Source organism: Vigna umbellata, chromosome 7 (assembly GCF_029865625.1).
Source record: "Vigna umbellata cultivar VRB3 chromosome 7, Vumbellata_1.0, whole genome shotgun sequence".
NCBI lineage: Eukaryota > Viridiplantae > Streptophyta > Magnoliopsida > Fabales > Fabaceae > Vigna > Vigna umbellata.
The window spans coordinates 39,504,749-39,648,927 of NC_142171.1; the positions used below are offsets into that span (position 1 = coordinate 39,504,749).

The 144,179-nt window shown below is 35.3% G+C and overlaps 6 protein-coding genes, 1 long non-coding RNA gene, 1 other non-coding gene and 1 pseudogene across 9 annotated transcripts; 4 read left to right on the top strand and 5 right to left on the bottom strand.

Moving 5' to 3' along the window:
* The first annotated feature begins 2,200 nt into the window (after positions 1 to 2,200).
* On the top strand, positions 2,201 to 4,477 carry LOC148195979 (uncharacterized). The gene is made up of 2 exons (XR_015780674.1): positions 2,201 to 2,307; positions 4,274 to 4,477. It is a non-coding gene; the product is annotated as an uncharacterized LOC148195979 (long non-coding RNA).
* Positions 4,478 to 27,598: 23,121 nt separating this feature from the next.
* On the top strand, positions 27,599 to 29,592 carry LOC124822266 (GRAS family protein RAD1-like). The gene has a single exon (XM_047294262.2). It carries the CDS (start codon positions 27,677 to 27,679, stop codon positions 29,285 to 29,287), a length of 1,611 nt encoding a protein of 536 aa, XP_047150218.2. The 5' UTR covers positions 27,599 to 27,676; the 3' UTR covers positions 29,288 to 29,592.
* Positions 29,593 to 32,811: 3,219 nt separating this feature from the next.
* Positions 32,812 to 54,046, bottom strand: LOC124822265 (RAF-like serine/threonine-protein kinase 20). Its single transcript, XM_088094600.1, has 9 exons — positions 53,774 to 54,046; positions 50,126 to 53,089; positions 49,951 to 50,034; positions 35,724 to 35,876; positions 35,416 to 35,579; positions 34,979 to 35,126; positions 34,774 to 34,896; positions 34,330 to 34,417; positions 32,812 to 33,272 (listed from the first exon to the last, which is right to left on the bottom strand). Exons 2-9 carry the CDS (start codon positions 52,913 to 52,915, stop codon positions 33,079 to 33,081), a joined length of 3,744 nt encoding a protein of 1,247 aa, XP_087950726.1. The 5' UTR covers positions 52,916 to 53,089; positions 53,774 to 54,046; the 3' UTR covers positions 32,812 to 33,078.
* A 10,973-nt stretch (positions 54,047 to 65,019) lies between these two features.
* On the top strand, positions 65,020 to 65,092 carry TRNAR-CCG (transfer RNA arginine (anticodon CCG)). The gene has a single exon. It is a non-coding gene; the product is annotated as a tRNA-Arg (tRNA).
* Positions 65,093 to 93,788: 28,696 nt separating this feature from the next.
* LOC148195980 (uncharacterized) lies at positions 93,789 to 100,185 on the bottom strand. The gene is made up of 2 exons (XM_088095340.1): positions 99,244 to 100,185; positions 93,789 to 94,085 (listed from the first exon to the last, which is right to left on the bottom strand). The coding sequence occupies exons 1-2, from the start codon at positions 100,183 to 100,185 to the stop codon at positions 93,789 to 93,791; spliced, it is 1,239 nt and encodes a 412-aa protein (XP_087951466.1).
* A 23,870-nt stretch (positions 100,186 to 124,055) lies between these two features.
* LOC148195981 (protein FAR1-RELATED SEQUENCE 5-like) lies at positions 124,056 to 126,265 on the bottom strand. Its single transcript, XM_088095341.1, has 2 exons — positions 125,782 to 126,265; positions 124,056 to 124,441 (listed from the first exon to the last, which is right to left on the bottom strand). Exons 1-2 carry the CDS (start codon positions 126,263 to 126,265, stop codon positions 124,056 to 124,058), a joined length of 870 nt encoding a protein of 289 aa, XP_087951467.1.
* A 5,213-nt stretch (positions 126,266 to 131,478) lies between these two features.
* LOC148195982 (uncharacterized) lies at positions 131,479 to 132,054 on the bottom strand. Its single transcript, XM_088094421.1, has one exon. The coding sequence runs from the start codon at positions 132,052 to 132,054 to the stop codon at positions 131,479 to 131,481; it is 576 nt and encodes a 191-aa protein (XP_087950547.1).
* Positions 132,055 to 135,593: 3,539 nt separating this feature from the next.
* Positions 135,594 to 136,533, bottom strand: LOC148195983 (secreted RxLR effector protein 161 pseudogene; annotated as a pseudogene).
* A 4,165-nt stretch (positions 136,534 to 140,698) lies between these two features.
* LOC124845465 (G-type lectin S-receptor-like serine/threonine-protein kinase At1g67520) lies at positions 140,699 to 143,861 on the top strand. Of its 2 annotated transcripts, none has more exons than XM_047322565.2 (7): positions 140,699 to 141,931; positions 142,071 to 142,175; positions 142,277 to 142,479; positions 142,555 to 142,765; positions 142,895 to 143,132; positions 143,218 to 143,368; positions 143,447 to 143,861. In XM_047322565.2, the coding sequence occupies exons 1-7, from the start codon at positions 140,815 to 140,817 to the stop codon at positions 143,741 to 143,743; spliced, it is 2,322 nt and encodes a 773-aa protein (XP_047178521.2). In that variant the 5' UTR covers positions 140,699 to 140,814; the 3' UTR covers positions 143,744 to 143,861. The 2 variants fall into 2 exon arrangements, with proteins under 2 accessions (XP_047178521.2, XP_047178522.2); XM_047322566.2 differs by having other exon boundaries at positions 142,895 to 143,113; positions 143,447 to 143,588.
* Positions 143,862 to 144,179: the final 318 nt, after the last annotated feature.

A 144,179-nucleotide genomic window follows, 5' to 3' on the forward strand; every position in this document is an offset into this window, starting at 1 on the left:
TACAAATAACCTTCATAGTCAAAAGTTTTGTCATAATCCAAAGTAATATAAAGTGTTAAATACACTGATTAAAACATACAACCATGAAACTTTTTTTCTTCAAATCCCCATAGCTAATTCCCTTCTCACGTAGCCAACTCAGATCCATAAGCCCCTACCACTACAAAAAAGAAGGGCATTACCGAAGGCCAAAAGCCCTCGGAAAAAGCCAAAAGCCGTCGGAAAAGGGTATTTACAGACGGCTTATCGACGACCAATGAGCCCTCGGTAAATCCCTTGTCACTAAAACAATCCTGCTTTAGTATAATGACAATGCTTAACACCCCTCCATCCTTTTATTTTTTGACCTTTTCTGGAACCTTTTTAATCATTTCACATTTACTTTGTTGAAAAGTTAAAGCACTCTCTCAACCATATAAAAACAAAGCATGCAAATTAACACATGAGCTAAGGCAGCTGAATTTGGTTTTGGACATCTCACTCATATCATTTCTCATCATTACGGCAAGAACAATGATTACTGCCAACACTTCCCAAAACATGAAAATTACACAAACATAACTCTAAATTATGGAGACCTCAAAATAGAACAACCAAAGCATAAATAAAACAAGAGTAATTCATGATAGGGGTGAGTGGGTAAGGAAGGGTGTTGATGCTGGTTTTGGACCCAATCCAAACCATCATTAATTATCTTGGGACGGCCTACTCCATAATCATTTTCCAGACCCTAAACTCAAAGCCCCCATTATTGTTCCTCTCCTCTTCTCTCCCATTACAACCACTTTTATTCCCACTCTACCCTCCCCATACACGTTTTTCCTTGTTTTCTTCTGTCTTAAACAAGATTACTTTCTTACCAAATTGCCATGTATTTGTTTCTGTTCAATTGGACATAAAATTCAAGAGTGATATCTAAACATACTTGTATGTAATCTAGAATAAATATATATGTACCAATCATGTCAAACTATAGTTGGTGGCAAATGTGAATCCTGACCAACGTTTCAGTGTTCAAAGAAGAAATAACGTACCTTAAAAAAATAGAAAAGCAAAATGAAAGGTAGAGGGGCACGTCCCCCCCCCCCCACTCTCTCTCTTTTTCTTATTTATTTATGTTTTTATTTTTATCCTTTGTGTGTCTGTGTGACTCTATGCTCTTCCTCTCTCTCTTCTGTGTTTTTTCCTCTATAAATTAACACCCTTTGTTCCCTTTGTCCCCCACTTCCACACACTAAACTCACCCTTTTCACACTGCTACTCCTTCCACAATCCAGACTCTGCTTCCTCCACCACCCAAACCACCCTCCTTCAACAACACTTTTAAATCATTCAATCAATATCAAACTTCATTTGTAATAAACACTTTTAAATAATTAAAAATAACATAAGTTTTGCAGCCATACAATTGATATAATTAATGACAAATAAAAAGTACAAAATCAATTATCTTAGTTAGTAACCACTTTGGTTTCTTAAATTCTTTTAAAAGGAAAGAATTTTATTCATTTTATAACACTCTTGATTCTGAAATACTTTACAATCTCAGTACATGAGGAAAGAATGGATAATATTAACAGAATCAGGGTTGTAAGACCCACAGAAAAATAAAAATAATTTTTATATGTTGTGGTTTTGAATAATTAATTATGGTGTGAAAAATGTATAGTGAAAGTTGTTAGACCCAAATTAATTGTGATAAGATGTGTTATTTCATTTTGTTGCTTAATTAATAAAAATTTATTGTTATATGATAATAATATGATGTTAAAATATTGAATATATGATTTTAATATTTTATTTTAATCTATTGTATAGCTAGGGTATATATATCAATATTTTGTCAAGTTAGAATATACATATAGTATATGAGTTTTCTATAGTAAAAATACTCATTATTTTGAGTAATGAAAATATACCATATTAATTTTCTCTCTTCCATAATGAGACTTTATCTTCTTTTTCCCACACACTCATGATTCATTTCTTTTCACCTAACAACTTTGAAATGTTGACTCCACTCAAAACTTCTACCCAATGAAACCAAATAGGACAAACTTACAAAAGTAGAAATGATGGTGCGGTAATCATTAAGCATAGACTAAGGGGGAGTGGTTTCTTTGTGGTAGGAACCATCAAACACTAAGGTAGGCTGCTGATTTTCAAGGTTAAATACATGGTTTCTTACCTTAATAAAACAAAAAGAACACAAACTAAAACTTAGGAGAGATTGTTGTTGGAAGTAAGCAAAGGAGGAAGCTTGAGATTTAAAGCACCAAGAGTTGGAAAATCTTCATTGGAAAAGAGGTAGGGGAGCTAATCCTTTCTTGTTATGATCATGAATATGAGTATGAATATGTTAAATTTTGGTAATGGTAGCTATCTATTGACTTGTGTAAATTTGGTTTTCACGATTATAATTTCTTATTTTCGAGTTACTGTGGTGAAAAATTTCTATTAATTATTTTCACCGTTGGATTTAGCTAAAACTTTAATATGTGAATCCTAAGACCTATTACTACACCTTGACCGTTCGGATTTGAAAATAGAAGTCTGTAGTCGGAGAAATAAATCCTGCATGTTTGAGTAAATTAGTTACCCCTGCAGTTCTGTTACTGAGTTGTCTCGGTAAAATATAGATTCTAACCTATTTAACCGTTAGATCAACCTCAAAATTTGATATATGATTCTTAGGACATATTACTACAATTTGACCGATCGGATTTGTAATTGAAGATCTATGTTTAGAGAAAGAAATTTTGAAAGGTTGAAACAATCGGATGAATACTGTAATTCTGTTCTTAAGTTATCATGGTAAAAATTTCATATATATTTCATTTACCGTTAGATTGAGCCCAAACTTTAGTATGTAGTTCATAAGACATATTAAGTGATCTTGACTGTTCAGATTTGGAATTAGATGTCTGTGCTTAGAGGAATTCATTCCGCATTTTGAGTTTAACCGTGAACCACTTAAATTTCTGTCTCTGAGTTACCTCGGTAAAACCTCCATATCTACCTAGTTAACCGTTGGATTACCCTGAAATTTTAATATGTTGTTCCTAAAAGATAGTGACATACTGTGACCGTTCGGTGTTTAGATCGGAGATACAGATTTAGAGATATTAATTTCGTATTTTCTCAGGGATCTTAATATTGCTTAATTTATGTTTTTGGATCATTTACACAAAAATTATGATTTCCGCCTCATTAACCATTGGATTGGACTAAAACTTTTACCGTATGAGTTAAACATGCTGGTTATTAGTTTGATTGGTTCAGATCTGTAATTAATGATATGAGTGAAGAATAATCTTTTCACGAAATAGTAAATTTATTTGTATTGGGTAAAAACTTGGATAACTATATTCTTAAATTGTATGTGTAGTTGTATTTTGGAGATTGGAGGATGAGTAATATAATATAATCTATATTATAAAATTTAATTATATTGAACATTCTGAGTTGTAATAATTATTTGAGTTAAATCATGAATTGTAAATAAGTTGATGGTAAATTTGGATGGGTAGTATAGGCATTATTGCCATAATTGTAAATCTGAATTTTTATTTATTTTCCTACGACTTTGGTAAGTCAAGAGGGGAAAGGTTTGAAGCCGGACACTACTTTGGTAAGTAGGTGGGAAAATGAGAGGTGAATTTAATATAAACCGTACTACTTTGGTAAGTAGGCTGAATATTACCTTGTTGTGCTACTTTGGTAAGTAGACAATATCACCTTATTGTGCTACTTTGTTAAGTAGACAATATCACCTCATTGTACTACTTTGGTAAGTAGACAATATTACCATGTTGTGCTACTTTGGTAAGTAGACGATATCACCTTATTGTGCTACTTTGGTAAGTAGACAATATCACTTTGTTGTACTACTTTGGTAAGTAGATAATAAAAAATCACCTTGTTAGATTACTTTGGTAAGTAATCAGTATATCATGGTTATACTACTTTGGTAAGTAGACAGAAGGATTGTTGACTGTTGTGCTTTGGTAAGTAGGCAGATTAATAATATGTTGTATTAACTCTAGTAAATCAACTAATGATTTTGACTGGAGAAATATTATAAAGTATCAGTGTAATAGTTGTTTTTTTTTTAGTATGTTTGAGATGCATGTATTGGACTGATTGCCACACTTGTGATGTTAGTAAGATTGTGGATGATGTATATTTCTTGAATCGATTAGCTCACCTTATTGTTTGTGTTTGTGTATGTGAATGCAATGATCGTATAATGTGTGATATTATACGGGAGCAGAAACTATTTCAGATGAATTAGCAGATGGTTCTGGACTTGCTTAGAAGATGAGAGATCTGTGGGGAAAAAGAGACATGGGGAATTTCTAAATAAATATGTTTGAAATTTCAAACTGTGTGGAATTTTAAATTTCAGAAGTTTATGAACTGTGTGAAATTTTATTTTAGAAGACTTGTGTTGTAATAAAGCACTTAATATTTTGTTGGTGTTGAAAATTGTTAAAGAAAAATTATATATGTATTTTTGTGGAAAATAAATTGTAACGCCTAAATCGGGGTGTTACAAGGGTCATGGCAAGATCATCTCCATTTAACAAGCTTCTGATGGTTCAATGTTTAAAGCAGAAGGGTAATGTGGTGCCAATCATAGGTGATGCCACAAATGACGCACCTGCTCTAAAAGATGTAGATATTGGACTTTCCAAGGGAGTAGAAGGCACTGAAGTGGAAAAGGAGAGCTTTGGCTTTAGCCACCGAGGAACCTACTAATGATCTCATGAAGATGCCACCTGTAGAGGTAGAGTTGAGCCACTGATAACTACACTTATGTGGAGGAACCTGATTTCACAGGCATTGTACCAGGTTATGGTACAACTGGTTTTAGAATTGAGGGGAAGATCAATCTTTCATGTTATTGAGAAGGTGAAGAACACGATTATCTTCAATTCTTTTGTCCTCTGCCAAGTGTTCAATGAGTTAAATGCAAGGGAACTAGAGAACACGAACATATTTAAGGGAGTTGGTAAGAATAGGTTGTTCATTGTAATTGTGAGCCTAATTATTGTTCTTCAGCTAGTGAAGGTTGAGTTTCTGAAAAAGATAGCCAATACTGAGAGATTGACTTGGGAGCAATGGGGTGTTTGTGTTAGCATTTGAGCTTTGTCTTGGACGATTGGTGTGCTGGTGAAGTGTAACCCACTTGTTCATAAGAAAAATTAGTACAAACCACTAAGTTATAATCTTCACCTACTCAATCTTCACCGGTTGCTTTTATTTTCCCTAAACTTCGGCTAAGGTTATTTGAACCTTCTCACTGGCAGGCCAATGCCTTGCCCCTCATTTCAATTACAAAATAAAAAACTTTCTCGAACAAACAACATCACACAGTGCTGCCACAAGAACATCAAACAGATTGAAGAGCAATTAAACTCAGAACGAATTTTTAAACGTACAACTTACCTCAACCAAGATAGCCCTAGACGATGGCAACCTTTGTAGAGCACGACAGCGACAAAAGCCCATAGTGGCCCCTCCAACGAAGTCCGTCGACCAAGTTCCTTTAACTTCAGAGCACACCGTGGTGAGGTCGCCAGAACACCGTCGTCACGTCGCAACACCAACCACCACCCTCGACCAGCCCCCTCGGAACAATTAATTTCGTCAACCACCATCCTCCTTACCGTCACTATCCTAACGTCGACACACCAATTGCAGTAAGAAAGGGGTTAACCTGCAGTTCTGAAGTGAGAGAGAAAAATTTGGGGGAGAGGTTCTGCGAAAACAAAAATTGGGAGAACAGAGAGGGAAATCCCAAATTTTCATTTCATTAGGTGGATCAATATACCGACAGCCTATGGAGCCTTCGGTAAACTTAAAAAGCCTTCGGTAATCAACCACTTACATGACCGTCGGTACATCCTTCGGTAAGTCAACTTTACCGAAGGCCCCAAAGGCCGTCAATATTATTCCTTTGAAAAATAACGCTTTTCCTGTAGTGTACATTCACATTTGTTCCATCGCAGTAACAACAAACCACCACAAAAAAACAAGTATGGGTGAGCTAACAAATTAAACAGCAAAACACCAATACAACACTTATATCTCAAATGTTAAGTTCTCACCACAATCCTATCACATCAAATAACATAAGCAAATAGTAAGACTATAACAAGCAATACCATGACCACCCAAACATTCCCTTATAAGAACTTGTGATCAACCCACTAGCTCTACACAACCTATTAATTAAAGGCAACTCGTGTCAATACCAACCATCTCTTAGGCTTTGTTTTTGAATTTTTTTGTTTTTGTTTCGGTTACAACAATTAGATAACTATATTTATAGTTATATATTATATTATATATAATAAATAAGACATCAAAGCCGCTATTTAATATCTTTAATATCTATATAAAATAGTTATTATAATATCTACTATCAATTAGATATTTAGGTTTTACTGTAGTTTATCATAAGACTCAAATAATGCTATAAAATAATATTTAGGCAAATTTCTTATTTTTCATATGAAATATTCATATTTCAAAAATACTTATCTTGTTGATGATATTTCATGTAGAGATGATGACCCATGTTGTGTAGCTTTTGTTTCGCTGAAAGTTTCTGGTAATGATCCGAGCACTCGTCTTGATTCCTTGCGGTATCAGCGGGATGCCGCTAGGCCCCACGGTGGGCGCCAAAATGTTTGGGTAGGGATTTGTGTAGGACCGAAAGACGTACCTTTCTGTCGTAATCTTCCTGCTTTCCAATGCTTGAGTTGCATATACCGCTCGGTTGGACTCCAGAGGCCGTTCGGTTGTACTCTTGATGGGGGGAAGTACCTGCAAAAAGAACTTTGACGCTCAAGTTAGGAGTGGTTTAATGAACTGTTTATCACAGTTGAATATTTGAGTCTCATAGAGTGTGAGTTGAACGTACCTGGCCTTTGGCCCTATCAGTGTATTTATAAGTATTTCATAGATCAAATAAAAACAAAGTTACCTGTAGATTCGCTTAGTTACTCATAAACGGCTTATCAATATCTCTAATGAGATATCTTTGGTTATTTTATCGTCTGTTGAACTATTTGGTCCAATAATAATATTTTGAACGCCGACCTAATGTTGCAAGTATTGACATTTTTACCCATGTATGGACATAGTTGATGGTAGGGTTTTATTTTTCTTTTTCTTTCTCTTAAAATTGTCATGTGTGGAGGTGTGTACTTGTGTGTCTCGCTTGTTGAGTGTGGTTTTATCAACAATTTAGTCTTATTCGTGATCTTATTGGTGTTGTGGTAACTTTTTGTGTTTCTTCTTGAAAGAGTTCCTTGGATTTCATCTAGTTTTATCTTATGGGCCCCTCTTGTTAGTGGTATTTTTGGTGTATTGTGATAATATATGTGATATAAAGCTGTCACGATGTAAATTGTTTGGGTTTTAAATTTTGTTAAGTATGGTGTGTGCTGTGTATTTTTGTGTCTTGCGTATTGGTGTTTTTTAGGTTTAGTTGTAATATATAGTTTGTGTGGGAAGGAAGCGTGTTTCATCGTGTGGTTGTTGGTTTTGCCTTTCCTTTCATCTGTTTTCGCGTATTGGTTGACAGATGAAAAAGAATAAGGTTTTTGTTTATGGTTGAGGTGTGGCAAGGAAGTTGATGCTTTTTGGGATGTTTACAGTTAGGTGTCTCAGTGAGAGTTCATGTCTGGACTATACATCTGGATGCAACTTTTGTATGTTTAGGTAGGCGAGGTTGGTTGTGTGTTTTTCTAGATTGTGTACCTTCTTGAAGGTCGTGTCTTTTTGTTTTGGAGTTTGGTTATGGGGTTTGCCAAGTAGTTAGATCAATTGTGAACAACATGTTGCAAACGTGATGATATTTTTATCATGTTTACTTTTGGTTCTTTAAGTGTTTTGCCTAATGCAATTGATCTAGTTTTGGATCTTGTGAGCAGTAATAACACAGTTGCAAACTTTCTGTCTAATGATTTGAAGACATAATATTGATGATTGAACTTGTTTTAAGTAAAATCAATCCAGTTTAAAACATATGCATAACGACTTTCAAAACTACACAAAAATAAACTAAAATTAATCATATTTACTTATCATACATTTCGGTCACTTATTCAATCACTAATTTTGGTAAGGATGGCAATGAGATGAGTTGCGGACGAGTTTCACTATCCCATACCCATTCCCAAAGAAAAAAATTCAATCTCATCCACATACCCAAATCCAACAAGTATGGATTTTTTGTTCCATCCTCATCCTCACTGGGTAACTAGGTATACATTCGTACCTGTGCTTGTATCCGTACATTTTTTCTTACTATTTCAATATCAATTAATTATTTTATAAAATAATAAAAATTTCTTGCAAAGAAAACATAATATTATCAAATATTAAACATTAAAAGGATGTATTATCATTTCTTCAATATCAAATATTTCGAAAGAAATTATAATTATATATATTTGAAATTAGAGTATAAATAAAATTTCATGAGCCCAAAATATTTATCAAATTTGCAAAGTTAATGAGACAAAGTTGATAAAATTTAAAAATAATTTTAAAAAATTACAAAAAAGAAAACATATAATCAAATTTAAAATATTTTAAATGTCTCCTTACTTCCATTTTTTAAATTTTAATGAAATCTCTTTTTTTATATAATAATAAAGATTATACTACACCAGAATAAAATCACACAAAGAACAAATATTAAATTAATAATAATTAAAATTTAACATAAATATTTCATTGTTTGAACTTCAATATATGTTGGATGATGATAAACAAGATTTATTACAATGACATTAAATCATTATGTTGTAATGAATAATTTTTTTATATAATTGTAGTGATAAAATTATATGATAATGAGTTAGAAAATAAAAATAATTATATATAAAACATTAAAACAATATTCTACATGATAAAAACAAACAACTAAGAAAAATATTTAAAAGAAGTGAAATGTTTGTCTTAGAAAAAATTTGATACACTATGATTGAAATCGGGAAAAGAAAAACAAATGTGTTAAGACAAGATTGTTTAAGTAAATCTTATTTTAAAGTTTAACAAAATTGTTTAAGGAAATAAGATCTATGAAATGAACTATCTAGGATAAACATGTTAAACACTATATGTGTAAACATTATCCTAAACTCTAAACGTTACTCTAATCAGACTTTGTTAAACGCTAGTACACATATCATGTCTAAAAGCTTAAGTACCTCTAACACTTCAAGTCCATGTACGAATATTATTATCTCTCTTTCATTGTGTTGTGTTCTTTTTATCATATCATTAAAGACATAACTTTATTCAAAAGTTTGACATTGAATCAAAAGAACGTTAAGGGATAAGGAAGACATTGTCAAAATGTTTCCTTAGTGCTTTTCTACTTTGACACATCCGTATAAGCATCACAATTTCCTTTGTAACAAGCAACATAACATCTAACTTTCTACAAAAAGGCTATACCCTACGAGAAAGTCAATGCTTCTAAGTAACAAATCTTTTTCAAAAAAGGCTATATAAAGATGATTGCATGAAGAGAATGAAGAAAATTTATTGCTCTCACGCTGTCAACTTTCTCTCTTACTTACATCATCTAGCTCTCTTTGAAAAATAAAATCTTTTCAAGTTTTCAAATTCTCATTGCATTGAAATATATCCTCTCCAAGAGAGTAAACATTTGTACTTGTTTTTCAAAACCTTTGTTGTTTTGTATATTCAAAAGTGAATTGAAATACTTATTGGTTTAACTTAATGGAATTAAACGATCTAGTTAGTTGGAGTAATGTAAAACCAATAGTCGTAAAACTTGTAAGATCCGTATAAATAAAATGATTTCTTACTTTAAGTATTTTATTTTGTGGTATTAATAAATAAATTGTGATGTGAAACAATGTTGAGAAATATTTAAAGAAGGGAAGAAAATTAAATTAATATTGGTTTTATATTAATTTTTGAAAAATGTTGAAAGAGTATTTAAGTATAATTGTTTGCGCTATTATATCAGTGGATCGAGCCTGGTCTAGTGGTTGTTGTGAATGTGCATGAAAGAGGTGTGTGCTTGGTCTCAAGTCCAAACCCTCCTAAGACCAAAAAGGCTCTTAGCTCTCGTGAATGGCTTTCCAAAGCCTTATTTCTTTTAGTTTTTTTGGAAAGAGAAAAATGAATTTTTGGGGTTGTATTTACATGCTGCATAGGTTGTATTCCTACCTTCTTGGTTCTTTTGCTTTGGGAAATGGTGGTTCCTTTATGAAATGGTGGTTCCTTTATGTTGGTTACATGAAAGGTTCTAGGGTAGTCTATTTCCTACTACTTTGCATGGGTGTTGGGCACACTTTCTCTTAGCTTTGGAAAGATTATAAGTGACCTTTGAATTCCTTGGGAGGTTACCCATTTAATAAGAGTTGTAGGCTACCTAAATTAATATTATGGAGGCACTTTAACACTACTACTTATCACCATTAATGTGAGGTTATTGGGATAACGAGGAGTTAGGAATGAGAATATGAAGTTAGTGCTGTAGGGTGTCCTTGAGAGTAACCTTTAGTGGTTAGTGAAGGGTTAGTGAGGTTTAGAGTTGGTTTCTACTTAAGTGAGTAAGTTTAAGTTAGTAGGGTTGAAAAACAAACACTTGGAGAGTGGAAAAGAGAGAGAGAGAACAATGAGTTAGAGAGGCACTTTTGGAGAGCAACTAGTTGGTGAGAGAGAAGAAAATAGTCACCCTAGTTTGGAGATTGGGACGTAACTTGAAGAGGAACCTAGAGAAGAGAAGGGCTTGAAGTCTAGTGAAGGGAGGAAACCTAGGGACTTTGGAAGCTTGCTTGGAACTAGAGGTAAGGGGTTTAACTTGGGATATAATATGGTATATGATGGGTAGAAGGTTATGTTAAAATGATTTGCATGCATTCTTCTTTTGTGCCAAGTTCACGTGTGGTTGGTATGGAGAATGACTATCCATGTTCATGGTTGGAATATGTCATTGTTGCATGAGTATATTTTGGGGTATACATTTGTATTTACGAAATGATGTAGTAAAAGGGTATACCATGGGTTATGCATGTTTGCTTTATGAAAAGTTTGATTATGAAAGGGTATACATGCTTTGGGTTACATTGGAATGTGTATATTTATGAATATCTATTATGGGTACACTTAAACCATGTTGTATTGTATGTTGTATTGCATTCTTTTTTATTTTGCATGATTGAAAAATATTGGGGAATGCTTATCTACACTCTTTGATCAAGAGTGTGGGTAGGAGGGAAGTAAGAGTCCTCTTCCATTGTTGCGAGAGAAAGGCTGGACCTATTGAGTATTGGTGAGTGGTGTAAGAAGGAGAGAAGAGGACTTAGAGAGTGTTCCTCAAAGTGGGTTTAGGGCGGTGGTTTAGGTTTGTGGTAAAAAGAGAAGAGAAGGAAGGAAGGTGGTGAGGAGGTCACGGTTTTGGATGAAAACAGTTAGGGGAATGGAAGGTTGGGGACTTGGGGGAAGAAGAACATGAAAAGAGAAGAATGGAAGTGGAAGGTGGAGATGGGCACATTAAAAATCACCGAACAGAGGCAAGGAGAAGTAATGAGAGTCTTGGGGTGGGAGTTGAGAAAGAAAGGAATGAAGTAGATTCTTGGAGTTGACTTGGAATGTTATGGAAATGAAGAAAATGAGACAAGTGAAGAGTGGGGGGCTAACATTTGTAGGAGCCGAGAAGGTCTAAGTGATTTTTGGATGAAATAGAAATGGAAAGGGGTGGTTGTGGTGCATGCAAATTACGTAAAGAGTGGAAAAGAAAAAAAAATTAGAAAAGAGAGGAAGGAGGTAGTTGACGTAAACAATGAGGCGAAGTAAGGTATGTTTGAAAAGTCAAAAGGGAAAAGAGGGAATGTAGGTGAGTGTGTGTGTTGCTACGTAAATTGTAGAGGGAGTGAATAGAAAAACAAAATGAAAGAATGTATGGGAATGAGGTGTGGGACCGTGCCAATTAAAGAAGGAGGGGATAATAGTGTAGGTGTGAGTTGTATTTTACGTAACAAAAATAATACTTTGACACGGTTAAAGGAATTGACATTCATTTGACACGTCGTGGGACCAATAATTGTCAATGTCATAAAGGATATATTTTTCATTTGAGTCTGTGGGCTGCTTTTGTGGTGGTTTGTGAGAGAATAAATGAAACGATGTGTTTCAGTGATTTAAAGCTGCTATAGGGTCATGTCTTTGTTTTGTGGTGGTTATATATTAATGACATGTGTAGTATATGCATTACTTCTTTTAATAAATGAGATGGATAAGGATTTAACAAGGTGTACAAAACACATTAAGAGTAGTAAATATCTTTACAATATATATATATATATATGTGTGTGTGTGTGTGTGTGTGTGTGTGTGTGTGTGTGTGTGTGTGTGTGTGTGTGTGTGTGTGTGTGTGTGTGTGTGTGGAGATAGATTGTTTACAATATTGAATTTCAGGTAAACATAATCAAAATCTATAGACAGCTGCAATACTGGGAAGAATACCAACAGAGGGTGAGTGCTCTTATAGTTCCTGAACTAACTAAGAGCTTAATAGAAGGAGCATATAGTCCTCATCATTGTTGGAGGTAACAAATATTACACTTGTAGATTTGGTAAAAATTGGCTAATAGACACTGTATAAGTAGTAGGTGTTATGATGTGTGTAAATCAGTGAAAGGAAGCAAGGTACTACTTTGTTGTAGGTAGTGTTATGTTGTGTTTTGATTCCTGTTGATAGCTTGTATGGCCATCGAAATTTAATAATATTGCCATGTTTTGATTCCTGTGATTAACTTGTTTTGACCACTTTCACTGATAGTGTCGGTATTGTTAGAATCGCTGCAGCGGAATTATTAGCGTGGTAACAAACCAAGAGGGGGGGTGAATTGGTTATATTCTCTTATTATGCCTTTTTAATATTTTTCTCTCAATTCTTTCTTACTAAGCAGATAATTGAATGTAAATAACAGAGTAAGGGAAAGAGAAAAATTGCACAGGTGATTTTATCCTGGTTCAGATCACTAGGATCCTACGTCCAGTCGCTTATCTCAAACAAGATAAACCTTTTTCACTATCACAAAACAGTTACAAATATTAGTCACACAGAAAAACAATTTGTAACAGTTTAGAAATTACCACCTCTCTTGAAACCACAAGAGATGAACTTACACCTCCTTTGAATCTTCACAAAGGATGACCACCTCCTTCGAATGCTTCACGAAGGATGATCCTCTTCCAGACACTTCCTCAGACACACCAAGGATGAACAAGCTATTCCTCTGTCACCACAGTACCACTTCAGGACTTGCAGACAAGAGTTTCCTTAGCTTCAACAATCTCACAGAGTTCTCAAAGAGTTCAGAGATCTTTTGCACAAGGGAAGAGTTATTTTTGAGATAAAGAGTGAGCCATTTTATAGACTCAGCCTAATACCCTTCCATTCTTGGAAAACGGGCCATCTAACGCATTTAATCGATTAACATAAATATTAATCGATTAATAATGAGTACAACGGCTAGTTTTTCAAATCTAAAACCCCCAACGGCTAGTTTTTCAAATCTGAAACCTCCAACGGCTAGTTTTTCAAATCTGAAACCCCCAACGGCTAGTGTTAATTGATTATTCTCAGGAATAATCGATTAACTAAATAAATCAAATATAAATTACAAGAATCAACCCTAATACATATTTGAGCACTATTACATCAACTTTGATTATTATAAAAGCTTTATAAAATACAGAGATCTTCAATTTGTCTTTGTGGATCTTGACTTGTGCAAATATGTTCATCATCAAAACTACATCTTTGATTTTTGCTAACATTCTCCCCCTTTTTGATGATGATAAAAAACTCCTTTGATTTAAAGCTTTTAGTAATAATCTGGATATAACACAACTATGGAAGAAAAAGTGCATCAGTGAATAAACACAAATAAGCAAATAAGCTTTAAACACTTTCTCCCCCTTTTTGATCATAATTAAAAAGGTGTGTTTGATGTTCTCCCCCTAAGATAATACTCCCCCTCAATAAAAGCATGTATGCATATGAGCTAAAAATATTTCAAATTTAAAGATTCATTCAAACATACACAATAGGATATTTAAAGTAAATAATTTTAGGATGAAGAACTTATAAAACATTGTTTAATCATATATTGAACTATATAAGATAGGAATTTTTTTAAAAAAAAAAAATGCAATCCTAAGATATTTCTAAAAAATTCCTAGATCTCTTCTAATGTTTACCCCTTTAGATATGCCTCCAACTTCGTAATGATAATCCTCTAGGTTGTTTCCACATTTTGTTTAGATCTTCATCTTGAGGATTGTCATCATTCTTCGCTTCATTTGTTGTCTTCTACAAATCTTCATCATTGCCTGCATGTAATTCAACTGACTCAAGAGGTTTTGCCTCAAGGTCTACAATTTCATCAAAGACAACATGCACACATAAAAATTTTTCCGATTAAAAACTATATATGCTTTGTATATTAGAAGGTATAAAAAAAATAGTTTCATCGGCCTTGGAATAAAATTTTCTTGAATTTTAAAGAAATTCTAAATATTAAACAATAGGTACCCAACTACTTGTATGGGTCCTTTGGGTTAGATTTAGAAAAAAGAAATCATTTTACAACCCAAACATATCTACCACTTGGAACACCATAATGCTTAATTTTACATTTATTTGAAGTATGACCCTTTTTCATACAATAAAAGCATGATACAAAGTTTGTGTTCCTATAAGTTGTTCCTTTTTCTACCCATGTTCTACGGGTTCTATTATTATGTTTATTTTTAATTTTAGGAACATACTTATTTTTAACAACCTTATTTTCGTTATTTTTACTACATTCTCCTAAGGTTGTGTGTTCTAGTAGTTTCTTAAAATTTTCACAAGAAGCACATTCATCACTACTAGTAAATTTACCCTCTTCAAAAAATAAAACTTTATTTTTCAAATCTTTATTTTCTTCAAAAATATTTTCAAAATTTAATTTTAAATTTTTATTTTCTTCAAGAATATTTTCAAAGTCTGATTTCAAATTTTTATTTTCTTCAGAAATATTTTCAAAATTTAATTTTAAATTTTTGAAATCCTTTTTCAATTTCTTATGAGCTTTATCTAATTTTTCAGATTCTACTATTAAAGCAGCATAAGTTTCATGCAATTCATCTTCACTAATTTGACTATAATTATCAGAATCGCTAGATGTACTTACTTGGCTTCCAGCGTCGTCGTTCACCACTAGACAAATGTTTGCTTCTTCATCAGATTCGCTCAAATCGGAAATTGTTTCGTTATCATCGTCCCATGCGATGTAGGCTTTCTTTTTCTTGAAGTTTTTCTTTTCCTTTATTTCTTCATTCTTCTTTTGATTTGGGCAGTCCGCTTTTAAGTGCCCCATTTCTCCGCAACCATAACATTTATAGTGTGAGGAAGATCCTTGTTTTTCTTTCTTTTCGAATTTTAATCTTCCTTTGTCTTTTGATTTCATGAACCTGTTGAGCCTTTTAATCATGAGTCTCAAATTTTCTTCATCTTCTGAATCTTCATCTTCCATTTTGCTCTTGCTCCTTTCCACCTCAGATTTCAAGGCTAGACTCTTTTTCTTAGTTTTTGCTTTTGCTTCTTCTTCATCTAGTCTTCCGAGGTCAAGTTCATGCTCTCTCAACTTTCCAAATAATGCCGCCATAGTCATTGTGTTGAGATTTTGTGACTCCGAGATTGCAGTCACCTTAGGTTGCCACGACCTGTCTAAAGACTTCAAGATTTTAATGTTTAATTCATCAGTATCAAATGACTTACCTAGTCCAATGAGATGATTGACAATGTTGGTGAAGCGTTTTTGAACGTCGGAAATTGTTTCTCCTTGCTTCATCCGGAACATTTCATACTCTTGAATTAGGGAGTTCTTTCTTGCCCTCTTTACGTCATCTGTTCCTTCATGTGTCACTCTGAGCACGTCCCACATTTCTTGAGCAGTTTTGCAGACAGAAACCCTGTAGAACTCATCAACAGTCAATGCTGATGCAATGATATTCCGAGCTTTTACGTCATTATGAAATCTTTTCTTTTCTTCAATGGTCCATTGACCACGGGGCTTTGGTTCCTGTATATTGTTAGTAGGAACAGAAGAACCAGACGCAATAACATCCCAAATTTCACAATCAATAGATTCAATAAATATTTGCATCCTTACCTTCCAGAATGCATAGTTCTCACCTGTGAATAGTGGGGGTCTATTGATTGATGCACCCTCTGCAAAGGTTTGATGTGATCCTGCCATTTGAATGACTATCAAAGCAAGCTCTGATGCCAATTGTTAGAATCGCTGCAGCGGAATTATTAGCGTGGAATAACAAACCAAGAGGGTTTTTAATACGAACGTGTGCCTTTTAATTTCTACTCAATTAAACTTACCAAGCAAATAATAAAGACAAATAAAGAGAGTAAGGTTGAGAGAAATTTGCACAGATGATTTTATCCTGGTTCAGATCACTAGGATCCTACGTCCAGTCGCTTATCTCAAACAAGATAAACCTTTTTCACTATCACAAAACAGTTACAAATATTAGTCACACAGAAAAACAATTTGTAACAGTTTAGAAATTACCACCTCTCTTGAAACCACAAGAGATGAACTTACACCTCCTTTGAATCTTCACAAAGGATGACCACCTCCTTCGAATGCTTCACGAAGGATGATCCTCTTCCAGACACTTCCTCAGACACACCAAGGATGAACAAGCTATTCCTCTGTCACCACAGTACCACTTCAGGACTTGCAGACAAGAGTTTCCTTAGCTTCAACAATCTCACAGAGTTCTCAAAGAGTTCAGAGATCTTTTGCACAAGGGAAGAGTTATTTTTGAGATAAAGAGTGAGCCATTTTATAGACTCAGCCTAATACCCTTCCATTCTTGGAAAACGGGCCATCTAACGCATTTAATCGATTAACATAAATATTAATCGATTAATAATGAGTACAACGGCTAGTTTTTCAAATCTAAAACCCCCAACGGCTAGTTTTTCAAATCTGAAACCTCCAACGGCTAGTTTTTCAAATCTGAAACCCCCAACGGCTAGTGTTAATTGATTATTCTCAGGAATAATCGATTAACTAAATAAATCAAATATAAATTACAAGAATCAACCCTAATACATATTTGAGCACTATTACATCAACTTTGATTATTATAAAAGCTTTATAAAATACAGAGATCTTCAATTTGTCTTTGTGGATCTTGACTTGTGCAAATATGTTCATCATCAAAACTACATCTTTGATTTTTGCTAACATGTATTTGCAGGTGTTTCCAATTGATGAGCTAGTATGTGTATCACTACAAGTTGTTACCAACAACCTTCCAACACATTCCGTTGATGACATCCTTAGCAAATTCATTCCATCGGTTGACAACAACGAAAAACCTGAAGACAGTGGATCAAACAAGAATATTAAATGTTGAAAAATTTTAGGACTTTCATAATTTCCCGTTTGTATTTCATATTTATCTTTATTGTTAGTATGGAGTATTGTCCGTCTTTACATGGATGTGTTTTGTTGTAAAATTTGTTAAGTAATAAAGTCAACTTCATGGATCAGTTGTTGCATTAAGTTGTTATGTAATGTATGTTATGTTCTAAGTTTTATATCATGTTGCTTTCATATAAAAAAAAACTTGACAATATAATGCAGTAACTGGTTATACCTTGAGCAATATGTGGTTATGAATTAAACTGGTTGTGTACAACTAACGAAATCATTAATAAAAAAATAAGGGGTCATCCAATCTTGCATTTGAATAAGACTTAAATCATATTACAACAAAGTAGAATGACTAAAGAAATTAATTATGCGCACCTTGCACAAATGAAACATAGATAACACAAGTGTCGGTCAAAAACTGATTTCACAAGTTTTGGTGCAGTAACTGGTTAAGTCTTAAGTCCTATGTGGTGCAGTTTCGGTCAAAAATCTTAACTTCAATATTAAGGATCATATTACTTTTGATGCAGTAAGTGGTTATCCAATCAAGGGTATGTGGTGTAGTATGGAAGTCGTTATATACAACAAATGTAGTGGTTCTTGAAGAAAGATTTCATCATATTTATTGGTACAATAACTTGTTATTTACTCAGTCCTATGTGGTTATTTCTTAAGTTGGTTATGTACATCTACAAAAATGCTTAAGTTGAATATGAAGGATCGTATTAGTTAGTCCAGTAAGTTGTTATCCAAATCAAGGGTTTGTGGTCTAGTATGAAACTCGTTATGTAGAACAAATATAGTGGTTCTTGAGGATAAATTTCATCACATTTATTGGTACAGTAACTGGTTATGTTCTTATTCGTATGTGGTTATTTTTGAAGCTGGTTTTGTACAACTAAAAAACTCTTACGTTCAATATGAAGGATCAAATGAGTTTGATGCAGTAAATGATTATCTAATCAAGGGTATGTGATGTAGTATCAAACACCTTATGTAGAAAAAATCTAAGGGTTCTTGAGGATAAATTTCATAACATTTATTGGTGCAGTAATTGATTATGTACTTATTCGTATGTGGTTATTTCTAAAGCTGGTTTTGTACAATTAAAAATCCGCTTAAGCTTAATATGAAGGATCAAATGAGTTTGGTGTAGTAAGTGGTTATCCAATCAAGGGTATGTGATGTAGTATCAAACTCCTTATGTAGAACAAACCTAGGGGTTCTTGAGGATAAATTTCACCATATTTATTGGTGCAGTAATTGGTTATGTACTCATTCATATGTGGTTATTTTTTGAGTTGTTTCTGAACAACTAAAAAACTGTTTAAGTTCAATATGAAGGATCAAATGAGTTTGATGCAGTAATTGGTTATCCAATAAAGGATATGTGGTGTAGTATGAAAGTCGTTATATACAACAAATTTACTACTTCTTGAGGATAAATTTCATCATATTTATTGGTGCAGTAAGTGGTTATGTTCTCAATTGTATGTGGTTATTTCTTAAGTTGTTTTATGTACATCTACAAAAATGCTTAAGTTGAATATGAAGGATCATATTAGTTAGTCTAATAAGTGGTTATCCAATCAAGGGTTTGTGATCTAGTATGAAACTCGTTATGTAGAAAAAATATAGTGGTTCTTGAGGATAAATTTCATCACATTTATTGGTGCAGTAACTGGTTATGTACTCATTCGTATGTGGTTATTTATGAAGTTGGTTCTGTACAAGTAAAATTGTTATGTAGAACAAATCTAGTGGTTCCTGAGGATAAATTTCTATCACATTTATTGGTGCAGTAACTGGTTATGTACTCATTCTGATGTGGTTATTTCTGAATCTGATTTTGTACAACTAAAAAAATGTTTATGTTCAATATGAAGGATTATATTAGTTTGGTACAGTAAGTGGTTATATAGCAAGTGCTATTTGATTATTTATTAACCTTGCTATGTACAACTAAAACAAATGTTTTAAGTTAAATATAAAGGGTCATATTTCTTAGTGTAATTAGTGGTTATCCATTCAAGAATATATGGTTTTTTATGCTTACAATTACATCAAGGACTCTTCCAAACACTTGGTCTTAAATGACCTTTTACAAGAAAAACAAAAAAAAATTAAATCTAAAACAGATTACAAATTTAGAATTCCAAGAGGATCAAGCTACACTACTTTGTTGCTCCATGTATGCACTACTTTGAAACTTGTTGAGCTACTTCCATGCTTGTTTGGATCCTTCACTCCTTATACATTGTTGTTTCACATTTTTGTAGACCAGAACTAGCTACTGCAGGACATGTTTTCTGTTCTGGAACAACTTGGATATAGCAATTGAGATGCAATCAAAAGGAGATTTGATGATCTGCATGTTGCCTATATCAAGGATCATATTACCTTTCAATCTGCAAGAACCTTTTAATTGCCAAAGTTCCACAGTCAAGTCTTAATTTTTATTATAAATGGCATCACTGTATTAAAACAAAAAATGAGATATATAAATGACAAATATTATTAAAAGAAAATGAGAAAAAAAAACAAAAAACATTGGGGTCAAACCAAACCCATGAACAAAAAATACAAGATTAAAGTTGAGATATATGAATTAATTTTATTTTTTTTCAAAACTTTGCTTTATTTTACTTTCTTACAAAGCTTGGTAAGAAGTTTAGTCAAATTGACCTATCTGCAACATATAAACATTAGTTTAATATGAACCTGGCATGAGCACATTGGTAGGAGAATTCACAAGCTCCCTTCCAAAAATGATTCCAGAAGAAACATCTGCTGCAAACTTAAGTTTGTTCTCCAATTCAGGCTTAGATCCAAGCCCAATAATATCCACTGATCTAAGTGTCGATTTCTTAGACCTAGACTTGTACCTGTTATCTTCAAAAGTTCCCAGCATAGTCCCTGCCACACAACACAACTCAATGGCCACCCTTCTCATGCTAAGAAGGTACCAAGGACTCAAGATTATGAGCGACAGGAATGCAGTTTCTCACTCAAATGCAAAAGATAAAACAAAATGATTTCTCTGTTATTACCTTTCAAACAAAATCAGTTTGTAAAAACAAGAAGGCAGCAATTAGAAGCCTACCTCAAACACACCACCGATTGAAGCAGCTCAGGACACCAACGAAGATCGACGAAGAATAATGCATCGTGAGAGAAAGAAAAACCTAAATGTGATTTTCGAAACGAGGAACGAGATAAGATTAAAACTCAAATATTACTTTTTCCCCTTTTACCCACATCCGTTTTTCAATTTTCTTTTAAAAACACTTATGTGTACCGTGTCAAATGAGTGTAAGTGACACGTAGGCGTGTCAAGCTATTACTACTCTTTACGTAAAGTGAGAAGAAAAGAGTAGTCAATGTTGTTGGGAATAAACAAAATAAAAGAGTGAGTAAAGAGAGGTGGGACCGTGAGCATTGAATGGAAGAGAGAGAATAGTGAAATGAAAATTGTAGTATTTAGGTGTATGAAGAAGGGTTACATAAAAAGCAAAGGGAAAGGGGGAGAGAAAGAGAGAGTTTGGTGAGAAATGAGTGACTTAAAGTGGGACCTACCTTGGAAGTGAGAGAAAATGTAATTTAATGGCCTTAAGGCCCACTTGAAAAAGGTAGATATAGAAGGGAGTGTGTTTAGTGTAAAAAGGGGGTGTATTAGAATTAGGTGTTTTCTTTGGTGTTGAGAATTTAGTAAAAAGTGGGGGTGCACTAGAAATGTTGTTCTAATTTATGGAAGTGTGAAATTAGTAATTTCACGGGGGTGCGTCAGTAGGAAAAGTAATTAAATTAAGTTATTTAATTATTTGTGAATTTTTAATTAATTGCTGGTCAATGAATTTGATTGACGTTGTATATGGTGGTGATTTATGTATCGTTGTGATGGTGAAGTTGTGAGAGCAAGCGTTCTGTCATTTCCTTAGAATTTTTGTCGAATCGATGGTGTTCGTATTGCGATACGATAGTGTGTTGAGTCTCTGCGGAGACTGAGATTTGAGTGTCACCCTTTCCTCGTGCGTGAGGACTAGAAAGGGTTGGATGTCTCTCCCAATGACTTCGGCTTGTGTGAGTATAGTGCTCGGTGGGTGCGCCTAACCGAAGTTTTTACTCGTAATTCCTTGAGGAGTCGGGGAGATAGGTTTGAAGTTGCGATGGAAGACGACTCGAATCGTCCTGTTTTGCGAAACAGGTTTCGTACGACAAAATTCAAGGAAACAACAAAAACTTGTGAGAATAATTTGAGTCATTGTTTCTAATACCATGATGTATTGTGGATTTATGACTATGATAGTCTAGGTGGTTTAGGTTATGAGTTGAATAATGTGATGTATTGTAAGGTTATGACTAGGATAATCCATGTTATAATGTTTTGACATTGAAATTATATGCTATGTTATGTTCTTAGTTACTCACCCTTTCCTTTTGTAGTTGTGGTTTCACCTGCGATGATCGTACTTGTACGAGAGTAGATGGTGTTGCAGATAAGGCAGGGATGGAGTAGCACGACGAGAGATATGAGAATAAATATGGGAAATTTATCGCATTTTAAAGTTATTTTATGTTTTGGAATAAAAGATTTGATATTTGTAATGTTTCAACTTTATGTTGTAAGACGCTTAACTTTTGAGGCTTTGTTTCCATGATGTTATTTTTAAATATAAAAAAAAAAAAAGAATTTGGCGTAAATTTTGGATTTTGTGATTTTCTAGTGACACTTAGTTAGGGGTGTTACAAAACTCATCTAACTAGTTGAGTTAGTTTGTAAAACCAAGAGTGGTCAAACTTGTTGTAATCATTTAAAGATTAGTGAAACATCTTAAGTGTGCTTAAAGGAGAACAGAATGTAGCTCAATTAAGAGTGAACTAGTATCAACATAAGTCTTCATCTTTGCTTTCGTTTTTAAAAGCTTTCTGAATGCTTCTAAAAATCTTTAAGTATTTATCACTACTTGTAGATCGTCAAACCCTTGCAATGACGTCTAACACTTATTAGCAAAAAAAAAAATTAAACTCTATTCAAATCCTTCTTTTATAGAGGTTACCTGTGTTTCAAAATTTTCCAGATATGAAAAATATCTAAGAAAATTTTCCAGATATGAAATTAGTAAAATTGTTGAGATAATGAAAATTGTTTTAACAAAACAAAAATAGTTCTTCAAATGAAACAAAAATTAAAAATAATAGAACAAAGAAGATATTTTTTTTAATATACTAAATGAAGAGTTTATGCGGTTAAACATTTAAACTGAGAGTTAAACATTCTCATGTGAGAAAAATATAAATAAATAAAAATATTAAAAAGACTTAGAAATATCCAAATATAAGACATACAAAATACTTTGATTCACATACATCATATAAAAAGATTTAAAGAATAATTTTGATGTATTATTTTAAAGAGTAGGATAACATATATATACATACAAGGGTGCTATAATTCCTCATCTATTAAAGGAATGATAACTGCACAAATTTGCACAAAATATAATAATGTCTAAATTGTAACCATTACAATATTTGATTAGCTAATATTTACTAATATAATATTTGACATATTTTAACATCTCACTCAAGTTGGTGCATGGATATCACACATTCCCAACTAGAATAAAGACTCATTAAACAATATTCTTGACACTCCTTTGGTGAGAATATCAGTCAACTGCAATTTTGATCTTACAAAAGACTCATTAAACAATTTTTTCTCAGGAGTTCACAGAGAACGTCCCCTGAGGGACGAGAGTGACAGTTCGTTGAGAACATCTCACTTCTCGGTTTTGTCCAGGAGTTCACTAAGAACGTTCCCTGGTGGACGAGAGTGACAATTCATTTAGAACATTCCTCACTTCTCGATTTTTGCCCAGGAGTTCACGGAGAACGTTCCCTGGTGGATGAGAATAACAGTTCATTTAGAACGTTCCTTACTTCTCGGTTTTTGCCTAGGAGTTCAGGGATAACGTTCCCTAGTAGACGAGAATGAAAATTCATTGAGAACGTTCCTCACTTCTTGTTATGATCCAACACCCATGAAGCTTTTTCATCTGCATATCTTTAGCACTGTCCCAATTAACGGGATGACCCTATGAGTTTACCGCTGGGACTAAATACCATACCAGTTTATATATATAATATAAATTGTTCAAATATGTCATCATATGTTTGTTAATATGTATACAAAGTTTTTTAAAAAAAAATAATAATAATAAACATATTACGAAAAGGAATCAGTTCATTCATGAATTATTTTATTTAAACTTTAAATTAATCAAGTGTTTACGAAATAAGTACTTTTAAACAAAAAAATACCTTAAAGAAGTATATTACTTACTTTTAAAATAATCATATTTGAAACAAAACTAATAATTTTAACTAAGTTACATGTTATTTGAAATTTAAGCATGAGTTTCTCTCTTGGTATAAAAATAAAAATTTAAACAATATATAAAACTTGCTTTTCATTGAAGATGATATCAAGAGAATATATGTAGTTTTTCAAAAGATTTGTTTTATATATATATATATATATATATATATATATATATATATTGTTAAAAATTGGATAAAATACATAAATGAGAAATGAGAAATGTGAATTAAGTATAATATTGAATAAAAAGGAAAAATGAAAAAGTGATCATTATATAAAAATAAATATCTATAAACTTATTATTTTAAGGTTTTAGGTTAAAATACATGTTAATCTCCTATATAATTACATTCCAATATTGTAGTGTCTTTTCGATAATTTTTTTTTCTATAAAATTCATAATTTAATATACATATTGATTCGGTAGGGATTAGTTCAGGACTGAGAGACTAACATTTCCGATGTGTCCTTTTTACTTCCGAACGCTTGGATTGTCAATCTTGATCGGAGGGGGAGGTACGTGTAAAAGACACTCCGACAAGTTAGGCGTGGAATTTGAAGAGCTTCTGCTCACTATTTAATATTCAGTGAACTGTTATTACTATTGATTATTTGGTCGTAGTGGAGTGTGGGTAGAAAGTAAGTAGAATGTAAATGGAACGTACTTGGCTTTTGGCCCTATCATTGTATTTACAAGTGTTTCATAGACCAAATAATAACAAACTTACCTAGAGATTCGGTACGTTATTCATCAACGGCTTTATCAATATCTCTAATCAAATATCTTTAGTTATTTTAACCGTCTGTTAGACTTTTGGTCCAATAATGATTTAAAGAGTAATAACTTAAACGCTGGCCTAATTATGGCTCAATATTAATGTAGCGAATGGACCAAACGGTACTTAGTGTTAACCGTTCGGTCCTGAGTGTATACCATACACATATATAATGAAATCTTATATTATAAAAAATACATGGAATATTTTGAAGGCACCTTGTGTCTCATTGCTTGTTAGCCGACCATATATAGTGAGAATAGACTTAAAACAAAGATAGGAGAACATAGAAAAATAAAAGAATTTTGGTAATTAATTATGTGAAGCAACCGGCCATAAATATTAATATAAATGTGTAGTGTGTGGCCGGCTTCGTACTCTTACAATTTTCATTTTTGCTGGCTTCGATTAATAATTTCAACATGGCTATCACCACTACCACTACCTGTTATCACTCTTTCTCTTTTTTACAAAAACTCTCTTTGATTTTTCAGTCATCATTTACTTTTTGTATTTAAAAAGTCTCACATTATTTAATAATCCAAGAAAAAAAATGATTCATATATATTTTCATCTCTTAATTTACTTACACACTTTTAAAAAATAATGGCCATGCACATCAGACTTTTTATTAAACCAATGAAGTTTCACTCACGCGTAATATTAGTATTAATTAAAGTTTAATAATAATGTAAAACTGTTTCATAGACGCCAATAACAAAATACACACACACTGATCATAATAAAATCTAACACGAATCAACCTACAAAATATTTAACTATGATCAAAATATGTATATGAAAAAATAAAACTTATACACTCATTATATTAACATTTTATGTAAGAGACAACGTCAAATCTTTTATATCGATTGACTCATAAATCATTAATACTGAATCTTTCGTATATATTTCTCTAAAAACATAACCTATCAAACTAGCATTAAATTGAGATTTTGTATAAATTGAGTATTTCATGCTTTGTTACAAACTCATTGCATAATTAATAAGTTTCAATGTTTGAATTAGATTGCAATGTTTGAAATTTTGGATCAATTATTGATTCAAGGTACTGAATTAACTAAGAACTCCCCAACTATGGAATGGAACGGCTGAGTTGGAGATTTGTTTATGAATGTACTATGAAATTCATATTTTTAACTTCAATGGCAAATGTAAGTAAAAATAAAATAAAATACTAAAGTAGTTTTTGATGAAATATTATAGATAACCAATGTTGATATGATTTATTATTGTTTTTTATTTTCTTTTTAAGATCACGTAACCTTTTATCTAAACATCTTACCATTATTTTCTTAACTTGATTAAACTAATACTTAAGGGTGTTGTCTTGGTATCCTTTTAGAATAGAGAGTTTTAGTATCCTTTGAGGTGGATCTAATGAAGAGATGCCATATGTGAGAGGAATCTGTCAAATAATAATAATTAATAATAATAATTAATAATAATAATATCATTATTATTATTATTATTATTATTATTATTAATTATTATTATTATTTTACACCCGTAGGGACTTTGCCTCTTCATTCGAATATGAAGATGTTGTTAAAGCCTTCTTTTTTCACACCCACGTAGAATTTCATCTCTTATGTATCATAATATAGTAAGGTTCACTTAGTTGACATTGAATTAAAAGTGTTACATATATGTCGGGTTTTCACTATCCATATCAAAGGATGCTAAAATCCTTATTTTTTAGGGGCACAAAATTAACACTCAATATTTAAAGGTCTAATTAAAGTAAGTAATTATCATCCATGAGTTTAACTAAATATGCACTTGTTAACACATTAAAAAAAAATAGTACATAAAAGTTTTTAATTCAAAGGGATTTATGGAGTAAACGAAGATAAAAACCTAAATTTTTAAATTTCAGTCTCCACTCTTTTTTAGATATTTCCTTCATCAAACTTAGTTGTCAATTTTTTTCGTTAACAAAATATGTATAAGTTTCTATAATACAAAATTAACAATAAAAAATCACACAGAATTATTATTATAATAAGACTAAAATTATATGAAAATTGAATATAAAAGAACCTAAAGTTGTAATTATCAAGAAAATGAGTCTAAATCTTATTTTAAATGGAAATGAGAAAGTTAAATAATAACGTATAAAAAAAACTCAAACTTATTGTTTTAAAGTTAAATAATAACGTATTTGTATTTTTTCATTGAATCTCCTCAAAGGATACATCACTGGTATCAAAACTGAATATACTTAAAAATATTAATATGAAGAGACTTACATTTCAAATAAAAGAAATTTTTATGAATCCAAATATGAATATAAATCATAAATAATCTATTATCTTAAAATTTTAGGTTTTGAAGCAGTATCAGCTCCTAAGGACCCTACTCAAGTCTTCTTCACTTAATCTAATTGACTATTTTACATATGCAACAATATAATATATATATATATATATATATATATATATATATATATATATATATATATATATATATATATATATATTAAGAAAAGTATAATGAAAATGTTTCGTGGAAAAAAACAATAGGTAAAAATTGAGAAATGGTCAAGAGAATATTTTATTCTGAAAGAATTGTACATAGTGTGTGGCACTGTTGCAAAGCCTCCTCGATAGAATCTTCAGTAGATGACAACTAACCAAAAAGCCATAGCAGAACGAACTTTTAGCAAACGCAAAAACAATAAAGAAAGGGGAAAAATGTTGCATGAACATGTTGAACTGGAAATTCTCAATTTATTTCAAAAATAATAAACTATGTACAAGCAAGTTTTACTCACAGGCTAAGAGAATCAAAGTATCATTCTTCAATAATACCCCTTTTGAATAGTGTTTATTATGTATCTTGCTAGCTACTTTTGAAGCATTTTAAAACACAAAGTGTGTGGGAAGTCTCTTTGAAAAAGACAACTAAGGTCACAAATCACTCTAATCTGATCCTTCTTCCCATTCTTTTTTTCCAGATTTCAAGCACCTCAAGTAACAATGGAAGACATAAACAGGTGGCTATTATCCTCTTATCTGAATGAAAGTGTTGACCATGAATTTGCCATCAGAAGGTATTGTCCTGCAAGAATGGAGCAAGAGCAAGGAGGAGAGTGCCAAGATCAAGAGGGAGTATTGTTTGATGATACTGAATTATGTTATTCTGATGCCAGCACTCCTTGTTTAGCTTCATCAGAAGTTGATGACTTTGTTGACAGCTTCATCAACATGGATCAGTATGAGAAAGCAGATAAAGGGCACCAAGAGAAGCATCAAAGTTTTGGCCACTTTGTGGTGATGAATAATGATGAGGATGAGGTTGATGCTGATGAATACTCCTCCATGAGTGGTGTCTTTGGATATCTTCCAGCCACCATGGAGGATTCAGAGTTGGAGATGTATGAAAATCTGACTATGTTGGAGGAAGAGGTTGCAATGAGTGACTCTTTTGGTACTTTACCTGAGTTTGTGCATTGTGGAAAAGAGGCCAACCTTGGTGTGGAGCAAGGGTTAGAGTTGGTTCATATGCTGCTGGCCTGTGCTGAAGCTGTGGGGTGCAGGGACAACCACCAGGCAGAGTTGCTGATTAACAGAATCTGGGCTTTGGCAAGCCCTTCAGGAGATGCACTGCAGAGAGTTTCTTACTGTTTTGCCACAGGATTGAAGTGCAGGTTGTCAAAAAGTACTTTTATGGATATGCCTTTGATCAATAGGGAGAATAAGCTGGAAGCATTTCAACTTCTTTACCAAATCACACCTTACATTGCCTTTGGTTTCATGGCTGCAAATGAAGCCATATTCCAAGCATCACAAGGAAAGAGCTCAATACACATTGTTGATTTAGGAATGCAGCATACCCTTCAATGGTCTTCTCTGATCAGGGCCTTTGTTGCAAGGCCCGAAGGACCTCCAATGGTTAGGATCACTGGCTTAACAGACAATGAAGATAACTCTAAACTTCAAACCAGCATGAATGTGCTTGTGCAGGAAGCAAGCTCTTTGGGAATGCACCTTGAATTCCATACAATTTCTGAGCCTGCATCTCCTTCAGTTTTTACTGTGGAGAAGCTGAACTTGAGAAAAGGTGAAGTTTTATTTGTTAATAGTATCTTGCAGTTGCACAAGTATGTGAAAGAGAGTAGAGGCAATCTGAAGGAAATTCTGGTGTCAGTGAAGAAGTTAGGTCCAACTGCTTTTACAGTGGTGGAGCAAGACACAAACCATAATGGCCCTTTCTTCCTTGGGAGATTTTTGGAGTCCCTTCACTATTACTCAGCCATATTTGACTCTCTTGAGGCATGCATGCCAAGAAACAGCCAACAAAGGATGAAGATAGAGAGATTACACTTTGCAGAGGAAATTCTGAATATTGTAGCTTATGAGGGTCCAGAGAGAATAGAAAGACATGAAAGGGTAGAGCAGTGGAGAAGGCAATTAGGCAGAGCAGGATTTCAGGTGATGCCATTGAAGTGCACAAGCCAAGTTAGAATGATGCTTTCTGTTTATGACTGTGATGGCTACACATTATCAAGTGAAAAGGGAAACCTTCTACTTGGATGGAAAGGAAGGCCAGTAATTATGTCTTCTGCATGGCAAGTGGCAAGTGTTTGATTTTCCTTAGTCAGAAGAAGCAAAGACAAAAATGTTCATTTGGTTATTCATTGCAATACTATGTTTCTTTAACAACTAATTTGATAAAACTAGTCATCTTCTGCCTTATCTTCTGCACTTTCCCTCATTGATGATGCAAAATTTGCCAAGCATCTTGAGTTAGCTATTTGTGATTGTACCTTTTGACCAAAGAATTCAGTCCTAGAATTCATATGAAAAGGAAGAGATATACTTTCCCTAGGACCATTCAAACTGTATTAATGTTATTGTTTTAGTGAAGGCTGGATCATTCTTTTGCAAACAAACTTAAAGATCACAATATCACGTTTAGTCTGTTTAATCTAAATTTGTGACCCTTCGTTTATTGTTTATTTTTATTCAATGTAAAAAATAATCACTAAAAGGAAAAGTGTTTTACGCTTCATTTGATTCTTATTTTTGATAATTTTTTCAAGTAACGAATTCTCATTGTATTTATCCTTAGAGAATAATCACAAAGGTGGAGTGTTCTTACATTTCCTTTTATAACTTATTCTTGCTTTCTTTTATTTTAATGAATTTCGGATTGAAACCCCATGGAACATGTTTCTGCCATTGTATTGTTGATATTTCATCTTTTCCAACGTCTCTTGAGCTGATCAAGATCCTTTCATTCTCATAAGGATTAGATCACCAATCTAGAAGCTACATGTACAAGTTGAATTGACGAGATTCTAAGACATAAGTGGGGGACTTGCACTTCCATGCTTATTGCTACATACACCAAGTGCAACAAATTTTTAGTGGTGGTCATGGCTATTCACAAGTTGCATCAAAGACAATAAAAGACATTATTCAAATTTAAACATTCTCTGAATGCTTGAATTTCATAGAAGAAACACAAGATTCTTGGTGGAAAAAATGATCAACCTAATAGAGGTATGACTAGCTGGAAAACTTTTCATCGAAAGATGGTGCGATGGGAATTTCCAAAAACTTCACCTACCTTATTCTCACATCCTTGTTGCATGATATAGATTGGAAGAAGTAAATAAAGTTTACAACAATTTATTTGGGAAGCTTAAACATGAAAATATTGACCAACACTACACATAACAATCCACAAGTTTGCCCCAATCCTATCAGCATAAGAAGTTCCAAAGTCGCCCAAAATCCTCAAGAATTAGGATTAAAATAGACATAAAACACAAGATTGACCAAAGAGATATTCCTATTGTAAAACATCCAAACACAACAATCATTATGTCAACAATCATTTACTCATGCACATTGAACTCAAATTTGATTTTATCAAAGCAATAACAATTTATTGTTTTTTTTTTTTGACATGTCTTCGATATTTGTCTTATTTAGTTTTATATAATTTATTATTAATATTATTAACTTATGTAACATCCCAAAATACAGTAATAACCATAAATTAGAATTAATTACATTTAACAATCAAACAGTGCAGTTTTATATTAATAAACGATGTTCAAAAGCCGAACGGCTTTTAAGTACAGAAGTAGATTACATTTCTACAGAAATAACGAAACGCTAGGATCGAACGGTTTACAAAATAAATACCGAACGATCGCTACAAAACGCTAATATCTAGAATCGGCAGGACGACCTAAGGCTCGGCCTTAACTTCAACATCCACCAAGTTCTCCTCTTCAATAACGTCCTCCAACAAAGCCTCGCCTTCTGCTCACATCCACACGGATGATCATTGCAATGACAGGACGAACGTACAAGTACGAGACAACACAAGGAAAAACACAGGGTAAGCTTATGTAATTTAATTCATACATCAACATATAATTTAAACATTCCAATCACACACGAATATTTCAACATATATATCCATATAACCGTCCAGACTGTATGAATCTGCGTAGCTACAGGCGTCCTTGCACCCGGGTGATGTAGTAACTGGGATACACTCAACAGCTGCCACCCGAGGTTAGCCCTATCCAAAGTATCCCTAAGGACTAGGACCTCCTGTCGTTCCCACACATGACCTACTCCCCTCTACGTGAGGACGAGCACTCACGGATCATCAGGATGAACTGCCAGCATTAGCATAACCACAGTCATACTTTACCAATTCCAATATTCAATACATGAGTCGTTTCTCCCCAATCCACAAGTTTGCCCCAATCCTATCAGCATAAGAAGTTCCAAAGTCGCCCAAAATCCTCAAGAATTAGGGTTAAAATAGACATAAAACACAAGATTGACCAAAGATATTCCTATTGTAAAACATCCAAACACAACAATCATTATGTCAAAATCATTTACTCGTGCACATTGAATTCAAATTTGATTTTATCAAAGCAATAACAATTTATTGTTATATATTTTTTTTGACATGTCTTCAATATTTGTCTTATTTGATTCTATATAATTTATTATTAATATTATTAACTTAAATTAAAAAAAAATTATAAAAATTTCGTTGTTAGTTTATTTTACTTTTACAAGTATTTTTTTAAATAACAGCAAGTCTTCTAATCTATTCCCTCATATTTATTGAACACAGATTTTAATCATCCACATTTTCATATGTTACAAATATAATTAAACAATCCAAAAAGTTATCTTTATATTATATCAATATTTTAAAAATAAATATATAAGAATACTGCAATCCTTTTAGAAAAATGACAATGCTTACAATTTGATATAAATTCTTATTGTAATAAAATTATGTGTAACCTTACAAGCTTTTTATCAACTAATAATTAAAGAATTGAAGATTATTACATATGACATTGATATGTAAAGTTATTATTTACATTTATGGTAAAGCTAGAATTGTTTAGAAGAAAGTTAAAAAGACACTTGTGATGACGTGTAAAATTAAAAAACCAGACAACTGAAAAGAGACAAAAGTTTCAACCACTGCATCGTGAGAAATGAAAAAAAAAAGTATATTTTAAGGCTTTTACTTTCTGCACTCCCACAATTTCTTTGTGCGTTCCTCAAATTTTAAAATGATCATTTCTCCTTCTGAAAAAGTGACTTTCGAAGCATATACTCCAAAAAACTTTTTGGAACAAGTTTTCAAAACAATATTTCCAGAATAAAATTTCTGAAATAAAAGTTCCGAAACTAAAAAAAAACAATAAAATTTTGGAAATGAGAGTTTCGGAAAAAACCTTTCCGAAACTCATATAAAGTCTTTTGGTATAATTTTTTGAACATCCCCACATGAAAAATGTTTCGAAAAGCTTTTTCCGGAACACAAATACATTTCAAAACAGACTTTTGAAAATGAGTTTTTTTTTTTTCACATTTTCTCTCTTCTTCCCTTACAGTATTCTCCCACTCTTCTTCCTCTACACCAGCAATGGTGATGGTGGTGGACAGTGATTTTAATGGCAACAACAGTGGTGGTGTGGTGCAGAGGTAAAGCGTGCTTTTCATTTTGGAGATACAGTTAGTAATTGTGGGAGTGTAGAAAGAAATAGCCTATATTTAAATGAGGTTGCTTCCGCTTTGAGATGTCTAGCACATTGTTAACACTGCCCTCTACATGAGTAATAGCCATCTATAATAAAATCATTGTTAGCAATTACAAGATTGGAAAACCAAGGAGCAAGAAAAACATTGTACAATACACAGAAACTAAATGACAAATTTTGCACTGTTGTTGAAGCATTGGTATACAACTTGCATAGTGTAGTATAAAATTATTATGGTAAAATAAAAAAAAGACTACAGTATATAGAACCATACTTGTAAGTTACTTCCTTGGATCACCATTAAATGACTGTATGAATACCAACTTTACAATGTATAACTCATTTAGATGTTTTATGGCCCTGTGTTTTGGTTTGGCTTGCTGCCGCAGACATTATGCGCAAACGACTGGCAATTTCTGTGAAGGATGGTCTGACTGCAGGATTGGGAGCCCAGCATTGTTCCATCAGTGTTCTCCATTCAGGATCACAGTTACTTGGGATGGTTGGCCTTAATGTGTTATTTACAATTCCTCCTGTCAGGGGAGACACAAATTAGTGGTAGGTTCTACACAGAAATCCTTTTTGAATAATTTTTTCCATAGACTCGTGTATTGAAGAACTAGACTAGAGATATCATCAAATTATAGCACATAAATTAATGAGCTTCACGTAACAATTTGATTTTGTAAGGTTGAAATAGGTTTTATAATCCAATTTTTAAGAACTATAATAGATTTTAGTAAAGGAACCACAAGTTTATGGACCCTCCAAAACTGATTCTCCTTTACCAGTCAAATAGAAACCAATTCTTTCAACATCAGTTTCTTTTTCCAAAATTAATTCAACCAAAATGTGAACCACACAGATAGACTAGAAAGTTAGCTAAAAACAAACTTAAGCCCAGTCAATAGTAAAGTCTACAACCATACTAAGGTAGGTATAGATTTTGAATGTGTGCCCACATTATATTTTGTGTTCAAAAATTTTTTTGACAGAATCGCTTACTATTTTATTTTTTTCAAATAGCTTAATCCGAAAGATTCTGATTAAAAACTGTAAGGAATATAGAAAGCTAATCCAATTGCTCTCTCCAAAGGATTCTCTTATCAGAATCTGTAAGGAATACAAAATAAGCTATAATTCAATAGCATTACTCTATCAATTTCTTATATAAACTTCATCCATTTCCAGAACAATAAAGAAAGTTGCTGAAGGTATGCTAGATACTTAAAAAAGGTGTATATTTTTGTTTCTTTAATAAAGAACTAACAATATCCATCATTATCTGGTTATAGCATGTTTTGTTTCCCAACCATTCCTACCCAACACTGGTCTGATGTGAAGCAACAAGGGGCATCTTCTATATGTTTGACCTGATTTCAATGGAATTTTGTGATCTTTGTTATGATCGTACTATTTAGGGTATTTTACAACTTGACCCCTCTTTTACCCTATCCTATGCATAATATCAATTTTAACAGTGTTGCTATATTCTACTACTGTCTAATGTTTGTTCTTGAATAAAAAGTGTCAATTTCAAGAAGACACAAAAAAGACTAGTAAGGATAAAAGATGAGAATAAGATATTACCTATAATTGCACCATAATGCATATTGGCATATGGCTCCTCACCGGTAAGAATTTCCCATAATACAATGCCAAAGGAGAACACATCAACCTACAGATAAGGGTAACAAACTAAAATTAATTTCAACAATTTCCTTCCCAGATACTATTAAGATGTAAACTACAAATATCCCATATGCAACAAAAGATTTTCAAGGTGGTAAGAGAATGAAATAGGCAAATTTGAATGCTCGAAATTGAAAATGATCAAATAAAAATAATTCAACAGGAACTTCCTGATAACCGGAGTATGGTGAACTGGTAGTTTTATTGTCACGTGAGATAAAAGAAATTTATACGTCTAGAAAGAGAAATGAATACTGGACCACATTTCCTTAGTTAAATTAAATTTCAACTGAGTCATGTGATTGAAGAAAACAATTTTATACAGATAAGTTGAAATATTACCTTTTCTGAGACCTTATTGCTGCTTCCATTCAGAAGCTCTGGTGCCATCCAAGGTAGTGTCCCACGCACACCACCAGTAACCAAAGTATTTCGCTTAATTTTTGATAAGCCAAAATCACCAACCTAGGTAAGAAAATTTCTCAGTCAACACAAAAAGTGATCTTTCATGCTGATAGAAAAATACTACCAGACCCAGTCTACATACCTTGCATATTGGACGTAAAGGATCTTTCAAGTTTACAAGCAAATTGTCACATTTTAAGTCAAAATGCACAATGTTTTTTGAGTGCAAATATTCCATTCCAAAAGCAGCATCCATTGCAATTATCAGCCTCTTGCGACGATCAAGATACCTAAATATAAAATTATTGTAAGAATCTTGAACAAAAATCATATAAAAAAAAAAACTGGACATATAATTTAAAACTCATGCTCTTGCTGACTCAATAAACTTTAGTAGATCTGATTGGCTATCACACAATTATACCAAATCATGAAGTTTTCCCAATAAATATTCATGCATTCTATCCAAGAAATAAGTTGCAACAGGACAGATCTCTTTTCAACAAATTTGAGGCAGTAGTAAAAGCCTTAATCTTATGCACTACAACAGAGATGCAAAATCTATTTCAAAAGCATTACCTATCCTTGCGAAGTAATACATGCCTAAGAGAACCATCCACCATATATTCTGCCACAGTGGCCATTGTACCACCTGGTCCATGCTGTACCACACCATAAAATGCAACCACATTTGGATGATGAAGTTTGGAGAGAATGTCAGCTTCCCGCCAAAACTCCACAGTCTGAGAAAAGAAGCAAATATCATCTCACCTCAAAATGTATCATGGTTAAAGAAATTCAATGACAGAAGAATCGCTTTCTTATTTTATTTTAATGAAAACAAAGAATAGTGCATCCTATACAACATCCATTAAATAAAAAGTTACCAATCTCTCTTGTTCAGATGACCGACCCGTGAAGCAGCTCTTCTTTATTCTTTTAATAGCAACATCTGTTCCTCTCCATTTTCCATGATACACAGTCCCAAAGGTACCAGAACCTAGTTCTCGCAGCTCCTCAAGATCTTCATTCTTAATGACCTACCAATTTGCATAGAAAACAAAGAAATAAATGAAGTCATGAACTAAATATTTTCAGGTTTCAGGTCAGCACTACAGTATGATATAATGTACACATTCAAAATTTGTGAATACACACACACACATATAACAGCTAAATGGCCAAATAAACAAACTTTACGAGGTCAAAAGAGAGAAAAATTCTAAAACAGAACATCTTGAACAAGAGGCTTATAAACTTTTCTTTAAAGACAATGAAAATCTACATGTTAGAAAAGCTAAATATTTTACAAAAATATGTGCCAAAGAATGCCAGACTACATTTAGCCCACGAGAGGAAGAGGTATAGTGTAATGGTGATGAGAATGATGCCGCACAAGCATGGTACTATAACATGTAACCTGTGCATTTTTTATTTATATACAGGTTTAATTAGATATCTTCCTTCATTAGGATTAATTGGTCAACGTTTCCTTGTTGCTATAACATGTAACCTGTGCATTTTTTATTTATATACAGGTTTAATCAGATATCTTCCTTCATTTGGATTAATTGGTCAAGGTTTCCTTGTTTGTGGTTATTAAGTCTGACTTGATGTCCATAATTCGGGCATAGCATTATGATCGAAGTTGTATAAAAACTGATGCTTGTTCTCTTTAAATTATCAGAAAATGATACTCACTTCTCCCCATTTTCCAAGTAGGTATTAGATTGCTCAACCTTGGGGCTCTGCATCCGGGCTAAAACCCTAGCCATCTTGCTTGAAAGCTTCCTTGATTGCAATCATCCTTAGTTGAGACATCTTTGGAGGGCTGTCTTAATTGCAGCCTCATGGTCGGTGGATTAGTCCCACAACTAGAAATATGCCTTAAACAAAAGCTTATAAAGTTTGCAAAATTAAGTTAGACCCTAAAATCAATTTCTAAGACATCTTCATCACATCCAGCTTAGGCAGCCTTCATTGTCATCCTTTCCTTCAATTGTTCAAATGAAAATTGGGAATAATATTTATCAGCCAACACATAATCACTTCCATTGTCATTAAGTTACTACTTGCAAAACCTTGTTCTCTATAATCTCCTTAGCTGTTAGAATAGGCCTAAAACAGGCTTTACTAAAAAGCTGTTTTGTGCTGTACCTATCTCTACCTAGGATCCTAGATATGCCTTTACTTGTTTTTTATTCTTTCTTCTCCTCATTTTATATGAGAACAATCTACAGTTAATATATAAACATGAGAACCTAAGAGAGGCAAAATAAGCTCGCAAAAGAACATTGTTTCTTTTTTATTTATCTTGAGTTAGTATCAAAGCAGGTCAATTTTATTCTACCTGTCTTAGTCTTGTCCAGTAAAGTCTCACTAAGTCCTTCTCATATACCTGCTGCTACACCCTCACAGCAGTCAGTCCCTCTTTTGAAACTGGTGACCATAACGTTCAAGGCAGCCCTTCACTTGTGTCACCCACTGTCTCAAAGACATAGTCTAGCTCCTCATCCCCTTCTGAGTCTTCTGCATCCACTGATTTTCTTTCCCAGAACTGTTAATAAGCATCTCATGTAAACCAGGTATAAGTCTGGATTTTATAATTCTAGGCTGCAGGGTTTCATAATACAAAGCTCAATTAGTGGCTAAAGGGTTTCATCAAGTCCGTGGCTCTAACATTTTCTCCTGTTGTTAAACCTGCTACTATCAGACTCATTACCACTCTTGCCCTCACTAGTAATTGGGAATTATTTCAGATGTATGCGAGTAATGCTTTTCTTATTGGCTTCTTGGATGAAAAAGTTTCTACGGTGCAGCCCCCAAGATTTGAAGTTGAAGAGAAATCTCTCGTTTGCAAACTCAACAAGGCCCTTTTTGGCCTAAAACAAGCACCCAGGCAGTGATTAGATGGACTAAAACTTACCTTTACTCGGTTTGTGATAGGATATAATAAAATAGGTTATAATGGGTAATAGGTGCAGGACAGATAAAACAGTTTTAGGAATTAATTGTTGTTGGGTAGTTAGAAGTGGGTTGCCTTTATAAGAAGGCAAGGGAGGTCTATAGAGGGCAATTTTTAGATTTGTGAATTGTTAGACTGGAACATTGTCCGGTGGAGGGAGGAAGGCTTCCTTGAGGGTTGTTGAAATATAATGTCTTTATTATTATTAATATTTATGTTAGGATTTTGTTAGGTTTTAAGAAATAAAGTCCTCATGACTCATGTCCTTCTCCAATTAGACGACTCGTACCATGTTCCTGTATAACAAAGGAATTAGTAGAAAAGGTTACAGAACAATTCAAGGAACAAGTCAATTGACTCAAAGAGATTAAATTGTAAGGACAATGAGGATTATACAAAACAGAATTCAATTTTAGTGAAGGAGATAAGGAAACTTTGCCAATTCCCTGACATGCAACCTTGGATCCATTGGCAACAGTAATGAAATGAGGAATTTTCAGACAGGAGATGGAAGAAAATGAAGGGATGTTAGGAATCTGGGTAAGAATCCTAACTATCTCACTCACTCGCACACTTCAAAAATCTCAAAAAGGAATTTGGTAAAGAATTGTATTGTATTCACAGCAAAAGAATCAAGAATACAATGGAAAACCAGGAGCTTAACCAACTTCACCAGGTTCTAAACCGGTCTACAAACTCAAGAGTCAAAACTGTCTCCCTGAAAACAATAAAAGAGGTCCTTTTATAAAAACCCTTTTCCCGCCCCACTAATCTGTTTAGCAATTAAGTACTCTTCCTCACCTTTATCCTTTCATAAACCTTCCGTGTCCTAACATTACTCCCCCCTTGAGAATCAACCTTGTCCCCAAGGTTGGAACCGAAAAGCTTGGTCTCTTGGTCTGAAGAGAATCCACTGGCTACTGCCCACCAATTTAGGTCTGGACGCTTAGGTGGTGGCAATTCCTCCCCCACTATCTTCCATTATTCCTCTTTCCTTCTTATCACCCCCAAATTCCACACCAAGGGATGTTACCAGAGATATGATCTGAGGCACCTGAGTCAAGAATCCATAGACTATGACCTTCCACAGATTGAGAGATGCAGGCAGTTGACACATTTGACATTGAGGAGGGTTGGCCAAGATTAGAAGATTTTTCAGACTTGTACCTCAAAAACTCTTGGTACTCTTCATCAAAAATTCTAGATTCTGAATTATCAGATTTAGACACATGAGCAGCTTTGTCTGGAAAGCCATGCAAGGAATAACATTTATCATGGGTATCACCCATTCTCTTACAATATGAGCATTGAGGACGTCCACTTCAACCATCACGTCCTCCTCGGTTGCTCCTACCTCCTCCTCTTCCTTGTGGTGCCACCATTGCTGACATTTCAATAGCATCATTTAAATTCTCGTCTTTTACCAATGTAGGTACCCGAAGGAGTGGAGTAACTAAGTCATCCATCGACGGAATTTGATCAAAACTTGTCAAGCTTTTTGTTGATATTTTATAATGAATCAGCTACAAAGAAGTTCTTTAACTCTTCTACCGCAGCCCGAGCTTTTGCTATATGAGAAACCATATCATGGTTGACTTGTTTGAGAGAAGCTGTTCTTTGGGTTGCATCGAAAAGACGTTGTACATCATTAGCAAAAATATCTTGGGCCCTTTTCCAAAAGGAAGAGCATGTCTTATAGGGTCTCAAGATATCTAGAACCTCTTGCTCAACCGATTGCCACAAAACAACACATAATTGAAAGTCTAGATTCTGCCACTGGGATTTTTCTTCATCCGGGACCATAAAAATATCTTGTTCAAGGTGATTATTGTGTCCTTGACCAAGAAACCACAATTCCACAGCAGAGGACCATGATAAATAATTTTTCCAATTGAGTTTTGCCAATGTAATGATAGGGGTAGCAAATAAAGAGGAATTAATTCCAGTAGAAGAGGCCATTTTAAAACTGTGAGAAGAAATGGGACTTAGTGTTTCAAATAACGTGAGGAAGAAAACCCTAGGTATGAGTCCAAGCCAACAAAACGGAAAAACAAGAACCAAAACACACTATGGCAATGGTGGACAGCGGCGGCGACGCAGACAACAGAGCGAACTACGGACAGCGGAGCAAACTGCGGACAGCGGAGCAAACTGCGACAGCGGAGCAAACTGCGACAGCGGAGCAAACTGCGACAGCGGAGCAAACTGCGGACAGTGGAGCAACAAAGGAAATGACAGAGAGATGACGGCTCCGATGATAGAGGAGGAAGACAAAGAGGTTTGACTCTTGATACCAACTTAGTACTGTATTTATAGGAGACAGTAGTTCTATAAAGTAAAAGGGCGGGAAGCCCCTAACAAAACCCTAACATAAATATTAATAATAATAAAGACACTATATTTCAACACTCCGCCAGTCGCCGCCGTCGCCACAAATAGAGTTGCCGGAGCTTCCTGAGTCTGTTCCTAGGGTCGGTGACAACCCGTTTGTCCTATATTTGAGTAGATCTAAATTTTAAGTTCTGCTCCTTTTTTCTCGGTGTGACCCACTCGTCGCCGCCGTCACAGACAGAGTCGTCGGAGCCTCCTAAGTCTATTCCTAGGGTTGGTGACAACCCATTTGGCCTATATTTGAGTAGATCTGAGATTTTAAGTTCTGCTCCTTTTTTCTCGGTGTGACCCACGCCGTCGGCATCTCAAAAAAGGTCACCGGAGACTCCTCGTTGCGTTCTACGGGATGTCTGAAGTAAAATTTATTCCTTTGTGCCTTCATTAAAAAAGGATCTCGAGCACTTGAAAGCAATGGTTAAATCAATGAGTAAGCCCTCTGGATCATGTCCTTTATCCATAAAAGGTAAGATTTGTCTCAGTACTGTTGGTCATATGTCTAAAGGTATTTGGATCATTGATTCGGGTGCAACTGATCAAATGACACCTTAGTGTGTCCTTCGACTCATATGGTAAAACAAATAAAGAACAACTTATTACAGTTGCGAATGGTCAGGGTATAGCTATATGCGGCTCTGGGAATATAATTTTGGACTCATCATCTATTATATTGAAGGATGTTTTACATGTTCCTCAATTAGCTAATAGTCTTATCTCTGTGCAAAAACTCACAGGATTTAAATTGTTTAGTAACATGTTTTCCAACTTATTGTGTTTTTCAGGACCTTGCCACGAGGAAGACAATTTTAACTGCTAAGGAGCATAATGGGTTGTATTTTTTAGAGTTTGATGACCAAAGCAACACGAAAATCATGAGTCAACAAGCAACATCTGAGACGTGAGCAAAATCCCAAATATGGTTACATCATCAAAAACTTGGGCATCCTTCATTTAGTCTTATCAAGTCCTTATTTCCCCACTTGTTTACCAAAGAGTCTGATGAGTCTTTTAATTGTGATATTTGTCAATTTTCAAAACACCATCGTGCATCTTATCCTATTAATCATAAAAAGAGTATTTCTCCATTTGATTTAATTCACTCTGATGTTTGGGGTCCTCTCATAGATTCTATTTCTGGAGCCAAATGATTCTTTACCTTTATTGATGATTGTACCCGTGTGACATGGACATACCTTATGAAAATAAATCCGAAGTTTTTCAAATTTTTGTTAATTTTTTCCATCTTGTCCAAAATCAATTTGAAAAAAATATCAAAAGAATTAGGTCGGATAATGGTACTGAATATGTGAATCATGAATTTCTCAATTTTTTGTCTCATAATGGTATTGTTCATGAACTAACCTGTGTTAACACCCCTCAACAAAATGGGGTTGCAGAAAGAAATAATCGTCATTTTCTTAAAGTAACTAGAACTCTTCTTTTTCAAATGTCTGTTCCAAAAAATTACTGGGGAGAAGTTGTGTTAACTGCGACATATCTCATCAACAGGTTACCCACTCGTATCTTAAATGGCATTAGTCCTATAAAGTCTCTATTGTCTTTTGTTCCTTCTTTTTCCCTACTAACGAGTCTACCTAGTCAAGTCTTTGGATGTGTTGTTTTTGTTCACTTTCATCATCCTAATTGTGGTAAATTAGATCCCAGAGCTCTTAAATGTGTCTTTATTGGGTATCCTTCTAATAAAAAAGGATACAAATGTTATCATCTCAGAGTCGTCGCGTCTTTATCACCATGGATATCACCTTTCATGAAACACAATCCTTTTATGTTAGTCCACCACTTCAGGGGAAAAAGCATTTGAAGTGGATGAACTCTCCTTGTCATTACCATGTTCGTCTTTGCAGGATGCCCAAGACCTGAGCAATGAAGCTACCATAGTCCACACAAATTCCTACCTCAATCCAGGAGGCCATGAAACTTGAACATTGGATTCGAGCCATGAAAGAAGAGATGAATGCACTAGAAAGAAATTCAACTTGGGAGATTGTTGATAAGCCAAGAGACAAGAAGGCAGTAAGGTGTAGATGGATATTCATAATGAAACATAAGGAAGATGGGACAATAGACTTGAGAATTAAACTGTAAAATAATTCTAGAGGGCTTGATTGATTCCTCTCATAATCTTCTATTTATAAGAATAAATTGATACAAAAGTACATGATAAATAGGGTAACCCTAGACACAATATAATCATGATAAGTAGGGTAATCCTAGACACAATATAATCATGATAAATAAGGTAACTCTTGACATAATATAATCATGATAAAATAGGATAAATATCCTAACACTCCCCCTCAAGCTGGAGCGTACAAATTGTATATACCAAGCTTGCAACAAATAAACTCAATTCGAGGACCCCTTAATGACTTGGTCAATACATTTGCGAGTTGATCGTTTGACCCAATAAACTTAGTGCATATTTCTTTGATCGAGCGGAGAGTTTGTCTAGACCTGAAGACATGTCATGAACAAAACATACACAACCAAACACTCGGGGAGATGTATGAAAGAGAGGATCATTAGGAAACAAAATGGAGAAAGGGACTTTATTATCAAGAGAGGAGGAGGGCATCCTATTAATAAGATAACATGCAGTTAAGATGACATCCCCCAGTGATAATATGGGCACCAAGCAAAAGGGTACGAGCAGTTTCAACCAAGTGTCTATTTTTTCGTTCTGCTATACCATTTTGCGGTGTACGTTCTGCTACACCATTTTGCTGCGGTGTATGAGGACAAGTAGACTGATGTAAGATACCATGAGAACTCAAGATGGCAGAAAAGGAGGATGAGAAATACTCTTTTGCATTATCACTTCTTAATATTTTGATTACTTGACCAAATTGATTATTGATTTCATTCAAAAAGGAAGGGAAACCATGTAAGGAGTAGCAATTCTCTTGAGTATGACCCATCCTTTTACCATATGTGCATTGAGCACGTCCCCGACCTCCTCGTCCTCCTCCTCTAGTGCCACGTCCTCCTCTTCCTCATGTGGCAACCATGACAGATAGTTCCACTAGTTCATGCGCTTCTTGAGTTTGAGGTACTGGGACACGCAGAAGACGAGTGGTCAATGTTTCCATGGAGGGGACCTCATTACTAGTTAGAAGTTGATCTCTGAGATGATCAAAATCGGGATGTAGGGCACAAAGGATCAACACCATGTAAAATTTGTCTAGGTTCATTTTGATATCCTCTAATGGGTCCGCTTCCAAAAACATCCTGAGTTCTTTGACAGTAGATTGGGCTTCAGCCATGAAGGACACCATATCTTGGTCTGCTATTTTAAGAGATGCAAGCTTGTTCGTAGTGTCATTGAGACGTTGAATATCGTTGGCATAAATGCTTTGGGCTTTCTTCCAAAAGGAGTGACAAGTTTTGAAAGCCCTCAAAGATACAAGAAGTTTGGGTTCCATTGATTGCCATAACAGGGCACACAACTGGAAATCTGCTTGTTTCCACTGATCAGCTTTTTCAGTAGGCACATGGCTTCCATCTCGCTCAAGGTGGTCATAATGCCCTTGGCCAAGGAACCACATTTCAACAGTAGCAGACCATGATAGATAATTTTTTCCATTTAGCTTCTCGGAGGTAATTGATGGACTTCCGGAGAAGGAAAGAGTACTGTCAGACGCCATTTTTAAAGAAGACGAATAGTACCAGCGAGGAACAAGAAAACCCTAAGGGTTTAGACGAACGGAACTGTGACAGCAATGGAGGACGGTGGCCGGTGACGGCCGACGGTGGCCGACGGCAGACAGTGGCCGGCGACAGACGATGGTGGCCAGCGACGGACAGCGGCGGACGGTGGCGGGCGACGACGGACTGTTGCGCTGGACAGATATTACGAGACAGAAACCAGAGCGGGATCGACCCGAGCTGATACCAACTTGAGAATTAAACTGTAAAATAATTCTAAAGGGCTTGATTGATCCCTCTCATAATCTTCTATTTATAAGAATAAATTGATACAAAAGTACATGATAAATAAGGTAACCCTAGACACAATATAATCATGATAAATAGGGTAATCCTAGACACAATATAATCATGATATAGGCTTTGTGATTAGAGAAGATATCTTTAGAATCTTCCTAATTAGAGAAAATAGATATATAATCTTCTATTTTATTTTGTTTACCTAGTTTCCCTATTTCCCTTTTTTAGCATAATTAGATTGTTACAAATAGAGGATATGAGAATGTATTCTTTATGATTCTGAATAATAAAATCAGTCCTATTTTCAACTGGAGGTCTGGTAAAGGGCAGTTTTTGGAGTGAATTGTTAGACTGGAACAAAGTCCAGTGAAGGGAGGAAGGCTTCCTTGGGGGTGATTCTTTGTATTCTGATTCACTCATACATCAATAATACATTCTATTCAATTCTGTTTGGTGTGTTCTTGAGAGAAGGAGAGGTCATCAGAATAATATTCAGTACTGTTGTTGTCCAGCATTCTGTGTGGGTGTGTGCTGTTTTGAGAGAAAGATAGACTTCTTGACCAAAGAAGCCTAACAGTTTGAGTTTCAAGCTAGTAAATAACACCAGTCTTTGTTATTGTACAAGACTCAAGCTCACACTATTTTAATCTTTATCTATGTCGATGATATTATCATCACTAGTAGCCTATCATGCACCGACACTTCAATTTGTGTCACATATCCGTATCCGACGACATCCGCAGCTGGTACGCTAGAATAATTTATTGATACTTATCAATGAAGTATCTAATTTATAAAGTAATAACTAATATTTTTGTGATGATAATAATTTATAATTTTTTGTTTTGAGAATATACATGTTATTTTACTTTGAATTCACACAATAGTAATCACATATTAATCGCGTTTCAAAAAAAATTTGTACATTTTTCAATATACATATATCATGTATTGTATCATATTATTTTCAAATTAAACATATTGTCCTATCAGATACACATCACATCCGATATACATATTGTATATGTGCATCACAGCTGGCAGCTCACCCCAACTAATTCGGCAGATTACTGAACGTCTGAAACAGCTGTGCCATTTGGACTATTTTTTGGGTATTGAGATCAAGCGCCTACCTGACAAATCCTTTCTTTATGACTCAGAGCAAGTACATTAGAGATCTCCCACATAGGAATAATATGGCTGATGCTCATTCTATTTCATCTCCTACGACCTCTACAAGCAAACTGTCTAAAAGTGAAGGTGATTTATTTCAGCATCCAACTCTTTACAGATTTGTAGTTGATGACTTAAAGTATGCTACTAACACAAGACCTGAAATTAGTTGTGCGGTAATAGAGTCCGCCAATTCATGTCAAATCCCTTAAATTGTCACCGGGTGGCTGTCAAGAGAATTCCAAGGGAGATTCACAAGAGGTTGGCTAAAAGAAGTTGAAGAAGACATGAAGCTCTCAATTTTTTTAAACTCTTAGATCATAGAATATTCCTTAACTCTCCCAGAATATTCTACAATCCAAGAGTCACCCAAAAATCATGTGGGACGAAATTTTCAAGTTAGGAAAGTCACAGAGTTATTAACCACAATGTCACTTTATTGAGTGTAATGATGGTTATAACAACTTAACATGGCTTTCTACTAATTCATGAACTACATGTGCTCTTTGGAGATGTGATGATGAGCTTTTTCTTAATTTTACTAGGTAGCTAACGTTTGCCTTTCTCTATTTTTAAGGAACCAACCATGTGTTAGGATTAATTAGGAGTTAATTAAGTATTAAACATAGGATTAGTTGAGTTAACTTTAGCTTAAGCAATCTTATGTGCATTTGGGCTTCCTAATGTTTCTAAACACTTGAGAGGTGTTTTTTCCTCTTCGAAACCATGACATGCTTCTTATAAAAGAGAGTCAACCCCTCTTGTAGAATCACTTTTGAAGATTCAATTGAATACAGTGAAAACTCCCTTGTGTTGAATATACACATATGGTTCTCTATTTATAATAAAAGAAATATGGGCTAAGCCCAAAATACAAATAAGAAATATAAACAAACTAACTAAAGATAAAAGATAAATATAAACTAAAGATAATATCTTTAACACTCCCCCTCAAGCTGGAGCATACAGATTGTATGAACCAAACTTGGAATAAATAAACTCAATTTGAAATATATGATTTGTCTTCAAGAGTGTGCGACAAACAGATGTTCAGTCACATGAACACTAAGAGCAGCTTATGAAAGAGCAGCTTATGGAAGAGCAGCTTATGGATTGGAAGTGGTGGACAGCTGCGAACCTTCAACTAGCACCATGAAACTTCAAGTAGAATGACATTGACAAAGGAGGGCAATGAAAAACTGCAGGGACTGGATTGCCATCAAGTAAGTATAGGGCCTGCAATGGCTGAAAGCGACAAAACTACAGGGACTGCCATCTCTGACTAGTTAGGGCCTGCAGTGGCTAAAAGCAGGGACTGCCATCCCTGACTAGTGGGGCCTCTGACTAGTGTCTAACTAGTGGGACGTGGCTGCTGACTGGTGGGATGTGGCTGCTGACTGGTGGGATGTGGCTGCTGACTGGTGGGATGTGGCTGGAACAACATACTCCCCCTCACGAACTGCGGAAATGACAATGCGCCGATGACAAATCGTGAAAGTGGAAGATCATAATGGTCTCCTTTATTCATCAAAGGACACAAAAACAGATATGACAAAGGGTTGGTGAAATTGTTGACTAAAATTTTGAATCTTGCTAGGAATAGACTCTCCAGGAAACCTTCAACCCATGACTTTGGTGTTGAAATTCCTTGGTGTTAACCTACTGTCCTTGGAGACTTGTAAATAAATGACACCCAATAGGAGCATCGCAGTTGCTTACTTACAAAGCATAAGGATGACAGATTGCATCAAAAAGCCAAGTTCGACGTCCAAATGTTCTCTGCTGGATTACTCCCAAATGGTGATACTTAACAGTGTATCACAAGAAGTACAAGCTAAATTGGAGCCCAAGAAGAAGAAAGTGACCAACGATTGAAGAAAGAACCAACGCAGTTGCGTCTAGAGCGGTCGTTTTTGGTCCAAACAAGGAGCGTGCTTAGATTCCAACTCCTTCAAGTTGGATTGGAAGTTGAACACCCGAAGATCAAAAAAGATTGTTCAAGGGTTGCAATCTTGTGAGATTGACAGTAGCTCGCAAAGCGGCGCGACTCCTCTCTCGGATGCGAACGTCGGAGGTGGCGGACAGTGAGGAAACAGCAAAGAGGGAGGTCAAACTGAAACAGCAAAGAGGAGAAGATAGCGGAAGCGGAAGATAGCGCGTGCGAACGAGATAGAGACGGCGACAACCAGGTTTGGGTCGCAGGCGAGGAGGCGCACAAAACCCCTAACTTTTCCTGAGAAAATGAGGCACCGACGGCGACAGCCGGCGGCAAACGGTGGCCGACGATGTACGGAGGCTGGCAGCGGAGAGCGACGGTGAACAAGGGAAAAACAGCGAACAAGAATTCTTCAGATGATTGGAAGCTAATGAGAATGCCTATGATTGGGCATTACAGGAGGGAAGGCACCAGTTTCAGGTATTGGTCCGAAAGGGCATGGCCAAGCGAGGCACTATAAGCGTGATCTTGAGGCTGAGAAAAAAAAATCAGAATTCTAAAAGAGGAACTTGGCTACGGGAATTGGAGTTACAAAGACAGGTTGAAAAAGAGACTTTTAGGGGGCCACCGGTGGCGGCTGCCACCGGCCACCGGCGGCAACAAAGACAAAGTAGAAAAGGATCAAAGAACTTAGAGCTCTGATACCAAATTGAATATAGTGAAAACTCCCTTGTGTTGAATATACACATAGGGTTCTCTAGTTATAATAAAAGAAATATGGGCTAAGCCCAAAATACAAATAAGAAATATAAACAAACTAACTAAAGATAATATCTTTAACAGATTCAATGAAATCTTCCTTGTGAGTTCACTTTGAAAGTCTTAAGAGTTATCTACTCTTGTTTTGGTTCTTATCTTGAGAAGCTTTATCGAGTAATGAATCTTCTTGCACTTATCCTTTGGGGTTCATAACAAAAGTGGCATGTTCTTTCTCATTTCTAAGTCTCAATCCATTTTCTAATTTCTTTTGCAAAATGTTTTTGTTTTACATGTTTCTCATTGGGTTGGTGAGATACAAATTTGAATCACCAAGGGACATGCTTTGGCAAGCTTCTTCTCTAACACTTCTTGAGTTGATCAAGAACTTATCATCCTCCTAAGCTCCACGTCACTCCATAATCACTGCCACTGCCAGCATTATTTCTTTCTTTCTTTCTTCATCTACCCCTTCAATCTAACATCTCTTGTGATTCAATACTCATAAGCTTCCTTACCAAATAACAGAGACTTACAATTCTTGCTACTAGTGATTCCATTCTTGCTTCTATTTTGGAATGCACCATGAATTGCTCCCAAAATATGGGAGCTCTAATACCCGTTGATGGATGATAGATACCCATAAGTTAGATAATTAGGTTAATTGGACAAAGAAAAAAATGGGTTTGTGTTAGAAAGAATGAGACAGGACCTGCATTTGATTATGCCCATAAAGGGCAGGTTTATGACCAGCATCTTACTGTACATAGAAATAATTATAAACTGTTTATGGACTTTTGGTAAATAAAATAGTAGAGTGGATCCAGACCTCTTGAAATATCTAGAGAAGTGTATTGGATCCTTGCGGGCTTCTCCCTAGTTTTACCCAATAAAAATCAGTTCTTTCTCATTGTTCTGATACCAGTTCTATCAATAGAACTGGATGAGGAAAAAAAATTAGACAGGAAATAGATGAAGAATACTTTGGTATTATTCTCTAGTAGAACTCTTGCAACAGTCAAAGATGAATTACAATAGTACACAGGTTATTTAACAGATCCTGATTTCTCTCCGCTCTCTTAAGAGTTAAATCCTTTTGCAGAAATAATAAGATAGATCCCAATCTCAATCCTTTTCTTATTTATCGGCAACAGGCCTCATTCAACCTATTACTTACGGAGACATTAAGAGAAGAGTCAGCCGGGGTCTACAGAGTATTAAATATTCTTTAAAACCTTGGAGAGACTCGGAAGATAAATATTGCAAGTTCTAGTTGCTGTTATGACAGACTCTACATCTGCACTAAGCCTTAAATGAAAGATAAATGTAAATTAGATTAACATGAGATGTCCAAGTATAGATTATATGAACCCAGATCCAATCAATTATTACTACCAATACGCTTCTGAAATCTGAAGAATCCAAATCAAAATTATGTAACAATGGTAATAAAGAGTAACTAAGAAGCAAGCTTGCAATACATCATACCCAAACATTACATACATACATACATACATACATACATACACACACACAAATATATATATATATATATATTGTGTGTGTGTATGTGCCCAAAAGACAATTCAGTATGTGATCAACAAGATACAACCTTATGGGTACACATTATATTGTTGTAACCATATATAGAAAATTGTCATATTTGAGATTTTTATCATAGCAGTACTCATAACCATATCTAATAGAGTATACTTACTCAAGTATACTCTAATAGTTATAATTATTCCTGCAAGTTGAAACATACACAAATTATCCATTTACACAAGTGATATAATCTACTCTTTGCAGCAGGTGCAAGGCTTATTGGGAAGGCAACAGAGCCTTCAGTTTGCCCAAAAATATAAAAACATGTTCCGTGTATGAAAAAAAGTATATAAGAAATGTAGCATATATAAGAACATGATTTTACCTGCACAGTACTAATGTCAATATCTCCAAAAGAAGGATCAAGGGCTGGAGGTAGGTTGCTATTTTTCACATCAAATTTGCCATCCTAAATTGAAGCAAAGATCTTTTATTATTGGAAATGCAGATCAGTACAACCTTACGCACAAAGAAACAAAATAACAAAATTGAAATAGTACCTCAAACTCTGACCCTTGCATTCTTAGATTTTCCATCATAGCATCAAACTGCATGCTTTCATTGTCCTTAAGCTGGGATTGATTATAATTAGACTTCAGAATGGTAGTTTCAGTTTCAATCCTAACATGTAAGTCCTCAGGATTTTCTTCATTAAATTTGAGATGGGAATCTTCATGATGTAGGGGATCTCCATCAGTTGTTAGCGGCATAACATGATGAGTTCTATTATCTTCTGTTTTTCCTATTCCAGGTGGAAAACCAAGATGATCTTGATCAATAAGAGAGACGTTATCAAGCCCTTGTGCTAATTTATGAAAATATGACCATCTTTTGGGTTCATGATTTTCCATATTTATGCTTAAGCCTACTCCATCTCCAGACAATGGATGCAGACTGGAGGGATCTTCTCCATGTATTGCTTTAGAAAACATATCTGAAAGCAATTCGCGGGGAAATCGATCATCAATGTCAATAAGAATGTCCCCTTGAGATTGTTTGGAAACAACATTTTGGGGGAAATCTTGATTAACATCTTTAGTTACACTCCCAGTTACAGATACAGGTAGTTCTTCCACCACACAACCATCATTTGATTCCTTCCCTGAGGCTTCACCCCAATCAATCTCTGGAAGATTGGATGCTAGATCATCAAGACGCTTAGCAGAGGAAACATGATGCAAAGTAGGAACATCTGATTTACCATCTTTGGTTTTGGTCTTGGTTTCAGTTTCGTCAAGCAAGGGCTTCATTTGGCTATCTTTACGATAATTTTCAGTTTCAACATCTTTAGTTCCTTCATTACTTGATAACACTGGCTTCAACTCAGGGTCTGTGAGCTCAGATAGTTTTGACTTAATAAGACTGTTTGTATCAGGCAATGGTTTGCTCATTTGATTTTTGGAAAACCCATTGTCAGTGGTATGGCCATCTGCATGCAAGGGCTTTTCTGCATTACCCAATTCGTCAGTTGGATGCAAGTTGCCCCCAGATTCTGTTACTGGGTCCTCTGGGTTGACATCAGAAAGTAAATCTGACACATGTAGTTGAGAACTGTGTGTGTCATCTGACTTTGAGGAACGATTCAGCAACTCTACTTGCTCCCTCGGAGTTCTTTCTGAATAATAAACTCTTTCAGGAAGTGGAGGAGGATGAAGACAACTCAAATCAATTGCATTTGGATGGGAATCAACATAAGCAGGAACAAATGCACTGCTAGAAGTAGAAGACAACACTTCATAATCCTTGTGCTGAACCTTTTTTGTTGAAGGTAATGAAGGTGGATGTCCCTCAGGCATGGTAACTACAACCGATGCTTCATGAAAATTACTTTTTAAGCCACTGTCAGAGGTTTGTAAGGGAGCTGGAGACGTGGTTTCTGAGGTTAAAACATTTTCAGAGTCACTCCCTTGCTTAACTGAATTATCACTTATCTTTTTCACCTGCATTGCAGATAACTGAGAATTTTGAATTTGTAATCCACTAGATACATGGTCTTCATTCTGAACCCCTTGTTGATTGTTAAGCAGATGAGGAGCCATAGGAATAAAAGTCTCTCCAACAGGGCTATGAGTGGAATTAAGGCCATGGTGAACAAAATATTGACGACTATAATCCCCAAATTGAGGCATTTGGTCACCATAAGAATGTTGATCAAGTTCATAAGAATTTGAGGCATTTGGTAGAACTGCTTGTGAAGAATGAATAGTCAATGAAGGATCAGATTTGTTAGTCAAGGGAGCGCTGGCACCTACAGATTCTACAGCAGCTCTATTATTAGTCTCTCTCTGTGAAGTTTGCCTTTCCAATTCATGCAGATCATCAGCTGAGAAACTGACACCAAGTGGGGTTGAGCTGTTTATTGATCCAAAGTCCATGCCATTAACAGCAACAACATATTGGACCTCAGAGTCATCACTAATGCTGCTGAGAGAAAAATGAGCATCTTCCAAATCACTCATTGAGAACAAAAACAGCCTAAGCTTTTTTGAGCGCTCTCTATCTTCTAGAAGATTACATTCTTCCATCATATTCTGCAAATCCTCATCAGACGACACTGATACCAATGCATCGAGATCTTCCCCAGGAAGTTGATATTTTAGTACATGAACCAGATTATAAATTAACAATGCTTTTTGCATAAGCTCCTGCCAAGATATGTCCTTTCTTAGACGAAGAATACGAGTTTGACCTCCAACATACCTTAACTTCCCATCACTTGGTCGTGGTAATATTCTGCCACCAAAGCTACAAAGACACTTCATCATTGATGAGCTGTCAGAACCAACAGAAGACCCATACCCACGTACAAATCGACTATTCTCCTGATTCAATGAAACTCTTGGCATTGACCGAATTGACCCATAATTGCTTCTGTCTCCATGTAATGATGTACTCGGTCTGTTAAACTCTGTCAGACCTTTCTCAGTTTTTGATAGAATAGAAATGTCTGATCCACTTTCAGAAGCTGTGTGGTTGATGCCTAAGACACCTTTCAGTTCCATGCAGCCAGTTGCATAATTGGAATTGGAATCATTAACATTTGAAAACATGGGCTTCCTGAGATTCACCCTATCTCGCATGAATTCAAGAGCAAATTCCTCACCCGTCTGTATTGAATAATTAAGGACCGGTTTAACATCTGATGTGCTATAGTCAGATGGCCGTCTAATACTCTGCATGCCATCCATATGGTCCTGAATTACTGATTGAGATCCCGACTGGAACTCCTCATTTCTAGGCTCCATGGTATTGCATTGAAGATGTTTGTAGAATCTAGACTGTTCCATCATGACATTGTTTTTAACTTCTTAGGAGAACACTTCATTAAGAAACGAAATAAAAAATAAGTTCTAAACCTCTAGTAATACTTGGACACCATATAAACATTTGACGAATTGAAACTTCCAAGATAAGAGCAACTCCCATGCACCAATGAAACACAACTTAATTGCACAGCAGTGGCCCTGTGTGAACACAATGGAATCAAGGTAGGTAGTTTAAGAAACAAATTAAAATGCAACAATACAATCACTACAGATGGAAACAAATGACCACTATGGTCAACTATAAATGCTAAGTTACATATTGATAACCTGGGTAATAGGCTTAAAGATAACATTAAAAATTTGCTAAGATGTAATTACTAATTTATAAAGAAACATAACGAACTACAATTTTTTAGACAGAACAGAATTTGGGCAGTAGAACAACTTTATTTGGTGGAAAATTCCAGCTTCCTTTCCATGACTATAGGACCATTATGTGTCTCATGTGTGGCCATAAAACGAACATCAAACTATCTCCCTCTCTCTCTCTCTCTCTCACACACACACACGCACAACACATTTCATAACCAAACCTCATTTGGGAATGACTAGTATGACACTACATCAATGTCACGCAGTACGCAAGATGACAAGTGAAAAATTGTTGTTTAAGTCACTAAGTTCTAAATAAATTGCACTCACACATATAGTCCAGAAACTAGTCAATTTAGTCCATCACATTTTTATGTAATGAATTTCATTACCATAATAAGATAGTTTGATGATTTTAACACACCACACAGACACACGATCAATCTACTTCCTTAATCTAACCTCTTACCATAAAAACTAAACATGGCAAAAACTGAACAGAACATGTACCTGATGAAAGGGGGGAAACCCGTCCTTGTGTTTGCTGAAGTTGAAAAGGGGAAAGATTGAAAATAAAAGTACGAAATTTGAACCAGAAACAGAGGTTTCAAGGGAAAATGAAAAGAACCCACTCCAGGTTACTCACGCTTTCGCCAATTACGCTATCTCTTCAGAGTTTGCTCCTGCTTCGACCCTTTTCCCCGGAAAATGACTGCGCTTTCTCTTTCTCTCTCTAGAAAACAGAAAATTCCCTCTCTAAACATTTTTCCATCCACCGCTGTTGTCAATAGTTTCAGACATTTTGCGAGTTACAAAAGTACCCTTGCATCTTTGTAGTTACTACTGTTATGCCATCAGCACGTGTGACCTGGCAACATGGAAGAAAATTTGCTTTTATAATGAAATGGAATGGAACAAAAAGACAATGGTTTCTCTCTTTATCCTTTTTCAAACAATTAAAAGGAATTAAATATTAATTATTTGAGAAAAAATAAAGTAAAAAAATAATAAAATACCTAACATTACATAATTTTAATATAGTTTATGTATTTATTTTATCTAAAATTAAAGAAAAATTATTTTATAATTATTATTATTACCCATCAATATATTCATAGTATTTTTGTTTACTTCTATTTTACATATCTCTGCGTTTTTTCTTTTAGTTAACTCATCCAAACAAATCTTTAATCCCATATATTAGCTAACAATATTATTAAACTTTGGATTGGTCATTAATTCACTTAAGAAACTGGGCCAAGAATCAACTTAGTAGGTATTTATTGAACTGCAGCAGCCAATGTATAAGAGGTGATGTCATAATAAAATTAGGTTTGGTTCCATGTTAAAGGACACTTTAAGTTTATTTGTTTTAAAAATTAAATAAATTTTAAACAAAATAATTAAAACAAATATGTATTTTTAAAATTTAAGTCATATTAAAAATAATTTTAGTTTTAGATAAAATTATTATAATGTATGTATATTTGTTAAATAAATATTTTAGTATTTTTTTCTTATAATATTTTTTTTAATTTTATTGTCATTTTATGAAATGGATTATCTCATAAATCCATAGATCAAATTTATCTAAATTTATTTAGGTAACAAGTTAAGTGAATCTAACCTAAGATTATGACCAGTCTATTTACATCGTAGAACACTTGTAAAATAATATATGAGTATTAGTTGATAAATATGAACTCTTTACTATGTAAGAAGAGTAAGATATATAAAGTATTTTTAATCATTTCAAGTTATACTAAATAATTTTAGATTATAATATATTTAATACTTGGACACAATTTTTGTAAATGAGTTTATGGAAATACTAAAATTAGGTTATGTTTTCGAAATATTTGTGTATTGAAAGAGTAATTGTTCATAAGTTTTCTTAGCAAGAAACTCTTGTAACTTTTAAGATGTCAATCACATTAATCACTTTATAGTCTCTTTACATATCAAGCAATGGATTGATGTTAAATATTTTGACTATCATGGCTTAGGGTTATAATAACTCTCACAAGCTTTGGAATACAAAACTATTTCCTGGTGAAGAATGTTATATTTATCCAAAGTTAGTAAAGATGTTATGACTTCATATTAAAGTCATAAGAGAAAGGAACATCCAATCCAAAATTCTCTACTACACAATTTTCTTTAGTTAAGAGATCATTGATATGACCACTAGCAAATGAGTAATAAACTCCTAATACCAAAGTTGGGATAAAGGATACCAAATTAAAAGCCTCATTGAAAAAAAATGTTATACAAGGGAAACATCAAGAAAGAACTTGTGAGCAAGCCAATAGTCTATAAGCTTCTTCCAAACAAAGCTAATATATAATAAAAAATATATACAACAAAACCATATTGCATAAGGACGAATCCATGAACAACATTTATAATCTTCTCTATCACACGCTAAATAGATGGATGAAACAATAAGAATTCACAAAGCTATATATCTCTTTTTACCACCTTCTAGTAAGAAGCAAGTCATAACATTTATATCTCACATCTATATATCTATATATGTATATGTGTGTGTGCGTGTGTGTGTAATTTTGGTTCAAATCAAGTTGCAAATTGTTTATCACCTTTCTCATTAAGACACCCAAGATACATCACTAAGAACACATATTAACATCCCCTTTTAAACTAACATAAAGTATTCCTTACCTATGATAGGAGTTATGTTTACCAAGATGGACCCATCATAAGGCTTCTTGTCGAAATTGATGTAGGTACTTTTGATGTGAGATTGATATCAAGGGTGGAAAATTACCCACTCTTGCAAGTTGTTGAAGTTTTGATTATACTAGTGATTTAGATGTAAAGTGATATGGAACTAGGTAGGCTTTTGCAATTTATAACTTAGTTAGAAAGTTATATTGCAACCTATAATTGTTTTATCGAATACAAAATTAAATTATATGACTCTAAATAAGGTCAAAAAAGGAGAAATTAAGATGAAATATTTATCCAATTTTATGATAATTTTAGTGTAATTTATTTTGCCAAAAACTAATTTATTTTGCCAAAAAAATAAGGTCATTATGAATGAATGAAACATATTGGCGTTTAATTCATATAAACATAAGAAATAAGAAAAGATTAAGGAGTAAAAGGTTGACATGTGAAAAAAAAATCAAACAATATGTTCACAAAGCTAATTTGAAAAAGTAAATTTATGAATCATTTGAACTTGCTCAATATCGGTAGGAGTCATTATTAACACTTGGAAGAAGATTTAAGTAAAGGTGAAACTTTGAGAGACAATTCATTGAAAAGATCTTCATTAGAAGACCATCTAGCTTATTTTATGATATGAAATTACACATAATTTGACATGTCTAGTTGTTGAAATTGTCTAAGAATTGTGGATGCATAATATTATTTTTGTTTGTTAAGAATTGTTTACCTTTATTAGTTAATTAGTTAAGAATTATTTATTTTGTGTACATAGGTGCTAGTGTAACTAATTTAAGTGTTGAGCAATTGTAATTCTTAAAGAGTCTATAATAATTTTCTAAGTGAGTTGTCACATATTTAATCTATATATTGTTGTAAGTTCGTTCAATGGCTCGTTCCATTTAAATAATTTTTTTCTTGTTATATTTCCAGGTTCACTCATATTTGTGGGTTATTGTTTATCATAATCACCACCATTTACAAAAGAACAATAGAGGGAACAATAAGTTAAATCTAATAAAAGAAACACCATCTCATGCATAGGAAGATTTAACCAAATTCTATGATAATTTTATTTTATTAAAATACAATTTAACTTATTAAAATAAAAAAAAACATTAAAACATAAATTGATTAAGTGATTTTAGTTAATTAAAATATTTTTACTCGAACTTTTTAGAATTAAATAAAAATTTAACAATTTAAAATTATTTTTAATTCATTACATCATTTTTCACTTAATATAAAAATATGATTCCATAACCGATCTTAGAGAAAAAGAAAGTAAACCATCATCAAACATTCTAAATACAAAATTGGAAAAATTAATACAACATCAAACCAAATTTAAAATTCATGGTTGTTGAAAACATAAAATATTTATCTTAAAAAAAAGATAGTTTTGAATCAACAATTTCTTCTCTTCTAAGTAATAACGAAAATCAAATAAATGTTCAAGTTTTCTCTCCCTCATTAATTTTAACTATAACTTAGGATTATTTATGCCTTAAAAAAATGTGATTGTCACCTTAATATTTTACAAAATTTATCTGCTTTTAATTCACTTTTCCCCTGGTGTTTTAATTGTAATAGTTCCCTTCATAAGTTTTGATTCAATGAATTTGTGGAACTTGATAAGATTATATTCATTTTGGACGTGATATTGTTGTTAAACATATATTTCATTTGTTCTTCTTTTTCACCTCACATTATTAAAATGCTAATAAAAAGATCGAATTAGAAAAAGCATCATGTTATATATCACATGTTAAAAAAATTTTCTGAAAAAATAAGATTGTCTAACAATTCATGTTTTGAAGTTTAACAGATATTTTTTAACGAAATAGTGTCTGATATAAATGAATCGTGTAGGACGAAATTATTAAACGTTATACATGTATAAACATCTTAAACACACAAGGTTCTTTTAAAACAAATTTCACTAAACGCTATAGTACACCTATCAAGCTAAGCTCTTAACTTATTAAATACATGTACGAATAGTATTTTTTGTGTTTGTTCTTTTTATCTGTGTAGATCTGAAAAGTACAAAGCTATTTCAAATGTTTCCAATTGAATCAGAAGAATGTTAAGAGATAAGAGAACATTTTGAAAATGTCTCTTCTAGCTCTTTACACTCTACTCATGTACAAATTATCTCTACAAAAACACATAGCATCTTACATCGTACCAAAAGGCTACTATCCTTGTAAAATTCAATGTTTCTAAGTATCTGATCTTTTTCGAAAAAGCTATATAAAGAGGATTTCATATAAAGAAGACAATAATTATTATCGCTTTTGCGCTGTCAACATTCTCTCTTGCTTACATCGTTTAACACTTTCTCTGAAAAGAAAATTTTTATTACAAGTTTTCATATATTTATTGTATTGAAAATTCATATTCTCTACGAGAGTTATTATTTGTACTTGTTTTTCATAAAAACGCTTTACTATTTTTGTAGAATAAGAAGTTATTTAAAATATTTGTTTGTTTAACTCAGTGTGGAGTTAAACGATATATTCAATTGGACTATTTGATACCAGAAGTAGTTATACTTTGTGTAAAACTAAGAGTGGTTAAACTCATTGTAATCTTTTTAAAGATTAGTGAAACTCCTTAAAAGTTCTTAAGGGAAAAATGGATATAGCTTAATTTAGAGTGAACTGGTATAAAATCAAGTCTTCTTTCTTTCTATCTCTTTGAAGGTTTTCTAAACGCTTTAAAAAAACTCTTAAGTATTCAACATTGTATACATATCTTCTAACCCCTAGAAATAACGACTAACATTTCATTACAAAAAGTTTTAAACTCTAATCTTTCTATCTAAAGTTTACTGTGATCTCATTACAAACTCCTATTTCACTCCTTTAGACTTTCTTAAGAAATAATATTAAAAGTGGAACATAAGAATTTTCTCTTTCTTTTTTCTAATCAAAATAAGCTTAATAGTAGTGAAGAGAAAATAAAAATGCATTTATTTTTAATTGTCTTGTTTTTCATTATAATATCCCAAAAATATAGTATAAAACTATATAAAAGATTTATCACATATATGATAATATAGAACAGTTAAGGATCAAAATATAAAGTATAATCTTATCGTCTTCCCAAAATAACCATAAAATTTAAATTTTATATACAACTAGTCTACTATCAAAAAATTTACAATATTACTCTAACTAGTCTATGTTGTGTAACATTCCAAAAATATAGCTGAACACCATATATAAGAGTCATCACATAATAATAATGTAGAATAGTTTCTGGGAATAAAGTTAACTTACAGTTATCCTAAAATAACCATAAATTTAAAACTTTACAAAATTCTATCCTAATACAAAACTATATACATGACCGAACGGTCCCTACAAAACTATACACACAACCGATCGACCCTAGTCTAAGCAGTTGGGTCCTCTCCATCCAGCGCCTGCTCCAGAGAATACTCGCCATCCTCTGCTTACACCCACAGGATGATCATTGCAAAGAAGAAATACCGAACAAACAACATATACAAGACAAAAAAAGAAGAGTAAGCTAGTGTAATTTAATAGTCATGTGAGCATACGATTCAAACAAACAGATCAGATAATCATACACATGTATAAAACATATAAACACATATTGATCGACCACTTTAACTTGATCGTCCGGATTAGTATGAATATGTAGCTATGGCCGTTCATGCACTCGTGGGTGTAGTAACTGGAAACCCATCAGCTGTCACACAAGGTTAGCCTGTTATCACTCACCGTACGTCCCCCCTAAGCTAGGACCTCCTGCCTACTATTCTCACGACACAACGTACCCATCTCTACTAATCATTAGAATGTCAGGATGAACGTCGTGGATTTCGCTATTCATATTCATACTTTACCACTACCTTGATAACCAATCACTAAGACATTCCTCCTTGGAATTCTCTTTCATACCAGTTGGAACATAATTCTTTATAACAACATCCACTCCATTATTCATACATCACATGTTCATATAACTGAATTTAAACAAGTTATCAAACAACAATGGAAACCACATGCAAGACCGAACACGTTGCGTACATTGGAGACTGAACAGTTTCTCACTACCCCAAAGAACAAGACCGAACGGTCCATAATAGGTAAGGCTAAAGAAGTGGCCGAACACTATTAAGGATCTAACTCTAACGTAAGGTGAAATACAGTTAAACACTAATGTAATACCGAACACTACGGTGAGACCGAACACTAGAATAACTGAATCACTAGAGCTAAACCGAACACTTATAACTTAGGCCGAAAGCTAAGAACTTAGACTGAATACTCAGGTAAGACTGATCACTAAAGCATGGCCAAATACTCAGGTAAGACTGATCACTAAAGCATGACTGAACGATCCTTAACAGGTAAGGCCCATAGGAGGCTGAACGTAGTTAAGACCGAATACCAATACAAATCGAGTACTAGTGTGAGACCGAGAACTTAGACTATACCAGATACTTTATATAGGCCGAACACTAGGTCAAGACCAAAAACTATGACTAAACCGAACATTGTATTCAATCGAATGCTAGTACAAGACCGAGCACTACTAAGACCAAATGCTAGTATAAATTTCGAGCATTACTAAGACCAAGTGCTAGTACAAAACCGAGCACTACTAAGAATGAGTTCTAGTACAAAATTGAGCACTACTAAGAGACTGAACCCAGTTAATGACCGAGTACCTAAACCTAGTCGAGCGGTCAATAGCAAACGCTTAACTTTTTGCATAATTCTGCAGAATTAAGAACACACTAGAATTTACCAAAATTAAACATTTTTCCCAACTTCTAATCCTCCATACATGATTCATATACCAATTTACAACTATCCAAGATTACCTAAACCTTTCTAACATCATTTCAAACAATCCCAAACCAAGATTCACTCCAAATTCTACATAATCCATAACTCAATGACCACAACATTTAGCATCCCACACAAACAATGTCGAACACGTAAACATTCAATTTCACACACATGCAAACCATCAAACAACATTTTCATACATCATCAACAATTCAATTAAATTAACCAGCTTTCCTTACCTCTTAACTGAACCGAACGACTTCTACACTTCCAAAAATTTACTCACACCTCCAGAAAATCCTAAGAACACCTATAGCTCACTGATTTGTGAGAAGAGACCAACCAAAGTACCAAAAATGAAGTTAGAAAGGGTAAGAAAAGGTTGATGAACACATGCAAGCAACAAGGCTTACTTCTATGTGCTAGAAATTCCAAAAATTCATAAGAATTAAAGGAATGAAACTTACCAGCTCTAAACACTAAGTCGATCGGTGGAATGGAAATCTCTTGACACTAGGATTGCTTAGGTTCAGTCTGATTATTGAACAGATGAAGTGAGATTGAAGGAATCTAGAGAGAAGGAGGAGAAAAGAAGAGAGTAGAAGAATTTGGAGAGATATAGCTGTATTTAGAGAATGGGACGAGACTTTTGAAACTTTCATTTATATATCACTCTTATTTTAATCTAAACCGCTTGGTCCCAATCTTTGCTTACACCTGTTTGCTCCAAACTTCTTTAAACCTCTCGACTTTTACATGTTGCTGCATCATCTTCGTCCAAAGCCTGCTCCAAAGAAACCTCCTCTCCCTCTACTCACATCCACATGATGATCATTGCAACGGAAAAACACCAGACATACAACACACTATCACAAATAGAAGGATAAGCTAGATTTAAAAAGAATTCATACTTTGATATAACATACAACATATACATAAATATTCATGCAAAATAAACTAGTTCAAAACATCCTAACATGTTATGACTTAGATTTGACTGTCCAGACTTAGAATGAATACCGAACTATGGCGGGTTGTGCACTTGTGGTGACCTCTACTACTTTGCAAAGCCATTGCCATGGGTTTCACCCTACCACACCCACAAGATTAGTTTGTTACCGCGCAATAGGCCTCAAAGTACTAGGACCTCCTACTACTCTTACCACATATATCAATCCTCTCTATTTGAGACTGAAAGATCATTAGTGTGTTAGGATAACCCCCAATACTGAGCTCTTGTGTTGATTCTAAAACACTTAAACCGTACCGAAGGAGTTCTCCCGTGGAACCCATATTACAACCTGTGAAACCATTTGAAACCAACTAAATCATACATACATTTGCAATTGAATCACAAGACATATCAAACCAAATAAGAACAAGAAAGACAAGAGTACATCACAATCAGGAGCAGTCGCTCAACGCACACACTCGCTGAGCGACCATAGACTTCTTTGCCCAACGACCCAGTTCGCTGTGCGAATTCCTTGGCAGTAACCCTAGTCTCCAAACCACTCGCTCAGCTACCCAACTCGCTGTGCGAAAGTCCAGACAGTGGTCCAGACCTCTCAAACACTCGCTGAGCGCACCCATTCGCTATTCAAATAAAATTCACAATGCTCCAGACCTCAACCAATCACTTAACGCACCCTTTCACTGTGCAAATCACCAAACAATGAGCCATCCTCTAAAACCACTCACTAAGCAACTATATTCGCTCAATGAGTCTGCATAATCTGCAACACCAAATATGTAGAATTACGCAACCTATACCAATTTTACCAATTTCAACTATTTTTTCCAACTTCTAACACTCCTAAATTGTGTTATATACTTACTTTGACTTATACAACTATTTATATACCTTACAAACATCAATCCACAGAGTTTTCTAACTCCATTCCACTTCAAAACCTCCAAAACACCAACTTATAGACCCAAAACCCAATCTCCCACTTTTGGCACATTTTTTATCAACTAAGTAGTTCCCACAAGTCACAATTGACTTAACTTGGCTATTACAACTAATCATATGAGCCTCTAACCCCTAATTCTCATTTTCACTACTCTACTTCCTCAAAACTAACTCTAAACTACAATAATGTGACTCTATTCATAACCAATACATATTATCACATATTTCTAACATTCCACACAGCTAACCACAGATCAAACATCATCCAATTTCAGTTCAATATCACAGTTCCACAATTTGCACACTCAAAATAGTCAAGTCACACATGATATATTTACTCTAAAAATCCTAACTTTAGTTCATTCACACAGTAAACTTAGAATCATCACATATACATACTATATTACTAACTAAAGCAATAATCTAACTTCCCGTACCTCGACTCAAAATTGCACAACTCAAAGAAAACCTCGACCGAAGCCAAGATCGCCTAAATACTTCCTGATCGTCGAATAGATGAATGAGGAGTAAGAATTTTTAGAGAAAAGTGAGAGAGAATGAAGAGAAAAAAGTTTAGAAAGATAGACCATGTTTTAGATAATGAGACGAGCTTTATAAGTTTCTATTTATATTATAAGATTATTTTATAATAAAAATTCGGTCTCATTATTTTAATACAACGATCTACTCTAATACTCTATTTTCTAGATTTTTACATTCATAATAATAATAAAGAAAGATACAAACAACAAAGACGGAATAATAAAAAGTGGCCGAAATCAAGAAAAAAAATGGAAAAATATATTTTTAGAGACTAAATAAGATATAAGATAGGGAAACAAAACATAACATTTGATTTCAAAATTGAAACTCTAATTGAAATTATGTGAATCGAATTAAATATTTTTCTTTGTTTAAATTTATGATAGGTATAGGATCTATTTATATGGATAAATTTATTAAAAGAAAACAAAAGTGAAAATATATGAGACCAACCAAATCCAAGTAACAAATTACGAAGATAATTTAAAAAAAAACTAAACAATAGATAATTGATGCTTATTATGAAAAAAAAAATTATAGATGATATAGAAGAATATTATTTATACCTTATTATATTTTCTAAACTTAAGGCAATCAATTTATCTGCATGAGTGCATTTAAATTTCACATACAAAACTTCATTCACTTCTTTACATTTTTTTAAGGAGAGAAAAAAAAAAGTTTTACAGATAAAATAATAGTCATTTTCTAACCAAACTCGTCTATAATCGAAAGACCAAACATAATAAATAACCAAAATTGTCCATTAATCCTACATAGAGAAAATCAAATTAAAAAATTACCTTAAAAATAAGTTAACAAAGTAAGAAAAACATGATATTATCACCATAACCAAAACTATTATGTTATTAAAGTAAAAAAAAAAAAACCGAAGGAAGGTTTCACAAAGAAGAAACAATTAATTTAATTAATTTACATTTCCTGTTTCAGTTCCTTACCAGAAATTCCTAATTAAGCTAATCAACCCTCAAATTACACATAATGAATCCAACATTTCCGATATGAGTTAATTTTTCAATAGGAAAAACTTAATATTTATTTCTCAACAAAATGAATTTCCTCTTTCCTACTAAAATTTGATTTAGAAAATATAATAAAACATTGATTTAATCTACAAAAATAAGAAAACTACATGAAAAATAAAATAAAAAGGGATCTTAAATATCACTTAATTAAACTTCAGTCCGGAAATAAATTGAGTAATACGTTTTAAACTTGTTGATGTTCAATTTGTTGTTTTTTTAACTTAGTTACATTTATCTTCAAATTATAAAGATGTCATTATTCTTAGAGTGAACTTTATTGTAGTTAAACTTTCTGTAGTTTGCACTTAACGAATAATTTTGGTTTCTAACAAATAACATTAATTTATTTAAGTTTCTAAAATGAAACAATTTTAATCTAGCATTACCCATCTAGTTGATAACAAAAAAATTAATATATTTTTGATGATAATAATAAAATGTATAATTAAAAGATTTTATTAACATATTATTTTATATAAGTAATCTTGTTATTATTAATATACACAACAACATTTTCTGTTAGAAAAAAATATTAGTAATGAACTAGAAATTTTTTAATCAAAAACATTGTTGAACTAAATGTACAATTAAAGTTTTATATGAATTTAAATTTCACATTTATAGAAATATAGGACCAAAATTATATTTAAGAATTTATTTATTTTGTTTGACTTTAAAGACATAAATCTAGAATGATATTACATAATATCTGCCAAATTAACATCTGATCGCGTGGCCTAATGGATAAGGCGCTCGCCTCCGGAGCGGGAGATTGTGGGTTCGAGTCCCATCGCGATCGATATCTAATACTATTTTAAACTTTTTTATTTTATTACATAATTATAACCATTAATAAAATCTTTTAATTTATCATAGTTTCTTTTTATTTTGATGAAAATTTAGACGTATTAGTGTTATATAACTATAACATTACCAAAATTAATAAAAAGTTACTTTTATAAATTTCTTTTTATAACTTTAACATAAATTTTACTAATATTTTTGTTTAACTTTGTTATAATATTAAATTTTGTAATCATATTTTTTATAATTTTTTGAGTTATTTTTAACGACGAAATTTTAATGTTCAATAGTTTTATATAAATTTCTCAATAATTATAATTAAATTTATATTAAGTGTATAAAAAATTATTTCATACAATTTTATTTTATTATATAATTATAACCATTACAAAATCTTTTAAATTATAACCATTATTTTATTATATATATATATATATATATATATATATATATATATATATATATATTATCATAGTTTTCTTTAATGAAAATTTAGAAGTATTCGTATTATATTATAACACTACAAAAATTAATAAGAAAAATTTTCATAAAAAAATTATAACTTTAACATAAATTTTACTAATATTTTTCCTAACTTTGTTATAATAATAAATTTTGCAATCATATTTTTTAATAATATATTTAACTAGGCAATTTTAAAGTTCAATAATTTTATATAAATATCTCAATTATTATGATTAAATTTATATTAAGTGTATAAAGAGCCCTTTATTAAAAAAATAAGTCAAATTTAATAATATTTAAATTTTAAAAGAATTAAATATTATTTGAAAGAGACATATTGAAAATACGGCTGGTAAAACTGATTAGTCATATTTATTTTAATCTAATCCGTCATTAGCTAGTTAAAAATAAGTTAGACTGACGTCACAACAAAATAAGAATTTGTAAATTTTGTTTAAATATTTTAACCTTTTACTTTAAAATCGGTTTATATATATATATATATATATATATATATATATATATATATATATGTAATTATTAAAAATATATTTAATTGTATTATTATTTTTAAAATTTTTAATTAATTAATTAATATTTTTATTGGATAAATTAATATAATTATTACATGTTGTATTATTCTATTATAATTAAAGTTTAATTTGTAGGTATTAATGATTTAAGTTATATTAATATTATATATATATATAGATATATATATATATATATATATATATATATATATATATATATCTTTGAAACAATATAATATACAAAGTTTAATGATTTAAATTATATTTTATTCGAATTTTTAATAAACAATGGGTCATCCGTTCTGTTTTTGTATTACCAATTTAATGGACTAAAAGACTAGATCAAAATAGATTGATACATTAAAAAAATTTTAATTTGTCATTCCTAATCGAAACTCTTCAATATATTTTACATTTATCTTTTTGTTTTTCATTAATTGAACTTGTTGGTTAATAATTATCTTTTTTATATTTTTGAATGATTTGCATCCATTACCTTATATAATACTTGTAATTTACTTATAATTAAATAATTCTCATTTATTTATAGCTCCTATTATTTCTTAATTCTCATTTATGGATTGTCAGTTCTGGGAATCTTAGAACAAGTTTTCTAAAATATTTGAAATATCATTTCAGGAATAAGATTCTCGTACAAATTTTTTTAAAATATAATTCTCAAAAAATATTTACGGAACAAGATTTTTAAAATGCATAAAATATATTACGGAAAAAGTTTTTTAGAACAAAGTTTTAATATTAAACTTTCGGAAATATATCTATAAAAAATACAAAAAAACGAACACATAAACCAAAACATTTTAAGACCCACACAAAAATAACCCATTTAATTACCCATTTAAGTAATATAACACCTTATATCATATGATTGCAACACATAGTGGAATAGTCCTTTGACATGTGTTTAATTTTCAAACCTTCTTTTCATTTTCCTCCTAAACCATGGTGTTAAATCCTAAACTACAGGGTTCCTTTTTTCTCTTGAGTCTCATTCTCTCATCCTTTTTCTCTACCTCTCACCCTAATCCATCTTTGGTTTGTCTCTTCTTACTTTCTTCACTCTCAGCACTCTCATCCTTTTTTTTCTCGTTCTTTAACCTATCTCATTTCTCGTTGTCACTCTCTTTTATTTTAATGGTTGTTTTGTTCTTTTCTTTCCCTTTTCTCTCTCATTTCTTTTCTTTATGTTTGAATTGATATTTAATTTTTTTATATGTTTTGTTATTTATTTTATGAATTGGGTATATTTTTCTTCGATTTTGATTTTACAGTTCAATCACTAGTGCAAAAAAGAGTTTCGACATTGGTGTTTTTTGATCTTTAATGTTCAACACGAGGTCGACGTCATATCGGGAGCGTTAAATTGACATCGGACTATAACGCTAACGTCAATTGACGTGGCACACCATTATCAAACAACGTCATATGGAGCCCAACGCAATTCACTTCGCGCTTTAACGGTGATCAATGAGTCTGGCTTCTATGGAATGGAAAAAGGGGTTTTGGCGTCCTGGTTTTAGAGGAGCGATGTCAAGTTCGCTAAACCATAGAGTTTCACTCAGTGAATATTTTCCTCTAGACTGACATTGTAAGTGAGTTGACGTCAGCCCTAGTATAGGCTGACGTCAATATATGTATTTTAACGCAAAGTAATGAGTAGTCCGACGTCTTTATAAGGTTTTTTTTATAAATGATTCATTTTTTTTTCGAATTTTACCACACCTGAAAATCAAAAAATCAAATTTTGCATTTGATATATCTAGAATTCGTCTATTCACAATTCAAACTATAACAAAACTAAAAACTAAAGCTTTCAATATCAAAACCAAAAGGAACTTAAAGTAAACTATTGTAGCCTAACTCAATCTTTCCAAAAGATATTCTCCATTCCTACCTTAGCTTCCTGATTGTGGTATTTGTTAATGGTGATTGATTGTTGAACCACTGCAAAAAAAACAAGGAAACTTTACTTTTATTTTCATTCTAATTTTGAAAGTTGAATGTGATTTGCAAGATTTCAAACCTAATTATTACCATAGTCCAATTATCTCTAATTTGTGCTTGGATGATGGTCTTCATCCATGACATTATGTAGTACCCGCATGCCCAAGAATCTATCTGTTTGTTACACTAAACATGACAAATAAATTGTCAAATATGATGATCTAAATTTCTCATACGAAATTTAATAAGTTAAAGTTCAATGAATGCCAACCTTAGGATAAATTGTTTCAATTTGTTGTGCTCTCGACCTACTCATAACTCTAAACAAATTTGAAACATTTGACACATAAGTTAATACATTAATATCAGAATGAATTGATATGAAAGAATGTAATACTTATGTTTGTAAAAAGAATTTCAAATAAGATTTCATCTTCCTATGCAGGGAACAAAACCATACAACTTGGGCTTGTCTTGGTATGATCACCATCACTTGCCAATGGTCCCTATTGTTAACCCTCGACAAGTGTAACCGAATCGTATCAAGTAATAAAACTGGTAAGACCAAGTATCGTTTTCCCAAAGGACTCACGGCCTAGACAATTATGTGATTTGTTGATTATCTAAGACTTGTAAAACCAATTCTTTGAGATTTTAAATGCAAATTACTGAAAAGTAAATATGAATGCATGTATTGATCAATGGAAAAGAAGAAGCAAAACACGTGATTTGAAATATATGAATGATTATGTTGTTGGGGTTTATCAATTTCATCCTATCCACTCTCATGTATTCAAGAATTCATCTTTCTTCATTAATGTTAATGCCACTTTCTAAATTACCTTAAACCCAATGTCTTGGGGAAGAAAGCCTACTCATAATCACTAATTTACAATGTCTTGTCTCCCTAGCAATTATTCATGCATTACAAAGCACAAAAGCTTAAAGGTAACCAACCATCATATTCCTATGTCTAGGTTTATACTACTATTGGGAGAGATTCCCCAAATCTAGATTTCCCCATATGTGTCCATATCGACAAAATCAATAATCATGCAATAGAATGAGTTAAACAAAGCATGCATTGAGCAAAGAGGAAAAACCCTAACATTTAATGAAAGAAAGCATATATATTAAAGAACCAATTCAATACATGAGAGTTTCAAAGGATTACATTGATTCCCCAACAACAATAAAGGTTTAGTTCACCATATTCATGGTGAAACTAGATGAAAAATAATGGAAGAATGAAAGATAAAACCCTAGAAATTGAAGAGTGGAGCTTGAGCATCCAAAATCCTCCTCCAAGGGGTGAAGAAAGTGTATTCTGCTTCGTTCCAACCAAAGATGACTGACCTAGGTCTACTAAGACCTTTTATAGTATTATAAAAATTACAGAAAAGTGGCCCAAGGCCCATAAAAATGGTGCTTAGCGATTTCTATCGCTCAACGGTAAGTACGACACTTCAAATTGGCGCTCAGCTGCGTTTCCCCCTCAGGGGTTGCTGCGGGATTAAGAACACCGCTCAGCGGTAATTTCTGATGAGCGATAATCACGTCTTCTCTTTTTGTGCATTTTTCACTTTCTTTTCTGATTCCAACTTCTTCCTACTTCACTTCTTTCATCCAATTCATCTTAAAACCTGCAAAAACAAGGAAACCAAGCATAAAACCCATCCAACTCTCTTATTTCAGAAACATAAACAAAAGCATGATTCCAAGCTAGTTTCTAAGTCATAAAGGTTGTCTTTAAGGTCAATTTTAAGTATAAAAATAACAGTTTTTCAACTGTTATCACAAGCCCATAAAAATGGTGCTCAGCGGTGATTTCGGCACTTCAAAACTACCGCTCAACGTAACTTTTTCTGCACTCTGATTGACTTTTCTGCATTCTGGTTGACTGGTTGACTTTTCCTGGTTGACTGATTGACTTTTCTGCTTGACTGGTTGACTTTTCTGCATTCTAGTTGACTTTTCTGCATTCCAACCATTCGATACTTCAACTCTTCTTTCAAATCATTCCAATAGCCTACAAAATCAAGGATTCTAGCAAAAAACCATTAAATTCACCTTTAACTCTCTTATTCATAAAACTAAAGCAAAAACATGAGTTCAAGCAAGCTTCTAAGTCAAAAAGGGTGTTTTTAATATCAAAATTAAGTATAAAAAAGGTTTTTCAACCGTTATCACAACCCCAAACTTGAAACTTTGCTTATCCTCAAGCAAGACAAAACCTGGCTTAAATAAAATAATGATACTACAATGGTCTAGCACACTAAAAAGCATTTTTCTGTTAGGACAAGTAAATCACTCATGAATGCTCATCATACAAAGATTAGTCAAGATATAATGATGCTTTAGTCAATCAAGCTTCAACTATGGTGCTAACATAATCAAGACATACGCAACAGATGCAAACCTCATGAATAATCAACCAACCAAGCAAGAATGTTATCATATAGTGCATGGAACAATTCCTCACCAAAGACAGTGTTTCACTGAAGCACTCAAAAGTGCTTCACTCAAACTCAAAGGTGTATAGTGAGGTGACACTCTTACACTCTACCATCACAATGTCACATGAATAAACTTTGCCTTTCATTTAACCACATATCAAACACACTCACAAGCAAGTTATCATCACAAGGACTTTTCAAGGATTGTATTGAAGTTGGGCTAAGAAGAAAATTGGTTTTTCTAGACAACAAAATCCTTGAGTTAAGAGAGTGCACAATTCATTTATTCTCATTAAATCTCAACTCTCTTTCTTCTTTTATGTGAGAAACCAATATTCAACTCATTCCCAAACTTTAATTGCATTGAGCTTAACCTTTTCTTTTCTTTCTTTTCTTCTCCTTTGCTTTTTGCTTTCCCTTTTTGCTTTTGCCCAATGCTTTTTAATGAATTTCACAAAGTTCTTTCCAGTTTCTCACAACCCCAAACTTGAACCATTCTCCATTACCACAAAACATACTCTACTTAACTCAAGGTAAGGATTTCAAAAAGGGTGTTTCCACTTTTAAAATTTAGGCTCAAGGTGCAAAGGTTAGAGAAAACATTGATCCTTATTGGGTTCATGTTTATCCCTCGGCAAGTGTAACCGAATCGTATCAAGTAATAATCCTGGTAAGACCAAGTATCGTTTCCCAAGAGACTCACGACCTAGACAATTATGTAATTTATTGATTAATTAAGAATTGAGAACAAATTGTTGTAAGTTTCAAATGCAAAAGACTGAAAAGTAAATATGTATGCATGTGATGATCAATGGGCAAGAAGAAACAAAACACGTGAATTGAAATATATGGATGAATATGTTGTTAGGGTTTATTAATTTCATCTTTTCCACTCTCTTGTATTTAGGAATTCATCATTCTTTTCATTAATGTTAATGCCACTTTCTAAATTACTTTAAACCCGATGTCTCGGCGAATAAAGCCTAATCATAATCACTAGTTTACAATGTCTTGTCTCCCTAGCAATTAATCATGAATTATAGTGAACAGAAGCTTAAAGGCAACCAACTATCATACTCCTATGTCTAGGTTGGTAATATACTGATGGGAGAGATTCCCCAGATCTAGATTTCCCCGTATGTGTCCATATCGACAAAACCAATAATCATGACATCGAATGAGTTAAACAATGCATGCTTTGAGCAAAGAGAAAAAACCTTAACTCTTAATGAAAGAAAGCATGTATCATAAAAAATGATCTTGAAGAACAAATTCCATACAAGAGAGTTTCTAAAGATTTACATTGATTCCCCAACAACAAAATAAGTTTAGTTCACCATATTCATGGTGAAACTAGATGAAATATAATGGAAAAGTGAAGGATAGAACCCTAGAAAGTTGAGAAAGGAGCCTTCGCATCCAAAATCCTCCTCCAAGGGGTGAAATAGTGCGTTTTAGCTTCATCCCAGCCAAAGATACAAACCCTAGAATGTCCTAAAGCTTATATAATATTCTAAAAATTACAGAAAAGTAAGCCCAAGCCTAGAAAAGTGCCGCTCAGTGGTAAATACCGCTCAGCAGTAGTAGCACGTGCTCCATTCTTCCCTTCAGCGGCATTTCTCCCGTCAAAGGTGCTAACGGGTCTTTGAGAGTGCCGCTCAGCGGTAATTGGCGCTAAGCGGTACTTGCGTTTTCTCCTCTTTTGCACTTGTTGTGTCCTTTTCTGACTTCATCTCTATCCCTTTTCACTTCTTTCATCAATTTCATCTAAAAACCTACAAATACAAGGAAATCAAGCATAAAACCTGTCCAACTCTGTTATTTCCAACTATTCAACAAGATCATGAGTTCAAGGTAATTTCTAAGTCATAAAGGTTGTAATTGAAGTCAATTTTAAGTATAAAAATAACAGTTTTTCAACTGTTATCACAACCCCAAACTTAGAACTTTTCTTGTCCTCAAGCAAATACGATGTAATTCAATCTTCTACCAATCCATTCAATGGTTCACCACATCCAAAAATCCTTCTTTCAAGATAAGTAAATACTCAATTTAGCTAATCAATAAGACTTCAATCAAGATGTGCACATGCTTTCAGTGTTCACTCAATCACATAATATTCAACAAATGCTATTTTCATGAATGATCAATCAACTAAGAAAAGATTTGCTTATGTGTTCATGGAATCTATCCTCACTAGATAAAGTGTTTCACTCAAACACACAAGTGTATAGGAGATATTCACTCATTCACTTTACTATCACAATGTCACATGAATCAACTTTGCGTTTCATTTAACCATAATCAAAAACACTTACAAGCAAGCATCATCACAAGGACTTTTCAATGGCTTATAATGTGGCTGGGCTAACAATAACAATTGGTTTTTCTGGATCACAAAACCCTTGAGTTAAGAGAATCATCTAAACACAACCATTCTTAATTATTCCCAACTTTCTTTTGCATTGAGCTTTTCTTTTCTTTTTCTTCTTCTTTTCACATGCTTAACTTTTGGCTCAATGCTTTTTATTTTCCCTTTCTATTTTCCAACAACCCCAAATATGAACATTTATCAATACCACAAAATATTTTCAACTTAACTCAAGGTAAAGCTTTTCAAAAAGGGTTTTCAAATCATGTTCAAGGCTAAGGGTTCAAAGGATAACACACTTAGTGCTTTCTCTTAGTGGGCTAAATTCATGCATCTGGCTAACAAAAGGGTTACCAACAAATGACCTTGATCATATGATGCAAACAAGCAAGTGATTCAATCATAGAAAACCTGGGCAAAGTCATTCATGCTTTCAGAGTAATAACATTCAACAACAACTTTGGAGCTCAAAATCTCACATATAAGCTCATTCACATTCCACATACACATCCTACTTAGCATCATAATCACAATCATAACATCATGCATTTGTTCACAATACTTGCGAACCACCTGTATAAGCATATAATGTGCATGATAACAGTTGAAAAACTGTTATTTTCATGCTTAAAATTTAAACTAAAAGCAACCTTTAACACTTAGAAACTAGCTTGAAATCATGCTTTTAGGTATATTTTTAGAAATAAGAGAGCTGGACATGTTTATTCTTTTTCAGTGTTTTATGCAGGTTTTAAGGTGAATTTGGTGAAAGAAGTGAAGAAGGATAGAGATGGAATCAGAAAAGACATAAAAAAGTGCAAAAGAAGAAGCCGTAATTACCGCTCAACGTTAGTTTACCGCTGAGCGGCACTCAGAAACCCATGTTGGCTCCGCTGAGGGGTGAAAAGGCCGCTGAGGGGATGAAAACAACTCACGCAGTTATCGCTGAGCGGCACTATTTTGGGCTTGGGCCTAATTTTGTGTAATTTTAGAATAATATATATGCTTTAGGACGTCCTAGGGTTTGTATCTTTAGCAGAGACGAAGCAAACACTCTCTTTTCCACCCCTTGAAGGAAGATCTTGGATGCTAAGGCTACCTTCTCCTCTTTCTAGGGTTCTATCTTTCTTTCATTCATTATTGTTCATCTAGTTTCACCATGAATATGGTGAACTAAACCTTGTATTGTGGTTGGGGAATCAATGTAGTCTTGTGAAAACTCTCATATATGGAATTTGTGTTTTAACATCTTATATTAAGATACATGCTTTCTTTCATCTTTAGTTAGGGATTTTCCTCTTTGCTTAATGCTTTCTTTGTTTAACTCATTCATTGCCATGATTATTGATTTTGTCGATATGGGAACGTACGGGGAAATCTAGATCCGGGGAATTTCTCCCAATAGCATATTGGTTGCCTTTAAGCTCCTGCACTTTAGAACTAATTACTAGGAATGCTAGGAATTGTATGAACTCGTAATTAAGGACATGCCTTCTTGCAAGGTGATTTAGAGAGTGTCATTAGCAATTGATGAAAAGAATGATGAATTCCTAAAGTATATGAGAGTGAACAAGATGAAATTGATAACCCCAACAACATACTCATCCATTTAATTCATTAAAGTGTTTGTTTTCCTCTTTTCCATTGATCAACATTCATGCATACATGTTTAATTACTGTCTTTTGCATTTAAACCTACAACCAATTGTTTACAAGTCTCAAATAATCAACAAATCATATAACTAACTAGGCCGTGAGTCCTTTGGGATAACGATACTTGGTCTTACCTAGTTTTATTACTTGATACGATTCGGTCACACTTGCCGATTGTTAAACAAGTTTGTGGCGCCATTTTTCGGTGTTCATAAATTTGTCATCAAGTTTTTGGCGCCGTTGCTGGGGACTCGTGATTTAACTAGTTCATTTGTGAGATTATTGATTATCTTTGACTTGAATTTTGAATTTTGAATTTTTGTTTTTATTTTTTTTGTTTTTATTTTATTTTATTTTATTTTTCTTTTTTTAATTTTTTTTTATCTCTGAATCTTATATCTTCTTTTATATCTTTTTGTGCTAACCAATTCTTCTAGGGATTTGTTCGCTTGTGTATGCAGGAAGCAATCCGAATTAGGAGCAAGAAAACTGCAGAACCTCTTCTTTAAGCTTTAGACGAGAGTAGACGGAGGAGAAGAATCTGTACATCTAGAGAACTTTTTCCTCCTCCGGAAACTCTGTTACAACCATCACCACAAGGTTCTGACCATAGCACTGAGAATATGGAGAATAATAATGCCAGAAGAACTCTTGCAGATTACACCAATATAGTTGGACCTTAGCATTTCAATAGCATAGCAAGACCAAGAGTCAATGTAGCCAAGATGGAGGTGAAGCCAACATTAATCCAACTGGTGAAGAGTAATCAATTTAATGGGTTGTCTCACAAAAGCCCATATGAGCACCTCACAACTTTTAATGAGATCTGCAACACGGTGAAAATAAATGGGGTGCCGAACGAAGCAATCAAACTTAGCCTGTTTCCATTTTCATTAGGAGGCAACGCTAAGCTTTGGTTAAATTCTTTTCCAGAAGGAATCTTTACAGAGTGGGAAGCAGTGGTGACCAATTTCCTAAACAAATACTTTCCACAATCAAAGGTGAATAAAGGAAAGCAAGAGATTTCATCATTCAGGCAAGGCATGGAGGAATCACTAGGGCATGCATGTGACATATATAAAAGCTTATTAAGAAAGACACCCACACATGGATTTGCTGAAGTGGAAGTAGTCCTAACCTTCCTTGGAGGTCTTGGTTCACAAACCAAGATGATGCTTGACGCCTCAGCAAGAGGAAATATCAAATGGAAAACTCTAGAGGAAGCTACATAAATCATTGACAATATGGCTACTAGTGATAATGAACTAAACAGTGAAAGAGGAGCTCCTAATCAACAAAAAGGAGTTCTACAATTACAAACCCATGATGCCTTGCTAGCACAGAACAAGATACTAACTCAACAGCTAGAGACTCTTACAAAAACACTTGCACAACTGCCAAAAGAGTTAAAGACTGTTGCACAGGTTCAATCACAGTTGTGTGAATATGTGGAGGTGACCATATCAATGGTCAATGTGCTTTTCCAGCAGAAGCCTTAGAGGATGTTAACTTCATGGCCAATCAATACCGTCAGGGGAATTTTAATCAAGGGTGGAAACCACATCCAAGCATTGGTCACGGACAAACTGGGCAAGCCGGACAAACTGGGCAATTCAATAAGCAACAACAACAACCAACCTTATGGCAACAAATGTCTATAATTAATGAAAGGTCAATAAGGATGGAAGAAACTCTTCATCAGTTGATACAGAAAACTGAGTCTACTCAAAAGAGCACTGAAGTTGCTATTAAGAATTTGGAGACTCAAATGGGTCAGATTACCAAGCAGTTGGAAGAGAGGCCAGATAAAAATTTTGGGGCTAATACTGAGGTTAACCCCAGGGAAGAATGTAATGATAGAAAAAGAAGAGAGAAAAGAGAAAGGAGAGAGAAGAGAGATAAAGAGTAATGATATTTTTCCTTTTCCAATCAATCAAGAGAAACAATTTGATTTTACAGAATTATTCAAGATGGTGGATAATGATGTACCTTGGAACCAGATATTATAACAAATTGCAGTTTATACTAAACCTGAGGAAGAAGTCTCTACAAAGAAAAGACGTCGAGATGATGATACAAAAAAGTATAAAGCTGTTAAAAAGGAGCCATTCCCTCCAAAAGCAAAAGATCCAGGAGGCTTTTCCATTTCATGCACAATAGGGAAGAAAAGGATAAAAAAGGCCTTACTTGATTTAGGATCAAGTGTTAACTTGATACCTTATTCTTTACTGGAGCAGATCGGTGATGTTGATGTGAAGCCTATAAAGGTTAACTTAGTAATGGCAGATGGATCTTCAAAGGAACCCTGCAGAATAGCAGAAGATATTATAGTTTGTGTAGGCAAACTCTAGTTCTTGGTAGACTTTGTGGTGATGAAGATGGAGACTGAAAAGATACCCATTATTCTTTACTGGAGCAGATCGGTGATGTTGATGTGAAGCCTGTAAAGGTTAACTTAGTAATGGCAGATGGATCTTCAAAGGAACCCTGCAGAATAGCAGAAGATATTATAGTTTGTGTAGGCAAACTCCAGTTCTTGGTAGACTTTGTGGTGATGGAGATGGAGACTAAAAAGATACCCATTATTCTCGGAAGACCGTTTATGAAAACGGCCAAAGCCATCATTGATGTGAACGAAGGTATAGTGGTGCTCCAAGACAGAGAAGAGAGAGTTGTGGTAGATGTCTTCAAAGAAGAAAGGCAGATACAAGAGGAAGAAGCTAGTCATAAAGCTGCATTTCAAGATGTACTCATGACTAGCCCTGAAGATGAAAAGCCCAAGGTTAAAGGTAAACATTGTTTGTTGTTTCAGGTATAGGAAAAAGAAAAGATTGGAAGAGGAAGAAAAGTTCCTGATGACTGGATGAAAGAACAACTCCAACTGGGTACACCTGTGAGATTCAAAGACAAGTTGTGGGTTGTGAAAGGCTACAAAGAAAAGGAGATGATAGAGATAAAATCCCCATATTCTAGAAGAGTCAAAATAGTACACCAGAAGCAGTTGAGGAGTTGGTGGGATATGGACATCAACCATGAAAAAGGAACTTGAACTTTATTGGGTCAAGCTAATGACGTTAAAAGAGCGCTTGCTAGAAGGCATTCTAGTGATTTAAGGACAATATTTCTTTTGTTTTTCTTTTGGATTTGTAATTTTTAATCAGTTGGACATTATTTCTATAAATATGTTTTTGGATATAGCATCTACTGAAGGATGCTAGGTGGTTAAGTATCCACTGAAAGATACTAGGTTTGTTACACCTACTGATGGGTGTTGGTAAAAAATTTTGCACCTACTGATGGGTGTTGGTGGATTTTGGGTCAGGCTCGGGACGTTAAACAAGCGCTACCTGGGAGGCAACCCAGTTGATTGATTATATTTCTGTTTGTTCTGCTTTAGTTGCATGATAGGGATTTGCATAAGTGATCTGAGAATTTAATTGCAGGGAACCAGTGAGGGGGCATGAGTAGGATGCACTTAGGTTAAGCTAGGGAGAAGAAGAACACTTCCCGAAAGTGCCGTTGAGCGGTAAACTACCGCTGAGCGGTAGTGTCGTAGAATGGGCTTAGGTTGCCCCTTAGCGGAACTCGAGCCCATTAGGGTATTTTATACCCTAAGCTGCGCTTTAGCTTATCCTTTCAGACTCTTCTCTGCACACACACTCCTACATACTTTTTCAAAGGTTCTCTACAACTTTTCCCTCTTCCCTCTTGAGAAAATCTCCTTTTCACTCACTTTCTCACTAGTTTTCCATCTAAGTTTGGGGTTGGAAGAGAGCATCATAGCTTGAAAGCATTCTCATATCATCTAGCATCTCCACCCAAGCAAGTCAAGCATTTTTCATTCTAGGGTTCTTGAGTTTGAATTTGATTGTTGAAGCATGAATCTTTAGGGGTTTTGATTTCTATGCATGATTTGATGATTTAATTGATGTTTGAACCGATTAAACTGAATGATTTTGATCTGGAAAACTGAAAATTGCATGTGGGTGGAGTCAGGACAGGTTAAAAATGAAGTTTTCAAAAATCTGCAGAGTCACCGCTCAGGGGTAAATTGCCACTGAGCGGCACTCGGACAGACATGTTGTTTTTGCTGAGTTGCTGCACTGGTGGCGCTGAGGGGTGATTTTGACCCTCAGCGGTGGTTTAGCTTCAAAATAAGGTGTTGTCTGATGTTTTACTAATGATTAACAACATGTTTTGTGGTTTTGTATCTGTGTTTGATGTAGGAATGACATCCTCTACAGGCAAAAGAATAAAGACCATGGCATCCAAAAGAAAAGAAAAGGAACCAGAACAACCCCATTCTAGTAGGTTCTTATCTCGCAAACATGAGAAACACTTTAAGGTGGTCCAAGATACGAGACTACTTATGGAGAGAAAGGTTGGAATGATACCTAACTTTGCTCCTCAATTTGGAGAGCAATTGTTAGGGAATGATTGGGGGAAGCTAGCCACATACCCTACACCTGCCAATATAGCTGTGGTGAAAGAATTCTACACTAATGCAAGAAAGATTGGTGATTATCCAGCTGAGAATTACCTAGACTATGTCAGAGGCCATGCTATTAGGTATGATCCTGATTCCATCAACAACTTCTTGGATACTATGTGGGCTGGTGAGGAGTGCCAGTTTGCTCTTTGTATGGAAGAAGGCGCTGATTTTGATGATGTAGAGAGAGTTTTATGTGTACCTAGAGGACATTTTCAGAGGAATAGAACTGGCGTTGTGGTAAACATTAGGAGAACTGACTTGACTCCTCTTGCAAAGTATTGGATGGCATTTTCTCATGCCAACATTCAGCCATGTTCTCATGTGTCAGACATTACTCTTAGCAGGGCACTCCTTCTGTACTGTGCAATCAGGAACTTGAATATTAATATTGGATAGGTAATAGCTGATGAGATAAGGGTGTGTGCTAACACAACAAATAGCAAAGCACCCTTAGGACATCCATCTTTAATCACACACCTCTGCAAGATAGCTGGGGTGGATACTTCTGCTCCACCATTTGAAAGGCCAAGGAAAGCAATTGATGAGGCTTATTATAGACAATACTGTGGAGGTGAGGATGCAGCTCAGCCAGTTCCACCACGCCGTACTCGTAGAGAAAGAGGGCAAGCACAGAGTCAGGCATCTGCTGAGACACATGAAGCAGAACCTTTCCAAATGAGGGACATGTACATGTCTCTTCTAGGTGCACAGTTACAGTCTATCCATAGAGGGCAGGTGGCCACTACTGAGATGATTGTTGGAATGTATGATACACCTCTAGCACTCAGGTGGACTATGGAGGAGTTTCATAATGTGGTAGCTTGGCCAGAAGAGCAAGTACAAGGCAGTAGAGCTGGAGCAGCTGAAGCTTCAGCTATGGAGATGGATGAAGATGATGCTGATGATGATGATGCATTTGAGGATATTGAAGATGAGGAAGAAGAGGAGGATACAGATGACAGCTCAGATTGATGAGGAGCTGAGATAACATTTACTGATGAATGCTATCTTAACTAGAGCAGGACTTATGCTTTTGTTTGGTTTTGTGTTCTGAATTTGTCTACTTTTGTTTTAGAATAGGGTTTGATGTACTCAATTGGAAACTTTGTCTGTTATGATGGTTTGCTTATAATTGTGATTGTTTGATAAGTAATGCTTGATGATGCTTTGATATAGAGTGATGTTGAGAATGTGCACATTATATGCTTATACAGGTGGTTCACAAGCAGTGTGAACAAATGCATGATGTTGTGATTGTGATTATGATATTAAGCAGGATGTGTATATGTGGAATGTGAATGAGCTTATATGTGAGGTTTTGAGCTTCAGAGTTTTTGTGATTGAATGCTATTCCTTTGGAAGCATGAATGACTTTGCCCAGGTTTTCTATGATTGAACTACTTGCTTGTTTGCATCATATGATCAAGGCCATTTGTTGGTAACCCTTATATTAGCCAATTTCATGATTAGCCACTAAAAGTGAAAACTATGTGTTCTATCCTTTGAACCCTTAGCCTTGAATATGATTTGAAAACCCTTGTTGAAAAGATTTACCTTGAGTTAAGATGAGAATATTTTGTGGTATGTATAAATGTTCAAGTTTGGGGTTGTTGGAAAATAGAAAGGGAAATTGAAAGCATTGAGCTAAGAGCTAAGAATTAAGTATGTGAAAAGAAAAAGAAAAAGAGAAAGAAAAGAAAAGAAAAAGCAAAGCTCAATGCAAAAGAAAGTTGGGAATAAATAAGAATAATTATGTTTATATGTTTCTCTTAACTCAAGGGTTTTGTGATCTAGAAAAACCAATTTTCTTGTTAGCCCAGCCACGTTATAAGCCATAGAAAAGTCCTTGCGATGATGCTTGTTGGTAAGTGTTTTTGATTGTGGTTAAATGAAAGGCAAAGTTGATTCATGTGACATTGTGATAGTAGAGTGAATGAGTGAATACCTCTTATACACTTGTGTGCTTGAGTGAAACACTTTATCTAGTGAGGAAAGATTACATGAATACATAAGAACATCCATGCTTATTTGATTGATCATTCATGAAAAATAGCATTTGTTGGATATTAAGTGACTTTGTGAACACCAAAGCATGTGCACGTCTTGACTGAAGTTTTTGTCATGAGCTTAATTGAGTACTTACTTATCTTGAAAAGAGGATTTTGAATGGAGTGAACCATTGTATTGATTGGAAGAAGATTGAGTTACATCTTGTTTGCTTGAGGACAAGCAAAGTTCTAAGTTTGGGATTGTGATAATAGTTGAAAAACTGTTATTTTCATGCTTAAAATTTATACTAAAGGCAACCTTTAACACTTAGAAACTAGCTTGAAGTCATGCTTTTAGGTATATTTTTAGAAATAAGAGAGCTGGACAGGTTTATGCTTGATTTCAGTGTTTTATGCAGGTTTTAAGGTGAATTTGGTGAAAGAAGTGAAGAAGGATAGAGATGGAATCAGAAAAGACATAAAAAAGTGCAAAAGGAGAAGTCGTAATTACCGCTCAGCGACAGTTTACCGCTGAGCGGCACTCAAAAACCCACGTTGGCTCCGCTGAGGGGTGAAAAGGCCGCTGAGGGGAGGAAAACGACTCACGCACTTATCGCTGAACGGTAGTTTACCGCTGAGCGGCACTATTTTGGGCTTGGGCCTAATTTTGTGTAATTTTAGAATAGTATATAAGCTTTAGGACGTCCTAGGGTTTGTATCTTTGGCAGAGACGAAGCAAACACTCTCTTTTCACCCCTTGAAGGAAGATCTTGGATGCTGAGGCTACCTTCTCCTCTTTCTAGGGTTCTATCTTTCTTTCATGCATTATTGTTCATCTAGTTTCACCATGAATATGGTGAACTAAACCTTGTTTGTTGTTGGGGAATCAATTTAGTCTTGTGAAAACTCTCATATATGGAATTTGTGTTTTAACATCTTATATTAAGATACATGCTTTCTTTCATCTTTAGTTAGGGATTTTCCTCTTTGCTTAATGCTTTCTTTGTTTAACTCATTCATTGCCATGATTATTGATTTTGTCGATATGGGAACGTACGGGGAAATCTAGATCCGGGGAATTTCTCCCAATAGCATATTGGTTGCCTTTAAGCTCCTGCACTTTAGAACTAATTACTAGGAATGCTAGGAATTGTATGAACTCGTAATTAAGGACATGCCTTCTTGCAAGGTGATTTAGAGAGTGTCATTAGCAATTGATGAAAAGAATGATGAATTCCTAAAGTATATGAGAGTGAACAAGATGAAATTGATAACCCCAACAACATACTCATCCATTTAATTCATTAAAGTGTTTGTTTTCCTCTTTTCCATTGATCAACATTCATGCATACATGTTTAATTACTGTCTTTTGCATTTAAACCTACAATCAATTGTTTACAAGTCTCAAATAATCAACAAATCATATAACTAACTAGGTCGTGAGTTCTTTGGGAGAACGATACTTGGTCTTACCTAGTTTTATTACTTGATACGATTCGGTCACACTTGCCGATTGTTAAACAAGTTTGTGGCGCCGTTTTTGGGTGTTCATAAATTTGTCATCAGTGCACATTCTCAATCATCAATCAAGATCAAAACATCATCAAGCATTACTTATCACACAATAGTCACAAGCAAAGCATCATAACAAACAAGTTTCAAATTGAGTACATCAATCCTATTCTAAAAACAGAAGCAAATAAATTCAATATTACAAAACAAAAGATAGAAAAGATCCTCCTCTAGTGCTGATAGCATCCATCAGTACATGCTATCTCTGGTCCTCATCAGCCTGTGCTATCATCTGTATCTTCCTTCTCTTCATTATCTTCAACATCCTCAAATGCGTCATCATCATCTTCATCTTCCTGCATAGCTAAAGCTTCAGCTGCTCCAGCTTCTTTGCCTGGAAAAGAGGATTTTTGAATGGAGTGAACCATTGTATTGATTGGTAGAAGATTGAGTTACATCTTGTTTGCTTGAGGACAAGCAAAATTCTAAGTTTGGGGTTGTGTAACAGTTGAAAAACTGTTATTTTCATGCTTAAAATTTATACTAAAAGCAACCTTTAAAACTCAGACACTAGCTTGGAATCATGCTTTTGTTCATATTTTTAGAAATAAGAGAGTTGGACAGGTTTATGCTTGATTTCAGTGTTTTATGTAGGTTTTGAGGTGAATTTGATGAAAGAAGTGAAGAAGGATAAAGATGGAATCAGAAAAGAACTTAAAAAGTGCAAAAGAAGAGAAGCCGCAAGTACCGCTCAACGCCAATTTACCGCTGAGCGGCACTCAGGAACACCCGTTGGCTCCGCTGAGGGGTGAAAGTGCAGCTGAGGGAAGAATTGACTACGCGCTGGTACCGCTGAGCGACAGTTTACCACTGAGTGGTGGTCTTTTGGGCTTAGGCCCACTTTTCTGTAATATTTCAAATAGTATATAAGCTTTAGGACGTCCTAGGGTTTGTATCTTTGGCTGGAGACGAAGCAAACACTCACTTTTCCACCCCTTGGAGGAAGATCTTGGATGCTTAGGCTACCTAATCATCTTTTTAGGGTTCTATCTTTCATTCTTTCATTATTGTTAATCTAGTTTCACCATGAATATGGTGAACTAAACTTTGTATTGTTGTTGGGGAATCAATGTAATCTTTTGAGGCTGTCATATATGGAATTTGTGTTTAAACATCTTATTTGAGATACATGCTTTCTTTCATCATTAGTTAAGGTTTTTCCTCTCTGCTGAAAGCATGCATTCTTTAACTCATTCGATGTCATGATTATTGGTTTTGGTCGATATGGGAACGTACGGGGAAATCTAGATCCGGAAAAATTCTCCCAATAACATATTGCCTATACATAGGGATATGAGGGTTGGTTGCCTTTAAGCTTATGTGCTTCAGAATTAATTATTAGGGATGCTAGGAATTGTATGAACTCGTAATTAAGGATAGGCTTTCTTGCAAGGTGATTTAGAGAGTGGCATTAACATTGATGAAAAGAATGATGAATTCCTAAAAGTATATGAGAGTGGATAAGATGAAATTGAATACCCCCACAACATACTCATCCATCTAATTCGTTCAAGTGTTTGTGTTCATCTTTTCCATTGATCAAAACTCATGCATACATGTTTACTTATTGTCTTTTGCATTTGAAACCTCAAGAATTTATTCACAAGTCTTAAATAATCAACAAATCATATAACTAACTAGGCCGTGAGTCCTTTGGGAGAACGATACCTGGTCTTACCGAGTTTATTACTTGATACGATTTGGTCTCACTTGCCGAGGGTTAAACAAGTTTTTGGCGTCGTTTTTCGGTGTTCATAAATTTGTCATCAAGTTTTTGGCGCCGTTGCCGTGAACTCGTGGTTTAACTAGTTTATTTGTGTGATTATTGATTGTCTTTGACTTGAATTTTGAATTTTGAATTTCTGTTTTTATTTTCTCTTTTTATTTTTCGGTTTTTATTTTATTTTAATTTATTTTATTTTATTTTCAGTTTTTATTTTTTCGGTTATTATTTTATTTTATTTTTCTGTTTTTATTTTTTCAGTTTTTATTTTTTCGGTTATTATTTTATTTTATTTTTCTGTTTTTATTTTTTCTGTTTTTATTTTTTCGGTTATTATTTTATTTTATTTTTCTGTTTTTATTTTTTCTGTTTTTATTTTATCTTCTTATCTCTTATTTTATATCTTATTCTATATCTTTTTGTGCTAACAAATTTTTCTAGAGACTTGTTTTCTTGTGTATGTAGGAAGGAATTCGAACTAGAAGCAAGAAAACCTTAGAACCTCTTCTTGAAGCCTTAGACGAGAATAGACGGAGGAGAAGAATCCGTACATCTAGAGAACTTTTCCCTCCTCCGGAAGATCTCTTACAACCTTCACCACAAGGTTCTTACCATAGCACTGAGGAGATGGAGAATAATAATGTCAGACGGATTGTTGCAGATTACACTAATGTAGCTGGCCCTCAGCATTTCAATAGCATAGCAAGACCGAGGGCCAATGCAGCTAATATGGAGGTGAAACCGGCATTAATCCAACTGGTTAAGAGTAACCAATTTAATGGGTTGTCTCACGAAAGCCCATATGAGCACCTTACAACTTTTAGTGAGATTTGCAATACAGTGAAGATAATGGGGTGCCTAACGAAGCAATCAAACTTAGCCTGTTTCCATTCTCATTAGGAGGCAACGCTAAGCTTTGGTTGAACTCTTTTCCAGAAGGGAGCTTTACAGGGTGGGAAGCTGTGGTGACAAAGTTCTTGAACAAATACTTCCCACAATCTAAGGTAAACAAAGGAAAGCAAGAGATATCATCTTTCAGGAAAGGCATGGAGGAATCGCTAGGTCATGCATGGGATAAATACAAAAGCCTATTAAGAAAGACTCCCACGCATGGATTTGACGAAGTAGAAGTAGTCCTAATATTCCTTGGAGGTCTTGGTTCACAAACCAAGATGATGCTTGATGCCTCAGCTGGAGGCAATATCAAATGGCAGACTCCAGAGGAAGCCATGGAAATAATTGAAAACATGGCTACTAATGATAATGAGCTGAACAGTGAAAGAGGAGCTCCTATTCAACAAAAAGGAGTTCTATAATTGCAATCCAATGATGCCTTGCTAACTCAAAACAAGATACTAACTCAACAATTGAAGAATCTCGAAAAAACATTTGCCCAACTACCAAAAGAGTTAAAGACTGTTGCACAGGTTCAACCACAGTTGTGTGAATTATGTGGGGGTGACCATATCAATGGTCAATGCGCCTTTCCAGGAGAAGCTTTAGAGGATGTTAACTTCATGGCCAATCAATTTTCATACCCTCAGGGGAATTTCAATCAAGGGTGGAAACCACACCCAAGCATTGGTCAAGGACAAAGTGGGCAAGCTGGACAAGTTGTGCAATTTAACAAGCAACAACAACAACCTACCTTATGAAAACAAATGTCTATAATTAATGAAAGATCAATAAGGATGGAAGAAAGTCTTCAGCAATTCATACAGAAAACTGAATCCACTCAAAAGAGCATTGAAGCTGATATTAAGAACTTGGAGATTCAAATGGGTCAGATTAGTAAGCAGTTGGAAGAAAGGCCTGACAAAAATTTTGGGGCTAATACTGAGGTTAACCCCAGGGAAGAATGTAAGGTGTTAGAGAGTGCAAATGTTGAAACAGTTGAGTTAGAAAGAGAGAAAGAAAAATAAGAGAGAGAAAAGAGAGAAAAAGAAAAAGAAGAGAGAAAAGAGAAAGAAGAGATAAGAGAGATAAAGAGTGAAGATATTCTTCCTTTTCCAACAGATCATGAGAAACAATTTGATTTTACAAAAATATTCAAGATGGTGGATAATGATGTACCTTGGAAGGAGATATTACAACACATTGCAGTTTATACAAAGCCTGGGGAAGAAAAGACGTAGAGATAATGAGACAAAGGAGTATAATGCTGTTAAAAAGAAGCCATTCCCTCCAAAAGCAAAAGATCCAGGAGGTTTCTCAATTCCATGCAAAATAGGGAAGAAAAGGATAAAGAATGCTTTACTTGATTTAGGATCAAGTGTTAACTTGATGCCTTATTCTTTACTTGAGCAGATTGGTGATCTTGATGTGAAGCCTATAAAGATTAATTTAGTAATGGCAGATGGATCCTCAAAGAATCCCTATGGTATAGCAGATGATGTTATAGTTTGTGTAGGCAAACTACAGTTCTTGGTGGACTTTGTGGTGATGGAGATGGAGAGTGAAAAGATACCCATTATTCTCGGAAGACCATTTATGAAAACGGCCAAAGCCATCATTGATGTGGATGAAGGTGTAGTGGTGCTCCAAGACTGAGAAGAAAGGGTTGTTGTAGATGTCTTCAAAGAAGAGAGACAGATGCAGGAGGAAGAAGCTAGTCATAAAGTTGCATATCAAGATGTACTCATGACTAGCCCTGAAGATGAAAAGCCAAAGGTTAAAGGTAAACATTGTTTGTTGTTTCAAGTACAGGAAGAAGAAAAGATTGGGAAAGGAAGAAAGGTCCATGATGACTGGATGAAAGAACGACTCCAACTTGGTACACTTGTGAGATTCAAAAACAAGTTGTGGGTTGTGAAAGGCTACAAAGAAAGTGAGATGATAGAGATAGAGTCTCCACATTCCAGAAGAGTAAAAAAACTGGACAGGAAGCAGTTGATGAGTTGGTGTGATATGAACATCAACCATGAAGAAGGAACTTGAACTTTATTGGGTCAAGCTAATGACGTTAAAAGAGCGCTTGCTGGAAGGCATTCTAGTGATTTGAGGACAAATTTTTCTTTTGATTTTTATTTTGGTATTGTAATTTTTAATCAGTTGGACATTACTTCTGTAAATTTTCGGGCATAGCATCTACTGAAGGATGCTAGGTGGTTAAGTATCTACTGAAAGATACTAGGTTTGTTACACCTACTGATGGGTGTTGGTGGATTTTGATACCCAGTTGATTGATTATATTTTTGTTTGTTCTACTTTAGTTGCATGATAGGGATTTGCATGAGTGATTTGAGAATTTAAGTGCAGGGAGGAAGTGAGGGGCATGTGTAGGAGGCACCTAGGTTAAGATAGGAAGAAGAAGAGCACTTCCCAAAAGTGCCGCTGAGCGGTAGTGTCGCACACTGGGCTTAGGTTGCCCCTTAGCAGAACCCGAGCCCATTAGGGTATTTTTATACCCTAAGTTGCACCTTGGCCTCTCTATTCAAATTCTTCTCTGCACACACACTCCTATATACTTTTTCAAAGGTTCTCTACAACTTTTCCCTCATCCCTCTTGAAAAAATCTCCTTTCCACTCACTTTCTCACTAGTTTTCCATCTAAATTTGGGGTTGGAAGAGAGCATCATTATTCTTCATAGCTTGAAAGCATTCTCTACTCATCTAGCATCTCCACCCAAGTAAGTCAAGCATTTTTCATTCTAGGGTTCTTGAGTATGAATTTGATTGTTGAAGCATGAATTTTTAGGGGTTTTGATTTCTATGCATAATTTAATGAATTAATTGATGTTTGAACCGATTGAAATGCATGAGTTTGATCTGGAAGACTGAAAATTGCATGTGGGTGGAGTTAAGACAGGTTAAAAATGCATTTGTCAAAAATCTGTAGAGTCACCGCTCAGGGGTAAATTGCCGCTAAGTGGCACTCTGACAAACATGTTATTTTTGCTGAGTTGTGTACTGGACTACTGCACTGGTGGCGCTGAGGGGTGATTTTGACCCTCAGCGATGGTTTAGCTTCGAAATAAGGTCTTGTTTGTGGTTTACTAATGATTAACAACATGTTTTGTAGTTTTGTAATCTGTGTTTGATGTAGGAATGACATCCTCTTCAGGCAAAAGAGTGAAGACCATGGCATCCAAAAGAAAAGAAAAGGAAACCAGAACAACCCCATTCTAGTAGGTTCCTATCTCGCAAACATGAGAAGCACTTTAAGGTGGTTCAAGATAGGAGACTCCTTATGGAGAGGAAGGTTGGAATGATACCTAACTTTGCTCCTCAATTTGGAGAGCAATTGTTGGGGAATGATTGGGGGAAGCTAGACACATACCCTACACCTGCGAATATAGTTGTGGTGAAAGAATTCTACACCAATGCAAGGAAGAATGGTGATTATCCAGCCGAGAATTACCTAGGTTATGTCAGAGGCCATGCTATTAGGTATGATCCTGATTCCATCAACAACTTCTTGGGTACTGTGTGGGCTGTGAACAGTGCCAGTTTGCTCTCTGTTTGGAAGAAGGCACTGATTTTGATGATGTGGAGAGAGTTTTATGTGTACCTGGAGGACATTTTCAGAGGAATAGAACTGGCTCTGTGGTGCACATTACGACGACTGACTTGACTCTTCTTGCAAAGTATTGGATGGCATTTTCTCATGCCAGCATTCAGCCATGTTCTCATGTGTCAGACATCACTCTTAGCAGGGCACTCCTCCTTTACTGTGCCATGAGGAACTTGAATGTCAATATTGGACAGGTAATAGCTGATGAGATAAGGGTGTGTGCTAACACAACAAACAACAAAGCACCCTTAGGACATCGTTCTTTGATTACACACCTTTGCAAGATAGCTGGGGTGGATACTTTTGCTCCACTATTTGAAAGGCCAAGGAAAGCAATTGATGAGGCCTATTACAAACAATACTGTGGAGGTGAGGAGGTAGCTCAGCCAGTCCCACCACGCCGTACTCGTAGAGAAAGAGGGCAAGCATAGAGTCAGGCATTTGCTGAGACACATGAGGCAGAACCTTTCCAAATGAGGGACCTGGAAATGTCTCTTATAGGTGCACAGTTACAGTCTATCCACATAGGGCAGGTGGCTACTGCTGAGATGATTGTTGGAATGTATGATACACCTCCAACACACAGGTGGACTATGGACGAGTTCCATAATGTGGTCGCTTGGCCAGAAGAGCAGGTACAAGGAGGCAGAACTGGAGCAGCTGAAGCTTCAGCTATGGAGATGGATGAAGATGATGCTGCTGATGATGAGGATGGTGCATTTGAGGATGGCGAAGATGAGGAAGAAGAGGAGGATACAGATGACAGCTCAGACTGATGAGGAGCTGAGATAGCATTTACTGATGAATGCTATCATAACTAGAGCAGGACTTATGCTTTATTTTGGTTTTATGTTCTGAACTTATTTATTGTTCTTAGAATAGGATTTGATGTACTCAATTGGAAACTTTGTCTGTTATGATGGTTTGCTTATGATTGTGATTGTTTGATAAGTAATGCTTGATGATGCTTTGATGTTGAGATGTGCACATTATATGCTTATACAGGTGGTTCACGAGCATTGTGAACAAATGCAAGATGTTGTGATTGTGATTATGATTCTAAGTAGGATGTTATATGTGGAATGTGAATGAGCTTATATATGAGGTTTTGAGCTCCAGAGTTGTTATTGTTGAATGCTATTACTTTGAAAGCATGAATGATTTTGCCCAGGTTTTCTATGATTGAATCAATTGCTTGTTTGCATCATATGATCAAGGCCATTTGTTGGTAACCCTTGTATTAGCCAACTTCATGAAATTAGCCACTAAAAGAGAGCACTATGTGTTCTATCCTTTGAACCCTTAGCCTTGAACCTGATTTGAAAACCCTTGTTGAAAAACCTTACCTTGAGTTAAGATGAGAATATTTTGTGGTATTTATAAATGTTCAAGTTTGGGGTTGTTGGAAAATAGAAAGGGAAATTGAAAGCATTGAGCTAAGAGCTAAGAATTAAGTATGTGAAAAGAAAAAGAAAAAGAGAAAGAAAAGAAAAGAAAGAAAGCTCAATGGAAAAGAAAGTTGGGGAAAAGTAAGAATGATTGTGTTTATATGATTCTCTTAACTCAAGGGTTTTGTGATCTAGAAAAACCAATTTTCTTGTTAGCCCAGCCACATTATAAGCCATTGAAAAGTCCTGTGATGATGCATGCTTGTGAATGTATTTGATTATGGTTAAATGAAAGGCAAAATCAATTCATGCGACATTGTGATAGTAGAGTGAATGAGTGATTACCTCTTATACACTTGTGCTTGAGTGAAACACTTTACCTAGTGAGGAAATATTCCATGAGCAGATCAACATCCATGCTTAGTTGATTGATCATTCATGAAAAATAGCATTTGTTGGATATTAAGTAACTTTGTGAACACTAAAGCATGTGTATGTCTTGATTGAAGTCTTTGTCATGAGCTTAATTGAAGTTTTTACTTATCTTGAAAAGGGGATTTTTGAATGGAGTAAACCATTGTATTGACTAGTAGAATACAATATTTTAGAATGGAGCTTAATCTAAACCATTTTTGAATGGAGCTTAATCTAAGCGGCACTATTTTGGGCTTGGGCCTAATTTTCTGTATATTTTAGAATACAATATAAGCTTTAGGACGTCCTAGGGTTTGTATCTTTGGCTGGAGACGAAACAAACACTCTCTTTTCCACCCCTTGGAGGAAGATCTTGGATGCTCAGGCTACCTACTCCTCTTTCTAGGGTTCTATCTTTGATTCTTTCATTATTGTTCATCTAGTTTCACCATGAATATGGTGAACTAAACCTTGTATTGTTGTTGGGGAATCAATGTAATCTAGTGAAACTCTCATATATGGAATTTGTGTTTAAACATCTTATTTTAAGATACATGCTTTCTTTCATCATTAGTTAGGGTTTTTCCTCTTTGCTCGAAGCATGCATTGTTTAACTCATTCAATGCCATGATTATTGATATTGTCGATATGGGAACGTACGGGCTAATCTAGATCTGGGGAAAATCTCCCAATAGCATATTGGTTGCCTTTAAGCTTCTGTGCTTCAGAATTAATTATTAGGGATGCTAGGAATTGTTGAACTCGTAATTAAGGATAGGCCTTCTTGCAAGGTGATTTAGAGAGTGACATTAACATTGATGAAAAAAATGATGAACTCCTAAAAGTAGGACAGTGGATAAGATGAAGTTGATAACCCCAACAACATACTCATCCATCTAATTCATTAAAGTGTTTGTATTCCTCTTTTCCATTGATCAAATTCATGCATACATGTTTAATTATTGTCTTTTGCATTTAAAACCTAAAATCAATGGTTCACAAGTCTTAAATAATCAACAAATCATATAGCTAACTAGGCCGTGAGTCCATTGGGAGAACGATACTTGGTCTTACCGAGTTTTATTACTTGATACAATTCGGTCACACTTGCCGAGGGTTAAACAAGTTTGTGGCGCCAGTTTTCGGTGTTCATAAATTTGTCATCACCCAGCCACATTACAAGTTGATAAAGGTTGAAATATCGTTAATTTTATACTTAATTTTGATATTAAAAACACCCTTTATGACATACAAACTAGCTTGGAATAATGCTTTTGATTAAGTTGTGAGAATAAGAGAGTTATAGGTGGTATTATTGGTTTTATACTTGGTTTTCCTTGTTTTGAAAGGAATTAAGATGAAATGGATGAAGAAGTTGAAGTACCAATGAGTTAGAGTCAGGAATGGCAGGAAAAGTAGCACATAGAAGAATCGCAGATAGCGTTGCGTAATTTTGGGGCGCTGAGCGCCAATTTAGAGGTGCAACCATTGTGTCACGCCTGAGCACCACCGCTGAGAGTTAGTCTGGAGTTGCAACCACTGTTTCACGCCTGAGCGCCACCGTTGAGCGTCAGTCTGGTGCGGCAACCACTGTTTCACGCTTGAGCGCCACCGCTGAGCGTCATTTGAGTGCCGCAATCACCGTTGGGCGCTTTTTTAGGGCCCTGAGTGCCGACGACGTTGGCTTGGACCTGTTTTATGTTATTTTCATGACCTAGGTGATGAGAGGGTTACCTCTCACAAAAGTTGTGCATAAAAGAATGCAGTATAGTACTAGGAAGTGACTCCTAGGTCGTCTCTCAAGGACCAAATTGTGGCTCGAGTCTTAAGTCAAACACGTAGTGGGGGGGGGGGTTTGTGAAAGTGTTTTTGTGATTGTAAATGAACTAAATTAAAACTGGAAATTACATACAACAAAACATAATTAAAAGCATTAAAATGCATGAACACATTAAAGTAAACAATTCAATAGGTAAATATCCAAACGCAATTAAAGTTATTAAAATATAAACAATCAAATGCACATGGCTGGAATAAAACTTCAATTAAAAGAGTAATGCTTAACTAATAAATTAATTGAACACTACAACAATTCTTGGAAAACTCACAACAAAAAAATGAAATGCATCATTCATCACAAAAACGATATTAAAAACGTTTGAAGAGTGAAAATAAAATGAATTCGTATGCATCTTTCCAAGCTGAATGCATCCCAATATATAATATCCAATCCGTTTCAGTGCATATACTTGAGGTAATAGAAAGAAAATAAAACCTATGGATGCTAACCCCTAGTGGACATAACCTACTGAAGACCGTGCTCTCCTAAAAGAAAGAAAGAAACACCGTGCACATCTTTTTTTTTTCAACGCAAGAGTTTATTTTCTTCTTCCATCCAATGCAATGTTTAGCTAAAGAAAATTAATGCTCATTGTGCTCATCTGTCACTGCATATTCACCACGGCAAAAAATATAAAGAAAAGTAATGATGCACATTGAAAAACGTGAATGATGATTCATTGAATTTAACTTCCAAACCTGCAGCTCCTTCACTTTTTGTAATTCTTAACAACTGGAATGTAAAAATCATTCTCATCCAAGCATGATTACAATATATAAAAGAAAACTTTTATGCACGTAACATCTCCTGCCAGCAGCCATGTCACCGTTTGCTTTACTTTCTTTTCATTCCCAAGGACATCAAAATAAAAACATAAACATCACTTCATTCCTCCCTCAATAGCGTGAACATTGAAGCATAGAAGCACTAAAAGGCTTCAATCAAAGATGCATATAAACCCAAAATGAAAAAGGCAAGAGTGAATAATAATTTAAGAACTCATCCTCCGAGAAAAACAAATGTGCCAGAATATTTTCCTCCAAAATCCAAAACAATGTTCAAAGCAAAGAAGAGTGTGCTGGCCGGTAGTATTCAAAATAAAGAAAACTGAATAATAAACATGGAAGACACAAAATAATGAACCAAGCATATCCTTCTTTTTCTAAACAAAGTAAAATGATAAAAATTCATTCCCTACTGGACGCAACTCTTCAGCCGTAGCCCTCCATCATCTGCGTCCCTCCCCTGCGTTGTCACTTGCTTCTTTTTAAACTAAAAATGAACTTCCCCTCTCTAGGTTGCGGCTGGAGCTTGTCTTCACTCTGGACCGTGGGCGTGGAAACTGGACTGAGAGGAAGCTCCTAGACGCTGCTGTGCTGGACCGAAAGTGCCTCTCAATCCAATTGCTGGACAGCGTGTTGTCTTCTGTGTGGTGTTGCTGGATGCACCTTCTAATCTCTCTAAGCTTCTTCGTGCACCCCCTTCATTTCTCGTGGACGCGTGCTGCTGAATGGAAGAAGGTATGGGCCGTGTTGCTTTGCTTGACACAATCAATTGTCCATGGGCCAATCTTCCAAAACCGTAAGCTTTGAAGAATAAAAGCTGCAACGTGTTCTGCAACACACCATTTACCATTGAAAATCCAAAACCTTTTCCTTTCCATGTGGATGTGGGCCATGCCAAAATGAATGAATAAAACCGTGAGCACTTGCAAAGTGGTCCCCTCCATCATTTCACTTCAAGTCTTTGGTGATTTCCTACGTGAATTGTTATTGTCTTCAAAAATTCTTGAGAAAACCGTGGACACTACTTGGAAAGTGGTGGAAACGTAGATGCTTCTCATGATTTGCCAATAATGAATTTTCCAATGGGTCCTAGCCGTGTGCAATTGAATGAGTAGAGATGTTGGTGCCTTTCTTATTCAATTGATGAAACCGTAACATCCCAACAGAAAAATTAAGCCCTTCTTCCAAAACGGATCAGCACATCTTTATCTGAATAAAGCGTAGCTTCTTCCAAGTAAAATAGGACAGTGTGCAGATGAATATTCTTCCAAATGTCTCAAATATTATCCAACAATTTTCCCCTGCAATTAATAATGCAAATAATTAGCTCAGATAATTCAAATTAGTTAAAATAAGAATTTCCGATCAAATTAAGCACAATTAGGAAAAATGGGAAAATACTAGACAATTAAGCACAATTCCCCGATTAATTCTAGCACAATAAACTAAGTGAAGTGAACAAAATATTAACTCATCACTAGGGTTCATATCTTTTGGCAGAAAGACTCCTTTCAGCCCTCGGAGGCGGATTTTGGATGCGGAAGCTTCGATCTTAAACTTTTAGGATTTTATCTTTCATTCTTTTCATTATTTTCATCTAGTTTCACCATGTCTATGGTGAACTAAACCTCCAGTGTTGTTGGGAAAGGAGTAATCCTTTGAAACTCTCATGTATTGAATTGATTTATATTAAAAATGCTTTACTTCATTAATTGTTAAGGTTTTTCCTCTACACTCTATGCATGCTTTGTTTAACTCATTCAATTGCATGATTACTGATGTTGTCGATAGGGAAACATACGGGGAAATCTAGAACTGGGGAAATTCTCCTAAAAGCAATATTACCTAGACATAGGGATAAGAGAGTTGGTTGCCTTTAAGCTTATGTGCGGATGTAATGCATAATTAATTATTGGGGATACAAGACATTGTGATCTAGTAATTAAGAGTAGGCTTTCTTCACCGAGACATCGGGTTTAAGGTAAATTAGAAAGTAACATTAACATTAATGAAGAAGATGAATTCATAAATACATGAGAGTAGATAGGATAAGTCAAAAACCCCAACAACATAATCATTCCATATTTTATACACCAATCACGTGTGCATTCTTCAAGTCAATTGATCAACACTTGCATTCATATTTATTTCTGCATTATAAATACCATGATTTTGTTTACAAGTCTTAATTAATCAAGAAACCACATGAATGTCTAGGCCGTGAGTCTCTTGGGAAACGATACCTGGTCTTACCATTTATTATTACTTGATATGATTCGGTACAGTTTCCGGAGTGTTAACAAGTTTTTGGCGCCGTTGCCGGGGACTCGTGGTTTAACTATTCTATTCATGTTATTATTGATTAGTTTTTACTTGAATATTTTTTTTATTTCAAAAATTAATTTATTTTTGCATTAAAACCACACCTGAAAAGCAGAAAATTATCACAGAACAATATAGTATAGTATATTTGCATTTCGTATAAAGAAAGTTCTACTTAATGTACAAAATAATCCAATACCAAAACTATCAACATATAAACTTAAACTAAAATTAAGCAATGTTCAACAACAAATAAAATTGTTCCTAACTCCATCTTTGCAGAAGATAAGCTGTCCACTCGTGCCCTATCTACCTAATCGTGCCCTCTGATATAGGAGATGTACTCTTGAAGTGCTGCAAAATTCAAGAAAGATTCATTATGTTTTCATATATGTTTAAAGATGAATTTGATTTGTAATGTATTCAAGGTATGCATCATTACCTCATTCCTGTCATCTATAATGACAACTCGAATGATGGTCTTAATCCAACACATGACATAGAAGCCACATTCCCATGAATCCTGCTGCTGGTTATATTAAAATGACAAACTAAATAGTCAAGAATTTAGATCATTCAATAACATAGAAAATGAATTAGAACTATAAATGACTTACAACCTTTGGATATAAAATTTGAACTAGTTGACCTCGAGATTACCAATAACTATGTACAGATTGAAAACACAAAGTAAAATTATCGTAACTATATTTATCATAAAAATTTAAGGTGAACATCAAATTCAAAGTCATTTTTGGAGAAACACTTACCCTTGAAGCATGGTTCTCAAGTCAATTTTAATCTTCTTGTGCAACGAACAAAACCATATAATTTTACATTGTTTGGGAATGATGACCATCAGCTGCCAGTGCGACCTATCACGAAGGACAAATAGTTCTTTAACTAAGTAATTAAGGAAACTTTAATAATGAACTTTTACATATAACAACACCTACCCATCAATGTATGGCACAAGGTACACGTCTCTTTTTGACTCATCCATCCATGTTTGCAAATAATGTTGTCTGTTTTGAAGTGTGTTACCAGAAGGTTGAATGGTCTGAGGTTCAACAAATTTGTACATGGAAGACCGACCTTGGTCTACAACGATTGTGTCCATGTACCTAAAACAACAAAGTTAAGTTGTTAGAAACTATAGGAATCAAAGAAAAAGAAATATAGAAGACAAAATTAACTATCTTACATGCACCATAGTTGAATGATGGAAATATTCAACATCCTGTCTTCCCCAATCACCTCCAATGCATCAGGCAATGTTATATATACTGGCACGTGGGGGGGGGGGGGGGAGGGCAGACCAAATACTCTCAAATCCCAGTATAGTTCTAATGGTGCTCTCTTCAACCTGGGTAATCTTGTCATTAGCTTTGATAGAGGATCATCCTCCGCTTCAGCCATGTCGTCATCTTCATGTATGACTTTATCATGAATCGGCTGCTTCTAAGGACGTGTGAACTGAAGATAAGAATCTCATCAAAGAGTTATCAACAAATATTTTTAAACTTAACATAGAAATACTAATAACAAAGACAATATACCAGTGGAGTAGCGATGTGTGACATGATCAATGCTCGAGGCCAGGCTATAAATGAGCCTATGGCCTCCCCCACAAAATTAATTTCTGGAGTGGGTATAGGCACCTGAGCCTGGGGATTCCGAATCTCGTCAATCGACGCACGTGGTGGGGTAATATGGGAACACCATGAATAGTGAGCCCTCCCTCAAGCACTCGTCCGATAGCCACAATGCGTGGGGGATCCCCATCAACCAACAGCTCATATTGACCGTTGTACTGAGTAGGTTCTACAGTAGAGCATGATCCTCTAGTGCTGACACGAGGTGGTGTGGGAGTTTCACCGGGCCCCGTGTTGCCCTACGTCATGGAATGCAACTTCTCTTCAAGCATTCTTTGTATTTCTTTTTGTTCTTGTAGCTGCTCCATTGATCTCATGCTTTGGTTGAGTCTTTCCTCGCACTGAAGATCCATCTGCCTCAGTGCCTCCTGACTCATTGATTGAGTGGTTTTCTGTGTAGGGCGAAAGTAGTCACGAAGACCAATCGCCCCAGGAACTCCACGTACACGTCTTTGGTGCTCGAGCTTTCCAATGGCCATTGTTAGAATGTCGTCCCTACCTTGGCCAACAAATGTTCCCTGAGTCTGCTACTCAACCAACTCATCCTGCACATAGAAAAACAAAGATACTTAGAAGACATGTTGTGATAGATACACAATCAAACAATGTTTAGAATTTGAACTTACAATTCTTTGTGAGATCAAGGCTGCTAAGGAAGATGTCATGTTCCCATCATATTTATTTCGAGCAGCCTTCCACAGCTCGTACCTAGCAGGTGCAGGTGCTAGGTCCGGCGACTGAAGTCCCAAGGCCTCTCTCTAAACTTTCTAAGTTTTTTTTCCAGTTTCGCATAACCACCTCGTGATAACAAGCGTGGTGCATCTATTAGCCATTGTCTTTCTTGGGCGGCTAACCTTTTACCCTGTGAAACCATGTATATAAATAAGTGTAAAATCATAAGAACTCAATGAAAGACTTTTAAGATGTTAAGAAACAAACCTTCCATTCCTCAGACTCTCTAGATGCACGAAATTGTATCCAGTCCTCCTCTGTGATGGTATACTGTTGACATGGATATTGATCTTGTCTGTCTCCAAAGACATATAGCCGTGTCAGCCTTGTCTTGAAATCCCTCCATCTTATCGCTATATGCGATAACACTTTCTTTCTAATTTGTATCGTGTTTGGAATATCATAATGTTGCTGTTTAAAACAAAACACATGTTATTGATTTGAAAAGGTGAAAGAAATAAGTATATCAACAGTGTTGTAAGTAAACATACCTGAATATCTTGCCATAAGAGGTTCTTGTCGACCTCTGGGACGTCATCCCAAGTTGCATGAAGGATAGAAACATGACTTTTTGCTAACTTACCCAGATAACTCCTAAACCTATCAGCAAATGTACCATGATATCAAAAAAAGAAGGTGGAAAATACATATCCAATTGACATAGTAGTCTTATTCCTTCATTTTCCAATTCATCTAAACCTCGAGGGTCAACAACTTTCTTGCAAATGGCATGAAAGAACAAACTCAGACGTGTTACAATACCCCTAACAGAAGGAAGTAATATGCCTCAAATAACAACAGGTAACAATTGTTGCATCAATACATGACAATCGTGAGACTTTAAACCAACTAACTTTAACTCTTGCATAGAAACAAGGTTACTAATATTTGAAGAATAACCTTGTGGAACCTTCACACTTCTTAAACAGTTACAAAAACTTTGTTTTTCTTTTTTAGAAAGTGTGTGACATGCTGGGGGTAGATAGGTGCGTCTTCCTATTATCTGTGGATGTAACTTAGATCGGATTCCCATGTCAGCCAAATCTTGTCCTACTTTTATCCGTCTTTGCTCTTCCCTTAGACGTTTAATAAAGTTCCGATGACACTGTCACAAACATTTTTTTCAACGTGCATCACATCAATACAATGTCTAACATCAAGTTGACACGAATATGGAAGCTTAAAAAATATTGATCGTTTCTTCCAAATGTTTTTTGAAAGGGTACTTTTATGATATTTTCCAAACACAATGTCAATGTTTTTAACTTTGTTGTACACCTCTTCACCATTCCAGGGTCTGCACACAACCTCATCCTCAGCACTTCCATTAAATGCTTTTTTCAATCTACGATAAGGGTGATTACGAGGAAGGAATTTTCGATGTCTTGTATATACCGTCTTCTGTCCATGCTTCAATTGAAGGTAACTAGTGTTTTCTTCACATATGGGACATGCAAAATGACCTTCAACGCTATAACCGCTCAAGTTTCCATACACTGGGAAATCATTTCTTGGGCAAAACAATATTGCACGCAAACAGAACTGTTCCTGAACATGTGAATCAAACACGTCGACCCCTTCTTCCCACAACAATTTCAAATCATCAATTAAAGGTTTTAAGTAAACATCAATGTCATTTCCAAGTTGTCTAGGACCCGATATCATCATGGACAACATCACATATTTTCTCTTCATGCACAACATAGGAGAAAGATTGTAAATGATCATCATAACTGGCCATGAATTGTGTTTGCTACTTAAGTTTCCATAAGGATTCATACCATCAATTGCAAGTGCAAGTCTTAAGTTTCTTTGATCTGCACCAAACTCTGGAAATTTTTCATCAATCTTTTTCCATTGGGGTGAATCTGCAGGGTGTTGAAGAAGATTATCGCACTTTCTTTTGTCAAAGTGCCATTTAAAGTTCTTTGCATCTTCTTTAACAGAAAACATACGTCTGAATCTAGGTATTATAGGCAAATACCACATCACCTTAGCAGGTGCACCATCAATACCTTCATCAGCAGTGTTTCTGTCAGATTTCTTTTTAAAACGGGATAAACCACATGTTGGACAATACTTTAGCGAAGCAAACTCCTTTGTGTACAAAACACAATCATTAGGACAAGCATGTATCTTTTGATATTCAAGACCCATTGGACATAAAAAATTTTTTGCCTCGTAATTACGAATAGGTAGAGTATTATTTTCTGGAAGCATCTCCTTCAACAACTCCAACAACTCGGTGAAACTTTTATCGGTCCATCCATTCCTTGCTTTAAACTAAACAACTTTAAAGTTGTAGACAGACGTGTAAAGTTCAAGCATCCGGGGAACAACAGTTGCTCTGAATCATTTATAAGAGAATCATACAAATTAGCTCTTCCAAAATTATCTTCACCGACATCACGTATCATGTCCTCTAAATGATCAATCATCCATTCTTCCACATAATCCGTTCCTCGTGATGTGGTAGGCTGGTCCAATACTTCTCCATGCCAAGTCCAAACGGTATAAGTCCTCATGATGTCGAACATGAATAGATGGTCACCCACATTGCCTAAGTCTTACCGTATTTGATTAAGACAATGCACACAAGGACAAAAATATGTCACGTTCACAAACTTAGCATTTTTTTCAACGTATTGCAAGAACTTCGAAACACCCTTATCATATTCTTCACTGATGCGACGTTCATTCATCCAACTTCGATCCAATTCTCCAGATCATGGTTTCTAGGTATTTCCCAACAACAAAGAAGACCATAAAATCATTCCATGAACGATCAAAACATAACAAGCATAAAGCAAAGGAGAAAATCCCTAACAATTGATGAAAGAATCATATATAATTAAAACCAATTCAAATACATGAGAGTTCACAAGGTTACATCATCCCCCAACAACAAATTGAATTTAGTTCCCCCTTGTCATGGGGAAACTGGATGAACAATGGAATCAGAATGAAAAATAAACCCTAAAAACCGAAAAGGAGAGCTTCCGCATCCACTTCAGCCTCCAAAGAGTTGGATAAAATCTGAACTTGTGTTAATTCTATAAAAAGATACTCCTTCTAGGACGTCCAAATCCTTATAGACAGCTGAATTGGATCATGGGCCAACGTTGACACCACTCAGTGCCTAAACTTAGGGCACCCAAGCGAAACTGCGACAAAACTGGCGCTCAACGCCTCTAAAAGGGCGCTCAAGCTTTGTGCGATACATGAAACTGGCGCTCAGCCCCCGTTTCTAGCTCTTAGCCCCAGCAGTAGCATTCCAAAACTCATTTTTTTTGCTGTTTTGCTTGCTTTTATGGCTGATTCCACTATGTACATAGTTGGAGATTCTTCCAGGCACATTATTAGCTACAAAATAAAGGAAATTTAGTGATAAAATCATAAAGTATAACCTCTCCTCACTTATTCGCAAAACTAAAGCAAAAACATGAGTTCAAGCAAGTTTCTAAATAAAAAAGGGTGCGTTTAGTATCAAAATTATATCACAAATAACGGTGGTTTCAACTGTTATCACAATCCCAACCTTGAAACTTTGCTTGTCATGAATGACAACCTTAGTTGTCTTCATGAATGGTCGTCCAAGGATGAGTGGTACCTCTGCATTTTTTTCCATCTCCATCACTACAAAGTTCACCGGGAATTGGAATTTATCAATCTTCACCACAAGGTCTTCTACCACACCATAAGTGTATTTGACGGACCTATCTACCAACTGATGCGACGTTCATTCATCCAACTTCGATCCAATTCTCCAGATCATGGTTTCTAGGTATTTCCCAACAACAAAGAAGACCATAAAATCATTCCATGAACGATCAAAACATAACAAGCATAAAGCAAAGGAGAAAGTCCCTAACAATTGATGAAAGAATCATATATAATTAAAACCAATTCAAATACATGAGAGTTCACAAGATTACATCATCCCCCAACAACAAATTGAATTTAGTTCCCCCTTGTCATGGGGAAACTGGATGAACAATGGAATCAGAATGAAAAATAAACCCTAAAAACCAAAAAGGAGAGCTTCCGCATCCACTTCAGCCTCCAAAGAGTTGGATAAAATCTGAACTTGTGTTAATTCTATAAAAAGATGCTCCTTCTAGGACGTCCAAATCCTTATAGACAGCTGAATTGGATCATGGGCCAACGTTGACACCACTCAGTGCCCAAACTTAGGGCGCCCAAGCGAAACTGCGACAAAACTGGAGCTCAACGCCTCTAAAAGGGCGCTCAAGCTTTGTGCGATACATGAAACTGGCGCTCAGCCCCCGTTTCTAGCTCTTAGCCCCAGCGGTATCATTCAAAAACTCATTTTTTTTGCTGTTTTGCTTGCTTTTATGGCTGATTCAACTATGTACATAGTTGGAGATTCTTCCAGGCACATTATTAGCTACAAAATAAAGGGAATTTAGTGATAAAATCATAAAGTATAACCTCTCCTCTTTTATTCGCAAAACTAAAGCAAAAACATGAGTTCAAGCAAGTTTCTAAATCAAAAAGGGTGCGTTTAGTATCAAAATTATATCACAAATAACGGTGTTTTCAACTGTTATCACAATCCCAAACTTGAAACTTTGCTTGTCATGAATGACAACCTTAGTTGTTTTCATGAATGGTCATCCAAGGATGAGTGGTACCTCTGCATTTTTTTCCACCTCCATCACTACAAAGTTCACCGGGAATTGGAATTTATCAATCTTCACCACAAGGTCTTCTACCACACCATAAGTGTATTTGACGGACCTATCTGCCAACTAAAGCATCATTCCTATTGGCTTGACTTCAAGACCAGGAATCATTTTAAGCATAGATAGGGGCATTGGGTTTATGCTAGCCCCTAAATCAATAAGAGCCTTCCCTATATCATGGTTTCCAATGGTACAAAGAATGGTGAAACTCCCCGGATCTTTAAATTTTGGAGGGAAAGTCTTCTGCATAGTAGCATTGGAATTGCCTTGCACTTCAATTGTTTCCTCATCTAGATATTTCTTTTTCTTATTGAGGAGTTTCTTCATGTGCTTCGCATAAGCATGAATTTGCTACAATGCTTCAGTCAAGGACATAGTAATCTCCAATTGCTTGAAGATCTCCATGAAACGCCCAAATTGTTTCTCTTTTTCAATCTTTGAAAAGATTTTTGGATAAGGAAGGGACTTCTCAATTATTTTCTCTTTTTTTCTCTCATCATCTTCTCCTTTCTTTTTCCTCTCAACTTTCTCAACTTCTTTTCTCTCAGCCTCTTCTTTTCTCTCTTTATTCACTCAACTCAGCTTTTTCTTTTCTCTCAACTTTTCTCTCATCTAACATCGTGCCACCTCTAGTCATAATGGCATTGCACTCCTCCTTAGGGTTAACTTTAGTATTAGCCCCAAAACTCTTGTTAGATATCTCCTCCAACTTCTTAGCTAATTGACCACCCTGTATCTCCAAATTTCTAATGGCAGCTTTAATGCTTTTGTGATTGGAGATTGACATTTGCATGAACTGTTAGAGTGTCTCCTCTAGCTTTGTAGTCCTGTCAAATAAGGAGGGTTGTGGTTGCCATTGTTACTGTGGTGGTCTATTGAATTGTCCTTCTTGCCCTTGACCCATGCTTGGGTGAGGTTTCCACATTTGGTTGTAGTTACATTGGCGGCCTTGATTACCCATAAAATTGACTTCTTCTTGGGTAATAGCTTGCATGGTAATTGATTAATAATATGTATTGAGTTGTGCAACATGGTTGATTATTAATCATGGTTGTGCATCATAAAAAAAGAGAGAGATTGTTGATATGGGCAACACTAGTTTAGGTGAACCCACAATCTCAGTAATATCTGAGTTTTTGATGATGACAACACATAATTAATAACACATGTGTTTTATGTGTTACATGTTCTATGCTTACATGTTATATGAGTGTATGAGAACATGATTGTGTTGATTGCTGTGTTGTTCATTGCATTTCACTGTGTTATATATGTGATTTTATACATGAATGAATGACACATGTTTTTGGATGAAAAAACCACAAGCACTAATGTTGAACTTTAAATGTGTGGCAAAACAACAGTTTGAAATCGATTACATTATGGGGTGAATCGATTAAAACTCGTGTATTTGCTCAAACGTTTTCAAGTGTGATGTGAGAGTTTTTCAAAGAGAAAAATTTTCAAAACTTTGCATAACACTGTTGCATAATCAATTGCATGCGATATGTATTCGATTAAGTTTGTTACTGTTTTGAAATCTATTAATGCTTGATATAACTATCACAATAACTGTATTTTTAAATGTGTTGACCAAGCATTAAATGCTATTCGACTACATTAATTGTGAAGTCAATTAAGTGCTTTGACTTCTACTATCTGTTATAACTGAATTGGTGTATTTGACTGCATTAGTAGGAAATTCGATTATTTTTATACTTAATTTTGATATTACAAACACCCTTTACAATTTAAAACTAGCTTGAACGCATGCTTTTGCTTTAGTTTTGTGAATAAGAGAGTTGAGGTTATACTTGATGATTTTATCACTAAATTTCCTTGATTTTGTAGGCTATTGGAATGATTTGAAAGAAGAGTTAAAGTACCAAATAGTTGGAATGCAGAAAAGTCAACCAGAGTGCAGAAAAGTTAACTAGAATGAAAAGTCAATCAAAGTTCAGAAAAGTCAACCAAAGTGTAGAAAAAGGGAGCTGAGCCTAGAAAAAGGGCACTAAGCGCCAATTTCTTCCGTCTCACGCCTAAGCATCAGTTTAGTGCCGCAATTACCGCTGTGCACCCTTTTGGGGCGTTGAGCACCAACGACGTGGGCTTGAACCTGTTTTCTGTTATTTTTATAAACTATTTAAGGTTTTGGATGACCTAGAGATGATATCTTTGGACAGAAAGAGGCACAAAAACACTCATTTCATCTCTCGGAGGCAGATTTTGGATGCAGAAGCTCCGATCTTCAAACTTTAGGGTTTTATCTTTCATTCTTTTCCATATTTTCATCTAGTTTCACCATATCTATGGTGAACTAAACCTCCATTGTTGTTGGGGAAACGATGTAATCCTTTAAAACTCTCATGTATTGAATGAATTCATATTATAAATGCTTTACTTCATTAATTGTTAGGGTTTTTCCTCTACGCTCTATGCATGCTTTGTTTAACTCATTCAATTACATGTTATTGATTTTGTCAATATGGACACATATGGGGAAATCTAAAACTGGGGAAATTCTCCCAAAAGCAATATTATCTAGACATAGGGATAGTAGGGTTGGTTGCCTTTAAGCTTTTGTGCGAATGTAATGCATGATTAATTGCTGAAGATACAAGACATTGTGATCTAGTAATTAAGAGTAGGCTTTCTTCACCGAGACATCGGGTTTAAGGTAAATTAGAAAGTGACATTAACATTAATGAAGAAGATGAATTCATAAATACATGAGAGTGGATAGGATAAGTCGGAAACCCCAACAACATAATCATTCCATATTTTATACACCAATCACTTGTGCGTTCTTCAAGTCAATTGATCAATATTTGCATTCATATTTATTTTCTTCATGATAAACACCATGATTTTGTTTACAAGTCTTAATTAATCAAGAAACCACATGAATGTCTAGGGCTTGAGTCTCTTGGGAAACGATACTTGGTCTTACCATTTATTATTACTTGATACGATTTGGTACACTTGCCGGAGTGTTAACAAGGGTGCCTCAAAGGGGTTGGACTGTAGGAGAGGGGATTCTTGCTGCTAGTTTGTTTGTGTATTTCCTATATTTTGATTAGAGGGTTTGAGAGGTGTTCTATAAACAGTCCATATGAACCCACTCAACTTGTGAATGGAAAAATTATTTTGAAAAACTTTTCTGAATGGACTGAGGATGAAAACCGTAGAGCACAATATGATGTTAAGGCTAGGAATGTAATTGCTCTTGCACTAACAATGGATGAATTTTTCAGGATATCACAATGCAAGACTACCAAGGAGATGTGAGAGGTTCTTGAGGTCACACATGAAGGAACGAATGAAGTGAAAAAGGGCCATAAAGAACTCTCTTATACAATAGTATGAGCTGTTCAGAATGAAAGCTAGTGAGACTATCTATGAAGTACAAAAGCGATTCACACATGATGACAAATTTATGAACACCGAAAAACGGTGCCAAAAACTTGTTTAATCCTCGGCAAGTGTGACCAAATCGTATCAAGTAATAAACTCGGTAAGACCAAGTATCGTTCTCCCAAAGGAGTCACGACCTAGTTAGTTATATGATTTCTTGATTATTTAAGACCAGAGAACAAATTGTTATAAGTTTCAAATGCAAAAGACAAAAAGTAAACATGTATGCATGTGATGATCAATGGGAAAGAAGAAACAAAACACATGAATTGAAATATGTGGATGAGTATGTTGTTGGGGTAATCAATTTCATCTTATCCACTCTCTTATATTTTAGGACTTCATCATTCCTAAAATATTGACAAAATCAATAATCATGACATCGCATGAGTTAAACAATGCATGCTTTGAGCAAAGAGGAAAAACCCTAACTAATGATGAAAGAAAGCATGTATCATAAATATGATGTTTAAACACAAAATTCCATATATGAGAGCTTCAAAAGATTACATTGATTCCCCAACAACAATACAAAGTTAAGTTCACCATATTCATGGTGAAACTAGATGAACAATAATGAAAGAATGGAAGAGATAGAAAAACCATAGAAAGAGAAGAGGAGAGTCGTCATCATCTCCAATTCTACCCCCAAGGGGTGAAAAGTGTGTTTCTGCATCGTTCTCCAGCCAAAGATACAAACCCTAGGACGTCCTAAAGCTTATATACTATTCTAAAAAATACAGAAAATTAGGCCCAAGCCCATAAAAGTAACAGAAAACCGGTCCAAGCCAATTTAGAATGGCGTTCAGCGGTATTTTACCGTTGAGCGGTACTAGTGCATGATCCATTTTGCCCCCCAGCTGTTGTTTTGCCCCTCAGCGGTGATTTCGGCACCTAAAAATTGCCGCTCAGCGCAACATTACCGCTCAGCACCACTCGGTCGCAACCTTTTCAGCATTCTGGTTGACTGGTTGACTTTTCTGGTTTCTGGTTGACTTTTCAGCATTCTAATCATTTGGTACTTCAATTCTTCTTTCAAATCATTCAATTAGCCTACAAAATCAAGGGAATCTTCCACAAAACCATTAAATTCACCTTCAACTCTCTTATTCACAAAACTAAAGCAAAAATATGAGTTCAAGCTAGTTTCTAAGTCTTAAAGGTTGCTTTTGGTATCAATTTTAAGCATAAAAATAATGGTTTTTCAACCGTTATCAACACACATAATTACCATCTAATGGCTCTTGGAAAAATGTTTGACAAAGAGGAAATTAACATCAAGATATTGAAAAGCCTCAATAGAACCTGACAACCGAAAGTCAGTGCAATATCTGAATCAAGAGACTTGACCACATGAACATGACCACTTTGTTTAGAAAACTCAGAGAGCATGAACTGGAGCTTGGAAGGCTAATGGAGGAAGAAGAAATTGAGGAAAAGAAATCAATTGCCCTCAAGGCCACAAGCAAGAAAGGAGCAAAAAATCCTAAATCGGAGACTGACTCAGAAATAGAACTGCATGACAAAGAAATAATGTTGTTCCACTGACAATGCAGGTCCTGTAAGAGGAAAGAAGAATTCAAGAAGTAATGTTGTTCAATGTTATGAATGTGGAAAAGAAGGACATATCAAACCAGAATGTCCAGACTTGAAAAACAAGCAAAAAGAATTCACTAAGTATCCTCAGGACAAGAACATGAAGCAAAGGAAAGCTTATATTGCCTAGGAAAATAATGATGGAGACTCTTAAAATGATGATGATTATAGTGTTGAAAAGGAGTCAAATTTATGGTTCATGACAGGCTCTGCACAATCTGATGATGATAATGATCGTGAATTTGAGAATGAACCAATAGAGGTCAAGTACCACATGCTATTGGATGCATTTCAGGAGATACATGAAGAAGTCATGCGACTTCAATATAAGGTGAATCAATTATCCTTTGAGAGAAGAGACTGTGAATGCAGAATTGATAATTTGGTACAGGATAATGAAAAGCTTGAAAAAGATCTTAAAGAAGCTTTGAAATCTACAAAGACAGTCAAGACCGAAATACAAATTGTTGAGAAATATTGTGGTAATTGTCCTTACACATTGAGAAAGTTGACTACTTAACCAGCACATTAGCCAAATTTACTCAAGGCAAAGAAAATCTCGATGTTGTGCTAAGATCATCTAGAAGAGCTATCTACAAATAAGGTATTGGTTATAAGGCTAAAAGTAATAGGATAAACTCAAAGAAATTTATTGATCTGAGTAAACTTACTATTAATGCATGCTTTTACTATAACACAATTGGTCATAATGTTAAAAACTCCTATTTTAGAAATGTTGGAGTTCTAAAAGGAAAATATAAGTGGATTCCTAAGGAACAACTTTCTGCTACTAACAAGACAGGACCCAAATTCAAATGGGTACCAGCGTCAAAATCATTTGATTGTTTTGCAGCAAAATAGCAGCAGCTGCAATACAACAACATAAGTGAAGGACAAACTACAAATAGAACAAATCACAAGTTCTTGAGTCACTGATTGTGGTAACTGAAACAATTTTTTTTCATGCATCATGCATCATAAGAATTTGTATGATTGATTATAAAATGCATGCTTGTTGTGAACTTTTCTGTTTGGATGAATTGTGTGAAACTCTGGTTATGCGACTTTTAATCGATTGTATTAAGTGTTGAGTCGAATATTTTATGGGTATGTGTTTCTCTATTTTTGGTAAAACTTTGTTAACACATTAAGTCGACTTTCTTTTCAATGAAATCGATTAATAATCTTTGTTTTGAACTTTCTTGTGATTTGAAAATTTAAATTGGGCCTGATCGAATCATTGTTGTTCGTGCCCTCTTGGTTGTCTCATTTATTTCACTGTATTAGCCATTAGAGTGTTTTGTGCTTATAATCCTGTAACCCTAGACTGAGAAAGATTGACCAAGAACTCTGCATCACATGGCGTCTTCAAATCATCCATCAAGGGGAAGTAGAGGCAAAGAAGTAACAACTACAAGAGGTCCTGATCCCTCAGGTTGGATCAGTGATGATGAGACCAGAGAAAGACTTCTAGATGGAAGAGTCAAGATTGTTGTTCCATCCAAATACCTGAATCTAAGTTTGTTTGAAAGAAAGGGCTTCTAGTTTCCAGGATGGCTTGAAACTCAAGAATTCTCTACATTTGTTCAGATGAAGGGTGACTGGTACCCTGACCTGGTAAAGGTGTTTTACAACAGCTTGAGGATAACAAATGGATCATTTCTTGTTTTGTATATTATATATAGATATATAGATTTGTTATCTTTTACTAACAATAATTAAACCTAGGCGAAGCATTACCTTAATTTTGAGAGTGTACTATTATTTGAACAATTTTAGACAATTGTAACTCTTCATTTTTTTTTTCATTTCTCAATCATATTACTTAATTTACATTTTTTTATTTCCCTATCTCTTATTCAATTATGAAAACATTGCCAGAAAGATAAATTATCCTTAATTTAGTAATTCTTTCTAGAAGTTAACGAATATAACTTTGTCCGTTTGAAGAAAACTTCATGATATATATATCAAATCTGACTAATGTAACTAAAGTTGTGTCTCTCGATATTTAATGTAAAAATGTCAACTTTAGTGGGCTAATCTATCATTTGAAAGTATTGTTTTTCGATCCTTCTTATGGCTCCAGTCAAGTCATTTAGTCAAGATAGAAAATATAAAAAATTCCTATCATCAAATATGAGTTAAGTCAACAAGGATGACAAGTTATGTTTTATTCGTTTTTATCTGCTTTGTTTTTACCATTTTACCATTTTTTTCAGTGTTTTTAACTCTTAATATTTAATAAATATGTTAATTTAGTTATGATAATTACTATTGTTTTTATCGAAATATAGAGCATGGACTTTAGACAGGTGATAAGATATGAGTGGGTTAGAGATCCTAATGTATGCTCCCAAGGATTAGAAAATGGAGGAAGATCCACCTACAAAAGACTTTTTGATCCTCAAGTTAGTAAGAGAGTTTATATTTTTTATGAATATAGTAGTGAGTATGAATATCATAGTGTCTTTCCTGGGTAAATAAAGTATTTAGGTCCTATGTCCTTATGTGATAAAAATGCACAATATCAAGATAATATCAAAATAAATCGTAAGTTACTCTGCATATGACAATCAACAAAATAATCAAAATAATGAGATATTTTTCCTAATTAACCAAATGTTGTATTGATATATGGTATTAAAAGATATTAATGGCTATTGAAGAATATAATAAAACTACTTAGATTTAATAATGGGCCTTTGTTGGGCTGGCCATTTAACACATTTGATGACCAACGAGTTTCAAGGCTCTTTAAGAGGAGGTGATTCGTCTAAACGACAACGTGGTTAGCCTTGAAGATGATGATGTTCTTGGTCTGGATAAGGAGAGTACCAATTTTATGACTAGTAGGTTACGACCTATGCTAAGTGTTTTAAGAAGGCAAAGAGGCGAACCACCTTCTTTAGTCCTAATTTGGATTTGAATATTGGAATGTCGAGTATCTCTTGTACTCAGTTATTGGAATGGCAAGTTACTTTTTCCTTTTGTACTCGAATATTGGAATGTCGAGTTGCTCTTGCTTTTGTATTTGGATATTGGAATGCCGAGTTTTTCTTGTACTCGGTCTGGTACTTTGTTTTTGCTTGAATAACTCGGTGTCTCCTTTGCTATTTTGTTTGAGTGATTGACTTAATTCTTGGTGTTTGCTTTTCTATTTTGTTTGAGTTACTTGATGCCTTGCCTCGCTTGAAGGGATTGTTGTGCCTCACTTGAAGGGTTTTTGTTACTGTCTAAGTAATTTGGGTGTCTTGTCTAAGGTCTTGAGTGTCACGTTCGTGGGCAATTGCTCATGTTACACTTTAGTAATTCGACTGTCACATTCATGGTGTTTTCTCATGTTACACTCTAGTAATTCAGGTGTCACATTCATGGTCTTTTTCTCATGTTACACTCTAGTAATTTGAGTGTCATCTCCATGGTGTTTTTGCATATTGCACTCTAGTAGCTCGAGTGTCACCTCTATGGTCTTTTCTCAGGTTACATTCTAGTAGTTTGGGTTCCACCTTCGTGGTCTTTTCTCGTGTTACATTCTAGTAGCTTGGGTACCACCTCCGTGGTCTTTTCATGTTACAATTTAGTAACTCAGGTGCCGCCTCCATGGTCTCTTCTCATGCTGCGGTCTACTTTACTAATCCCACAATCTTTATGGTTGTCAAAGCAATTAGGCCGCTTTCGTTGTTTGGATTCTTTCTGGTTTTTGCGAGTTTCTACCACTCAGATAGTGTTTGGAGACTTCTTCTTGGGTTGTTCTTGTTTTGAAAGGATCTTTCTATCTCCGTTTTGTCAAGTTTCTACCTATTTTACTCAAGTGTTACATTGTGGTGCAACTCTGAATTCTGTCACTGTTTATCTTACATAAGCTTCTTCCTAATTTTTTTCAATAAGAACCGAATTAGCTAAAAGATTTTATGATCATTGTGGTGGAGACCGATTTTTTTTTTAAGTTACCATCATTGTGAGCTTCATCAAGGCTTTGGCTCTAAGTTGAAGTATTAGGCTCTTAATAGCTAAGCTTTCATCCAAACTAATGTCTTTGGGATAGTTTTTTGTTGATATTACATTCGAGCTTATGTGTTATTGACTCTTGCTGAAATATGGGTTGGCTCAAGTTTGTTCCCTTTTGTTGCCCAAATATCTCCTTTTCGGTACTAAGTGTCTTAACTTTTCTATGCTAATTTTCTTCTTCAAACTCGTAGCTTTGCTAGGTTTGGACTTAGATTTGGGCTTTTTGGTATGCTTGAATAAAGAATAAGAGTCATCTTGGGCAAAGCTTAGAACTTAGTACTTATTAGCTTCGTTCAGAGGAGTCCATAAAGGTTTCCTCCAAGGCTCTTGGTTTTGCAATATATGCCTCAACAAGCTTTACGAGGTTTCAACACTCTAATCACTTTCAAGATGGTGTGTTTACCTACAACTTAGCAATTTTTCCCTATGTAGATAAATTTAAAGGCCAAATTTATTACTCAACTATCATTTCTATGCTTTCCACTGTAGTTTGCAACATTGTAGCAGTTTGTTTCTATCTTGGATTCTGACAAGACTTCTATTTTGTTAGTCGATCTGTATTTGTATTGTTGGATGTGACTAACTACTAACTTTCTTGGTTTATCCTCTGTTGGCCGAGCTTACCCAGTGAAGTCATCCTCTGATGGAATCCTGCCTGATGTGTTTCTCAGTGTCCTCTTTTTGTAGTTTTCACATTTTATTGTGCACGTATTTTAGCTTGTAAGGAGTATGGGTTACTATAAATACCCAGCTCCTCTCTTGTATTGGCACTTTTGAGCTTAATGAGAATTTGAATTTCTGACCTTCAGAAATAATTCTCTCTTGAAAGTCACATGCTAGAGAGTCCAAAGACTCCCTCTAGCCACCTTCCTTGCACACTACCTTCATTCTCATTTTTCTTGAATTTTACCGTGCTCCACCTTATTTCTCTCACTTCCACGATGCTGCTTCCATACGCGTCAGCCATTCGTTCGTTGACACATCCTTGCGCACGCGTCAACATTCACATTGCCTCATCATTTTTCTCTCTCGCGCATTCAAAAGCACTTCATCTTCTCATATCAGAGAGCCTCACTTCATTTCTCACAATTCCACATCTCAGAAACCACATCTTTCATTCTCGCTCTCGAGCTCCTTACTGTAAGTCACATTTCTCCTCACAGATTCATATATCTTCCTTCTACTTTAGCTTTGCTCATCCCCTGACAACATCATCCGCTAGGGTTTCCAGCTTCTCTCATCATTTCCTTCATTTTCACCGTTTGTTTTCATTTTCCACCGATTAAACCCTCTTTTTCTTTGATCTAGCCCATTTCCACAAATTAATCACTTGTTTTCACCATTTAATCGAACCAAACTAGAGTTTCCATGAGTTTGATCTCGGTGTCGATGAGTTCGCACTCGAACTCAAGTTCTCTCTTGGCGATTAGGGTTTTCAACCGTTCACATAAGTTTTGCTCCGATTTCCCTCTCAATCTAGAGTATCCTATCAATTTCGCTGCATCATCTCTTTGGAGGAAGCTTCGAGGAGTCTGCGTCGCGCCTTCGGTCACATCTCGGAACTGTTCGTCCATCATCCTCTATTGCCCAAGCTTCTCAACTGGCCTTATTCTCTACTAGTTGAGCTTCTCAACCGACTTTATCCTCGAGCTGATCAACCGAGCTTATCCTCTCTGGTCAAGCTTCTCATTCAACCTTATTTTTTTGCTGGATAAGCATCTTAGCCGAACTTATCCTCTATCGGCCGAGCTTTTCATCCGAGTTGATCCTTTGCTTGAGCTTTAAGTCCCTACTTTAGTCAGGACGACTCAAAAGATATTGTACTAGGGTGTTCACCTCTACTTGTTAACCTTACCTTATTATCTTTCTCTAGCAAGATGCGAGTTAGAGAGAAAGGCAAACCAAAAGTAGCTCATGAGCCTTCTTATGTAGGTCATAAAAGAAGAATGAAAGAATAAAAGGAGAATATTAGTTGTAAAGATGCTTATGGGTTATTGAGTCTCGGGCGTGGAGCCATTGAGTTCATCGTGGTACCAGTTAGGTGTATAATGTATAAGTCATGCATGAGTATGCTTTCGTCGTACACGATTCACTCTATCTTGTGAATGATTCTTTCATAATTCTTCTCGATCTTTAAGTCTCAATTTTGGTTGCCGTCATTGATAGTTGTCTTAATTGGCTACCATGACCCTAAGCCATTAGAGCTTGGGGAATAACTCCGCCTTTAAACTATCAAGGTGGTTGTTGGGACACAATGTTTTCTCTCATGAAGAAAATTGGCTTCTTAGGTCTTAGTAGATGTGAATATTTTGGAAGATCTCGGCCTTTACCAATAGATGATAGAAGCTTTTGAGATGATTTAACTTCTTTTGAAAATCTGTCTCCAAGGCGAGCTTTTCCTCGGATGACCGAGTGTCTAAGTATGACCTAGCTTTGTTATCTTGTATGTTGTTAAGGCCAATAAATCACTTACTCTTTAAAAATCTTTCTCTAGGTCAAGCTTCTCCCTAGTAGATTGAGCTTATCCTTTGTTAGTCGAGCTTCTAAAACTCTTTTCTTTGTTATTCTATATGTTGTGAGGGTCAATAAATCACTTACACTTTGAAAATCTTTCTTTGGGTCAAACTTTTCCCTGGCTGATTGAGCTCTTCGTCTACTAGTCGAGTTGAGGAGACCAAAGTCAGAACCAACTTCTCTTTGGCTGAGAATATGGAGTGCGTTGACTTTCCTCTATAGTTGTTGGAACATAGTTTCAGACTCTACGTTCACACTGTAGGTTAATGCTTTCTGTTTAGGCATGGGGAAATGGGAGTGAGACTAGTTTGGCTTTCAAACTCTGGACCTCCTTAAGGTTGATTGTAATCTTCATGTTGAGTATGACCTCCCACTTGTCTAGGTTGCCTTTGCTCCTCTCCGGGTTATCATGAAACTCAGGAATTTGTTGCCACCTACACCAAAGTACATATTTTTCTAGATAAATTCTTATATAGTGGTAGTGCACCATATTAAAGATGACTTATAGGCGTGCTAGATGGTTGGCTATAACCATGTATTTCTCGACCATGCTCTGTTGAGATCTTTGTCGTTGGCCTTCTTCGGCGTTGCTGATGGACAAATTTATGAACACCAAAATATGATGTCACAAACTTGTTTTTCAATCGGCAAGTATGACCGAATCGTTCAAGTAATAAACTTGGTAAGACCAAGTATCGTTCTTCCCAAAGGACTCACGGCCTAGTTTAGTTGTGTGGTTTCTTAATTAGCTAAGACTTACAGACAAAATATTTGGAGTTTAATATGCAAGACAGAAAATAAACATGTATGCATGAAGTTTTGATCAATGGCAAAAAGCAAAAGATAAACACTTTCAATGATATTAATGTATGAATATGTTGTTGGGGGTCAATTTCATCTTATACACTCTCATATATTTTAGGAATTCAACATTCAAATCATCATTGTTAATGCCACTCTCTAAAGTACCTTTCTAGAAGGCTTCTCCCTAATCACGAGTTCATACAATTCCTAGCATTCCTAATGATCAGTTCATAAGTGTAGGAGCTTAACGACAACCAATATCATATTGGGAGAAATTCCCCGGATCTAGACTTCCCCGTACGTGCCCGTATCGACAAAACCAATAATCATGCATCGAATGAGTTAAACAATGCAAGCATTAAGCAAAGAGGAAAAACCCTAACTAATGATGAAAAGAAAGCATAAGTCTTAATTAAAAGATGTAAAAACAGATTCCATATATGAGAGCTTCACAAGATTACATTGATTCCCCAACAAACATACAGAGTTTAGTTCACCATATTCATGGTGAACCTAGATGAATTACAATGAAAGAATGAAAGAATAAACCCTAAAAAGGTGAAGAGGAAGCCTCATCATCCAAGATCCTCCTTCAAAGGGGTGGAAGAGAGAGTGTTTGCTTCGTTCCAGCCAAAGATACCTAACCCTAGGAAACCCTAAAGCTTAAATACCATTCGTAAATTACAAAAACTTAGGTCCAAGCCCATTAAAGTGCCGCTCAGCGGTAAATTACCGCTCAGCGGTAAGTGCGTGTCTTGTTTTCTCCCCTCAGCGGCCATTTTGCCCCTCAGCGGATCTCCCGTGAGTGCCTGAGTGCCGCTCAGCGGTAAACTGCCGCTGAGCGGTGACTTCGGCTTCTCCTTTTGCACTTTTTGATGTCTTTTCTGATTTCATCTCTCTCCTTCTTCACTTCTTTCACCAAATTCACCTTAAAACCTGCACAAAAACACTGAAATCAAGCATAAACCTGTCCAGCTCTCTTATTTCTAAAAATATGAAGAAAAGCATGATTTCAAGCTAGTTTCTAAGTATAAAGGTTGCTCTTAGTATCAATTTTAAGCATGAAAATAACAGTTTTTCAACTGTTATCAGTTGCCAAGGAACTTGATGTAAATGATTTCTCTGATTAAATCGGCCTCAAGGAGGTATGTTACTTCTTTTTGACAACTGCTCGATGCCCTACTCCAAGCTTTATTTTTCTCTAGGCCATGGGTCTGGCATGTGGGAGGATGGATGGATGGATGGTGGCACAAAAAATCGGGCTTAATACTTGGCATGTTAGTCGGACAGCAGGTGAACAAGTATGAGTTTATTTGCGAACTTCCACTATCTGAGCGTGGACTAAATTTTGTTGCCTTTGCGACTTGAGATAGTTTAGTTCCCAAGAGGTAGCTCTGCATTGGTTCATCAAATGAAGGTCGACCATCATCTGGAAACTTCGACCTAGGATCAAGGTCGAGTATGTTGTCGTTTGAGTAGAAGTTTTTGCCAATGATCTTAAATACTGGCCACAGTGATTAAACTGTTCGTCACGTTGAAGCTTTGTATGTAGCGAGGCGATCTACTCTATTATTTTCATTTGGGGTGAAATGTTGGTGCCTGCTAAGTTGGTAGGTGGCACGAGTAGCTCTACTTTCAAACTCAACCTAACAGGCTCTTGGTTCCTTTTGGGTTCTTTGGCGGTGATGATGGTCGAGTGATCATTTGCAACTTCATTGCCATGTGTAGAGTAGACACAATGACTTTGAGTTGGCAGGAGTGTTGACGAGTTTTCTTCGTTTTATGCTGAGTTAACCTGCTCTTGTTTGTTTCGAAGAGACTAGTCTCAGCTTCTACGCCTCCCTCACCGAATTGGTGGGGTGCGCTCTACTGGGGAATTGTGTGGGTCTTCTTCTCGGGCATTAGACAGAGGTCAGGTAGGTGACTTCTCATTCTCAAGGTCGATTAGGTTTTCTTGGTGGTTGGCCTGTGTAGGGCTTCCAACTCGACATCATAGTTGTTAGGATGTTAATAGTTATGATGAATTATCCTGCACATTTGATATTGAAGGGTTGCCATCACATTGGATTCCATTATTTACGAAAGTTGGGTTTCGCTTCGGGTGGTGACGTTGTTACTAAATTCGACGTCGTTATTAAATTTAGGACCGCGTTATTCTAACAACGCTATTTTGACACAATTTTGACAACGCCACGTGTCGAATTGTGATAGGTTGAAAATGAAAAATTTTATTTTTTTAAAACCGTGTAACTGGAAGGACGTGACTTATTATTAAGTGGGATTCCGAAAATACCCCTGTCCGTTTTGGTTGGAACGAACGTTTGGTGCGTCTTCTTCGTTTTCTTTCTATGAAACCGTGTGCTGTTCGTGGTGTTGCCGGTGGCTCCCTCCATTTCGTAAAGGTTGTCTTTTTGGTTGATGTTATAGTGCGCAATGGAACGTTCCGGTGACCATTGTCCGACGACGAAGGTAAGTGCTTTGTCGTTCCCTTTCGTTACATGGTTATTTTGGTTTGGGTTTAGATTTCGGGTTGGTATACTTTTGTTTTGGTTTTTGGGTTTAGTAGTTGTGCTTATTTTACTTTGGTTGATGCAGTTGACCGTCCGTCACTCTTTTTCGACAAAGTATATATGTACTTTGAACGAACGCTTGATAGAGGAGCATCGGTCATTGATTGCGAAGACTCCGTTTTCGTGGTTTTTAGATTTGAATGTAAATCTTAAACTAGGTAGAAATATATTGAGTGACTTATTGGGAAGTGGGACGACTCGAGTAGTGGTTTTTTTGTTGGAAATAAACTTGTGGATATAAATGAAAATGATTTTTATTTAGGATTGGGATTGAGTACAGATGGTGAAAATATTAACTTGAAGGAGGAAATGGGAAACATTGAATGTGTGAAATACCTAGGGAAAGGAACAAAGGACTTGAATTCGATATACAAATTTCTAATGCGAAAACACAAGAAAAAAATCCCTTGTTCTCATTTTTGTAGCCTTTACCTATTGGTAGGGATATGTGAGATTTTATTTCCAAAACGTAGCGGAAAAGTGTTTCCCGTAATGTTTAATATTGTTGACAACTTAAGTGGTTTGGGTAGTTATTGTTAGGGTAGTCTAGTTTATCGTTTTTTGTTACGTAGTTTGTGCAAAGCTTCAGATGGCTTGAAGAAAGGCAAAGGTACAACAAACGTTTACGTGGATGGTTGTGTTTACATGCTGCAGGTAATTATTCGTTGTTGATGTAATATGTATATAGTTTGTTTATTCTTTTGTGATTTAGAACAATCTAAGATGATTTAGTTTTGTTAGGTATGGTTTTTTGAGCATTTTGTTCCACCCGAAGGTCCAATTGATAAATTTCCAAGAATATTGCATTGGATGAATAGAAGTGTTGGAGACAAATTCGTAAAACGTTGTATGGAAACAGGTTTGGTATGTCGTTTGTTATCCCAAGTTTTGTTATGTTTTTATATATTGAGTTAAGTTGTGTAGTGTGAAATATATGGTTAAATTTCAGGTTGTTGATGATGATGATGTTGATGTGGCTGCTTTAACCAAGGATAAGAAGGTATACAGACCAACACCAACAAGGAAGGATGGCCAAGCAAGACCAAATAAGATACAAAAAAGAAATCGAAGAGAAAGTTTTATGCGTGCCTTAGAGGAACAAGAATATCTAATTGAAGAACTTAAAAGGAGGGTTGCAGGTTTGGAGGCAAGATTGGCTGAAGAGAAGGCAAAACGACAAAATAAAGATCAGGGTGGAGAAAGTGTGCCTCGTACAGAACCATCCATGAACACTGGTTTTGTATCCCCAACTAACAATGACACAAATCAACAACCTTTGAAGACGTATGTTAGGGTTGGGTTGCGCAGGCGTTACAAGGGAAGAGCACTTAGGACTCCATACACCGGAACCGTAGTGCTTAGAATAAAAAATGAGTGATATTTGTATTCAGTTTATTAATGTAAACAAAGTGTAAGGATTGATATGTGTATTTGATGAATGTAAATACATTAAGAAAACAAAGTGTATTGTATTGGATATAGTTCACTGAAATAAAAATTGATATTTTGGTTTGGTCACATATTTGTATTTTCAATACCATATATTGCTGTTTCAGTGGTCTTACAGTGTAGTAGGTGATGTTAGGTGATCCCAAGCAGTGGGGAAGAACCCATTCTGAGTGGGGAAACAAGTTGGGGAAGGGCTGAGTGATGCTGCTTCAAAATACATTGCTGTAATCGTTTACACCACCCTTGTAAACGATTACGCGAGAGAAATTCGAGTTTTGTACATAAAGTTCAACTCAGGTAGTCAGTCAGGATAACGTGGGTGACCAGTGAGCAAACCAGTATTTTTGAGTGACATCTGCACATGTGTCTGTGAAGGTGGAGGTGTTTGAGTGTTGGTAGATGGTGGGGGTGATGTTAGGTGACCCAAAGCAGTGGGGAAGAACCCAGTCTGAGTGGGGAAACAAGTTGGGGAAGGGCTGAGTGATGCTGCTTCAAAATACACTGCTGTTATCGTTTACACCCCCCTTGTAAACGATTACGCGAGAGAAAAACCATATTTGTACATAAAGTTCAACGCAGGTAGTCAGTCAGGATAACGTGGGTGACCAGTGAGCAAACCAGTATTTCTCAGTGAAATCTGCACATGTGTCTGTGAAGGTGGAGGTGTTTCAGTGTCGGTACATGGTGGGGGGTGATGTTAGCTGACCCCAAGCAGTGTGGAAGAACCCAATCTGAGTGGGGGGAGCAATGTGTGCAAGGACTGAGTGATGTTGCTCAAAATACACTGCTGTAATCGTTTACACCCCCCTTGTAAACAATTACGCGAGAGAAAAACCATATTTGTACATAAAGTTCAACGCAGGTAGTCAGTGAGGATAACGTGGGTGACCAGTGAGCAAACCAGTATTTTTCAGTGAAATCTGAACATGTGTCTGTGAAGGTGGAGGTGTTTAAGTGTTGGTAGATGGTGGGGGGTGATGTTAGCTGACCCCTAAGCAGTGTGGAAGAACCCAATTTGAGTGGGGGGAGAAATGTGTGCAAGGGCTGAGTGATGCTGCTCAAAATACACTACTGTAATCGTTTACACCCCCCTTGTAAACGATTACGCGAGAGAAAAACCATATTTGTACATAAAGTTCAACGCCGGTAGTCAGTCAGGATAACGTGGGTGACCAGTGAGAAAACCAGTATTTTTCAGTGAAATCTGCACATGTGTCTGTAAAGGTGGAGGTGTTTGAGTGTTGGTAGATGGTGGGGGGTGATGTTAGGTGACCCCAAGCAGTATGGAAGAACCCAATCTGAGTGGGGAAACAAGTTGGGGAAGGGCTGAGTGATGCTGCTTCAAAATACACTGCTGTAATCGTTTACACCACCCTTGTAAACGATTACGCGAGCGAAATTCGTGTTTTGTACAGAAACTGCAACTGAGGTAGTCAGTCAGGATAATGTGGGTGACCAGTCACAAAACCAGTATTTTTCAGTGACATCTGCACATGTGTCTGTGAAGGTGGAGGTGTTTGAGTGTTGGTACATGGTGGGGGGTGATGTTAGGTGACCCCAAGCAGTGGGGAAGAACCCATGCTGAGAGGGGAAACAAGTTGGGGAAGGGTTAAGTGATGCTGCTTCAAAATACACTGCTGTAATCGTTTACACCCTTCTTGTAAACGATTACGCGAGAGAAATTCGTGTTTTTTACAGAAACTTCAACTGAGGTAGTCAGTGAGGATAACGTGGGTGACCAGTGAGGAAACCAGTATTTTTCAGTGACCATTTGAGGCAGAAGTGCACCTGTATATGGATAGGGAGGTATTATTTGGTAAGTGCTGTTGATGTTTTACTGACAATTTGTATATTTTTTGATAAATTAAACATTACAAATTAAATGACGAAGATTGACAATAGGGAACTTCATTAAATTAAAGACTTCAAATTATGAAAATAGGTACTGTCATACATAGTTTTTTTCGAATGCAGAAAATAAAGCCTAAACATTCAATTCTAAGTGTTAGGATTGTTTTGAGAAGCACTTTTGAACTGTTGCAGTTGTTCTTCAATGTTCCCAACGCGCGATTGCAATGCATCAAACCTTGTAGTGATGACCATGTCCATGTTTTGAAATCTGTTTTCAAAGGCATCGAATCGAGTTTCAAACGCATCAAATCTTGTACCAACGAAGGTCTAAAGTTGTTCTATGCGGTTGATGACATTATTTAGTGTTGTAGATGAACTGCCTTGTCCATCATCTGAGCCCTGTTGATGTTGACCTTGGTGTACAGGGGGATGGGGGGCGTTGGCTTTGGGAACCCATTCTCCATCATCATTTTGCACATAACCAAATGATGATACAACTTCACTACCCATTTTTTGCTTGAACTTAACTTCTGAAATGGGATCAGTGTCAGTAGGCACTTCAAAGTGTTCCATGAAGATGGTTATCAAATGTGGATATGGAAACTTCGTGTTCTCCCTTAACGCTCTTTTCATCTTATATCTAATAAGATGTCCCCAATTAATTTGAATGGAATTTAAAAATGCCCATAGGAGCATAATATCCTCTTCGGATGCCTGACCACTATTGGTTGCACGAGGAATTAAAACTCGAGTCAGAACATAATGAAGTATCCTTGGTTGAACCTTCATGTGGCCAGCTAGTATTCTGGATTGTATGACTGCATCATCTCTACACACTAGTTGCCTTGCAGTAACAGAATCGTATTGTTCTTTCCACTCATCTACAAGTCTTCCTTCATAACAAACACCATCAGGGGGGAGATCAGTCAGTTGTTGAAAAAGATTAGGGCTAACCCTAATTTTGACACCTTTAACCTCGCTTCGAATAACCCCAATATCTGATATTAACATGTTGCTGTAGAACACTCTCACTAATTCTGGGTGGTAATGTCTTCTTAAAGACACAAATTTAGTGAGCCCAGCTTCGGCCAAGATGTCATAGAACTGAAAGTTTTTTCCTTCAAAGTAACCGTCCTCTAGATACTTACTTTCCAAGATTTCACGATTGACGAAATGGGAGTCATATTTGTGCTTTTGCTCATCTGACGAGAAGAGGTCATTGGTAGGCGTTGGAGGTGATGACGATGGTGACGGGGTAGGACTGCGACGGCGTCGACGTCCACCAAAGGAAGAAGATGCCTTTTGTTTCTTGGTTGCACGATCAGCCATTGAATTGTGTTTAGGGTTTTGCAGTCACAGTATTGAGGATTTGTAACAGTATTGGAGGAAAGACGTGCTAGGGCGGTTATAATCACGATTGCAATTCACACACATTCTGTATGTAGTGATGTAAATGGGTACTTATGTGTTATCACCAAGGTTATGTAATCGATTACGACTGCGTAGTAATCGATTACAATATTGTATCTTGCTGTCTTTATATGGTTTCCAAACATTCAACACATGGATTTCATTCACCAGCATTATGAATTACAAAAACTTAATAAATTCACAAATAAACATTGAACAAGTTGTATTCATCAACTAATGTTATCGAAATTGTTATGTACAGCTGACAACAATGACATAAATCCTAAATGACCCATTTCGGTATCTTGTGATAGTTGGATAGAGTCCGCGTGAAATTGAACATGGTCATCACGTTCAAAAACATTACATGCCGTTGTCCCCTGCAAAAACAAAATTATTAATTAGAACTATATTCATACAACTTAAAGTATTTTATCAATATTTTGAACGAAATTAATGACTGACCATATGAAGGGTGGGTGGTGTTGAAGTCTTCCTGCCTGAAGCGGACTTTCTTCTTTGGGTTCTTTTCTCAACGGTGGACTTCAACCTGTTTGTGCGTGGACGTCCTTTTCGCTTAACAGCTGCAGGACTGTGAATAACCACATCAGATGTTCCAACTGGAGTATGTGGAATTGACGTGCATGCACCAGTATCGTATCTCAGTTCGCCTGCATCACTGATGATGTTATTTGTCATCGATGAACTGAAACCAAATTTTTGACCAAGACAATGAATTTCTTTTTCCAATTCAGAAGTAGCAACCTCAGACTCACACGCAACTTCTGCAATTTCATAAAAACGTTTGCACAACATCTTGTATCTTTGCATGCGTGGGTCATTACTGGAAGTACTATACGATGCTGTTATTAGTGTGTGTCTTCTTCGGATATTTTTGCTCCAACGCCGCAAAACGTATTGAGGGAACACTGTATACATCTTCTTGACCAAATACCAATAGGGAATGACGACATATAATGCCTCTAAACTGAAACAGTTGGCAAGAGCAAGTGGTTGACTGTGTGAGGGGATCAAATTGAACTTTGTAAAATTTATCAGGTAAAGGATTACCTTCCCACATTCGTTCCTCTTTTATAGTGTAAGTGTTCCACAAGTCGTCCTTTAAGGTGTCTTTGATGAAACAATTCATCCTTGAACGGAACTCTGTTTGGACCTCCTCAAACTTTGCATGTGTGTATTGAACTTGAAATTGTCTCTCAATCGGTGACTGAGAGCCACATGCAATAGTGGTGTTCATGGACGAGAAGTCCGCTTCTATTTCCTTTTGGGCCTTTACTCTAACAGCATCATCGTATTGAACCACAAATTGTTGAAGTGTGGTTGTGGAATTAATAAATCCATCAAAAAAAGCATTTATTCACTCACTTCTCTGAGTGGTAGACATGCCTGCCCAAAATTTATTTTTCAAATAACACGGAACCCATTTATGTCTGTCTTGGTACAAATTACATAGCCATTCATTTTCCTGGATTCCATGTTTTGTAAGTAGTTCCTCCCAACCCTTTTTAAATTCTGTTGGACAACCACAATCATATATAAGCGCATGTAGTTCGCTTTTGATAGCGGCATTATTTCTATAGCCGTGGAATTTTTCAGGGAACTTCTTCAGGATGTGCCATAAACACCACCTGTGCCTCGTATTAGGAAACACTTGTTCAATAGCGTTGGCCATTGCCCTGCATTGGTCAGTTATAATGCCTTCAGGACTCTTATTACGCATGCATCTAAGCCAACATTGGAACAATCATACAAATGAGTCAGTGTCTTCCGAAGACAACAATCCACAACCAAGTAAAATGGAGTGTCCATGATGGTTAACTCCCACAAAAGGTGCAAATGGCATGTCGTACTTATTTGTTAAGTAAGTTGTGTCAAACAAAACAACATCACCAAATTCTTCACATGCAGCACGACTTCTTGCATCAGCCCAAAACACACTACATATTTTATTCCCTTCATCGAGTGCAATGTCATAGAAGAACTCGTTATTTGTATCTTTCATTGAAGAAAAGTATCGTAGGAGTGCCTGACCATCACCATCCTTACATAAAGATCTTCTGTGTTGGACAATGTAGTTTCTCGCGTCCCGCTCGACGAAGTCCATGTTTTCATAGCCCCCGGCATCGTTGACTGATAACAGTTGAAAAACTGTTATTTTCATGCTTAAAGTTGATACTAAAAGCAACCTTTAGACTTAGAAACTAGCTTGAAATCATGCCTTTTGTTTATATTTTCAGAAATAAGAGAGCTGGACAGGTTTATGCTTGATTTAAGTGTTTTTGTGCAGGTTTTGAGGTGAATTTGGTGAAAGAAGTGAAGAATAAGAGAGAGGACATTAGAAAAGACAAGAAAGAGTGCAAAAAGGAGAAGTCGAAGGAACCGCTCAGCGGCAAACTACCGCTGAGCGGCACTCAATAGGTGACGTTGGAACCGCTGAGGGGCAAAATGGCCGCTGAGGGGAAGAAAGAAGACGCGCAATCACCGCTGAGCGGTAAATACCGCTGAGCGGCACTTTTTGGGCTTGGACTTTTGTAATCTTTTGTAACTCTAGATTAGTATATAAGGGCTTGCACGTCCTATAGTTAGGCATCTTTGGCAGAAACGAGGCAAACACTCTCTCTTTCACCCCTTTGAAGGAGGATCTTGGATGCTCAGGCTACCTCTTCACCTTTATTGGGTTTATTCTTTCATACTTTCATTGTAATTCATCTAGGTTCACCATGAATATGGTGAACTAAACCTTGTATGTTTGTTGGGGAATCAAAGTAATCTCTTGAAGCTCTCATATATGGATTTGTTGAGTACATCTTTGAATTAAGACATATGCTTTCTTTCATCATTAGTTAGGGTTTTTCCTCTTTGCTCAATGCTTGCATTGTTTAACTCATTCTAATGCATGATTATTGGTTTTGTTGATACGGACACGTACGGGGAAATCTAGATCCGGGGAATTTCTCCCAATATTATACTGACAATATTATATTGGTTGCCTTTAAGCTCCTGCACTCATGAACTAATCATTAGGAATGCTAGGAATTGTATGAACTATTTGATTAGGGAGAAGCCATCTAGAATGGTACATTAGAGAGTGGCATTAACAATGATGATTTGAATGTTGAATTCCTAAAATATATGAGAGTGGATGAGATGAAATTGACCCCCAACAACATATTCATTCATATATTTCCTTGAAAGTGTTTATCTTTTGTCTTTGTCATTGATCAATTCATGCATACATATTTAATTTTCGTCTTTGCATATTAAACTTCAATTATTGTGTTCTTAAGTCTTAGCTAATCAACAAATCACATAACTAAACTAGGCCGTGAGTCCTTTGGGAGAACGATACTTGGTCTTACCAAGTTTATTACTTGAAACGATTCGGTCATACTTGCCGATTGTGAAACAAGTTTGTGACATCATATTTTGGTGCTTACAAATTTGTCCATCATTGACAATGCTAAGGAAACTCTTATTTAACCTAACTCCAGCATCATGGTTCACCTCCAACGTGTGTTTTGCTTGCATGCTTAACTTTCTATTCGCTGCAAAAAGGTTGGAGTTATTCGGGCAAAGATCATGGTTGTGGTCCAGAACAACGGTTCTTATAAACCACTTGTCGTCCTTCTTTGCAATGGTTATCCTAGCAGGACATTGGTTAGTTTGACTTGGAAGTGTTTTGACCACAGGTTTGACGGAAGACACATATTTCCCTTCCCTTGAACAAACTAATCTCAAGTAGTAAACGTTGTTGTCTTTATCTTTTTTAGAAGTTCTAGTCCGCACGGCAAACCCACATCTAATGGCGTAGTTTGTGTAAAAGGTTCTAGCTTCAATCATTGATTCAAAACACATTTGCACTGTTGGAACCATATCCAATAAACTTTCATTACGGTCATCAACATTGTCAGTACAGTCATTGACTTCATCCACATTCATAGTGTGCTTCGACATTACACCCAGCTTTAAAGATGAAGCACATCGTTTTCAGTCATAAAACTTACGAAATTTACCACTGTGTAGTGAAAAATAAAATGTACATAAACCCATTTGGAAAAACTTAAGTAATACGTACCGTGTTGGAATGGTGGTGCCCTTTAATGAAGGTCAAATGTTCCTAACCAACATCCTCTTCAACATTTACGTCCACCATAAATGAACTTCTGTGGTTCTCACCAAACTTCCCAAGCTGCCTCTATCCGTTGTCTTTAATGAAGAAGAAAGTAAGTTTTGTGGAGCTCCTTGGTTAATGGAGGGAAAAGTTAACGTTGGACGTTGATGTACGTGTTTGGTACGCCAAAGTTGATGGTTGGGCAGCTGAAGCACTAATTTGGTAACCCACGCAAACCATGCATTCAATGTTTGTCAGCATAAAGTTTCTCTCTCTCTTAACCCACAATCAATGCTTTTCACTTTTAAAGATTTCCTATCAAATCAGACATATCTCCACATTTAATGGTACTTCATTTCATCAAGTTACTTTGAAGTAACATCTCATCATTCATCTTGCCTTCTTAACGTGGTCTTTCTATTTGCACTGAAAATTTTAGCTTAATCATGGATGCATGGAAAGACCTTGTTTATGACGATGATGTCCTTGAATCGTTTTTGAAAAAATGCGATGCGTCGGCATTGCTTATATCTGGTCCTGCAGGTAACATCCAAGCAGCTTTCCTGAATAGAACGGGAACAGAACAACCCAAATCCACACAAGAATTTGCTGCTGATGTTGCTCAAGCTACTTATGAACGAGATTTCAACTCCAATGCTTGGAAATGGGCACAGATGTTTATTGAACATCACGGTACGGTACGGTACAGTCAATGAAATACACGGTTCAAACATAATTATTACTTTCACCAGTTCTAATCTGTTTTCATATATTTTTTGTTATTGGAGGTCTGGTCACGGATGGCAAATTCGAAAACGTCAACTCCCTCCAAGACGCAAAATCACTAGAGGTCCTTCCATTTGTTGCTTGCATATTGAAAGATTGCAAGCCAAATGGGTTGGGAGATATGCAGTTGACTGTTAAGGTATTATTGCCTTTCCTGTATTGTACAACAGTACATGTTATGGTAGATTCATAACTTATTATATGTTTGAAGGACCCAACTGTCACGATGAAGGCTTCCTTGCACAAGAAAGTTCTTGAAGATCCTCAATTTGCAGACAATATCGGAGTTGGTTCTGTTATGCTACTCAATCTTGTAACCCTTCCATTTTGTAGTTAAATTGCATAATTATCTTGTTTGTCTTTCAATGTTCCTATCACTAATTTGGTGTGTACATTTAGGTCCACCCTTTTGCTACATGTCCGCAAAACTACTACCTCAATATTACGCATCGCTCTATAGTGAAGGTTTTTCCAGCTAATGTTTGTCCTCCAACAATTGACCTCGTTAACGACACCCCAAAACCTGTCATTCGACTCCCTATGTGGGCAGAGAAGAAACTCAATGTGGATGACATCCTCCGCAAATTTGTACCTCCAACTGACCAACAATCAACGTCCAAACAACCAGACAACCAGTAGTGGGCTTTGGATAACTGTCAATTAATATTTGAAGACGATTATAACTATGTAATGGATAACTGCAATATTCAAAACCTTCAATGTATTGTTGTTGTGAATCATGTGTACCTTAACAACTATTAATCTTGTTTTATGATGTGGTTTATTGTGTTATACAAATGTTTTGAAGTTAATTCTGTTATAAAATGCTCACTGGTCACCCACGTTATCCTGACTGACTACCTGCATTGAACTTTATGTACAAATATGGATTTTCTCCCGCGTAATCGTTTACAAGGGGGGTGTAAACGATTACAGCAGTGTATTTTGAAGCAGCATCACTCAGCCCTTCCCCAACTTGTTTCCCCACTCAGAATGGGTTCTTCCCCACTGCTTTAGGTCACCTAACATCACCCCCCACTATCTACCAACACTCAAACACCTCCACCTTCATAGACAAATGTGCAGATGTCACTCAAAAATACTGGTTTGCTCACTGGTCACCCACGTTATCCTGACTGACTACCTGCGTTGAACTTTATGTACAAATATGGAATTTCTCTCGCGTAATCGTTTACCAGGGGGGTGTATACGATTATAGCAGTGTATTTTGAAGCAGCATCAATCAGCCCTTGCACACATTGCTCCCCCCACTCAGATTGGGTTCTTCCCCACATCTTGGGGTCACCTAACATCACCCCCCACCATCTACCCACACTCAAACACCTCCACCTTCACATACACATGTGCAGATGTCACTCAAAAATACTGGTTTGCTCACTGGTCACCCACGTTATCCTGACTGACTACCTGAGTTGAACTTTATGTACAAATATGGATTTTCTCTCGCGTAATCGTTTACAACGGGGGTGTAAACGATTACAGCAGTGTATTTTGAAGCAGCATCACTCAGCCCTTCTCCAACTTGTTTCCCCACTCAGAATGGGTTCTTCCCCACTGCTTAGGGTCACCTAACATCACCCCCCACCATTTACCAACACTCAAACACCTCCACCTTCACAGACACATGTGCAGATGTCACTCAAGAATACTGGTTTGCTCACTGGTCACCCACGTTATCCTGACTGACTACCTCAGTTGACGTTTCTGTACAAAACACGAATTTCTCTCGCGTAATCGTTTACAAGGGGGGTGTAAACGATTACACTAGTGTATTTTGAGCAGCATCACTCACCCCTTGCACACATTGCTCCCGCCACTCAGATTGGGTTCTTCCACACTGCTTGGGGTCAGCTAACATCACCCCCCACCATCTACCAACACTCAAACACCTCCACCTTCACAGACACATGTGCAGATTTCACTGAAAAATACTGGTTTGCTCACTGGTCACCCACGTTATCCTGACTGACTACCTGCGTTGAACTTTATGTACAAATATGGTTTTTCTCTCGCGTAATCGTTTACAATGGGGGTGTAAACGATTACAGCAGTGTATTTTGAAGCAGCATCACTCAACCCTTGTACACATTGCTCCCCCCACTCAGATTGGGTTCTTCCCCACATCTTGGGGTCACCTAACATCACCCTCCACCATCTACCCACACTCAAACACCTCCACCTTCACAGACACATGTGCAGATGTCACTCAAAAATACTGGTTTGCTCACTGGTCACCCACGTTATCCTGACTGACTACCTGAGTTGAACTTTATGTACAAAACTCGAATTTCTCTCGGGTAATCGTTTACAAGGGTGGTGTAAACGATTACAGCAGTGTATTTTGAAGTAGCATCACTCAGCCCTTCTCCAACTTGTTTCCCCACTCAGAATGGGTTCTTCCCCACTGCTTGGGGTCACCTAACATCACCCCCACCATCTACCAACACTCAGACACCTCCACCTTCACAGACACATGTGGAGATGTCACATAAAAATACTGGTTTTGTCACTGGTCACCCACGTTATCCTGACTGACTACCTGAGTTGAACTTTATGTACAAATATGGATTTTCTCTCGCGTAATCGTTTACAAGGGGGGTGTAAACGATTACAGCAGCCTCTTTTGTGTACAAAACACACAGTATTGTCCCGTAACTCTTTACTAACCCACTGTAAACGATTATAATTTCCTTTTTTCACCACCCGAACTCAGAACTTCGTCAACTCCCTTGCAATAACCACCCTTAATTTCAGTTATTAAACCTTCGCTTACTATTCAAATACTTATTACAAAGGTGCGTGATTTTTTCAATAAAACATTTATTCATTAAAACAAACACAACGTCAAAACAATTGAATTCAAAATTCCAACCAATAATCTTATTACATAAACAATGTCTACATTATCAACTTCCATTATGTACATATATAAACATGTTGTGTTACAAGAACAAATTTTTCCATGGGTAACCAATCCTAAAATGCCATATAGCTCTAGGGCTTCCATTCGTCTTATGTTCTCGTTGTCCAGGATCCAGTCACATACATACTTCTTTCTGATCCCAAGCAGGTCCTCCTGAAACCAACAATTTCCCCATTACAAACCAACACATGTGATAATCTTAACAAACACAATTGCTACTTACGGTTGTATATTGGGGCATGCTTTCTCTGTTGTATTTGTCATCTCCATCCCAAATTTCCATTGCTTTCAACGTTATCACTCCACAATCATGCCTTAAATAATATAGCCACCACATTAAATTAATGATCAACATTTATTGAACACAACACAATATAATACAGCAGTACAATTGAAAAAACTTACAGGTTTGGTTGGGATGAGATATTTGCTTGTTTAACAGTCAAAGGAGCAATAGTACCTTCCGGTCTATTCATCAACAGGCAAAAAAACCGTGCCATATTTTCAGCCTAGAAGTAAACAATTACACAAAAAGCTTCAACAATACAGTGTAATCTAACAATCACAGGGTCATCAACAATGAAAACTGTAGAATCTTACAACAGCTGTGTCTATCCTTTTCTGGTCTCTGATCCCCTTACCCAATGAGTCAATCACAAATATCTCTAATGAACTCAATTTCACTGAATAACACCACTAGTGATCATCGTGGACAAATGGCATAAACAACTACAAACAGTCAAAAAAATATCAATAACACATTTCCGATCCAAAACTACATAAATATTGCACATTAAAGGTTACTCACAAAGTCAGCTGTGCCAAAGTCTCCAAGTCCAAAATGATCGCAACGCAGATAACTGTTATAGTTATGAAGCGTGAATACATGACGATTTTGGGGACGTTTCCTATAATCTGTAAGAATATGGTGCTGTGGACAATTTCAAAATCATCAATCAAAAATCAATCAAAAAAACTTTATTCATCTTCATCAAAAATACAATATCAAATTTTATTTACCGAGTATAGTGGACTAAAATGAATCCTCTTAACAACACCGCACAACCTTTTCTCAAAGTACATAAACATGGTACAAGCAAATAACACCACCTACACAATAAAAAAATTCCACTTTACTAACATAAACTACAACATCAAACACAAAGAAATGTAAGAATACTAACCATGTTATCAACGTATTTCATCGGGGCCAAAGTGTAAAATGAAGTCGTGCTCAAGGTTTGCCCAATTATCTCGCTTACAACCCTAAACATATAAATATTAGTCAATCACATTGAAAACAGATTGGCCAACCACAGCTACAGTTCACACCAAATACCTGTATATAGTGATCTCTTTGACGCTTACTGCTCTATACAATTGGTCTACATCAACAGTGGTCCTTGGATCCCCAGCAAAACTGCGCAATGGGGGGATAACCAATGGGACGACCTCAGGTTGGACTTCATCACCATCATCGTCGATTTCAATACAAACAATTTTTTCATCACTTCTTGAAACTATCTCATCTTCATATGAGGTTTTATCCTCCCCTCTTGCTTCCGTATCTGCACCTAGAGGGTCATCAACTGCATTACCATCACCACCAACTTCAGGCTCTTGGTCACCCCCAACTTCAGATGCTTCATCAACTCCGCCACCAACTTCTTCATCACTACCACATGCATCTTTTTCGGTAAAGATTGGAGTTTCACAAATCTCAATTAACTCCCTAGTAAGAACTCCAATCTTGGCATTCAATGCTCTGAGTTCTTCATTGTTTTTCCTCAATCTCTCCTCGGCACCTACTTCCCATGTGCCGTCATCAGAGCTTTCGTCATCATCTTCCTCAACCTTGGATCCTTCAGCGCTGCATCCTTCACTCATCCCTCCCTCATCCATGTCGAAAGCTGCATGGATTTCCGGCCGATGACGATCCTCCTTACTTACATACCACTCCAGATTTAACTGCACCATTATCACACAACATATTTTCACAAATAACACAATCAATTTTTACATAAATAATCACAAAAGTCAAAGCACTTACATCTCCGGTCTTAAATATATGTTCAATTTTTTCAGTGCTTGCTTTATATGGGAACCATCGCATTATGCGCGGGAAAAACCTGTGTGAAGCATGACTGAAAAGGGCACCAATTGTTGACTCACTCTAAAACTATTATCATGCCCGGCCCACCTATAAACCATAACCTTCAGTAATTTCAAATTCACCTCCACAGGGTTATTAATATTCAAACACCACATAAATGGAGTCATCCTAATGCGCTCCACATGACACTTTTGTAGTAAACGATTCATTTCAATAATGATCGATGAGTCCATCGAGATAAGAAGCCGCCACTACAAAAAAATGATTATAACTTGATTAAAAACTACAATTCATACGATAATAAATAATCTATAATAAATTAATTATAATTTTTCTTACACTTCGGTTTTTCCCTTCCATTGAAACTGCCCTAACAAAATAACAATCCACACTCGTTATATCATTAAGGTTAATGAAACAGCAAAAACGATATGTAAAACAGAATGTCAGGGCTCGACCAATTTAACTTACCACAGCAACGACAATGGTCCACGGCCTGCACACAAAACTAACCACACACAGCAGTAACCACACACAAAACTGCACCCGCCTTCCAACCACAAAGCGAGAGAATAAGAAAGGGTCAAGCTGGAGGACGGAGCCGAGTACGGAGACACAAAAAACAACGAACTTTTAAGATGGAGGAGAGAGCGAGGACAGAGACACAGAAGAGAACGAACGTTTGAGATGGAGGAGAGAGGAGAAGAAGGAATGGTGCGAACGTTACGCCAAAATTAAATCGCCAAACGCAAAATGAAAAATTTACAAATCTTCTTCCAAAAATACCCCTCCGCCTCATGTTCTCTTCCTCATTTTCTTTCACTTTATTCGGCCAATAGGAAGACGACACCTAGCGTTGTTAGATTGTTGTCAAAATTCCGTTGTCAACATAACATTTTCCTTAAATTTAACGTCTTACTAAATTCGAAGCTATCGTTGTCCTAGTGGACGAACTTAAACCATTTATGTTTTTTTTGCAAATGATAATAACTATGGATGCTAAAAATTAATTCTAATTTTTAAGTAAAAATTAAGAAATAAAAAAATATTTAACTTTTTATTAAATGTTTAATATAAAGTATATTAAAGTCATAATTAACCTTTTATTTACCTATGTTATTCTTCTCTTTCCACTCTCTTTTTATTAAAATGTATTTAGCTATGATATTTTTAAATTCATGTTTTACACGAGGTATTAAACAAGTCTTTAAGCTTTTCTTAAGGTAGAAGTCTTTTAAATTATACATACCTTTGACGTACAAAGTGGAAGGGTATATATACCTTTAAGATAAAAAAAATTCTTTAGTTCATATTGAATTTAAAATTTACACATGTCTTCACCCGTTATCCAAACAAGTCTTTAAAATGAAAAGTGGCAACCACCATTTCACATGATGTTTTCTAGAATAAAGTGTGACCATGAATTAATTACTCTGACGAAGAAGTCCGATCTACTTTTGATAAAAAAGTAATGGGTCATCCTAAATGAAAAAGAAGAAAATTAATTTGTTGTAATCATATTGATGTTTACGATTATTTAAATTTAAAATATTTTATTTTCTCAAATATAAAATTGCTACATACTTGAAAGAAAACTTGTTTTCGTCTTTCTATATTCTGAAATGTACTCAAACTTGTTATATATACAAACTGGTTTTTTATATTACTCACTTAAGTATTATTTTATTTTAGGTTAAATATGCTTTTTATTTCTTAATTTTTAATAAAATTAGTCTATTTTTAAAATTTTGGATTAATTTAGTCACTCATCTTTAAAACAATATGAATTTAGTTTTTTTAAACAAATTTTGTTAAATTTATTTAAGATTTTTAATACGTATCTCAACTAATATCGAAGAAAAATGTATCGAAGTTTAAAAAGAGACTAATTCCAATATTCACTGAAAAGTTAAGGAATAAAAACATATTTAACTATTTTATTTATAAAGTATTTATTTTTTGTAATAGGTTTTAGTTGTCAACTTTTTGTCTTGGTGTATTTTTTTTATCATAAATATGGCATGGTTCCTTATATTTTATTCTCACACTTTTAATTTTTTTAATAAAATTTTCATATAATGATTATTGTTGAATTTTGAAGTAGTAGTGTAGTTGAGAGGTTAAAGTTAAGTGATACTTAATATTAACTTAGTTGATAGAAATGACAACGCGGGTCAATTCATCCTACATTTGGTCTGGAAAAAACGGACTAGGTTGGCCTACATTGTATAAATAATGCAGGTCAAGTCAGTCTGTTGCAAGTGCAAGTTACAGGTTACATATTGGATTATGTAAGATAGTCTAAGCATACTAAAATACTCAATTCATCCTATATTTATTTTTTCAGGCATATAAACTGACCCAAATGACTTGTCCCATATTCCCTATTAGGTGGACAATATTTAAGTACACACTTGGACAAATTAATATATATATATATATATATATATATATATATATATATATATATATATATATATATTATCTATTTTTTAGTATTTAAACATAGAAATTAGAAACATTGATCTTTAAATTCAAAAAACGAAAGTAACTTAACTCAAAGAAAAGTATAAAATATGTTTAAATTATATTTAAATGAACTCATTCCAATATTACATACGTAATTAACTTTCACCTTCATTGTGTAACAACGATCCTTTTGAATAATGTATAGTAAAGTAATGGGGTTGTATGTTTAACCTTTTTCAAAAGAGAGGTTATCTTCAATAACTACCCTATATTATACAAAACAAAAAGCTTCATTGAAACCTAAACTTTCGACAATTGAATCATTCTATCAGTGAAATCATGGCTTGTAGTGAACAAAGGAAACCTCATGTGGTGCAACTTCCGACCTACTTCTTGTTCTGGTGGTGGACTACTTATGTTCATGTTGAAGCCACCAACAGTAATATTTTGAAGCCAGGTGATACCTTGAATGCCACAGAAGTGTTAAATTTTAGATGAAGAAGATCACAAAACCTGGATGACAGAATAACGAGAAAAAGAGAAAAGAGAGAGTTCAACTCTCTTCTTATTTTTTAAATGCTGAACAATACAATATTTAAATATAAAGGAAACTTGGCTAACACTCTCGACTAACCACGTCTAACATTCCTATGTTAGTGGTGCTAAAAATAACTTAAAAACGGAACCTCAAAATAGCTCCTAACAACTAGCCAAAAAACCAGCAACAGACTTTTGACGAAGTCTTCCAACAAAGTAGCTAATTTTCTCTGACATTTATTCAGCTTCTTACGTGCACATATGAGCTTGAATTATATTGCAACACCTCCCCTTAATTCAAACTCATACATACCAATTTTCTTCATAAAGAACTGATGTTTGGCTTGAGCTTAGCCTTGGTAAACAGATATGCATTTTGGACGTTTGTGCTGCAGAATCTTAGAGCGATTGTTTCCTCTGACGTAAGCTTCCTTATGAAGTGATGTTGTACTTCAATATGCTTGGTTCTTGCGTGAAACACTGGGTTTCTTGTTATAGCAATTGCAGACCTGTTATCACACCATATCTCAGTTGCTCCTTCCTCCTCACAACATAAATCTTTTAACAACTTTCTAAGCCAAACAACTTGTCTTAATGCTGCACCAGCAGCTACATATTCTGCTTCAGATGATGATCGAGCCACAATATCCTGCTTCTTTGAGCTCCAAGTAATAGCTCCTAAGCCAAAACTGAAAACTGACCCTGATGTACTCTTCCTGTCATCCAAACTGCCTGCCCAGTCACTGTCTGTGTAGCCAACTAACTTGAACTCACTAACATGTTCATACAAGATTCCATAACGAGTTGATCTTGCAACATACTTCAGAATTCTTTTTGCTGCACGTAGTTGTTGCTTTGTTGGAGAATGCATGTATCTTGATACCACACTTACACTTTCAGGTCTTATGTCCTTATGTGATAAAAATTCACAATATCAAGATAATATCGAAATAAATCGTAACTTACTCTGTATATGACAATCAACAAAATAATCAAAATAATAAGATATTTTTCCTAATTAACCAAATGTTGTATTGATATATGGTATTAAAAGATATTAATGGCTATTGAAGAATATAATAATATTTTTCCTAATTAACCACACTTACACTTTGAGCAATGTCAGGACCTATGTGAGTGAGATAATTCAGACCTCCTACAAGACTTCTGAACAGCTTTTCATCGGCTTTTCCTGTGCCATCCTCCTTTTGCAGCTTCTCATTAGAATTCATAGGAGTTTTGACAGTTTCACATTTTTCCATTGAAAATTTCTTTAGCAATTCCTCTACGTACTTCCTCTGGCCCAGAAATATTCCATCTTCTCCTTGCTTTACTTATAGTCCCAAGTCTGTCATCTCAAATTGCTCCATCATTGATGCTTTGAACTCATTTAGCAGCTTATGAGAGGAGCTAAAGTAGATGATGTCGTCCACATAAAGATAGACAACAATGAATCCATTCAAGCCTTCCATTTTTACACAGAGAGTTGGCTCATTCTCACTTCTCTCAAACTGATTTTGACGAAAGAATGAGTCAATCTTGGTGTACCAGGCTCTTGGAGCATATTTCAGTCCATAAAGTGCCTCTTGCAGCTTGTAAACCTTGCCTTCTTCACCATCTTTGACAAAGCCAAGTGGTTGCTCAACAAAAACTTCTTCTTGTAAGTCTCCATTGAGAAATGCAGATTTTACATCCAGTTGAAAAACAAAATCGCTTGATAGTTGAGGGACTAAAAACATATTTAACCCTTAATATTATAAAAATATCAAATGAAAAAAAATTAACAAACATTTATTGAACATTTATTAAGAGTAACTTTTTCAGTATCATCTTTTATTATTATATTACAATAATTAATAAATATTAGTTTAATTTTTACATAATAAAATATAAGTACAATAAAACAATTTTATGAGACAACAAAATAAATATAAATAAAAAATTATTTTAAAATAAAATAAATAGATAAAAAGATAAAATAAATTATATACACATATAAAACAAAAAAATATAAATAAATAATTAAAAACATAAATATAAAAGTAAAATAATATTCATGAAAAAATAAATATAAATAAAAAAATTAAAATAAATAAATAAAAAATAAAATAATTTCCATACATATATAATAAAAGAAATATAAATAAAAAAATAATAATATTAAATTATTGAAAAGATTAATTTGTAAGACTTATGAATAAAATAAAATAAATTTTTAGTATTTTTTTATATTATAGTAGATAATAGATTTTCTAAAAAACTTCCATCTAGAATCAAATAAACGAATTCTTAAAAAATATTTAAAGAAAAAATGTTAAATAAAAAATATTTATAAAATCATAATATTTTTTAAGTAAAATTTAAATATCTTTTATTTAATGGATGCATCGGTTAAAAACTTTAAGAACATGTTTTATTTCTTAATTTCAATTAAAAAGTTACTTTAATAATTTATTTAATATAATTACTGCGTTGTTTCAGGTATCACATGACTACTATTTAAAAAATTTAAATAATTAATCTTTTTGTAATAAATTTTTATAATTACAGTTGCATGTATTTGTGGCGGTTCAGGAAAAGTTTGAAGAAAAGTACTTAATAAAAACTAGGACAGTGTTAAAATTAATACAATTCAATTTAAAATTAATATATTAGTAGTTGAGTTTAGTTTATACTGTATGTGAGACCTTAAATAATTAACGCACCCAATCCCACACTCTGATCACCATTAAATGCACCGTGCCACGTCAAAACACACTCACACCCACTCTGCATGCGATTGCCAAGTGTCACGGCTGGAACATTCTAAAAACGTTAGTGGAAGACAAGTGGCATGCGGAGAATGGGCGTTCGTCCTGCGTGGGAAGGGAAAATAATTTCTCTGAAAAACTCTTCTCCACTCTCTTGAATGCTTCATCTTCTTCCCCGAAATACTGATTTCAAATTCTCTGCCTTCTCTCTAAAACCACTTCAACTTCTCTCCACCGTAACTCACCACCATCTCCTCCGATCCCATTTCAGAAACTGTAGGACCGTTCACGGCGTCGTGAGCTTTCACTGGAACCGAACGCTTTAGAGTTCTGTGACCGGTAAGTTCTCAAACTCTAAACACTTTTTTTCTGAGTTGCATGCGAACCCTGGTACAGCTGCATGTTAGAGTATAAGCTAAGTTCTTCTACGTTTCCTGTGGTTAGATTTAGTAAAACCCTTGAGAAGCACGTTGAGGGTAGGAAACTGTATTTGGACAAGTTAAAAGCATTCGCTTAGGGCGTTCACTGCTGAACCAGGTAAGGGAAGCTTTAGTAATTTAATTGATACTTGTATGATGTGTGTGAAAGCATGAAGTTTACTGGGTGTCTGAAATGTATCATGTTTAAGTATGCATGAACGAGCACTGTTGTACTGGATGCATATGAATGATATTGTTTGAACTGTATGTTGAGAATGAAACGTATGAATTGGAAAATGGATAATTTCTGTAAGGTAGGAGATGATAATATGAATTCTGTAATGTATGAGATTTATGGTGTAGATAAATTATAAGATATGAATCGTATGAAAAATGTGAAGTTATTGTAAATGAAAAATCTAGAAAATATAATAGTCCTTACTTTGATAATGCACGCTCGTCATCGAACGGTCTTCTACCGTTCGATTTTTCCCTGAAAATGACTTAGAATAGGAGTTCTTTCATTTGGAAAGGATTTTGCTTAAGAACGAGCGTCCTCTTGTGAAAGGCTAGGGTTGAGCGTTTGGCACAGCCTAGTGGTACCCAACATTCGTAATCAATTGAAGTTATATTAGTAACGCTCGGTTTTATATCCAGCGTTCGTTATAGGTAACGCTTAGTCTTATACTAAGCGTTCGTCCAAATCGGTGTTCGGTCTTATACCGAGCGTTCGTTCTAATTAGTGCTCGTTCATATACCTAGCGTTAGTCCTAAGTAGTGTTCGGTTTTATACTGAACGCTCGTCCTTATCTTTGATTCCTGAACGGACGTAAATAGCGTTCGTCCAAATTATTAGTTGGCGTTCGGTCATTGACTGGCGGTGTTGTCTCCTGAATTAAATCACTCTCGGTTTATTATCTAGATAATTGTGGTGTATCTATTCATTGGATTCGATCTCGAGTCGTTGTACTTAAATTATTTTAAGTATTATTCAAATCTTCTAGAATCAGTTCATTTAACTGATTTAAGTATTCGTAACGTCCATCAGCGGACAGGGGGTCGTTCATTTTGGTCAGAAACAAGGATTTCTCTGTACTGTGATAACGTTCGTCCTTATTTTGAAAAGGATGAACGCTCGTCATTTTATGAAAGTGGAATAAAGAATGAAAATGTGATTAAGAGGAAAAGTTACCATGTGCGAACGATATTTTAATTGAAACATTGAAAGTGGATTTTGAACGAGCGTTCCAAGGAGGAACGACTCTATGATTGGAATGTGATAAGTTGTGTAGTATGACCATGGTAAAGCTACTGATGGCTGTTCATCCTGATATTCCGTGAGTGCTCGTCCTCATGTAGAGGGGAGCAGGTCATGTGTGGGAATGGCAGGAGGTCCTAGTCCTTAGGAGTACTTTGGACTGATAGGGCTAACCTCGGGTGGCAGCTGTTGAGCGTATCCCAGTTATTACACCACCCGGGTGCACAAACGCCTGTAGATACATGGATTCATACAGTCCGGACGGTCGGTCTTGTGAGAGTTTGGATGATTTATTATATGCTTTGATATATTGTTATATGTCTTGTATGTTAATTGCATATGTTAAATTTTATATTGGTTGTATGAATTAAATTACCTAAGCTTACCCTTGCAATTCCTTGTGTTGTCTACTGGTTATGTACGTCCGTCTTGTCAATGCAATGATCATCCGTGTGGATGTGAGCAGGCGGAGAGGCGCTGCTTGAAGAAACGCTGGAAGAAGAAAATTTGGAGAACGACAGCCTAGTCGAAGTAGAGGTTAAGGCCGAGCCATAGAGCGCTCGAGAAGTTGTAGTTTTTAGTATATATGTGTAGCTTTTTGGGACGTTCGGTTATTTGGCTTTGTAAAACCGTTCGTCCTGAACATTAGTATATTGTAGAATTTTCTGAACTCTGTATCCGTTTACTGTTCGGTTTTTAATAGCTGTATTGCTTAAGACTGCACTGTTAATTCTGTAAATGTGATTAGTTCTAATTTATGGTAATTACTATATATTGGGATGTTACACTGTAGTTTAGTACAATTTAATATAGTTCAGTTCAGTCCAATTTAATAAAACAAAAAACAGTTTATTTCAGTTTGTTTGAATTATTTTATAATTCACTTTAGACAAATTAATTTTTAGTTCAATACAAAATTTTAGTAGTGTATAGGTGTATTTCGCCATACTCTTATATATTCTAGATGTACCATAAAACAAAGTGCAAAATTTACGGAATGCACTTGAAATTGAAAGCAGTTAACGAGCACCACTCGTTACTCCTAAATGATAAACGATGGTCCCTTCCCAGATCCAGGGATAGTAAACCTTGCAGTGTGAACTTTCAAACTCGAAGATGGTCAGTTGTAAACCTCAACATTTTCTGCTTGCTTTGAGTTTCTGCTGGTGGACAACTTGTATCCACGTTAGCTCTGAAAAGCACAGTCTGAAACCTGGAGAAAAACTGAACAGCACCACCCTGTTACGTTCTGAAAAAGGTTATTATTTTATTAAGATTGTAACAAGTTACTTGCAGATCTATGGCCCCAAAAATGAGAATTGGACAGTGTGGATTGGTAATAGAAATCAACCTGTTGACACGGGTTCTGCAGTTCTGCTGCTAAACCACTCTGGTGTACTGAAAATAGAATCCAAAGATATTGAACCCATCATCCTTTACTCTTCACCACAACCTTCCGAAAACACTGTGGCCACCTTGTTGGACACGGGCAACTTTGTACTGCAACAACTTCACCCCAATGGAACAAACACAACTCTGTGGCAAAGTTTTGATTACCCTACTGATAATTTGCTCCCTGGGATGAAGTTAGGCGTCCATCACAGGAGTGGCCATAAATGGTCACTAGTTTCGTGGTTGACTAATTTGGAACCAAGTCTTGGGGCATTTGAACTTGAATGGGAACCCACTAAAACGGAATTGATCATCAAGCGAAGAGGAAAACTGTGTTGGGCAAGTGGAAATCTGGGAAACGGTAGACTCATGCAAGGCACATCTTACGAGATTGTCTCAAACGAAAACGAAAGCTACTTCTCAATCACAACTTTCAATGGAGAGCTTACAAGATGGGTGCTTTTAGAAACTGGGCAGCTGATAAATCGGAATGGAGCGGATAATAATGTTGCGAGGGCTGATCTGTGCTATGGCTACAACACAGATAAAGGGTGCCAACGATGGGAGGATATACCCTTATGCAGGCATCCTGGTGATGCATTTGACAGCAGGGAAGGGTACCCCAATGCAGACATGGCAAACAATCTAGAAAATTCGAGTTATGGGCTAAGTGATTGTCAGGATATGTGCTGGAGAAACTGCAATTGTGCTGGATTCAAAAACTATTATGATGATGGTGGAACTGGTTGTGTATTCTATCACAAGAACTTCACCACGGGTACTAATTTTGCAAGTGGGGGCTCTAAATTCTTCGTACTTGTAAACAAACCCCATCACAAAGGTATGTTTATCTTACAGAATTTCAAAACTTCCTAGTACTTCCTTTTTAATTTAGTTTATAACTTTCAAAGTAGCACAAAAGTTACTGATATTTAGCTTTATTCCCATGTGTTTGTGAATGCCGAATGGTTCATATGCAGGTAAAAAAATGTGGGTATGGATAACTGTTGTATCAGTAGTAGCTGCTCTGTTAGTAATCTCTGCAATTACTCTTGCCATAAAGAAAAGAAAACGTCGTCTTGAAGGTTGGTTATACATGTGAAATAAACATGGTTCAAGATGCTTTATTGAACTCAATCCCTTGATTTGATCCCAATCTTAATCATTCATATTTCAAACTAAACAGGGAAAAAAAGAAAAGGGGTGGAGACTAAGAATATGGCAGATTTAGCAGCATCAAATAGATTCTATGATGTCAAAGGCTTTGACGATGAATTAAAGATCAGACAAAATCTAAAAGTGTTTCCTTTTACAGTGGTATTGTGGGCAACAGAAGATTTTAATCCTGAAAACAAATTAGGTGAAGGAGGATTTGGACCTGTTTATAAGGTGATATGAAGCCAAGTTTTAATTTACTAAGAACTTTCTCTAATAAAGGTCTAATAATCCTTTTGTTGCCATTAGGGAATCCTTCCTTCTGGGCAAGAAGTCGCCATAAAAAGACTTTCAAAATCATCAAGACAAGGAATTGTGGAATTTGAAAATGAACTGGTGCTTATATGTGAACTTCAGCACACCAATCTTGTACAACTACTTGGATATTGTATTCACGAAGAGGAAAGGATTTTAATTTATGAGTTCATGTCAAACAAAAGCTTGGACTACTATCTATTTGGTGAGAATTATTTCTCAACTTAATTTTGCAATATGCTTCATGCTTGTGTAATTTAGGAAAGTCCTTTTGCTTTGTTACCTTTAATGTAGTATATATTCTCAGAATATTATGTTTCCTTTCCTTGAGAAGATTGTGACAGAGGCAAGATTTTGGATTGGACGAAGCGCTTCAATATAATAGGAGGAATCTCTCAAGGATTACTCTATCTTCATAAGTACTCGAGACTAAAAATAATTCATAGAGACTTGAAAGCCAGTAATATACTTCTTGATGAAAATATGAATCCAAAAATTTCTGATTTTGGATTGGCAAGAATGTTTACACAGGAAGAGTCCATGACAAATACTAGTAGGATTGTTGGAACCTAGTAAGCTTTCAAAATTATTTCTTTCCAACAAAATAATATGTTAATAAAGTTTGTATTTTCAACTGTGAATTACTTTTTCTTGTAGTGGTTACATGTCTCCTGAATATGCCATGGAAGGAATTTTTTCTACAAAATCTGACGTCTACAGCTTTGGAGTGTTGCTACTTGAAATCGTTAGTGGAAGAAGAAATACTAGCTTATATGATGTTGATCAACCTCTTAATCTAATAGGACATGTACGTGAAATTTCTATAAAAAGTGTTCTTTTTCTTAATATTATTTTCCTTTGTCTAATTTGTCTAAAATGTTGATAGGCATGGGAGTTATGGAAAGAAAGTGCAGTTCACCAATTAGTAGATCCATCATTGAGTGAGTCCTTTGATCTTGAAGAAATGAAAAGATGCATTCATGTGGGTCTCTTATGCGTGTCACAATATGCAAAAGACCGACCAACAATGTCTGATGTTATATCAATGTTAACAAAAGAAAGTTCAATAGTTACCTTGCCTCAAAGACCTGCTTTCTATTTGGAAAGAGATTACTCTTATAAGGAAGTATCTTATGAAGAGTTAAATACTGACTCTATGGAAGAAATTACTACTTCCTCTTGAGTGTAGATCGATATTCTTGTTTTATTTATACATAGTTTAATTTCAATTTTAGTTCTCAGTTATTGTAACTATAGTTTCAGTTACTCAAGTTTCAATTATGCTAATTAGATTCACGTCATCTACCTATCACAAATATGTGAATAGATTGTAATTGTGTCAATTAGGTCATGCATATAAAGCAATTTTGAAATGTGAATTGAAGTTTAATTACTTATGAGAGTGTATAAGAATCAACAATCATGCAATTGCAATATTGGAGGGATTTGCAATAATTGAAAGAATTTGGACGAGAGTATGCAATTGCAGTAATGTAGGGATATGCAATTATTGAAGGATTTGGATGAGAGTGTGTAAATCAACAATGGTACAATTACAAAAATTGGACATGTGAATTTGGCCCCACTCACGTGATTCATATGAAACACTTTTTAAAATT

Coding starts and splice junctions, on each gene's coding strand:
- LOC124845465 (XM_047322565.2), top strand. CDS start 140,815: ATGGTCAGTTGTAAACCTCAACATTTTCTGCTTGCTTTGAGTTTCTGC. Junction 142,176..142,276: donor AAGAAAACGTCGTCTTGAAG/GTTGGTTATACA, acceptor CAAACTAAACAG/GGAAAAAAAGAAAAGGGGTG. Junction 142,766..142,894: donor CTTGGACTACTATCTATTTG/GTGAGAATTATT, acceptor TTCCTTGAGAAG/ATTGTGACAGAGGCAAGATT.
- LOC148195981 (XM_088095341.1), bottom strand. CDS start 126,265: ATGTCGAAGCACACTATGAATGTGGATGAAGTCAATGACTGTACTGAC. Junction 124,442..125,781: donor TGGAGTTAGGTTAAATAAGA/GTTTCCTTAGCA, acceptor AACTGTTATCAG/TCAACGATGCCGGGGGCTAT.
- LOC124822265 (XM_088094600.1), bottom strand. CDS start 52,915: ATGATGGAACAGTCTAGATTCTACAAACATCTTCAATGCAATACCATG. Junction 50,035..50,125: donor TGCAAGGGTCAGAGTTTGAG/GTACTATTTCAA, acceptor GCTTCAATTTAG/GATGGCAAATTTGATGTGAA. Junction 34,897..34,978: donor CTTTACGTCCAATATGCAAG/GTATGTAGACTG, acceptor TTTCTTACCTAG/GTTGGTGATTTTGGCTTATC.
- LOC148195982 (XM_088094421.1), bottom strand. CDS start 132,054: ATGGATGAGGGAGGGATGAGTGAAGGATGCAGCGCTGAAGGATCCAAG.
- LOC124822266 (XM_047294262.2), top strand. CDS start 27,677: ATGGAAGACATAAACAGGTGGCTATTATCCTCTTATCTGAATGAAAGT.
- LOC148195980 (XM_088095340.1), bottom strand. CDS start 100,185: ATGCTTCCAGAAAATAATACTCTACCTATTCGTAATTACGAGGCAAAA. Junction 94,086..99,243: donor GACCCTGGAATGGTGAAGAG/GTGTACAACAAA, acceptor GGTGTGTTGCAG/AACACGTTGCAGCTTTTATT.